We start from the raw sequence: 116,054 nt of genomic DNA, 5'->3' as shown, positions 1-116,054 counted from the left end.
AATGTTCGATGCTATGTTGGTTGTGAAAGCAAAAGACTAAAAATACATTGTTTGAAAGGCAATTTCCGACATACTCAATGGAGCACTGGATACCTGGGAAAGAATGAGCCCCAGGCCTCCCTGGTGGCGCAGCGGTTGAGCGCTGGGTTGCCAAGCTGCCTGCAGCCTCTGTGGCGCCGGTTCGATCCCCGGCTGCTCCCCGACCACCGGAGGAGGGTCCCGCATGGCGCGCAGACCTCTCCTGCTGCCTGCTGCTCCCCTCAGCAGTGTACTTCGGTCCTTCTGCCTGCTCTGCTCCCCGCTCTGGCTCTGGTGAATTCTCTCACCCTCCCGCGCTTCTGACTGTACCCAGTGCTTGTATAAATAAATAAATAAATCTTTAAAAAAAAAAAAAAGAATGAGCCCCATTCACGTTTCCAGCTAGAAAATCTCTAGTAATAAACAAAAGTGAGTCTAGTGGGTTCCCATTTGTTTTGGAAAAGAAGAGGGACAAGTAGTATACACACTTACATATTTCTATATGCTTTTGGGTATTTATAAAATATATAAGAATTCTTTTTAAAGATTTATTTATTTTATTTATACAAGCACTGGGTACAGTCAGAAGCACAGGAGGGTGAGATAATTCACCAGAGCCAGAGCGGGGAGCAGAACAGGCAGACGACGAAGTACACTGCTGAGGGGAGCAGCGGGCGGCAGGAGAGGTCTGCTCGCCATGTGGGACCCTCACCCGGCGGCCAGGGATTGAACCGGCACTGCAGAGGCTATGGGCCACTTCACTGCCCAGCGCTCAACCGCTGCGCCACCAGGGAGGCCCTACGTAAGAATATTTTAGAAAGTCCTGCTAGTAGCTGCCTTGGGGAACAACTGAAGTAGAAGATTTGACTCATTATCTATCGTGTAGTTTTTTTGTAACTGAGTGCATACTTTTTTAGTGAAAATAACATTTTAAGAAAAAAAAAAACAAACCCATAATTGATTCTTTATGTCTCTAAAGATACAAAACTGCCAAATGCATTAGAAGTCACACTTCCATGGATGCTTTTGACCCATGTTTCTTTTAAAGGTTGGTAAGGAACCATCAGTCCTTGTTACAGGTGAAGAGAGGAAAGGGCTTGAGTGTTGGTGTTTTAGGATCTTTCTCTATGGCTACCCTTGGGTGTACGTCAGTTCACCCCTTTCTCATGAAGCCCCAGTATTGGTGAAAGGATTGACATCGGCTTGTGGTAACCATTCATTGCTATTTAGAGTGTCCAAGAGCTAGTCTGAGTTAGGCCACAGAATAACATGAAACGAGTAATATTTGCATTGTGAGTTCCAAGTCTAACCCGACTTTGCCACATAACAGCTTATGTACATCCAAAGGGGCATGAAGTGTCTTGAATCTAATTTATTGTTTTAACTTAAAATATAACAGATACACACACACACACACACAAAGACAAAACCAACAAATAACAAATCACAAATATTCAGCAGGGGAGGAAGAGGACGAGGGAGCAAAACAGGGGAGGCAGAGCACAAGAGACTATGGTGACTGTTCACGGGTGTCTTGGTGGTGATAATTTTATGGGGGTTACACCTGAGAGGAGAAATCAAACAATGTACACAAAATGAGTAACAATGTAAAAAATATATAAATAAAAATTTAAAAAAATAAAATATAACAGACGCAGCAAAGTGCACATATAAGTAGACAGCTCGATGAACACACACAGTATCTTAGAACCAGTACCCAGATCAAGAAGCCATACGACTGACACCCCAGAAGATCCCCCCACCTTTGCATCCCCCGCCACTTGCTATCCCCTCGCGCAAAGGTAATTTTATCCTGAAGTGTTGCCTTTTTTCTTTTTCTTTTTTTTTTTAAAGATTTATTTTATTTATTTATTTATATAAGCACTGGGTACAGTCAAGCGCGGGAGGGTGAGAGAATTAACCAGAACCAGAGCAGGGAGCAGATTAACCAGAACCAGAGCAGGGAGCAGAACAGACAGACGGATGAAATACACTGCTGAGGGGAGCAGCGGGCGGCAGGAGAGGTCTGCATGCCATGTGGCCCTCCTCCAATGGCCGGGGAGCAGCCGGGGATCGAACCGGCACTGCAGAGGCTGCGGGCAGCTTCGCAACCCTCGCTCAACCGCTGCGCCACCGGGGAGGCCCAAGTGTTGCCTTTTTTCTAAGGGCAATCAGAGTTGGTGTTCTTTTGTGTCTGGTTTCTTCAGTGGTATTTGGAAGCATGTTGTAATTTACTTTCAAAATAATGGTCAAATAGCTGCACTTGTTATTTAGTTAAAATACTTTTAACTCTTCAGAACTGTCCAGGACACTCCCAGTGTGCTAGGATGGTGAAATCCACAAACACTGGTTGAAACAAAATACAGATTCAAACAGGTTGTGCAGGGCGTTGAGGAATTGGCCCCAACCTGCTTCTCTAGCCTCACCTGTAGTTCCCCCCTCCCACCCACTGTCTTAGCAGCACATCATATTCCCTTACACATTCATTTGTCAACCCCTATCTTAAATGTTGGATCTGTGAAGCCTTCTCCATCTGTTCGGAGCCATTAGGAATTTTACATACTTGTATTTGCTGCACTGAGCTTTTTATTGTCACATTTGTCACATTATATTTGAATCATCAGTCAACAGTCTCCATTTCCCAAACTCTTTTTACAGTGTCCGGAGCGAATAGCATCCTATGTGTCCCATTATAAACACACCATGAATGCTGAATAAGTGAGAGACCCTTCTCCAAGGCTCAATAATCTGGGGACAGGTGTGCAGAGACTAACAATCTTTAATGCTTACATCACACTTCCTAAATGTCAGCCCCTGTTCAAGGGCTCTAAAAATCCTCATAGTGATGTTGGAATGCAGGTACCCTGTTGTGCAGATAAGGTGATTAAGTAACTTGCTCAAGATTGCCCAACTGAAAGAGGCGAGATAATGGGTCTAGGCTATCTGGTTCCATCATCCTGTACTCCTCTCATACGCTTCTCCATGAGAAGTCAGGACCAGAAAGGTCTATTGGGATCAGATTATCCAAGACCCTCGGTAGAACTGAAACTATCTGACTTGTGTAGGCAATGGAAAGCCCAAAAGGTTTTTTAGTAAACAGTATGTTTTGTGTTTAAGAAAGTGACTTATGCAGCAATATAGTGAACTAGGCAGATAAGCAGAATGATTGCAAAGCATCCTACAGGTGTCCCGTTGGAATCAGAGCATGCAAAAGCGGGGGGGCAAGGTTTAGGGCTGAATATCTTCATCAGGCTCTCTTTCTTAGAGACCCACTAAGATAAAAGGGCCAAATCAGTGAGATACACAGGACTGCATTAGCAAACTCCCCAAATCCAAATCCTACCTGCAATCAGGTACTACACTGTGTACCAAGGGATGGTTGATGAAAGCTTATTCAAAAAACAATGAGCTCTAAATCACTGCCCCATTTCAAACAGCTAAATTTCTGTTTTTTTCCTAACTTAGGTACATTAGAGGTTAATATCCCAGAGAGAGTACAACAGAAGGTCTTTAGACCTGGCGACAAGCATGTCAGATCGAAAAGCATAATCAGGGATGGATTATGTTGAGAACCACCATCCCAGCCTTCTCCCCCTGGAGACTAGAATAAATAGACTTCTGGGCAATCTGACCAACCCAAGAGAAAAGATCTGAAGATACATGGGGTGGGAGGTTCCCTGAAGAAATTACTTGGCCAAGTCACCCTACAATGAAGCCCATATTTGCCAACCTCACACAAGAGCATAGAGCTTATCATTGTTATTTAAGTGCCCAGCTGTTAACACAGATGACTATTCATTGATCTTCAGGCATCTAGGGGAGATCTGTAATAGCAGAGAGGTCAAAACAATAGATGGATTGGGCAAGGAAGGGAGTTAGTCCATTAATGTCCTGAGAGATAATTGGGTAAAATGAAAAGCTCAACTGAAATGTAAAATTAAGTTGAAAAAACTTCCAAAAACAGAGCAATAGGACAAGGAAACTAGAAAATAGGAGAGAGGAAACAATAAGAAAAATAGAGGATCACTCGATAAGGTCTGTCCACTGAATAACAGAAATTCCAGAAAGAGAAAGAAGAGAAAGTACTAAAGAGATTAAAGGAAAATTCCAGAACTAACAGGCTGAGCCTTTAAACACTTTATAGGGGAAAACCCTCTAACTTTTAAAATGGGGTCAGAAAAACAACCTGAGACAGGGAGCCCTTTTTTATTTATTTATTTATTTATTTGTTTGTTTATTTATTTATTTATTTGGATCAGCCTTAGTCTTTCTTTTTTTATTTTTTATTTTTTTTTTATTTTATATATTTTTTTGCAGCAACATGGATGGAGCTGGAAGGGATCGTGCTCAGTGAAATAAGCCAGAAAGAAGCAGAAAAATACCGGATGGTCTCACTCATAGCAGGAATTTAGAAAACCTAAATAAGGGATCAAGAAAAAGACTAATTATAATAAAGTAAAAATCAAAATCAACAGGCAACTATAAACCAGGGAGCCCATTTTTCTTTTACTTGGATGGCTAAGATGCTGCCACTGCTGTTCACTGAAATAGGGGAGGGGTAAGTCCTTCTAGAGACTAGAGAAGGGCAGAAGAGGCCTAGATAGAAAAAGAGGGAACATGAAAGGAATTACAGAGGCAGGAGAACAAGAATTACTGCAAGAAAATTAAGAGAAGGAAAATATATGGGGAGTTTGGCATCTACGGGAAGACAACATTGGGTGTTTTGACCATTTTTGTCGGTGACTTCTGAGATGGCAATTCTCTCCACGTATGCATGGAGAGAAGGTGGTAAAAACCACAGGGCAGCATTTTTCTAGTAATTTGTGTTCTCTGTACCATCTGAACACTGTGCACCTTTGAAAAGGCAGAAAACCACACCATCCAAGTCAATAGCTGGAACACAGTCGCTGAAGGCAGTGTTCTGGCCACCAGCTCAGGCCGCCTACTGCTTCTCCTGCCTTGCCATGGAGCGCATGTGCCTGTTCCTACCCCCGCCTAACACACCTGGCATCTGCTGCATTCACAGACTGGACTGCCCATGTGTTTGGAAACTTGACCTAAATACTGAACTTCTTGTTATTTATGACAATCTATAAAGTTGTCCTGCTTTATTTACATGCCCATTTGAAAATTATGGTTGACAAAATGACTTTTTTGCCTTTATTATCATAGATCAGACTAGCAGACCAATTCTAAGTTTTTCTGGTTATTCTAAGGAAGGCAGGACTGAATAAAGCAAATCAAAGCCTTTAAAGTTAGCATCATGTTGCCCCTCCTAATCGCAAAACTCACCAGTATATTTTGAAACATATAGGAAAAACAATGAACTCTTTTCTAAATTTGCCATTGACATTGAGTTTTATCAAGTTGTTTGTAGTCCAGTTACTTAGTTCATTGGGTAAAATACATATTTTTAATACCCTGAGTTCTTGTATTTTTCTTTGTGGGGTCTTTTTGGTCTGTTTTCAAAATAAAGTTCTTATCACTTATTATAAGAGAAATGCAAATCAAAACTACAGAGAGCTATCTCCTCACTGTTGTGGGAATGGACTACATCAAAAAGACTGGTAACAACAAAAGAAGGTGAAGATGTGGGGGAAAAACAGAAACACTCATCCATTGTTGGTAGGACTGTCATCTGTCACAGCCTCTATGGAAAATGGAATGAAGATTCCTTTAAAAAAAATGAAATACAATATAAAACAGCAATACTGGTTCACCCAAAGAATATGAAAGCATCATTAATATGAAAAAATTTATAGACTCCTATATTCATTGTGGCACTAGCCACAATAACCAAGTCATTGAATCAACCTAAGTACCCATCAACAGGTATTTAGATAAAGAAATTATGGAATAGTATCAGCTATTTAAAAAGATGAAATAGCAGTTTTGGGGATGAAATGAATGGGTCATGTGGTGATTGTGGTAAGTGAAAAAAAACCAGAAAGCCATGGCAAGATATAATATACAGCATGTTGAATTCAACAGTTTATCACGAGGATTATTCACCATGATCAAGTGGAGTTTATCCCAGGGATACAAGGATGGTTTCCTTTATATAAAGCACTCAATGTTTTATATCGTATCAACAAAAGTAAACGTAAAAAATCAATAATAATATCAACAGACACAGAGAAATCATAGCTCTAAACAAGATGGAAATAGAAGCAACCTGCCTCTATAAAATATAATGAATTATATTATAAATATATATTTATACATCAATATAATAAATATGTATCAATATAATAAAGGCCATATCTCCCAAACCAACAGCTAATATACTTTAATGAAAGCTGTCCCTTTAAGACCTGGAGCAGGACAAGCATGCCTGCTCTCACCACTTCCTCTCTAGTTAGTGTTAAAAATTTTAGCCAGAGCTATTAGACAAAAACAGGAAATAAAGAGAATCCAAGTTGGAAAAGAAGCAAAACTATCACTATCCACACACAGTATTATACTATTCTAGAAAATCCTAAAGACTCCATCAAAAAGCTACTGTTGATAGAATGAACAGATGCATGCAACAAAGTGGCATAGTACAAAATCACCATAAAAGTCCCAAACCTTTTGTACATACAAATAACAAACAAGAAGCAAAAGAAATTTAGAAAATAACTGCACTTACAATTGCTTCAAAAAGAATTAAATACCTTGGAATCCACCTAACTAAAGAGGTAAAATACTTATCCAATGCGAAGTAGAAGTTATCAAAGGACTTGGATATCAACATAGGAAGGTAGAAGGTTATCACATGCTAGTGGATGGGGAGAATCAATATAATCAAAATAACTATCCTGTGTGAAATTACATATAAATTTAATGCAATCTCCTTGAAAATACCAGTAATATTTTTCAAAGAAATTAAACAAAATATATTGAAATTTATATAGAATCACAACCTAGAGAGAAACATTTCAAATTGATTTCAAACTTTATTATGAAGCAATAATACTGAAAACAATATAGTACTGTTAGGGGGAAAGGATGTCCTGAGAAAACTCCATTCAGGTTTTGTGGATGCCACCCCCACTCCATCAAGACACTGGGAACTGCAAATCCCATGATCCCCAAAGGGAAGTTGCGAGCACCTAAGGGTGGAGTTAAGCAACCATTTTCTCTGTTTGTAAATAAAGCCATCCATGTTAGGGGGGTCTGGGACACTTGGCTCTTCCTCTTGGCCAGCAGGTTTGGTCTTAGCGGGTCATTTGGGATTCCAGGTCCACGGAATGGGTAGGACGCATTTAAGACTTTATCTCCCTCTTTTCTCCCTGAGTTGTACATTTCCGCATTTCCCTTTCCCTTGTAAATAAACCTTTGTTAACCTTTAGTGTGTGCCTGAAGTTTAAGACCTTTTTAAGCGGGCAGGTGAGGACCCACAGTCAGGCAACCCGTTTTATATTGGGGTTGCCCTGTAACAGTATTGGCACAAAAATAGATAATGGGCCAATGGAACACAATTGAAAGTCCAGAAATAAATCCATATACATATGAGTATGTAAGCTATGATAAAGCTATCACACAGTGGGGAAAGGACATTCTCCTTAATAAATAGTGTTGAAAAAATTGGAAAGCCACACATATAAGAATGAAGTTGGGTCACTTGCTAACCCCATACACATAAACTCCAAAGGATTAAAAATTTAAATACAGGGCCTCCCTGGTGGCACAGTGGGTTGAGCGCAGTGTTCTGAAGCTGTCCGTAGCCTCTGCAACAAGAGTTCAATCCCCAGCCAGCCAGAGAGAAGCCTACATGGCTCAGCAGACCTCTCTTTTCGCGCTTGCTGCTCCTCTCAGCAGTGTATTTCAGTCCATCTGCCTGTTCTGTTCCCCACTCTGGCTCTGGTGAATCCTCTCACCCTCCCGTACCTCTGTCCTGTACCCCAACTATTGTATAAATAAAAAAAAAAATAAATCTTTAAAAAATTATTAAATACAAGGGGCTTCCCTGGTGGTGCAGTGGGTTGAGTGCAATGTTGTGAAGCTGTCCGCAGCCACTGCAGCATGAGTTCGATTCCTGGACAGCCAGGGAGCAATCCACATTGTGCAGCAGACCTCTCCTGTCGCGCCCGCTGCTTCCATCAGCAGTGTGCTTCAGTCAGTCTGCCTGTTCTGTTCCCCACTCTGTCTCTGGTGAATCCTCTCACCCTCCCACACCTCTGGCCTTTACCCCAGCTATTATATAAATAAAAAAGAAATCTTAAAAAAAAATTTAAAATACAAGACATGCAACAAGAAAAAAACAGTAGTACTATGTTTCATGACATTTTCTTTAATAAAGTTTTTGGTGACTCAACCACTGTGGCAATAAAAAAAATAAATGATTATGATTACCTCAAGTTAAAAAGTTTTTAGACAACAAAAGAAAATACAAGAAGATTAAAAAGACACCCGATGGAATGGAAGAACATATTCACACAATACATAAACTAATAAGATGTTAATATGCAAGATATATTTTTAAAAAACCCACACAATTCAACACTTAAAACAAACAAAACGAAACAAACAAGCAGATAGGAACAGACACTTCAATGAAAGCAGGTATCCAGAAGGCTAATAGATAACATGAAAAAACTTTCACCATCACATCCAATAACAGAAATGCAAGAGGGAAGAAGATATGGGGGAGGAAGGTGATGGGGCATTGGCACTGGAGCTTTGGTGGAGGTTTTGTTAGGGGGAAAAGGCTGTCCTAAAGCTAATTCCATACAGGCTTTGCAGACTCCACCCCCACCCCAGGCCAAAGCCAAAGACACTGGGAACTCCAAATCCCATCACCACCAAAGGGAAGATGGCTGGGACCTGAGGGTGGGGTTAAGTGGCCAGGTGGGTCTAAAGCCAGATACGTGGTCTTTGGAGGGGTCCCCCCCCCCATTTTGGCTCTCCACCAGCTTGCAGCGTCAGGCCAGCTCTGAGAGTGCCTTTGGGTTTCCAGGTCGGCAGATTGGGTAGGACGCATTAAAGACTTTATTTCCCTATTTTCTCCCTGAGTTGTACATTTTCCTTATTTCCTTTTCCCTTGCAAATAAACCTTTTATTAACCTTTTGTGTATGCCTGTAGTGGAGTATTAATAAGTCCCTTTTAAGCGCACTGGTGAGGACCCACAGCCAGGCAACCCGTTCAATATCGGGGCTGCCCTATAACAGCTTGAGTTAAGCATGATCCTGTATGAAGGTGTGAAGTTGTATCCCCAAATTACAGAGTTATGTAAACAATTGGCAAATAAATAAGAAAGGAAAAAAACAAAGTACAGTTCTCTAATATTTAGAACTGTAAGAAACGGAAAATAATCAGCAGATGATTTCCTTTCCAGTGAGAAAGGCTCTGGTGTTTTGAGTCTGTTTTGATTAGAGAAAAGAGCCTACCTAATTATGGAAAGTCATGGGGCTTAAATCAGTTTACATTTGAAATATTCTAGGACAGTTGCAATTGTCTATGGCAGCGCATTAACATGTGTTCTTTTAAATGTTTTATGCCAGTTGACCTCAAACAAATAAACAAACTTGAGTCACTTCAACAAAATGGTTTCATTCAGAAAAGAAATGAAATTTGGGAAGGGGGGGGGTTATCAAGGTGAAAAAAGCACGTGCTTCCCGAAAACAAGAGGAACTTCCTGTATAGACTTTTGAGAGGCTGTTATAAACAAAGATTCCATTGGAGGACAATGGGAGTCAGATGTATAGCGTCTTCTCATTGGCTGGGACATGGCGGCTCCCATTGGCTCAGCTGTTGCTGGGCAAAAAGGAGCCTCCGCCTTCTTCTATCTGAGGCAGCCAAACAGCGTCACTTCCTGTCAGAGATGCAAGACCCACTGTTTCCCATTGGATTCTGTAGTGTTCAGGAGGCATGCAAGTGTGTGGTGCTGTCTTCTAGTCCCCAACCTCATTTAAACGAGGTTTCTGTATATTAATTTGCACAGGCCTCTTGTTGGACATATTTCTCCCTTGAGACCCATAAAGTGAACACACTGGCATTACATTTATAATTACTTTCTAATTTTTTTTTTTTTGGTTACTAAAAAAATTATAAGGAAAGACAAGTTTCCCCACAACTAAAAGTGTTTGTTGCCAGGAAGAGACTTATTTTCTGTCTCTAAATTGCTGAGTATTTTTGTTTGTTCATTTCTGTAAGCCATAAAAGTGTAGTAGTAGTTACCAGCAGAAAATAGGCTGGAGTTTGCAAATTGTCAAATTGCCTACAAATAATATTTGGAGATTTTTTTTTTTCTGAGTCTGCTCTTCTTATCCATTGTAAAGAGAAAAGTTTCTCTTGCTAGTTGGTTGACAAGTAAATAATTTTTGTGTCCTGGAGCATTCTTTGCTGGATTATGTCCTCTATTAATCGTGTGCCTCAATATGCATAATGAATAATTTGATGATTATGTGGAGGAGAAAATGAATAGTGAAATGAAAAATAAAATTAACTGGTAGCAGCTTTTGCATAATATGGAAGAGTTTTATTACAAATTAATAGTGGAATCAGTAACATTTGGGAGTAATCATAAATAGCCTGATTCTTTGAAATGTCTCTATGGGCAAAAGAAGAACACATCAGCACACCTTCAGATGGGGATTTTGAAATGAATCTTGAGGGCATCCCTGGTGGTGCAAGAGGTTAAACACAGCATTATGAAGCAATCCCCAGCCTCTGCAGCACGAGTTGGATCCCCTGCCAACCAGAGAGAAACCAACATGGCACAGCAGACCTCTCCTGTCATGCCCCCTGCTCTCCTCAGCAGTGTATTTCAGTCAATCTGCCTGTTCTGTTCTCTACTCTGTCTCTGGTGAGCCCTCTCACCCCACCTTTCCCATCTCTGCACCTCTGGCTTGTACCTCAGCTCTTGTATGCATAAATAAATTTTTAAAAATCTTTAAAAAAAAAAAAAAAGAAATGGATCTTGAATAGCACTCTGCACTCCCTGGATTGACAATGAGGGAGAAGCTGTTCATAGTTTCCATCAGAAGCATTTCCTTTAACAGAAATGTAAAAAGTAAACAATGCTTCTACAATGTTCTTTAATAGTGTGTTGTGGAGGATGGCAGGCTCATCTCCAAGGAAGATGTTATAGGTCAATGGTGAGATACCCACTGTTATAGGTCAATGGTGACATACTTAACTGTGGGGCACCAAACACACAAACACAGCAGCATGCCTTTGGGAATAGGGTTATGTGGGACAGATAATGTTGGACCTGTATGCAGTCTGTATTGTCCACCCTAGTTGTGCTACTTGAGTTGTAAACCAGCTGGTGAAAAGAGCACAACATGCTGTCATATCTAAGGAAAAGTGCATTGGGTAGGACTATCCTGCAAGGCCAGAGTTTGAGGTCCCACAACTGATATGTTATGAGACACTTAATCTAAATCTTTGGGAATGATTTCTTTGGTCTGATCATGTATAAAGCAGATAGTAAATAAATGGATTTTATGTTATAAACACAGTTGAAGAGTTTTTGCCTCATTCCTTTTTACTAAAGTATAGCATATATACTTTTAACCTGTTAAATTGTTTTTGTGACAAATTATATAGTGACTTTATAATTTATTCTTTATTGGCATTTGTTTTCTTTTGAGTTGAATGTGGTTTGTTAGTAATTTGTATTTGTCTTGCAATTACTTGGAAAACAAACCTTCTTATTTAGCTATATGAATTACTATCTTTTATGTTTCTTAAAAATATGTTTGAAAAACTCTTTTTTCTAGTTATCAGAGCCAAGTTTGAAGCCACAAATGTAGACTCCATAATGTGCAGAATTTAGTTCATGTTCAACCTCCTTCTACCTCTGGTAACTACCAATCTGTTCTCTGTATCTATTTTGTTTGTTTATTACCGGGGCTGCAGAGGCTGCGGGCAGCTTCGCAGCCCAGTGCTCAACCGCTGTGCCACGAGGGGAGGCCCTCCTTTTTTTTTTTTTTAAGAAGTATTTTTTTTAAAGATTAATTTATTTATGCATACAAGAACTGGGATATAGGCCAGAGGTGCAGGGGGTTTGGGGGGAGTGGTGAGGGAGTGTCGTGAGAGGATTCACCAGAGACAGAGTAGGGAACAGAGCAGGCAGACTGACTGAAACACACTGCTGAGGGGAGCGCAGGGAGACAGGAGAGGTCTGCTGCGCCATGTGGGCTGCTCCCTGGCCAGCTGGGGATGGAAATCATGCTGCAGAGGCTGTGGGTAGCTTCACAGTGCTGTGCTTAACCCCTGCACCACCAGGGAGGCCCAATGTTCATTTGCTTTCTTTTTATATTCCATACATGAGTGAAATCATACAGTATTTGTGTTTCTTCATCTGACATTTCATTTAACACAATACCCTCAAGGTATATCATATTGTCACAAATGACAGAATTTCATCCTTTTTATAGCTGAGTAGTTTTCCATTGGATAGGTCAGTAGATTGATAGATTAGATGACAGATAACCTCACATTTCTTTATCCATTATCTATCATTGGGCACTTAGATTGCTTCCATATCTTAGTTATTGTAAATAATGCTACACTGAAAACAGGAATAGATGTATCTTTTCAAATTAGCATTTTCACATGCTTTGGATAAACTCCTGGAGGTGGGACATCTGGATGAGATGGTATTTCTATTCTTAACTGTTTGAAGACATATCATACTGTTTTCTCTAAGGACTGTACCAGTATATATTCCCACCAACCGAGTATAAAGGTTCTCTTTATTCCACATCTTCACCAACATTTGGTTATTTCTTCTTTTGCTAGTAGCCATTCTAATAGGCGTGAGGTGAAATCTAATTGTGGTTTTGATTTGTACAATTTCCTCATAATAAGTGATGATACACTTTTCTTCATGTGTCTGTTGGCCATCTGCGTGTCTTCTTTGGTGAAATGTCTATTCAGGTCCTTTGCACATTTTCTAATCTGTTCTTTTTTGTTGTCGAGTTACATGAGTTCTTCCATTCTTTTAGATATTAAACCCTTGCCAGATTTGCGATTTGCAGATATCCTCTCCTATTCAGCGGGGTGCTTTCATTTTGGTGATAGCTTCTTTCATTGTGCTGAAGCTTCTTAGTTTGACATAGTCCCATTTGTTTATTTTCACTTTTGTTTTTCTTAGTATTGGGGTCAAATGCCCAAAGTCATCTGTAAGGTCAGTGTTGAGGGGTTTATCATTGTGCTTTCATTATGCATTCTGTAGTTTTAGTTCTTACTTTGAGATATTTCATATGCATGGATTGGAAGAATTAACATTGTTAAAACAGCCACTTTACCTAAAACAATATACAGACTCAATGCAATCCCTATCAAAATCCCAACAGCATTCTTCACAAAAAGAGAACAAAAATCCTAAAACTTTCTAAATATTTTTGAGCACCCAAATAGCAAATTTAATTTTTACCAGATATTTGGTTTAAAACTTTCCAGATATTATATCATTTAATTCGCAGGACAACCTGCAAGGAAGAAATGCTATTCTCCTTTCACACTGGAGGAAACTAGCATTTTAAATGTTACAAAAAGCATTTAAAAGCCAGAGCTCACCCATTTCAGTGGAAGAGTCACGAGTTTAAATCCGGGGCTCTTTTCCTTACTATACTATCTTCTATCAATGATTTTCATAGCTTTATATTTTATTCAAATATTCTACAATATTCTATTGTAGAGGATTTTTTTCCATTGCCTCGTTTTATCTATCCACTCTTGAGCGCTATTAATGCAACCTTCTATTTAAAAAAAAAATGGCTACAGACCTAGGTTTTTGCAATTATTTTAGAACAGCTTTCCTCTTCGTCTCCCTAACCCTGGATGGTGTGAACAGACTGTATGCCGGCTGCAATGTCATTTACCTTTGGAGAGGTTGTCGTGTGGAGCAGCGGGAAGGAGGTTTGGATTCATAAAAAATTCAGATTCCAATCACGGTTGTGTTCTGTAGCTTGGGCAAGTTTTTTTTTTTTTCTTCTTTTGTTTTTGTTTTTGTTTTTTTTAGCTCGTTTCGTGCCAAGGTAGCCCAGGTAAATTACCTGCCACGCAGAGGAGGCTGTTGGCATTCCCGGGCGGTGTCGTGGTCTGTTGGGGCTCCCTCCGCCCCCCCAGGCGGCCCGCGCGCCTGGCCTCGAGGGACCCGATCCCAGGATGCACTGCCGCGCTGACCGCCTGGCCGAGTCGTGGTGGGCTGGAACCTGCGCTGCAGGACGGACGCCAAGAGGAGACAGGTGCGGGCGAGGGGTGCTGTTCTGAGTGAGACCTTGTGGCCGGAGCTGAGCGGTGAGCCGGTAGGTGGATCTCACAGGCCAGAAGAGGTGCCCGCACATCCCCCTGGCAGGGCCTCGTTCCCGCGCGGGCCGCATCCTCAGGCCCTGCCCTCAGGACCCCCCACATCCTCAGGCCCTGCCCTCAGGGCCCCCGTCCTCAGGCCTTGCCCTCAGGACCACCCCCCATCCTCAGGCCCTACCCTCAGGCCCCCCGTCCTCAGGCCTTGCCCTCAGGACCCCCCCCCATCCTCAGGCCCTACCCTCAGGCTCCCCCCCTCCTCAGGCCCTGCCCTCAGGCCCCCAGTCCTCAGGGCCCTGCCCTCAGGCCCCCAGTCCTCAGGCCCTGCCCTCAGGACTCCCCCACATCCTCAGGCCCCCCCTCAGGCCCCCCGTCCTCAGGCCCTGCCCTCAGGCCCGGCCCCAGCAGGCCTTGGCCTGGACCCCCGCCTGCAGCAGGCCATGTCCCAGGCCCCAGCCCCACGAGACCAAGGCCGTGTTTCAGCAGGAGTCGCTGCCAGTCTCTCCAGCCCACTGCATACATGGTTCTGCAAACTCCTTAAGGCGGGTCCCAGAGCTCCTCTCCCCAGGGGTTTTTATCTCTGCTTGTGCCTTTGTGGGTTACTGTGATGCACATTGAAAGGACAGTTGCTCGTTTGGCTCCATCTTCTTTGGACAAAAGCTCTACCCTGGTGAATAAAGATTTAGCCCAGATTTGGGAGGAGATTCACAAGGAGCTCTGGAGACTATCCAAAAGTGGACTGAAAGGTCTAAATATGAGTCCACTAGTCAGGATAGCCTTTGAACCCCTCGCCTCAAAGCCCTATTGAGTGGGCTTTTGTTCCCTCTGGTGAAAGTTATTGACCCAATGGCATGATTTTAAACAAGTACCAAAAAATACCCTATATTTACTCTACAATTCAACAAAATTTATCATGGGGCCAGGATATATTTGGAACCTATGGTTCTAGGTGCTGGGACCTCACAGTGAGAAAGTCACCCTCCCACTTGCTTGTAGTCCTAGATTAGAGGCCATCACCCTCTGATATTTGATGTTTACCCCATTTTTTTCTTTGATCTCATTAGAAAATGTCTTTAAATCAATTGGAATGAGGAAAAAAGTCTTAAGTACCATGTGGACTTGTAGAAAGGGTAAGGCTGTCCAGTTAGGCTGAATTGGACAGTTTGAACTATGCATCATCATCCTTTAATGGGTTAGTTGAGTAGGTACCGACCAGCATTGTTCAGAGACTAGGTTAGACTAGACTAGGCTATAGACTACAGTACAAAGAGTTTAACTCTAGCTTTGTGAAACTTTGGTTTTAGATATGTATAGTTGTTGGTATATGTATTAGGTCATGATGTAAAAGGTCATTATTCCAGATCACATTAAAATTTAAGTGACTGGTTTAGACCAGAACAAATATGTTATAAATACAGAAATTACCCTCACAGTAGTAATAACCTGTCTTGATATTAATTATTAATGTAATTGGAAGAGTCAGAGGGCATTTCGGCTCTAATTAGTTCCTGCTTTACATTTACTTTACTTGGTATTAGAATGGCATGTGTTTGGGTATCTGATCTATCACAGTATAGATCATTGTTGACTTGTAAGGAATGGAATGCAGAATTGCTCCAATGCATGAGATCAGTCACTTTGTTGGTTTCCAATTAAGGAAGCCATGAGCCAGTCAATGTTACTGTGAAAGTACGCATGTTTTATAGGTAATTTCAACTGTTGTCATGTGGATCCTTGAGGATCTTTGCCTCAGCATTGTCCCTACTGAACCCCAGTCATGAAGTTTAACAGTCCATGAGTTTTCTGGTCTGTTCCACTTGTTATGTTACTCCCTTCAAAAGCTTAGAACCTTGACATAGAGCATTCCTGAGACTATGGGATCTTGTTCTTAACAGTGAGATGAATTTCTTTTCAGTTTTGATAAAAGATTTTTAAAATATAAAACTAAAATGTGAAATCCTTGATGCTTATTGTAATAATTATTTTCACATTTTGTGTTTGTATTTGTTTGTTGATTGATGGTTTGATACTAAGGATTTACCTAACTAAAGGTTTGGAGTACGTTTGTTGGCAATTTATCATCTAATGTTTAGGTGGGGCACTTAATTATAAATGGCGAATGTTCTGTTTTGCAAATGGGCCTTGAAGACAGTTTAACATAATCAAGCAAACTATTTTTAATTTGACCATACTTACTGGTGTTGTAACTGTTAGGATAGGAGTTCCATAAATGTTTGAGTAAATGAATGTTATAATTATAAATTACTTATCTAAACATTCTGTGAGACATAGTATTAGCTCAATTTTTATACTGGCCTTCTTTTATGAGAAACTAGTATTTCACAGGTTTATTTCAGGAACTCTGTAAGACATCTTTTTGAAAAGGGATAAGTGAATAGCAATCATTCTGTCCTATGCTTTCAAACAGTGCCAAACAGTAAAACAAATTATATGACATCTGAATTTCTAATTCAAAATCAACCTAATGCAAGGGAGGTTAAAAAAAATTATTCTTTCTCATTTGAGGTGTCAGTAGAAGCCAGTGAGAGATGCTTTATAATCAACTTGGTATGTGGTAGTTTGCTCATATCCCTCGGTGTCTTCCAAAGTGCCAGAGCCCCACTCTTTCTGGCACTTAGTGTTCAGCTCTGTTGTCCTATTGATAGTCTCCCACAGAGTGAGAGCAAATGGCTGCCAGAAATGTGCTCGAATTTTCCAGTCAGAGCTCAACACTCTTAAGCAGCTAGAAGCAGGACCATAGTTGCCTTGTTCACTGTGATTTCCCTATTTCCAGGCTCAATAAATAATTGTTGAAGGAATGAAAAGACCATGGAAGGAGGAAGAGCAGCAGCAGAAGGTACATAAAGCTTAAAACTTAGGGGGAGAGAATATTATCAGACCCTAAATTAATATTTATTGAGGGTCTTTAGTATTTTTTGAGAGTCTCCATTATTTATTGAGAGCCTCTAGGAACTGGGTAGTGTTTCTGGCGTGAGATCTGGCTCACTCCAGGATGAATGCAGCCTAATGGAGACAAGCCACAGACAGACGTTCACACATACATACATGCACACACACACACGGATCAAGTTGTATCACACAAGTATTTTGTGCTGTGGTATTAAAGAATGGGGCAGCATATAAAATGGTCCTTCTGGCATGATTTACATAATAAGTGTCAAGATTTAAGTGGAAGAAAAGGTGGATTCAGGTGGATTTGAGAGGTCAAATGGGTAGGGTTTGGATAAGGAGGGATCACAGGTGGGGCGTAAGGACAGATCAGAGGGCACCTCGTCCCTGATTTATCCCAAAGGGTGGGGAGGAGTAGAAAATAGACCATTATTGAAGATTAGATTTAGTGTAACCAGCACTAAGAAGCCACAGAGAACAAGAAAATAATTTGATGAGAGCTTTGGTTTGAGATTACTTAGAAGTAGCAAGCAAGAGGGCAGCTCTACCTCAGGGACCGGAAAAGGACAGGAAACACATCCCCCCAAAACCCCTTTTGGTCACAACAGGAAGTACTGGTCCCCCTGGACGCTTTGGTGGCACAGGTGAGGGGAAAAGCATTTGGTTTAGAACTGGGCCTGCAGTGTTCTGATATGACTAAAGAGCCACCAAGCCTTCCAACAACTTCACTCACGTTCATTCTCAGCCTCAAGCCCAGCCTGGGTTTCTAGTATTCTAAAGAGCAGCCAGATATTGTTTTTTTTGTTTTTAAGATTTATTTATTTATGCATAGAAGAACTGGGATACAGGCCAGAAGTGCGGGAGGTGAGAGGATTCACCAGAGACAGAGTGGGGAACAGAACAGGCAGACTGACTGAAATACACTGCTGAGGGGAGCAGTGCGGAGACAGGAGAGGTCTGCTACGCTGTGTGGGTTGTTCCCTGGCCGGCCAGGGATTGAACTTGAGCTGCAGAGGCTGGGGATAGCTTCACAGTGCTGGGCTCAACCTCTTGTGCACCAGGGAGGCCCAGATATTGTTAATAAGAAGATAGAAGGACAAGTGTCTTGTCCTTGGGAATGAGTCTTAGTTGGCTGACATCAAGAACGTTGCTCATAGTACTTTTAAAAAACTCCTGCCTAAGAATTCACAAAGAGGTGCCCATTTGGGAGGGTCTCTCATCTCCTAAGCAGTTCTTGTCCCACTTCTTTGTTGGCAGGTGCCATTAGGTTATGGGCTGGGAGGGAGAATAGGTAAGATGGAAAAGATGGATAACCTCCCTGAAGTCAAGGCCATGGTCTCCATCTTTGCATTTCAAGCACCTGGCACAGAATGCAACGGTCCTTTTGTTTCCTCATTTTCTTGTTACCTATAACATGATTATCGACAGCCTAGATTTGTAGACACTCATCTACACTCATCTACTCAGACACTCATCTTCCTCTTACTTCTTTCCTATGTAGTGCTAGTATAATTCATCCATTCAGAGTACACTGAATGTGTGCCTAGAGGCCAGCACCCTCAAGTTCTCCCTTCTCAGAACAAGACAACCATGTTGGTTATTTTGGGGAATGAGAACTTGGCCCACTCTGTCTGTATCCTGATGCCCTATTTTGTAGCCTTAGCCCCACATTAAAAATCCATGGTTTATGCTTGTATGGATGTGGGACATGAAACAGTAAATGTTTGAGAGCCTCTCTCCCTTCTGGTCCCCATGAGTACCCAGGAGAGCATCTGAGCATGCACTACATGCCCCTCCGAAGCTGTGTAAGCAAGTCTGTGAGCGCCTATGTTCATCTGTTTGTGTGTCTGCCTCAGGTATGGCAGTGAGGCTTTATGAGACCCTGAGTCCTTGAAAGACATGGTGTGCCTGGAACATAGACCGAACCCAGTAAATACTTGTTGAATGGTTTAATGAGTAAACACGGAGTTCAGAGGACGGTGATGGGTATTGCGTGGGGACTTAACCCAAGATGTGCTCTTTGTGCTCAAGATTTACTTAGGGGAGTGAAGTCTACATGCGTGAAATAAAGTCTTTTACAAAGTAACTGGAATTAAGCCTATAGAACAAATATATTGATGATAAAAGTACAGCTGTTATTATAATTATGTTCATAGCTAACTTTCACGGCCTGCTTACTATGTACCACACACTGTCCTAAGTGCTTATATATATATATATATATATATATATAAGTATATATTGATATATATATATATAAAGATATATATATATATTGATTGATTCATTTATATATTGAATATATATATATATATATATTCAATATATATATATTGATTCATTTCACATGTTTTGCCTTATTGCTCTCATTTTCCTCATTTTGCACTTGAGGGCCTCCCCTCACCGCCCCCCATCCCCTGAAGGAATGAGAGGTTAAGTGGTGTGTCTGGATTCTCCAGTGAGGAAAAACGGTCAATTTCATTCTTATTTACATTTCCTTCTCTAGAAAATTAGGTTAAGGATTGGTTTAGAATTCAACAGGCGACAGGAATGCAATCACATTGTGAACACGGAGTACACTGAGGTTTTGCAAGAGGAGCTAGAAGAGGTGTGCCCTCACCTGTGTCCAGGGGCCTGCCTCCCTCTGTGGGGGCGGTGACCTGGGATGCTGCTGAGAGCCAGCTCACAGGACAGATGGGGTGGCCTGGAGAGCATGCGCTTCCACTGCTGTCCCAGAGCATGTGCCAGAGGGGTCTCAGAAGTCCTTTTCTTCAAATACTTTGGCCACCCTCCTGCGCGCAGTACCAACTTTAAGTTTTGAGAAAGCCCAGTGAGTTACCTTTGAAAGATAATGTGGTGGTGAAGATGAAGACACAGTCCTAAATTACTAAGTAACTAAATGTGCGAGAATTATTCAAACCCTGAGGACTCAGCAACCAGTAAGGCAGATAGAAATCCCAGTCCCCGTGGGACTGACATTCTGATGAGACAGACAATAGACAAGTAAAGAAGTAAGGGGGTGAGGTTGATGGTCACTGGTGACAGGTGACTTGGGGAATGTAAAGTAGGACAGGGGATTGAGCTTTGGGGGAGGGAGGGAGGGCACCCAAGTGGAAGTGCCTGAGAACCTTTAGTCCTGATGATTTAGTTTTCTCTGTTTCCCACAAAGTGGCCTCTCAAATTATCTGCCAGGGAAAATTGCAACACTGGGTCAGGGAAAGTGTGGGACCTAAGTGGGTGGGGGTAAGGAGACTCAATGCAGGCCCTGTAATCTGTAATCCAGAGTGGGGGTTCAGATGGAGGGGGGAGCTCTTTTATGTCAAAAGGATGTCATCTTCAGGCAGTTGGTGTCGGTATTTATGATGGCTTTGTTTGTGCCATTACATCCCACACGAGTTTTTCTATATGCTATTTAGAGAGAACAGTTGTGGTAGCATTTTGACTTAACATTTCAATCTGGGAGCAAATTTTTGATTTGGGAAATCTGAAAATGAGGCAATGAAACATTACAAAAAAAACAGAGTTTGTTGACAGTAATAGCTCAGAAAATTGGACTGGTTATGACTGAAACTGTATTCTTTCAGTTTCTTGGAAGGGATTGTCTCCGGTGAGGAAAAAATAGGTCAATTCCATTCATAGTCACATTTCCTTTTCTAGAAAACTAGGTTAAGAATTGGTTCAAAATTGAACAGGCAGCATGGAATCTGGGCAGGAACCTCCCTTGCCTTCCTCCCTGGCCATTCACCCTGTGGGCCCTTAGCCCCTGACTTTCAGAACTATGAGCAAAATATCTAATTCTCTTTTTCCTGATGGGGCCCAGAGTCCTCTTTCTGCTGTCCTTCTTATTCAGTTTTGCTCTTCTGAGTTCCTCAGTGGCCTTCCCAGAGCTCTGTTGGGGTTGCCTGGAGGCCACACCACCTTTACCCCCCCTCCCCCTTCTGAAACATGCTCACTAGGCACTTTATACACTTACTCACTTTAGTAACGCTTAGTAACAAGCTCTGGCTGTGTGTAAAAATTCACTCCAGTTTTGCAGTGGGCCCCCTCCCCAGGCAAGTCTAATATCAAGCTTAATTGCCTCCCTTTCATTGTCAGAGGTGTGAGGTTCACTTTTTTAAATGCAGTGAATCATTAAGATATTAATACATGACTTAATATCTAATAACGAGAATTGAAAGTATAAGCCTGATTTAATGTTTTAACTCAGTGCTAAAGCTTTCTCATAAAATAAAACAGTTAAGTATTGCCTAGACGAAATGACACCCACACACTCACCTGGCTCTATAAAGCTTCCCAGGGCTCTCTCTTTTCTGTTAGCAGTGAACTAATAAATTTATGATGAGGCAAAAGCGAGAAAAAGAAAAAGGGGGCAATTACTTTTGGACTTCTCGAAAGAACTGTATTTGTATTTATTTGCCTTCCTCAGAGCTGAGCACAGACACACAGGGCTTGCCTCTGGACACACAGCTCCCCAGTCACAGCCAGCAAATCTGCAGTTTCCTTCCGCCCATCTCTCTAACTCTTGTTCTCATTGTGTAGATTGTGCAACAGGTTGGTTTTTACCTCTGTCCCTGAAAAAGAAGGAATTATATACTTTGACAGCGACTTAAGATATGTCCCAGATGATAATGGGATTCTTTAGATGACAGAGGAGGTATTGTGCTATATATAAATAGTTCATATTTGCTTTGCACAATTTGTTTCATCATGAGAGGACATATATTTAATTTACAAATGACTAAAACAAAAACTGTGGTTCTACAATGCTCATTTTGGCTTGTTTAATGCTGAGAAAGAGAGTCCAGAATAGAGTTCAGGAGAAATCTTTCTTCCAAAAGACCCTGGAGTGTAAATGAGTGGATATTCACGTTTTTGAGTGTTAATTGTTTGACAGGTATTGAGCAGCTAGGCTTTCTGTTAAGTTCCAGGGCTGTAAAATGTCAAGGCATGTCCCAGAAGGGCTCCCCATTTTACTGGGGAAGCAAATTAAGTCATAATAATGGTGTAAGTGTTGTAATACGTAATGTAGGTATAGGCACCAAACTCGGAAGGCTTGTGTTTATGCCTGTAGGTATATGGAGGACTTGGCAGGGGAGCTAGACTTCTGCCAGCCAGAGAGGCAGAAAGCAGCCCATGAAAAGGCGTGGACGCTGCCTGTTTGTTTGCTTGGAAAGCTGTGGAAGTAGGAGATTCTGAAGGAGGAAGTTGCAACCAGACTGTCTCCCATGCTGAGGACTCTTAGACAGACGAGGGGTTGGTGGGTAGAGCTTTATCCACAGGGGTGAGAGACATGATAAAGAAAATACATTTTAATTCAGAAGGTAAGTCGTGTGGCAGTTGGAGGAGGATGGGCGAGCAGTGGGCTCTCTGGGGTCGGGAGGACACAGCCATTCTGCGCCATCTCTAGGCTCACTACAATGAGGGTCCAAACCGGAACCCGCCCCATTTAGTGATCACTCTGCTGGAAGGTTCAGCCCCTGTCAGATTAGTTTAAGATGTGTGAGCCCCTTAGTAAAAAAAGGAAAGTCTGTAAAGAGAAAAACAGATCAGGAGGACTTGAGTGAGCAAGTGCTGAGTGAAAGACCATTACCAGTCATTCTTCTTTGAACTCAATTCATTCATGAAATTGGAGAAACTGGAGTTTCAAAGAATTTGAAACTGCTGTTTCCCTTTCTCTGCCTCTAGTTAATTTTTAATTTGCTGTCATCTGTTGGCTGACAGAAAAAGAACGATGTCTTTCAGCAGAGAAGCCAGTCCGTGAGCCCAGCTTTGAGCCTGCTCGGAGTGGGCGGTGCTGCCGGGGCCTCCTGGGGGTGGGCTGGGCCTACCCAGGATGCAGGAATCAACTTGTTGAATCTTTCTTACTCCTCAAAGCACCTTTAAATAATCCATGCTGGGAGTTGTTTCATCTTCGGGCAAGAGAAAGTGAAATGGCCCTCAAAGGTGCCACATCTCAAGTACATACTATAAAACATAGGTGCTTGGCCTTTGAAATTCAAGTGCCGTAAGCAGAGACATTTATATCCTGCTACTAATAGGTTTACCTTTCATTATGATGATTTGTTCTTTGAGACCAGCACAAATAAAAACAAAGCCGGTTACATCTGACTATTCCAATACGTTAAGGTAGTCAGAGTGTTTTGTTTTGTTTTTTGTTTTTTTTTTTTTGTGGTTCCAAAAGGTGATTTCTTCCCATTGCCAGGTGCAGGAGAAGACACATTTCTGGGAGCTGGTGCTCCTTCCTTAGTGAGGTTTGTGGTGGTGGCAGTAGTGGTAGTGGTGATTTAGTAGCAAAAAGCCCTGCCTGTATTCACAGTCTTCTGACTGTCCTCAGCAGTCAGACCAGCTCAGAGGACAGTGAGGGTTGTGACTGGTTCGGGTTCTTTCTACTGTAGAAACCTCTTCCTTTTCATGTAAACAGTGGTTGACTAATATTTGTGTACACGAAAATGCAACAACATGAAGCAATGAATGTATCTGCAACTCAGTGTTGGACTGAATTCCAGTTTTCTGCTCTCCAAGTGGTGAAACAGGAAGCAACATCTCGTCAGGCAGAACCTGAAGGTGCCATCCAGTAGCTTCGCCTCACGTCACTGATTGCCCTCAGTCGGAAATCTTGACTTGCAACTTTGGAGGGTGGGTCTCTGAAAGAATTTCAGAGCTTACTCGGAGATGAGGTGTGTTGCTCTCTGAGGAGAACGAAGCCAGCTGGAACACTGGAGATCTGGCTCTGACTGCCCTCCACAAGCCAGGGGCATCTTTTGCGAACTGGAGTTTCAGAAAGGTGGGCACCATTTCGTTGATTAGTTATGATTGTTGTTTGTATTTAATACCTTTTAAAACCAGATTGTCCTTTACTCTGTGTGTGTGTGTGTGTGTGTGTGTGTGTGTGTGTGTGTGTGTGTGTGAAAGAGAGAGAGAGAGAGAGAGAGAGAGAGAAAGACAGAGAGACAGAGGGAGAGATATGATCAAAATGCTTACTTTTTGCCTGATATTCTGGGACAGGTACAGAAAAGAGAGCTTTGAATCCCTTTGCTTGAGGAGTTTTACTTGAGAAATCTTGTCACTGGGGAAGGAATGTTGGGTCCAAGCTTCTACTCCCAACCTGTCTGTATCCCTTGCTCTTTGGGGTTTTTAAACTGAATATTCATTGAGGAAATAGGAAGAATTGTTCAGAAAGTGAAATCCCCTGTGGCCACAGGCTCAGGGTCGTGGAATTTGGTTTATTTGGCAGTTCCGGTCAGGGTGGAGTGGAAGGGTCACCACAGATCTGCAGGTGGCAAATGCCATTTCAGACCTTTTCGTCTTGAATTTGGAACAAGGCGGGACTTGCTCATCCCGTGTGACAAGGCTTTCTGAGCCCGCTCTGTCTGGAGGGAGAGTCTCAGTGTCAAGCCCAGGCATTAACTGGTTCCTTCTGAAAGCGCCAGCCTTGTCCGGAGAAACAAAACGAAGCTTTATCTTTTATAACCCAAACAAATATTTAGTGAGGACATTCTTTTAAGCAATTTTATTTCCTGAAAAGCTTTACACAGGGCAAGGGAAAGAAACCTTTGGGACTTAGCTGATGATGAAAATTAATTTGTAATATATAATGGTAGCTTACCTGCTTACTTTGGGGAGACACAGATTTTCAACAGCACCTCTCCGTGTCACTTCCTACAAGTCTTTTTTTTTTTTTTTAAGGTGTTTATACTGAACATTTCATCAATAATATTGCTGGCAAAGGGACACATTATTTAAGGGGAAAATAATCATGTTTATACAGATCATTATGTAGTCTTCCCCTTAAAATTTAAATAAGGGACCAGGAAAAAGAATAACTATAAGAAAGTAAAAATCAAAATCAAGAAACAACTATGAGCCAGAGACACTCTATTGGGGTTGGGGGGTGGGGAGGGGAGGGATTGGGGTCAAAATAAGGGGGTCGCAATTGTATGGGGAATATAAAAATAAAAAAAAAATATATTAAAAAAAAGTGTTTCTGCCTATTTTAAAAGCAACTCAATTTACATTAGATAGTTCTAAGCTAGTAATCATCTACATTGGTTGAGTTACTGCTGGGCTTATCTGCATTTCCCCTTTCAATTCAATGAGATAAGACTCATATTATGTTGACTTCATGAGGAAATTTAGAAGGGGAGATTTATAGTGGCAGAGCAGGGGAGTGAGGAGACCAGAACTCTGTTGCCCTTCTGTTCTCAGAGATATGTCTCACTATAGAAGTTTACAGAAACTTCTATCTTCCTGTCCTCTTCCATTAGCCCTTCAGAGCCCTTTTTGAGAGGAGTTTCTGCACCCATAATAACAGGGGAATGTACTTGTTTACTATCTTATCTTATAGCAGAAGACCAGTTGGCTTCTACTGTTGGGGCAAGGCATGGTGTGGTAGACAGAACATGGACTAGAAAGGCAGGCATCTGGATTTGAATCCCCGCTTCCTGCTTAGTAATTCTGTGACCTAGGCAAGTCAGCGAAATTCTTCAAACCTCAATTTTCTTATATATATAAGCTAGTTATTATAATAGCCATCATACAGGACTGTTTTGTTGTAAGAAAAAGGCATGATATACAAGTGCCTTGTGTGCATGACTGGCAACCAGTAGGCTTTCTATCACTAGTATTCATTTCGCCGTTTTGCAATTAGTTGTTCATGCTTTTGGCTTTTGCTAGATCCTTTTGCGTTGTGCCTTCCCTCATATTGCTGACTTCTGCTTATAATGAGTCTTATCTCATTAAATTCATAATGAGACTGACTTTGAAAATCATCTTGATGATTGTGATCCTTCATAGGGGAGCTGATCCAGTATTGGCACAGCCTCTGAAGTAGGGTAAGGGGCATGCTATGCCAAAAGTCCTTAAAGCATAATAAAATCAGGCAAAAAGCAAGAACAGCAGATACTTCTTTTTTTAAGTCATTTTGTTGTGCTACTCATTGAAAAAATATGTCAGGAAAGATATGTTTTTGTTTATGCATGCACATGCATACATACATAGAGTTCATCTGAGTTTTCCTGGGCCTTCAAAGCCATAGCAGAATCATTGCCTGCATAGAAGGAGGCTCTGACTCCAAGGTCTCAGGGAACAGAGGGAGGGGGGTAGTGATCTCTCATTTATTTGGGGTCCCAGACCTTCTGCACAACAGTGATGGGCTTTCCAAGGTCTCCCTAATGTGAATTTAGGGATGTACTACAAAGATTTACCTAGAGATAATAGACCTTTATAAAGATGGATTTGGGATGAGTGGTTACCTTATTTGCTGGCTAAAAGCCTGGAGTCACACTCATCAAGCAGGCCAGTTGGCATCAAGAATGATGTTTCTGGCAACCAGTCCCTGACTTGGAATCCTGATAAACTACACATCAAAACAGTGAGATAGCAGCAGGACACAGGAAATCTCCTCTAGAATCGAATCAATAGTATTCTTTCTCCTGAAAACACCTGCACGCCCAGTACACTGGCATTACTGGTAGTATACAGCCTGAGTTTATTGTTTTATTTAGTTGGTGGGCCCAAAATGATAGAAGAAATCTTTATCAGCCCTAGACAGATTAGACAATTATCAGTCTGAAAGAAGGCGTTCTGAAATAGCAAGACTTAGCTTCCTGAGCATATTTTATAACCATACTATATATATTGCCTTAAGATTGGTCACCTTGGAACTTGGAGTCTAAATGATGAAAATATAAAGTAAGCTAAAAGCTTAATTTAAGATATTAGGGCTTAAGTATAAAAACCTCAAGTAGCAAATGAATAGAATGATTAAGAATCTTTGACTTTGTACAACATTGTGTAATAAAATTACAGGGTTTTGGTTCATTTTAATAACCTGATCACTGAAGAGTCTGAGGAGGGGTTGAGACCAGAGGTCTAATACATAGCTGATGTTTGGAATGTAGACATTCCAACCTAATGGAAAGTGTCCTTTTGTCGTTTCATGAGTGTACACACACATACACACACACCAGAAAATTAAGATATTTAACTAAAATTTCCAAATTCCTCAGCTTACGATTGGTGTACACACACAAACACATAGATGCATTCCCACATATTTATGTGTGTTACACAATATAAAAACAAAATCAAAAGATACATACTTTTCTCATTAGGAAAAATGCAAAGTCCATAGCTAAGGAGTATATTTAGGTTATTTGAAGAAATAAATATTGAGGAACTTGAAATGATTTTTAATTTTTATGTCCACGTTCTAAAATTAAGTACTTAATGAGGGGCATATGGCATAATCCGTTTATTCTCTCTCAAGCATTTGTACACAAGAACAAGTTCTGTTTTTATTTTGATCCCTTTGCCAGACATTTTAGCAGATAATCAATAATTATTTTAGCAGATAATCAATAATTATTTGCTGATTAGATTGCTCCTGTCACAGGCTGACTATTAAGCATTTCAAGATTCAAGCAAAAATACTGTGCAAATATTCTTCAATAATGAAAATTTCTTGACATGACTTAATGACTAAATTGGCTTCTGTTTCTCCCCCTCAAGTCTTTTCTTGTCTGATATATATTAAAACTTTAAAAACATAAAACATGCTGATGCTAAACAAATTTCAAATTGAGATGATTACCAATTTTCATGCGTAGTGTTCACATCACAGACTTATCATCATCTTCCACTTTGGGTCAAAGTTGCAGAGTCTCATAATGAGCTTCTGGAATTCTTGTAGCTGTAAATACAGCTACTTGTTTTCCTGACTTGTTTCCCATCGAGATTTGCTTTATGTGGAATTTGGGTCTATAACCAATTGTGTGAAACTAAAACTTCAGAGCATGTCTAGATAATGACCATAAAATAATACACAAGTAATTATTTCACAGATTACACCATTGTCATGGTTTTCAAACGTTTTAAAATTATTGCTAATGGTAGGAAACGCTTTTTAGATCTCAACTTAGAACACTTACACACATGTTACTGAAATAAAAGTTTCACAAAACAGTACTTGACACATACTGTTTGCTCTTGTGTTCCACCCTACTCTATAGAATTTCTAGTCATGACCTATTGATTAACTTTGGGATCCACTGGTAGTGGGTCTCAATTCTGGTTAAAAATAAGAATCAACTAGGGTACTTAAAAATATTACAACCAAAGGCGCAATAAACCAATGGAGTAGACAAGAGATTCTAAAAATATATTACCATATATGTGGACTTTTGACTTATGTCAATGTCAGTTCTATAAGGAAAGGTCTTTTGAATATCTTTGTGGAAAAAAATGAACGTAATCCAGCCTGGAAATTTATACAGATCTTAGTGCTAACTTAGATGTGACCAGTCAAGTAATATAACTTCTAGTGTGTACTGTTCAAAGTGTAGCTGCAGTTACACATGGTATTGAGTTCATGAAGTATGACTCGTCCAACTGAGATAGGCACTGAGTATAAAACACACATGAGTTCAAAAACTCATTGTAGAGAAAAAAATTTAAAACATCTCACTAATAATTTTTATGTTGATTATGTGTTGAAATGATAATCTGGACATAGAGGTTTAATAAAATAAATATATTATTAAAAATAATTTCACTGTTCCCTTTTAATTTTTAAAATATGGCTACTGGAACATTTAAACTTACATATTTGGACAGCATCATTCTAGATGACAAAATAGAATATTTAATGAGCTTGTGGTAGACAGTGATTTCTTCCTTTTTTATTGAAGGAATATTGATTTATAATTTTACATAAGTTTCAGTTATATAGCATTTTAATTCAGCATCTGTATAAACTGCATTGTGATCACCACCAAAAGACTAGTTTCCATCCATGACCATATAATTGGTCCCCCGTACTCATTTCACCAGCCCCCAAACCTGTGTCCTCTCAGGTATCCATCAATCTATCCTCTGTATTTAGGAGTTTGCTTTTGTTTTGTTTTGTTGGTGCATTTGACTTTTTTTTTAATTCCCCACATGAGTGAAATCATACAGCATTTATTTTGCTCCATCTGACTTATTTCACTTAGCATAATACCCTCAATGTCCATCCATATTGTCACAAATTGCAGATTTCATCTTTTTGTTATAACTGAATAGTATTCCATTGTGTATATACACCATATCTTCTTTATCCACTCATCTATCATTGGGCATTTAGGTTGTTTCTATAACTTGACTATTGTAAATAATGCTACAATGGATATAGTGTTGCATATAGCTTTTTGAACTAGTGTTTGCCCAGATAATAAAAACCTGTAAGTGGAAAGCTAGATCATATGATATTTCTATTCCTAATGTTTTGAGTAGTCTCCACACTGTATTGCAAAATGGCTGCACCAATGTTCATTCCCACTGGTGTATGAAGGTTCCCTTTTTTTCACATCCTTGCCAACACTTGCTGCTTTTCTTTTTGATACGAGTCATTCTGGACCTCCCCAGTGGCGCAGTGGTTGAGGACTGGGTTGTGAAGCTGCCCGCAGCCTCTGCAGCACTGGTTTGATCCCTGGCCACTGGGCGAGGGTCCCACATGGCGCGCAGACCTCTCCTGCCACCCGCTGCACCCCTCAGCAGTGTACTTCATCAGCCTGCCTGCTCTGCTCTCCACTCTGGCTCTAGTGAATTCTCTCAACCTCCCATGCTTCTGACTGTACCCCAGTGCTTGTATAAATAAATAAATAAATATTTTTTAAAAAGAGTCATTCTCACGGATGAGTTGAAACTTCATTGTTGGGTGAGACTTGACTTGTGTCTCCCTAATAAGTAGTGATATATATATATTTTCTGTGTCTGTTGACTCTTTGTGCAACTTTGGAGAAGTGTCTGTTCAGCTCATTAGATAGTAATTTCTTTAATAAAATACAAAAAGTACTAATGTAGTAAAAAAGTTTGGTAAATTGGTCTATATTAAAAAACTTCTTTCCATCAAAGTATACCATTTATAAATAAAACCATTAGCTACAGCAGAGGAGAAGACATTTTCAATACATACAATCAACAAGGAACCATATTCAGAACAGGTTTAAAGAAACCACTTAAACACATAGGCCAACACAATAGAAACATGGGTAGGAGACTTGAATAGGTACCTCACAACTGATCTTATCCAAATAGCCCATAAACATGAAGCATGGTGGGCCTTGTTGGCCATCTGGGAATACAAATGAAAACTGCAATGAAGTATCACTACACATTCACCAGAGAGGCAAAGATTTAAAAGACAACAATACAAGTGTTGGCAAAAATGTGAAGCAACTGGCTTAGCACTTCCACTCCTAGGTATATGCTTTACTGAAATGCACAATTTGTTTACCGGAAAACACGTTCAAGAATGTTCAAGAATGTCCATAGATTGCCTCATTAGTTGTTACAGCCCCAAACTCAAAACAACCCAAATTTCTATCAAGAGTAAAATGGAAAAAGAGATTATTGTTCAGTCATGCCACGGAATACTATACACAAGTGAAAACAAGTTAACTATTGCTACATGTATCAACTTAGATATGTCTCAGTCATAAATGTGGAAGGAAAGATTCCAGATGCAAAGGGATGCATTCAGTACAATTCCACTGATACAGAAGTTAAGAACAGGTTACATTAATCCATGGAGTTGTAATCTAGGATAGGTTGGTTAGGGGAGGTGGGGTAGTGATAGGGAGTGGGCCCCAAGGGAGGATGGGTTTGTGATCCTGGTCATGTCTATTTCTTGATCTGACTGCTGGACATATCACAGGTGTGTTTACTTTTATGATTTTTTACTTTGCTATCTGTGTGCTGTCCTTCCATAAATATGTTTGCTAAGCGATCTAACCAAATTGATGCCAAGACACCACCTTCAGAGATCCTGCCTTTTTCTGGTCTAGATTAGGGGAGAACATGCCCTAAAAGTCTCTCAGAGACTTGATATTACACAGTCTTTAAAGGCATAATTTACACTGATATGTCTTGGAGACATGAAGTTACTGAGTTAAATATCTGAGAAGTCCAGTCAGGTAGGTGAAACGAGCAGTGGACCAGGTTAGAGCCCCATGTAAGTCCTGTCGCTCCTGTGATTATTGCTAGATCATCTGTTTTTTTTCATGTGAAACTGTAAATCTTAGTTTTTAGGTAAAAAATTCTGTATTTTAAATAGCAGCTCAAATTGTTTCAAAGCACAAGGCAGGTGGAATGAAAATGATTGGTAGACCTAAATTCTGCTGGTATTAAGTTCTACCACTAGTTTGTAACTCTGACTTGAAAGTTTTAAAGCTAGAAGGAAACTCACAGCTGCAACTGTATAGTCTTTTACTTATGTTTTCCATTTCTGCTTCTGCAAGATGATGCAAAAGCAACTAAGACACTTTATTTTTTTAAAAAATATTTGAACGTATTTAATTTTTTAATTTTTTTAATTTTAATTTTTTTAAAACAATATTTGCTTCCCCCCACCTCTTCAGGTGTAGTCCCCACAGAGTTTCCTTCCCCAAGGCACCCGTGCACCATCACCTCAGTCCCCTGTGCTCCTCCCTCCCTCCCTCTGATCCCTCTCCCTGCTCCTCCCCTGCAGGATGTCTCTGATTCATAATTGTCTGTTTTTGCTTTGTTGTGTTTTGTACTGTTATTATTGTTTTTTACACTGATGTCTTATTTGGTTCCCCCATATGCCTTTTGTAAGTGAAACCATCCGATATTTTTCTTTTTCCTTCTGGCTTATTTCACTGAGCATAATTCCTTCCAGCTCTATCCATGTTGTTGCAAATGGCATGTGTTTATCTTTTTTGATCGCTGAATAATATTCCATGTGTATATATACCACATCTTCTTGATCCAGTCATCTACTTTTGGGCATTTGGGTTGTTTCCAGTTTTTACCTATTGTGAATAGTGCTGCAATAAACACAGGTGTACAGGTGTTCTTTGGAATCAATGTTTTTGTGTCCTTTGGGTAGATACCTAGGAGTAGAAATCCTGGGTCATATGGTAGCTCCATTTTTAGTAGACTAAGGAACCTACAGACAGCTTTCCATAGTGGTTGGACCAGTTTGCACTCCCACCAGCAATATAAGAGAGTTCCTTTTTCACCACATCCTCGCCAACATTTGTTATGGCTTGTTTTTTTGATATGTGCCATTCTTACTTGTATAAGGTGACTTCAGTGTGGGTTTGATTTGCATTTCCCAGATTATAAGGGATGTTGAACCTTTTTTCATATGTCTGTTGACCATTTGCATTTCCTCTTTGGAGAAATGTCTTTTAAGTTCTTCTGCCCATTCCTGACTGGATTGTTTGTTTTGTTTTTGTTGAGCCGTGTGAGTTCTTTGTGTATCTTTGTGATCACATCCTTTATCAGTTGAATGGAGTGCAAAGATTTTTTCCCAATCAGTGGGATGTCTTTCTGTTTTGGTTAATGTCTCTTTGGCTGTACAGAAGCTTTTCAGTTTGATGTCATCCCAGGTGTTTATCTTTGCCTTCACTATCACTGCTTTGGGTATTGAGTCTTGTAGCGATGTATGTCTTGTAGTGTTTTCCTTATATTTTCTTCTATATATTTTATGGTTTCAGGTCTTATGTCCAGTTCTTTTGTCCATTTTGAGTTGATTTTTGTGCACGGTGAGAGGTAGTGGTCTAGTTTCATTTTCTCGCATTTGGAGGTCCAGTTTTCCCAGCACCATTTATTGAACAAACTGTCCGTGTTCCATTGCATATTCTTTGCTCCTTTGTCAAAGATTAGTTGTTCATATAGCTGTGGCTTTATTTCTGGGCTCTCTATTTGGTTCCATTGGACTGTTTGTCTGTTTGTGTTCCAATACCAAACTGGTTTAATTAGTATGGCTTTGTAGTATAGCTTGAAGTTTGGAAGTGTGATCCCTCCTTTCTCCTTTGTTTTCAGTAGGGCTTTAGCTATTCGTGTTTTTTTGTGGTTCCATATGAATTTCATCAGTATTTGTTCTATTTCTTTGAAGAATGTCATTGATATTTTTATTGGAATAGCATTGAATCTGTATATTGCTTTTGGGAGGATGGCCATTTTAATAATGTTAGTTCTTCCAATCCATGAGCAGGGGATGTCTTTCCATTTCTTTGTGTCTTCTTCAATTTCTTTTAACAGTGTTTTATAATTTTCTTTGTATAAATCTTTCACCTCTTTTGTTAGGTTTATTTCCAAGTATTTGATTTTTTTGTTTCAATTATAAAAGGGATGGTTTTCTTGATTTCTTCTTCTTCAGATTGATTGTGTATAGGAAGGCTATTGATTTTTGTATGTTGATCTTTTATACTGCTACTTTACTGAACTGGTTGATTATTTTGAGTAGTTTTTCTGTGGAGTTTTTAGGTTCTCTATGTATGTTATCATATTGTCTGCAAATAGTGATAGTTTTACTTCTTCTTTCCCTATTTGAATTCCTTGTATGTCTTTCTCTTGTCTTATTGCCCTGGCTAGGAAAGACCTCCAGTATTATATTGACAAGCAGTGGTGAGAGAGGACATCCTTGTCTTGTTCCTGATCTTAAAGGAAAGGCCTTCAGCTTTTCACCATTGAGAATAATATTGGCAGTGGGTTTGTCATATATGGCTTTTATCCTGTTAAGGTATGTTCCTTTTAACCCGAGAATTTCAAGGGCCTTCATCATAAATGGATGTTGGACTCTGCCAAATGCTTTCTTAGCATCTACTGATATGATCATATGGCTTTTATTTTTCTTTTTGTTGATGTGTTGGATTACACTCACCGATTTTTGTATGTTGAACCATCCTTGTGCCCCTGGGATGACTCCCACTTGATGGTGGTGTACTATCCCTTTGATGCATTGTTGGATTCTGTTGGCAAGGATTTTGTTGAGGATTTTTGCATCAGTGTTGATTAGGGAGATAGGCCTGTAATTTTCTTTTTTTGTGCTGTCTTTGTTTGGTTTTGGTATTAGTGTAATGTTGGCTTCATAGAACGTATTTGGTAGTATTCCTTCTTTTTCATTTTTTTGAAAGAGTTTGTGTAGGATAGGCACTAATTCACTGCTGAGCATTTGGTAGAATTCATTTGTGAAACCAAAAACTTTTGTTTTGGGGGAGTGCTTTGATTACTGCCTCAATTTTGCTGCTTTTAATTGGTCTGGTTAGTTGTTCTATTTCTTCTTTGTCCAGCGTTGGATGATTATATCATTCTAGGAATTTGTCTGTCTCTTCTAGGTTATTGAATTTGTTTGCATAGAAGTGTTCATAGTAATCTCTGATTATTCTTTTGATTTCTACTGAGTCTGTTGTGACTTCTCTTCCTTCATTTATTATCCTATTTATATGTGTTTTCTCCAGTTTTTTCTTTGTGAGCCTGGCTAGAGGTTTGTCTATTTTGTTTATTTTTTCAAGAACCAACTTTGGTTTCATTGATTTTTTGGATTTTTTAAAAATTTCTGTTTCATTTATTTCTGCTTTGATTTTTATTATTTCCTTTCTTCTACTGGCTTAGGTTTTTTTTTTGTTGTTCTTTTTCTAGCTCTTTGAGATATGAGATTAGGTTGTTTCTTTGAGTTCTTTCTTGTTTCTTTATGTGAGCCTGTATTGCTATATATTTTCCTCTTATTACTGCTTTTGCTGCATCCCATACATTCTGAAAAGTGGTGTCCTCTTTGTCGTTCAACTCAAAGTATTTTTTAATTTCTTCTTTGATCTCCTCATTAGTCCAGTGGTCTTCCAGTAGTGTGGATTTCAAGCTCCATGAAATGGGAGGGTTCCTTGTTTTCTTTTCATGATTTATTTCTAGCTTGATGCCTTTATGATCAGAGAAGATAGTTGGAATGATTTTGATCTTTATGTATCTATTGATGTTTGTCTTGTGGCCCAATATGTGATTGATTCTGGAGAATAATCCATGCGCACTTGAGAAAAATGTGTACTCAGATTTTTTTGGGTGCAGTGTCCATAGATGTCTGTTAAGTCCATGAGTTCTATGTCTTTATTTAGGGCTCTAGTGTCTTTGTTTATTTATTGTCTCGTTGATCTGTCCATTGGTGAGTGTGGGGTGTTGAAGTCTCCACTATATATGTATTTTCTTTAATATCTGTTTTCAGAGCTGATAATAATTGTCTAATATATTTTGGTGCCCCTTCATTTGGTGAGTATATGTTGATGAGTGTTATTTCTTCCTGATGTATTGTCCCCTTGATCATAATGTAGTGTCCATCTATGTTTCTTTTTACCTTTTTTAATTTGAAGTCTATTTCATCTGATATAATAAGTATGGCTGTTCCTGCCTTCTTTTTTGGTCCATTTGCTTGTAGGATTGCTTTCCAACCTTTTACTTTCAGTCTGTGTTTATCTTTTGTGGTTAAATGTGTTTCCTGGAGACAGCAGAAGGTTGGATTTTGTTTTTTAATCCAGCCTGCTACTCTGTGTCTCTTTATAGATGAGTTTCATCATTTACATTTAGAGTTAATATTGATATGTTGGCATCTGTATTGGCCATTTTTTGGTCTTTTTTGTGATTTTATTATTTGCTTTACTCTGTTGTTCTTGTTCATTCCTCTGTTGGTTTTGGCTTTAGGACTTCTTGTAGAATTTATTGGAGTGGGGGTTTAGTTGTAATGAATTTCTGGAGCTACTGTTTGTCTGAGAATGTCCATATTTTTTCTTCATAGAGGAAGGAGAGCTTTGCAGGGTAAAGTATTCTTGGTTGGCACTTGCTGTGTTGAAGTTTGCTGAATATGTTATTCCATTCTTTTGTCCATAATGTTTCTTTGGAGAAGTTTGAAGTTAACTTGATTGGTTTTCTGTTATAAGTTATCTGTTTCTTCCCCCTTGCCAGTTTCATTATTTTTTCCTTGTCTTGAACTCTTGGAAGCTGTACTATTATGTGTCTTGCTGTAATTTTCTTTTCATTGTGGTAATTGGGAGTTCTTCTCGTTTCTTGTATGTCTATATTCGTCTCCTTTTTCGTGCTTGGCAAGTTTTCTTCAGTTACCTCCTTGAATAATTTCTCAGTTCCTTTGTCTCTCTCCTCACCTTCTGGAATGCCTACAACTCTTACATTTCCTCTCTTCATGGAGTCTGATAATTGTCTAAGAGTATTTCATAATTCTTCATTTGCACTTCTCTCTCCTTTTCTCTTTTGGCTCTTTTTATTTCTGTATCTTTGATAGTACTAAACCGTTCTTCCATTTCATCGATTCTGTTTTCATTGCTTTTCCCAGAGTTCTTTATCTCCTCTAGTAATCTTTTAATCTCCTGTGTTTCTTTTCTTTCTTTCCTTTCTTAAGGTCTCAGTTTCATTCTTTAGTTCAGTGATTATTTGTCTCAAATCATTTTTTTCCTTTTTGTTTTCTTTCTGCTTTTTAATCATGATGATCATTAATTCTCTATCTGATAGGCTGAGAAGTTCTTCCATGTCATTGTTGAGCTCTGGTGACTGTATTTCTTTTTGTGGTGTGTCCTTTTCTTGTGGGCTTGCTTGGTTATTTATATTTTTTCTTCTCCCTGTTGTTTGCTTTCTAATTAGTTCTATGCGTTGGAACGTTGTGCCACTGGTGTTGGCAGGCATCTCTTTGGAGTGCTCCTTTAGGGTGTCGGAAACTGTTTACCAGACTGAGACCAGCACTGGCAAACTAAAACTCCACCAGGGCATTGATGCTGTGCAGCTGAGACACTTTAATGCACACACACACACACACATTCACTCACTCCCACATAGTATTTGCATTCCTTGGTAAATAACTGTGAAATACATTCAAGGTAATTGTTTTCATTTATATTTTACCCTACTTCTGTTTTTTTTTTAACTGTGATCTTGGAAAATTACATCTATAACTTAGACGCTTATTATATGGTATTTTTTTCTTGTTCTGGGGAGCAGTGGTGTTTGGGCAAAGCATATACCACTTTATTCTCTCTGAAATACTCTAGATTCTCTTTTTTTCTCTTTTCTTTTTCAAAGGGGAGATGTTGAGTGAACATTTCAACTGACAGCCCCAGGTGTGAGAATCTCCCAGTCTCAGATGGTGTTTGCTGTCTGTGCTCCAGTGATACAACCAATGCCCCCCTCCATATTCAATCCCCTAATGTTCCAACCAGAGGAAGGGAGGGTTGGCTCTGTTGTGTGGTCTCTAGTCTCCAATCTTTCACCTGTAAGAAAAGACCTTTCAAAATCGTGTTTCCTCAAAAATCATCAAAAATGACAGTCAAGTATGACACGTGATTGGTGAAGAGTTATTCACAACTTGTGGTCACCAGTGTTGACCTGATAAAAGGTAAAATCCAGCCATGGAAAGAGAAGAAGCATTTCTACCTACAGGGCCTGTGTGAGCCTGACTCCGGGCCACCTCAAACAGTAGCTTTATTTCTCTAAACTTCATTTTTCCCTTGTTAATTGGGGGTGTTAATACTTCTTATCCTTGTGAGAATTCAAGGAGCAAATGCTGGTGAAAGAAATGTCAGCTTTGATTTGTGTTATAGTGATAATTACCATTCTAACCATCTTGCTCATCTCTGTAATGGTTTATGAAGAGGTGGTGGTGTTATTTTCCATCTCCAGCCACAAAACCAGATGCCACAGGTCACCTGAATCACATCTGTACACTTTCATCTGCACCATTGGTCCTTCCTCCCCTGGGTCTTCCCCCCACCTACCCTCCTCCCTGTGTAATCAGTCCCTGATGGGTCAGTAGAGACCTCGGAAGAGGTTTGTGATCCCATGAACCTATACTTTTCTATATCGTTTTTACAGAAGGCATTTTCCTTGTCCACTCTCAAGTCAGGTGGAGAGGTGGCTTGCTGGTGACAGGACTGGGAAACCTTGGTGATTCTGAACAAGTAACTCCTTTCTGCTCACTGAGAAGTTGCTTTCTCTGGAGAACAGTGGTCTAGCTGGCCAGTCAAGAGTGATGGGTGAATTTCCCTCCAGGCCGTGCTACCAGCCCCCTGTCATCACCAGGTCACTGTCTGAACAGATCCTTGGCTTCCAGAATTCCAGGGACCTCTAGAGCCACAAATCCACCCAGTCCTGTCATTAGAGGGGCCCAGGGCCAGAGCACTTGTGGAAATGTCCGTCCTGGTCCCATCCTCCTCCTATGCCCATCTTCTCTTGCTCGGCTATGAGACTGGAACACATGTGTGCAGACACCCCTGTATATGTCCAGGTCTTGGCCTTGCCTCCCAATCCCCGCCCCCCACATCAGTCTCCTTTTTGCCCTGTGCTGCCATTTTTAGGAGGACAGACCTGGGGAAGAGCCCATGCAGGCTGAGAAGTTGGTTTTGAGTTGCTTGGGCAGGAAATTCTAGGATCCCTAGGTGCCCTTATCAAGTCTAGAAAGAAGGAGTGGGGTGTGGGTGCGCATGTGCTCTTAGGCCTTTGGACTCCTTACTCCACGGGAGAGAGATGTGGCCAGAGGTGGACCAGAGTGGGATTTTTTTTTTTAAAGATTTATTTATTTATACAAGAACTGGGGTACAGGCCAGATGTGTGGGAGGGTAAGAGGATTCACCAGAGACAGAGTGGGGAACAGAACAGGCACACTGACAAAATACACTGCTGAGGGGAGCAGCGGGTGAGACAGGAGAGGTCTGTGTACCATATGGGTTTCTCCCCGGCCGGTTGGGATTGAACCTGCGCTGCAGAGGCTGCAGACAGCTTTACAGTGTGGCGCTCAACCGCCTGCACCACCAGGGAGGCCCAGAGTGTGATTTTTTAAAAATAAGGCCAGGGTAAGGGTGGGGCTGCTGCTGGGCATCAAGTTCAGTGTCCTTCCCAGCTGGCATTTAATGGTGTCACTGACTGATTCATGATAGAGTGACAAAGGCTGAGCGATTTCAGAATTGTTATGGAATGTATAAATGGGACTCCTACCCCACACCCTATAAATATCCACCTAGTACAAAGCAAAGGTTGAAATTGCTTAATTTTCATAAGATGGCCCATGGGTAATATAACCAACCTTTTGAATTAGCAAGAATTAAAATTCACAGAGAAGCAGCTTCATTTGTAAGAGTAGCAATCAGGGCTCTCCCTTCCCTAAACAAGGTTCACTGGGGCTCAGCAGAAAGCCCGCATAGTTGTAAGCTAGTGTCTCTTACATGTACGCCAGGCAATACTGTGCTTGGGGTATTTAGGTTGATTATCAGATAATTCTTTTGCTCACTTTCTTTCAGAGCATTCCTTCCTCTGGATCCACCTTAGGACATTTTGTACCTTTGTTTCTCTAACCTTAAGGACACCAAGGGACACTGAATCCCTTATCCAGCACATGGAGCTAACAACCTGGCCTGAGTGTCAGCTCAGTCCAGTTCCAGCATGAGAGTCACAAAATTCCAAGCTGGTCGTTCACAGTGCTGCCTCTGCCAGCTGTATTTTGGGGCAGAACATTTGAGGAAATAGCCAATTAGTTTTAAAAAGAAGAATTTTAAAAAGAAAACGTAGGAACCACAGATCCGTAGCCGGGATCAGTTGAGGGGTAACCAGAAGGTCACGTTAGCACATGCCCTGCCTACCCTCGGGGGAGAAGGACACGAGAGAGCGTGTGCGGACATGGCCTTGACCTAGGCACCTGCATGTCAGCACAGCGCTTCCCCTTATTCGTAGCAGCTGGTCTGAATTAATAGGCAGAAATCATAGAAACCGAAATGAAAATTATACGAATATGTATTTGGAAAGAATGAATATTGATGTTTAAAAGCCTAGAAATGTTTTTATATTTAAAATATATGTTACAACTTATATAATATCCTCAGGGTGTTTTTTTTTTTTCTTCCAAACACCTTTGCAGGCAGAGTATCTAAATTTTTTAAGGCCTTGGATTTAGTCATTAATCTAAAAATAAAAAAAGAATGATAAACAGATGAAATACTTTCTATGTTCCAGACTTGGCAGATGTCTCTCTGTCTGTCTAGCTCTTTGTTTGTTAGTCTCTGTGGCTATCCCCCATCTATTTAAAATCTGGGTGTTGTGTATTTTTTTTTCTTTGAGGGGCTTCTTGCACTAGATGGGGGCTAGACAGAAAGTACTAGCTGTTTTCCACTTTGAGATACTGAATTATTGGGGAATAAACTCAAAGGCTGGTGGCCATTGGCAGAGGGCGCCTCTGGCCCCGTCCAGGAAAAGACAGGACAAATAGGACATTGCTATTTGCTCAGGGAGAAAACAGTGACTGTCCCCACAGATGTCCAATCTCCTAGCAGCCCTCTCCTGCGGGAAATACTACCTTCCATTGTTGTAACTTTTCCAAATGACTTCAGAGTGAAAAAGTAAAGCCATTGAGTACATGTGATTCAGTTTATTTTTCTGCCCTCTTTCACCACTTCCCTGCCCTCTGCTGTACCCCACCCTCATCTGAAGATGGCTAGAATCTCTGTCATCTCGTTCTTTTCCAAGGGGTGCTTCATCCTGCGGGGGCAGCAGGCTGCCAGACAGGAAACCCTGCCTTTAAACATTACTTAAGCATAGATTTAAATACATTAAAATTCAGGAATTGCTTCACTAGTGTACCTTAGTAACCCCCAGTGCTTCCCTAAAAGCAACTCAGCCTCCTCTTCCTCTGTGAGAGAGTCATGTTCCAAATTCCTTCTTGCTCAAGATCGTAGCCCCATGCCCTCCTGTAGGTCTTACTCTTTCGTAAAGTGAATCCTTTGATGACACTGCCCAAGGCGGTTCCGTGATGTGCGAAATCCCCTGTCACTGGGGAGGTGAGTTACCCTGTCACTCAGTGACACTCAGCCCGTGGAAAAGTTGCTCCCCCACCAACACATGGTGTGGTCCCCTCAATCCAAGTCAGGGGGTTTGTAGGAGATTAGTGAGAGATGGCCATCTGGGCCATCTGGAAAGTTACCATGGATGAGCGGGAGTAAGCAGTGACCACAGTATCAACACTTGCAGCTTCCTGGGCACTTGCTGTGCACCAGGCATTACTCACAGTGACTTAGACTCACAACCTTATTTAGCCCTGACCTAGACTTTACAAATATGAAAATTGTTATTCTTGTTTTATAGTTGAGCATTTCCAGACTTGGAAGAAATCACCTGTTCTGCCTGGTAGTGTGGGTGGAAAAGAGTGAAGATGGGCATGTAGAGTCCTAAGCCCTTATTCTTGAGAAGCCCATAGGCATTGGCTTCACACTGGTCATCTCCTGGATGACCCCCCCCTTTGTTGGTGGGGAGAGGTCTGGGCTTCCCCCCATGTGAGTCTGATGACAGCACACAGTAGAACCTGGGATTTATCCCTAGGTTTTTTGCCTAGCACAGCTCTCGTGTGCATTATGTAGGCTTTCCTTACTAAAAGAAGGAGAATCCAGTAATCTTCTCCCAACAGTGAGAGTTGTGGAGATCATGGGGGACGGCGGCAATGAAGGAACAGAAGGGTGTTCCATTACTCTCATTTGGGGAGTCCTTTTTGGGTATTTTTTAAAAAATTTATTTATTTATGCATGCAAGAACTGAGGTACAGGCCAGAGGTGCAGGGAGGTGAGAGGATTCACCAGAGACAGAGTGGGGAACAGAACAGGTGGATTGATTGAAATACACTGCTGAGTGGAGCAGCGGGTGAGAGAGGAGGGGTCTGCTGTGCCATATAGCTAACTCCCTGGCCGGGGATCACACTCCTGCTGCAGTGGCTGCAGATAGCTTCATAGGTTGTGTCTTAACCCCTGTGCCACCAGGGAGGCTCTTTTTGGGGAGTCCTTTTAAATGTAGTACTTAATTTTACTATTTCAAACAGCCTGATGTGTGATTCTTGCCCATCCCAATACAGTTAGGACAATAAGATAATATTACTACAAAACGTTAATCCAGCACTTTATTGTGTTCGTTTTTTTTTTTAAGATTGATTGATTGATTGATTGATTTTATACAAGCACTGGGTACAGTCAAAAGCACGGGTGGGTGAGAGAATTCACCAGAGCCAGAGCGGGGAGCAGAGCAGGCAGAGGGACCAAAACACACTGCTGAGGGGAGCAGAGGGCAGCAGGAGAGGTCTGCGCGCCATGTGGGACCCTCCTCCGGTAGCCGGGGAGCAGCCGGGGATCGAACCAGCGCTGCAGAGGCTGCGGGCAGCTTTGAAACCCAGCACTCAACCGCTGCACCACCGGGGAGGCCCTGTTCAAGTATTTTTACACACCCAATTGTTTCCCTTATTCTGTAACAGGTCTTTGGGGCAGGTAGAATCAGCACCACTTAACAGGTGAGCAAACAAAGCTTCCAAGAAATCGAATTGCCCAAGATCACAATGACTGGGCTGGCCCTCAAACCCAGGCTTTCTGATTACAGAGACATAGTTGGTTCTTAAAATTTTCAGATGTTTGAAAGACAATGAGCTTCTTGAGCGCCACATTCTTTCTTTCTTTTCTTTTCTTTTTTTTTTTTTTTGCATTTCTCATTTAGCCATCAATAGCATGCTTGCCTTTTGTGTGGTGCTCTTGCTGACTCTTTACCTGGGTCTGCAGCACGATGCACAGGAGGTCCTTGCAGACACTAAACCAGCCCTCTAGTCTCGTGGGTGAGAAAACTGACACAGGATCTTGGTCTTGGGCCCCTTGGTGAGTCACTGGCAGTCAGGTTCCTGACTTCTTGCTTTTGCCTACATCACTCACTTGTGCCTGAGACTAATAACAGGGTAATTTGTGAAGCAATACATGTGACTCATCCAGCAAGGGAGGAGAGTTTGCAAGGAGGACTTGGTGGAGAGGAGCAAATATTTCATAGCAATTGGAAAGGAAATGCTGAGTGATGTTAATTGGGTTAAGATGTCTTTGCATTGCAACATTATTGCCTAGTTACCCAGCTACGAATTTGCATCTTACACTTCTTAAGTTAACTAAAATATATATGTGTGTATATATATGTATGTATAGTATATATATACATACACACACATATACACACATACATATATAAGTGGGGAGGGAATTCTACCTTGGAAGCCAATCTTGTGTGACTTCCTCCTGGATTTCCTCCTAGGCATCTCAGACCCCTTTTCTTTGAACTCTAGGAATTACATTCTTCCAAGAATGCTCTGTTGGGTAACTTTGCTTTATATTCTTCTGATTTCAGTCATACCTGTTTTTCTGCAAATTCCTATCCATGTCTTAGTAAAATTCCTCTGTCACTTCTCTAGATCCTGAACTGGGCTTTGGCAATCCCTGAATTAATGACTAGGGCAGAGAAGAACCAGAGACAGGATAAAAGTGAGGAGCCTTCTGGAAAAATTACGTTTTGGTGGATATTGCATTGCCTTCATCAACTGCATTTTCTGTCTGATCTCTGTTGCCTTGAGAATCTAAAGTCAGTTTATCCAGTGATCTCAGAAGCTTGTCTTCCTGTTATCTGGAAGCACATTTTATTTTCTCTGAAATTGCCAGAGTATGAAAAATTCTAATGTCAGCTGTTTGTGGATCTAAAAAGGCTGTGCTACATCCACAACAAACTTGCCTTTCTTTAAATCAGCTATTAGTGTTTGTACATGAACCATTTACTTTAAAAAGGTAGGCTCTTAAAAAAATAATTTTTTAAAGATTTATTTATTTATGCATCCAAGAACTGGGGTAGAGGCCAGAGGTGTGGGGGGTGAGAGGATTCACCAGAGGTAGAGTGGGGAACAGAACAGGCTGATTGACTGAAATACACTGCTGAGGGGAGCAGTGGGCAAGTCAGGAGAGGTCTGCTGCGCCATGTGGGTAGCTCCCTGGGGATTCAAACTCGTGTTGCAGAGATTGCAGCTAGCTTCATAGGTTGTGTCTTAACCCCTTGTGCCACCAGGGAGGCCTTTAAAAAAACATAATAGGGCCTCCCCAGTGGTGCAGCCAGTTGAGCATAGCGCTGTGAAGCTACCCGTAGCCTCTGCAGCATGCGTTCGATTCCCGGCCGGCCAGGGAGATTCCCACATGGCACGGCAGACCTCACCTCTCTCACCTGCTGCTCCCCTCAGCAGTGCTTTCGATCTCTCTGCCTGTTCTGCTCCCCACTCTGCCTCTGGTGAATCCTCTCACCCTCCACCCCTCTGGCCTATACCCCAGCTATTGTATAAATTAAAAAAAATCTTTTTTTTTAAAGATTTATTTATTTATTTATACAAGCACTGGGTATAGTCAGAAGTGCGGAAGGGTGAAAGAATCCACCAGAGCTAGAGCGGGGAGCAGAACAGGCAGAAAGACGAAATACACTGCTGAGGGGAGAAGCGGGCATGGCAGGAGAGGTCTGTTGCACCATGTGGGACCCTCGCCGGTGGCCAGGGATCGAACCGGCGCTCTAGAGGCTGCGCCACCAGGGAGGCCCCCCAAATATAAATCTTTAAGAAAAAACATATTAATGTGAAAATAAATCACCTTAATAACACCTTTTAGTCAAGAAAAACTAGTCAAGAAAAACTGGTGTGTATTGGGAAAGTCTGACTTTCCTGGGTTGACACAGACAAAGCCATTATTATTTTCCTGCATCTAATTTCTTCATATATACAGGCAGGACTGGATGATTGTATGATTTTCAGAACAAAAATTGCTTTTGCTGGTGTGAGCATCAATAAGCTCAATTATAAATTTTCAGAATGTTGAATCCATAGTATCAAATTATCAACAGTAACAAAAATTTAAAATTTTAAGATACCCAGAATTTTACCATTTTAACATATTAATTACATTTTCATGTCTTCACACACACACATACACACTAGAATAATATAGTGAGATCATAGTATGGGATTTTTTTAATGTAATTTTGAATATTGGCTTTATTTTCTAACTTATCATAAATGCTTTCCATGTTGAAAAATTTTGCAAGTTTTGGTATTAGCTATATATTATTATATATCTCAAAATGTGCTAAAACAGTCCAGATTTTTAGGAAAAACATTATTATTAACATTGACATATTATTTATTAACTATAGGGCTTTGTCCAGTTTTACATGTATTCCTAGGTACTCCTGAATATTTTAATTACTCCTAAAGTTTATTATTGAATTTCAAAAAGGGCAGTTGCACTGATGTTCCATCAGTGATGTATGAATCTAAGAGTTTTACTGTGTCATAGTCAACCTGGAATATTATTTTTAAATAGCTTCTTCTGACTTGATAGGTATCAATTACGGAATTTTTGAACCTGAAAGTTAATTTAGTTCCTCTCTTTAGAAGGGCAACATGATATTTAATAGCTTGATTCCAAATTATCATTTAACAGGCATGTAATAAATTGATTTACAAATATTTACTCAATCATTTTAACAACCCTTAGGGAGGTGCAATTATCATCTCTCTTTTGTAGATGGTGAAACTGACATTAATTGTCCAAGGGCACGTAGTTAGAACCAAGTGTCAGAACCAAGTTTTAGACCCAGCAGCATAATTCCCAAATCCATATTACACTGTCTCCTCCACTGTCTTTTGAGCACTTGTCTGAACACTTGCATATGCCCACTCAGGGGTACTATTGTGATTAAAACAGGTGTAGCCCCTGCCATCGTGGATCTTGAAGTCTGGGGAGGAAATCAGGTAATAACCAAACAAGTGTGCAAATATATAATTACAAATTTGAGATATGTTATGAGAAAAAGGGAGCGGTGACAGAAGCTAGCAGAAATACTTCATTTAGCTTTGGAGAAATGCAGTAAAATTTCACCATACTCCTTGATCTAGGTTGCTGTCCAGACAGCCCCTTCCTCACTTAACTATTGAGTTAGTCTGGATGAAGATCTTCGAGAAACTTGAATGAGACTCGGAGGATGAGGAGGGACGTGGGGGTGATGCTCTAGGCAGAAGTCTGCTCACATGCTCCAAGACTAGAAAGAACTTTGTCCTTTGCTCCCAAGAATGAGGAAGCAGAGCTGGCTGGTGGGATCACTCACTGTGTGAGGGGCAGGGTGGTGCAGTGAGCCTGGAGAAGCAGAGGGTCCCATTCTCCAGGCCCAAGCCCCTCGCTTACAGGAGAATGCTAGGGAGAGGGCAGTGGGGAGTTGCTGGGGACCACATGCCTCTGGCAGACCATCCCCAAGGGGAGTTCATCTGCACAGCAGCAAACTACTCTGCCTTCTGCTGTTCTGGGAATTACACTTCACTAATTCAGTAGTTAAGTGAGGAAGGGGCTGTCTGGACAGCAACCTAGATCAAGGAGTATGGTGAAATTTTACTGCAGAGCCAAGAGAAAAGAACAGCAGGAGGGGGATAGCCCTATCAGGATGCCAAGAGTCTCATTGGCATTTGGGAGATTTATTAGTTTTGCTGGGAAAATATCCCAAATAATGTTACTAACAATGAAAAGGTTTTGCCCTGGTAGAATGTGAGAGCTGGCTCCTGGAGATGGTAATCTGAGCTTTAGAGTTGGAGGAGCGAAGGCACCAAAGCACATCTTACTGAAATCTTCAGTCATCACTTGATTTATAAGCAAACTACATAGTGTTAGAAGGGAAAAAGGAGAAGGCTGTCCCTTCTCATTTGAATTTCAGAGGCCTGTTTGACTTGCTCAGAATGACTTTAGCTTTTAGTTATTAGTATTAAAGTGAGCACATGAAGATGACTGGATATTTCCCTCAAGGCGGTCTGGGTCCAATCGGGACTGTAGTCGTGAAGCCTTGGCTAGGAGAAATAACTCTAACGTGCAGGAATTATAGCTCCAGGAAGTAATCGTGATGCACATGGGGCTGAGAAAGGGCCCAAGAGAGGGACCCCACCCCCGGCGCTGTTGTGCTGACCTGTTGGAGAGGGCACAGAGGAATCTCTGTGGTGCCATCTCTATGGTACCATCTATGGTACCATCTGACTGCAAACCACCTCTCTGGAAATTCCCCAGAGGTAATATTATTACTACAGGGGGGAGATCTGTTGATGGGGAAGGGTCTGACTGGAAGTGATCTGCCACAAAACCCAAGGGAGCCAGTGGAATTGGGGACATTTGAAGCCCTTTGCTGGAGCACAGCAGAGCCAGGAAGCCAGCTCTTTCCCCTGCAGTGTATCTGCACCAGCCTCTACCGACAAAGCTTCAGGACTAGCCAGAAAGGGAAAATAGGTGAAGGGACCAGATCCATTCCACAGAGCAACAACAACAAAAAAGTGAATATATGTAGCTGAAAGGCAATAAATGGACAGCTGGCACCAGCTCCATTCAGGAAGTCCAGGAGGCAGAACAGATACTTATGATGCCCTCCACAAGGCACAATGTTAAAAGAAACCTAGGCTACCAATGGACTTATCCTGGAATAAGTCCCTTGATGTAAAAAAAATATATACTATCATTGAGTCACAGGAGTTCTTCTAGACACACGTTCTGTATTCTAAGTATGAGTCCTTTGTACTGCAAATATTTTCTCCCAATTTGTGCTTTGCCTTTTTTTTCTCTCGATGGTAGTTTTGGATACACAGGTATCGACAGATCTACCTGGAAGCAATAAAATATACAGTTCTTATTTAATTCTCCTTTGTTGTATTCTTCCCTAGATATTAACAAGAGTCACAGTCTAAGCTCTTAGAGCAAAAGCGACCCAAACCCAGGGGCTTATATAATGTGCATGCTTGTTTCTCTAGCACTTCTCTAGATCTGGGTGGACCAGAGCAAATGAGCTAATTGGCAACAAAGATTGGTTCCATCCTGACATCCGTTTCTAACTACCAGGAAGGAAGATAGAAAGAAACCAGGATACATAGCCTGGTCTTTAGGGAGATTACCCAAATCGTATTCACTCTTGTGTCACTGACCCAGGCCTAGTCATAAGCAAATACATCTAGCGAAGGGGTAGGTTGGGAGATGTCTCACCCAGCAGGCCAGCCTTGTGCCCAAGAAAAATGTGGGGATAGGGTAGGACCAGTCACCAAAAGGCAGAATGAAGGATACTTAAGACATTCTGATCCCTCAACTACATCTTTGAAAGGATACCATATTTTTGTTGCAGATAATCTGAAGTTATTTTTTGCTTCTAAGTCTATTCTGTATTTCAAATTCAAGCTTTAAAATGAGATCCTTATACAACTTAATATAAGAGAAGTACTTAAGTTTTTTTAAGGTTCTACTTATATATTTTATTGAGATAATGTTGGTTTACAACACTGTATGTTTTAGGGGTAGAGGCTCACACCTCTTCAAATCGTGCCCACCCAACAGAGCACCAATAACACTCCACCATCGTCCACTGGACACCCTCCCCCCTTATCTGCCCATACTCCCTTCTGCTTTGGTAACGTCAGTCAGTTCTGCAGTCAAATTTCTAGGATTTTGGTTTAGTCCTGTCCCTTACTTTATTCTTTGTATTCTACATTTGAGTGAGATCGTCTGATATTTGACTTTCTCCTTATGGTTTATTTTGCTTACTATAATCCCTTACAGTTCCATCCATGTTATTCCGAATGATAAGATTTCATTTTTCTTTAATATCTGAGTGGTATTCCATTGTGTGTGCAAACCACATCTTTATCGACTCACCTGTCATTGGGCACTTAGGTTGTTTCTATAGTTTGGCAATTGTGAATAGTGCTGCAATGAACATAGGAGTGTAAATAGTCCTTGGAATTTTTTGCATTCGTCAGGTGAATACAGAGGAGTAGAATTGCTGCACCATATAGTAGATTTTTTAAAATATTTTGAGAAACCTCCATGCTGCTTTCCATGGAGGTTGACTAGTCTTCCTTCCTGCCAACAGAGAGTAGGAGTTCCTTTTTCTCCCTACTCCTGCCAACACTTGTTTCTGTCTCTCTGATATAGGCCACTCTTACAGGTGTGAGGTGATAGCTTATTGTGGTTTTGATTTGTGTTCTCTGATAATTAGCTATGATGAACATTTTTTTTCATCTGTCTGTCGGACAGACATGTCTTCTTTGGAAAAGTTCTTGTTTAGACCTTCAATTGGGTTATTTGGTTTCTTGTTGTTGAGTTGTATGATTTCTTTGTAGATCTTGGATATTAGCTCCTTGTCTGATGTATGTTGTGCAATTATTTTCTCTCATTCAATGTTGTTTTGTTTTAATGATAGTTTCTTTCTCTGTGCAGAAGATTTTTTTAGCTTGATAATAATTGCATTTGTATATTTTTGCTTTTGTATCTCATGCTGTTGGAATCAAGTTCCGGAGACATCTCTGAAGCCTGGATTGTGGAATGTTTTGCCCATTTTTTTTCTATGTACTTTAAAAATGTTATAAATCTCCTTGTAAGTTAATAACTCTCTACACAAAGTGTAGGGTTTTTTTCCCCATTTTCATTTTCTTTTCAGTTTTCTTACAATTATAAGCCCAGGCGTTCACAAGCTTTTTAGGCACTGACTTAATCATCCATTGTAAGTATCCTTCCAAATTAAGTTGTTCCATCATTTACATGGTCATATCCATTTGAAATGGCATAATTTTGAATGCTTTTAGGTTGGAAGTTACAGTTGGCTCATTCCTTACACTGTTCATGGGAGGCAAGTAGCTACTAATGATTTCCTCTGTGTTTCGTCTTAAAGGCCTAACCAGTTTTCTTTGGCTGAGTTAGGGGAGTTAATTCCAAAGAAAATACGAACCGACTAATGTAGATGAACATGTTTACCTGACCCTTTGCACCAAATATCAGAAATTGTTTTGCAACCCATAAAATGAATTTGTTTGTAGATTATTAAATTAGATATCATTTTTGGCTAGGGGATCATTTCTTGATTGTTCAAAGTCTGTTCCAGACTCAGTAAGCCTTTGGTCTGTTCAGCCACCTCCTATGTAGCAAGTTATGGGTAAATGATAATGAACTGGCAGGGCAAGGGCTTGCTCTTCTTGAGCTCACTTTCTTGGAATACTCTGGACCCCCTTATCAGGAAACTGGTCATCAGTCGTCAAAGTTCTCACTAAGTCTTACATCCCCCAACCATATTAGTCAAAGAACATCTGTGTGAACAATGATTCAAGAGTGTCTTTGACCTTATTGCTTGCAAAAGAACTTTATTAAACTTGACTTCTACCTAACTTCTCATTTCTCACTGTCCTCTAACAGATGTTTTCTGTTCTGTAGAGATATTTTCTTGTCACGCTCCTCTGAGGTAAGCACTGTAGAGTTATCTTCTAAGCTAATGTGGTATTTTACATTGAATGGTAATTATCCATCCAAACCCTACTGTCCAAAACTTCAGTTAAACTTGGTGTTCTTACCTGAGGAAAAGTTTCAGTGTCATATTTTTTTAGTACATTACAAAAATGTTACTTCAAATAGTGATAAGTGTGTGGCCCAGATACTTTTTATTCCTCCAGGCCTAAGGTCAAATCAGGGTCCCTTCACCCTGTTGGCTTTTGTATCTATGAGAACAGAAAATGAGTCAGAAAAACCTACATTAGATAGTCTTTCCTGCAAACTGCTGGCAGCTGGAGCTGAAAATAGGATGTACGAATTCCACAGCATTAGTGGGTGGGAAACAGCTGGGCTGTGATGCCACCTCCATTACTGGCGCGTCCCCAAAGGAAAAAGAAATAACTGCAAGTATTTTTCTTACAAATATTTATTATTTTAAAAAATGACTTCAGATGTTTTCTGTATCAATAAAAATAGCAGTTCATTCAATAATTTTATACCAAATAGGAATTACATGATTAGAGAATGTCCTGAGTAGCTGAACACAAAAAAAGGGGCTCAAAACTACCAGGAAGTGAACAAAGGCATTTGCTTCCAAGAGAATACCAAGCAGAGACTGGGGGTTATCGACAGTGGAAAGGTTTTTTTTTTTTTTAATTTATTTATTTGTATCTATTTTACATCAGTGTTCATTTTTGCACAATGTTTGCTTTCTCCTCTCAGGTGCAGTCCCATAAAATTCCCACCACCAGTTCCCCAGTGAGCCATCGCCATAGTCCCTTGTGCTCTTCTCTCCCCTGTTTTGATCCCTCTCCCTCCCCCTCCTCTGCTGAATGTCTCTGTTCTATAGTTGCCTGTTAATTTTTTTTGTTAATTTATTATGCTCAGTAAAATTTGAGCCAAATGACTAACAATGAGAGGTGGGGTACAATTTATGTGGGGCTTGTGGGGTTTTCAGACTTGAGTCCTAGGCAGGGCCCCTGAATGAGAGATTCATTTGCTGCAAATGAGATTTTTTAAGGAAGGTGTTTTGTTGTTGTTTTCTAATAACTTGTGGGGGTTTGAAAATTGCAGGTTATCTCTCTACCTCCCTGTTTTTTAATTTTCCTTATCTGGGTGTTGTTGAAGTGTTGCAACCTTCAGACAGGGAGCACAGCGTGAAGCATCACCTCACTCGTGCAGGTCACGTGGCTTCCAGGCATGGTTTGACAGCTGTGACAGGGAGGCCAGCAGCCTCTTTCACACTGAGCAGGAAAACACCAAAAATCCTCAAGCAGTGACTCTGAGTGACAATGTCCGCTTTGAAACTTAGAGAAGGAACAGAAAATGGGAGAGAAAGAAAAGAAAGGAGACGGATGAGTGAGTGCAAGGCTGAGAGATCAGAGCCAAGCAGAGGGTGAGGGACTGCCCCAGTGGCTGCTGCTCTTCCTCAGTTACCACGCAGGAGTCCTCACATCTCCAGTCAGGCAGGCACGCTTGCTTGGAGGCCACAGCGTGCACCTCTTTTTTATTATCCTAAACAAGGGACATTATTGGAAGTGTGTCACAGCACCGAAGGAAGACTGATGAGCCAGACTTGAAAGACCAAGGAGCTGGGAGATGTTGTCTTTTCAGCAGCAGCCTCACCTGCATCTGCTGCCTCTGGGTATCACTGTCTGCACCATATTCTTAGTCCAGAGAAAAGCACCCAGTTGGCTAAGTCACACCCACTGCCAGCATGGGGGAGATGGTCCACCGTGGCTTTCACAGTGTACCCTATGAAGTGCAATTTCCTGGCCACCTTGGGCTGGATGGTGGCCACCTCCAAAATAGCACATCCAGCCCCTAGGCTCAGGGTCAGACAACTGTGAAGGGTGCCAGAGGCACTGGCTATGGGTTGGCACTGCGTGACGGCCTTAGGAACAGCTGCTAGAAGGCTGAGAGAATGCACCCTGTTTCTAGCCAACAGAGATTAAAGGAGATTCCAGTTCTCATTCTCTCAACCTCATTCCTCTCTCTGTGAGCCTTTGATATCATCTTGAGGAAGTAAAGAGATGTCAGAGAGGCGTAGACAGAGCTGCTGGGCCTGCTACCTGGAGAATAATGCGGCTCATGGCTGTGAGTGAAGCACAGCCTCTTCCTCTTGGGGAGAGCTGCTATTCCTTCAGGGGGATAAGTTGAGTATTGTTTTTTATGGCATGCAGCCCCCAACACCCTCCCAACCCCCCTGTGAAAGTCATGAACTTTAAAATCATGCTGAAGTTTGAATCTGGATGTAATTTTTCCTTCATTTATTTATTTTCCTGGGATCATAGATACAAGCATGACTCAGGTGAATTTGGAAGATTAAAACTTAAGTCTCATAAATAAAGTGATCAGAAGCTTCCACATGATGTTCACTATGAGCCATGGATTTAAAGGTGGAGAGGTTAAAGGGGGGTGAAGCTCAGAAGGAAGCTTCTCAACTCTTGTTTTTGTTGTTTTTTGAGATATTTACATCCCACAAAATCCACTCATTTAAAATGTGCAATTTACAGTTTTTTAGTTTATCCACAGAATTGTGCAACCAACACTACCTTAAATTGTTGAGTATTTTCATCACCCAAAAGGAAACTCTATACCCATTAGTTGTCACCCCACTTCTCCCATGTGCCCTGTCCCACCCTAAGGCACTGCTAACTTTCTGTCTCTGTAGATTTGTGCACTGTGGGAACTTTGCCCCGTGGACTCATACACCTTGGAGTTGGCACCAGGCCTCTTTCATGTAGCCCACACCGCAGTACGGCACCTTCCATTCTGTTCTCTTGCGTACCCCTGGGCTGGAACTGCGTACCCCTGGGCTGGGTCACGTGGGAGCTCTGTGTCTCAGTTCCCAGGCCTTTGGATGTTCCGCAGAGGCAGTGCCATTTTACTTTCTTCCCTCAGTGTATGAGGGTTTCAGTTTCTCCACATCCTGCCAAGCCTTATCTTTTAAATTATAGTCATCCTTCCTAACAGCCTTTTCATCAGCTCTCACTACCTCCTCCCAAGTCCAGATCCACGTCAGTCCTGACTCATTCGTGAGCTTCTGAAGTCTGGAGTCGTCCCTCTAGCCCCAAATCCTGATAGACAGGAAGTATTTGGTAACTCTTTTTTGATTATCTTTACTCTACCATGTGGAATTTACCCCCACCCCGGGGGAGAATAAATTACAGTGAAACAATTAATACATGCAGCGAAGGCATCCTGTCTCCAAAGTCTGAATTAGTGCTACTTTTGATGAGTATGTCTGTGAACAGCATATGAGGGACAGAATGGAGTAAAGAATGATCTCACCAGAGTTCAGTTCTCCTGGTGAAGATTTATACATGACTTGGAGTTTTCATAAGATTACCTTTGGCTTATTGAAGTTGTAGAGATTATTGTTCAATTATTTTTTTTTACCATAGACTCATGTAAGAGAAAGAGATGTGCCCATGATGTTAACATATGTTCTGCTGAAAGTGTGAAGAACGATGTCTTTGACTTGTTTACATGTTACAGCCAAAGTCATCCTGAGAGTACATGCTTGCAGGATAATCCTGTTTAATGCAGTGAAGAGTCATGAAACTATAGTATCGAATTGTCATTAAATCTTTGGGTTCTGTTCTTGCTTTCTTTCGGAAATTCTCTTTTTTTGGGTAAGCTGAGTAAATGTGCTCAGTGTTATCTTGATTTTAACTATGTGTTTTACAAGTCTAATGTGTTCTTTTTCCATCTCTCTAGAATGTTTCAGACATTTAAAGAATGGTTTTGGTTGGAAAGATTCTGGCTTCCTCCAGCAGTAAAGTGGTCAGATCTTGAAGATCACGATGGACTCGTCTTTGTAAAACCTTCTCATTTATATATGACAATTCCATATGCTTTGGGCTTGCTGATTATCAGACATTTCTTTGAAAAGTAAGTAGTGTTTATGTGTCTTTCCTTCCCGGTCCCCTGATTTGCCCCCACTCTGGAACAATAGAATCTTGGTAAGATCCTTAAAGAATCTGTTGTTTAGAGGTTGCCACTAATGGGCTACAGATTCTTGGGGAGTTCATGTAACAAATGCATACTAAATGTTATCTGGAAGCTAAATGGTAAAAATTGCAAAGACAGATGTACTGAGCACCTTAGTCTCACGCTGAAGAAAGGGGAGTTCCAGGTCATCCAAGGATCACAGAACTTAGGAATGTCGGTGACAACCCGGGAACTCAGCTGATCTTCCAGAACGCAGCTGGCTGACAAAGAGCATGAGCACTTGGAAAGGCAGTGTCTTCTAGAAGAGTCCGTGACTAGGGGCTGCATTGTCATTCTTAAAAGTCTATAAACAATAAAAACAGATCATTAAAGACCCAACAATATTGCTTTATAGGGTAGTTTATTTTAAAGGTTTTTTTGCAAGTTTTAATAGCAGCTCTTCATTCCAAAGTATAAGGAAATCAAAGAATATTAATTTTCTTTCTCAGAAAAAAGTAAACTTTTCTTTTTCTTAATTTAATTTAACTAGATATTACTTCCAACCTTTTTTATTAAAACTGTACTCGTGTTATGATAATGGGAGATAAATGTCCATCTGTAATCTCTGTAGTTGTCGCTATTAATTGTCTCTATTTCAAAAAAATGTTATTAGCACATTAATTTTTTTGGAGCAATGTCAAATTTGAATGTCAAGAGTTGGAAAAAGTTGAGACAAAATCAGATAAAAAATCATTTTGTCTAAGGCTAACTGTAATACAGATCATATGTTTATAACCATTTGCAGCATCTTTATCTCAAGACTTAGTTGACCTACTCTGTTTCACGATCTCTTTATGAGGTTTCTATATAAATAGCAACTTCACTTGGGCCAACAATGTGCCATTGCTGTTGGGAGGATGAAAAAGCACCAGGACACCACTAAGCTCTAGCTGAGAACATTTGGGAGTGTTCTTCCTTTTTGATAGTTAATTCAGCTTTCTCCTCACATGTTTGGATTTGTCAAAGAATACATAAATAACGTTGACATTTGCCACTGTACTTCTGAATTGACAAATTTCTCTTTACCATCCTGAAATAATTTCTGTTCTTGCATAATATCTAGTGGTTTTTGAATTTAGCATTTGTGACCTCTACTTTATTTGCAGTGTTGATTTCCTTGTGCTTGTCCATTCCCCCAAAATGGACACTCCATTTTTACATTTTGATAGGGACTGTGAATTAGAAAATACTTTTGGTTGCCAAAGCAGCACATCTGTGGAGGCCCGACTTGTGACATCTTAGGCTTGACCTCTCCAACAGCTGTCAGGAAGAAATCTGTTCTTCTTAGCTCCTGACACCTTCTTGCTTTTTCTCAAGGGCTTAAGTATAGTCTATGTCATCCTTCTTATCTCCTTATAACTTACCTCTAATTCACCTTAAATTTTTCCATGCTGTGATACTATAGAAAACTATGTGTTGTTCCACTAGTCTCATGTCTTTAAAAATATTAACAGAAGAAAGAAGGGAAATTTAACGTGGCAAAGAGATCATGTTTTTTGAAGTATAAATATTTTTTTCCAGGGCCTCTGTATCATTTGTATTAATTAAACCATTTGTTATATAAATTATATACATTTATTATATAAATAATAAATAAAATTTACTAATAACTTGTGTCTGTATAGAAACTTACAGTTTAAGTGGTATATAAAATATCTCAAATGGTAAAAGCTCAGTCAATAAAAGGAAAGGTAAGTGTCTTGTCTGGAATCCCACAGTTAGTACATAAGGAGGAAATCTGGGACTTGAACCCATGTGTAATGATACCAGATTTAGGGGCATTGATTTTTTACTTCCCTCTACACCTGTTCTTTCTGAACTCTCACAGTGAAATACTCCTGATGGAAAAAGAGAGCAAATTATTACTCTTGGGAAAACAGAAGACCTAGCTTAAAGGGATGATAGCAAATGTAAAATTTTCTGCGCTATCTTAAACATCTGTGTAACTGACACTATAATATATTTATCACAAGATAGTCTCCTTCTCTTGTCTCAGACAGTGCTTATGTTACACGTTCTTATTCTATGAAACGAGCAAGAGTTGGGACTTGGCTAAGTTACTCAAAGTTAAACACTTGTGAATAAACACGTTATTTCAACATACAGTTCCAGGAGAGGCCAAGGCAGGGACAAAGGTGGTAAAAATCACAAGGTAATTTTTTCTTTTACTTAATTATACAACAAACGCATTCCCAGGTTCTCACATAGCCACTCTCTATATAAGGGCCTGATATAGGCTAGTGTGTCCATTGTTTTCTACAGATAGGTGGGGTGCACATCTGTAGCAATTCACAGGAGTTGAAAAGGGATGGTTAACTAACTTCCCTAAAGTGGAATAATCTCAAGCTCTGCACACTACACTTAGGTGTTATCTGAGCCTTGAAATGCTCCAGACACTTTGTTCTCACATATCAATAAGTACCTCTGATTAAACTCTGGTCAAAGAATCTTTAAATCTTTAGGAACTGGGAATCAATCTTATGCCAGTAGACTATTGTCTCTGTTTACAAGTAGTTAAACTACACAAGCTTAGACATCTGCCTAGGGTTACCTTCCCTCTCTTCTGTAAAAGAACATGGGGGAGAGAGGAAGGAAGTGGAATCTAGAATCACAGGTAAAAGCAGTGCTAAATGAAGGGGAGGCTCTCAGAATTCTGTGTGGGGCCATTTGGAAGCTCAGTTCTGCCCTATTGCCTGTTAATTAACTTAACTTTGAACCATTTACATGTCAGCAGGAGTTCACCATTCTTTTTTTCTTTCCATATCAATAAACTGAAAGTTCAGACAAGTTAATTGATAAAGTCCTTCCAGAGCTAAGACCTGTCATTTACCTTCTCTTTTCATTTCAGTTTATGAAGTATTTATTGTGCTTTTTCCCTTGTTCCTTTTTCAAAATAGATTTTTTAATTAAGTACCTATTTATCTTATTTATAGTTACATTAAAGTGGTATATTTTCTAGATTTATTTGAGAAGGTAATACTGAAGTAAAAACTATTTATATACTTCATCTTTTCTACAAAAATGTTATATCTGTCCTTGAAGCCTGGACATGCTAACAAACAGGACCGTATTTCTCTTCTTTATTTAGTGATTTTAATATAGATGTGTTCTTTATATCACCAAGTATGCTATGCATGTGTGTATTTATGCCAATGTGTATACTCATTCATACACGTGTCTCTCAAGACCTTTGGAAAGGGAATGTCATACTTCATTTGGCTCAGAGATTGATTGTATTCCCTTACTGCATAAATCTTCTTTGGCTCAATCCTTCTTTGCCTTTATTTTTCCTAATTTCTTATTTCTAACATATGAGGAGATCACATTGCATGAATATAATTAAGAACACTACCACATTAAATCATTTTGTGTCTGTGTTATTCTACCAGCGAAAACAATGAGTATTTTTCCCAAAAAAATTCAAATGGTAGGTTGGATAAATGAACCTACTCCCTTATTTGTCCAAAACCATGTCAAATATGTTTTTTTGAGTTGTTGTTAGTTTTATAGATGTCTTGGTTTTTTGTTTTATTTGGACCTTTAGTGCAAAGGAATGAATCATATTCCTCAAATCATAGCATGTTGCCTTTGCTCTGGATAAGCCTCTTTTGATTGATTGATTTGAATTAATTTTTCATTAATTATCCTTTCTCCCCATTTTCTACTCCCATTCCATTCCCTGCTGTGTTCTAATATATTTCATGGGTTCTTGTTTGTATGACCTAGTAGAACGTGTGTATAAACTTGAAGTGCATGTATTGTTAGTTGACATCAATGGTAAGGTGATAAGACCTTATTTTGTTTCTTCTTTTATTAAGTATAGATCATGTTCTATGATCCATACACATTGCTCTCTACATCTGGTGCATAATTAGTTTGTTTTTATATGTCTCTGAAATGTATGAGCCATTTCCAGGAGAACTTAGTTCATCTGGAAGTTGACTTGGCATATACATTTTATGAAATTATCCTAGGAAACTTTTTATTCTACTCCCAGGGTTACAAAAAATGAATTGAAGGACTAAATGATCTTTCAGACTAAAATTTCCAGCATTTAATTAAACACAGAAGCTTTTCTAAGTAGGTAGGTACAAGAATAGACTGATCTGGCAGAAGGTAGAATCTTTGTTATAATTGGAAGAAGAATAGAGGTGCATTATTTTTTAAAAATTAGTTTTGTTGAGATGTGATTTACAAACAATAAAGTTCAGTTAAAATTTGATACATTCTGACAAATGTGTACAGTCATATGACCATCATCACAATTATGATAGAGAAGGTTCCCATCAGCTGACGTATTTCCTTATACCCCTTTCAGTTAATCCCCTCTCCCTCCCTACCAGACCTTGACAATCACAGACATACTTTTTGCCAGTATAATTTTGCCTCTTTAAGGGTTTTCTGTGAATGGAATCATATAGACTATATGTAGTTTTCTGTTTCTGACCTTTGATTTAGTATAGTGCTTTTGAGAGTTGTTTTTCATGTTGTTATGTGTATCAGTGATTCCTTATCATGGCTGAGTGGTCTTTTAAGGTATTGATATGGCACGATTTATTATTTATTTATTTATTTATTTTTAAGATTTATTTATTTATACAAGCACTGGGTACAGTCAGAAGCACGGGAGGGTGAGAGAATTCACCAGAGCCAGAACGGGGAACAGAACAGGCAGATTGACGAAATACACTGTTGAGGGGAGCAGCAAGCACGGCAGGAGAGGTCTGTTGCGCCATGTGGGACTCTCGCCGGTGGCCGGGGATTGAACTGGCACTGCAGAGGCTGAGGGCAGCTTTGCAGCCCAGCACTCAACTGCTGCGCCACCAGGGAGGCCCAATTTATCTTTTAAATAGCTGATGCAAATTTAGGTTGTATATAGTTTCGGGTTACTATGAATGTAGCTGCTATGTACATTTAAGTACAAGAATTTATTTGGGCATCTGCTTTTATTTCTCTTAGTAAATGACTAAAATGTTTGCTTTTCAAAAAGGTATTATATATGTATATACACATATATACACACATATATCCATACAATGGAGTATTATTCAGCAATATAAGGGAATGAATTACAAGTACATGCTATGACATGAATGGACCTCCAAAGCTTTAGCCTCAGTGAAAAAAGTGAGACACAGCAACCACATATTATATGATTCCATTATATTAAATAGCCAGAAAGGGCAAAGCTATAACTGCAGAAGATAGATTAGTGATTACCTGGAGTGGGGATAACAAAGGATAGAGTAACAGTAAATATGCATGAGAGATCATATTGGGGTGATTAAAATGTTCTAAAGCTAACTCATGGTGATTGGTAATTTTTCTAAAAAATAATCATTGAATTATATGATATGCCAAAAATACCCTAATAGTTATTTTAAAAAGACATTGTCAATTAAATAAAAAGACAAGCCAGAGACTGGGAGAAAATATATATAAACCTATATTTGAAGAGGATCCTAAACTCAGGATATATAAAGACTCATAACTCAATAATAACAGCAGAATGCACATTCTCTCACATGCTCAAGGAACTTTCTCCAGGATAGACCATATGTTAGGTCATAAAACAAGTTTCAGTGAATATAAAAGGATTGAAATTTTACAAAGTATTTTTCTAGTCACAATGATATTAAATTAGAAGTCAATAAATAAGGAAATTCAGAAATTAGCAAATATGTGGAAATTAAACAACAAACTTCTAAATAAGAGTGGTCAGAGTATGAGTATGAGTATGTAATCAGAACATACTTTGAGATTAATGAAAATACCCAAATTGATGAAATGCTGTGAAAGCAGCGCTTAGAAGGAAATTGATAGCAATAAACAGATTTAGCAAAAAAAGAACTATCTCATATCAATAATCTAACCAACAAACACTTTGAGAAACTAGAAAAGAAGAACAAACTAAACTTAAAACAAGCAGAAGTTAGGAAGTAATAACAATTAGGGTAGAAAAATCAATGAAAGCTTTATACTTAGTAAAATTGCTGGAATTAAAAAGGCTGGAAACACCAAATTTGTCAGGGAGGTGATAGGAATCTGTCACATTGATGGTGGGAATGCAGAATGGTACAGACAGTTTGGAGAATAGTTTTCTAGTTTTTTATAGAGTTAAATGTCTGCTTGCCATGTGACTTATCTACACATTTCTATGTATTTCCCCAAGAGTGATGCCATCTTTTCATATGTTAGCACTTCAAATAGGAACAGAGCAGTTTCTTTAATATCACCAAATAAAAATGTTTAATAACAAAACTTATTTACGTTAATGCCTGAGAGTCTTGAAAATACAACTATAAATGGAATGACATTCTAATTTCTAGATATTGTGTATATTTGGGTTTTCATAAAGTAGATTTTAGAATTGTGCAAGTGTTTTTTTTAGTTATTAATTTTATATAAGGTCTCAAAATTTGCTCTCCTTGATTGACTGTAGGTAGCCTCTGTGCAATATGAAGCAATGACTGACTGATCTCTCATTTAGAATATGAAGTTGTATTTGGGCATTTGGGTTATTTCCAGATTGTGCCTATTATAAATAGTGCTGCAGTAAAGATAAAGGTACAACAAAAAATAAACTCATGCAATTTGCAGCAACATGGATGGAGCTAGAAGGAATTGTGCTCAGTGAAATAAGTCAGAAGGAAAAAGAAAAATATCGGATCGTTTCACTTATAGGAGGAATATAGGGGAACCAAATAAGACATTAGTGTAAAAAAATAATAACAGTACAAAACACAACAAAGCAAAAACAGACAATTATAAACCAGAGACATTGTACAGGGGAGGAGGGAGAGGAATCAGAGGGAGGGAGGGAGGAGCACAGGGGACTGAGGTGATGGTGCACGGGTGCCTTGGGGAAGGAAACTATGGGAACTACACCTGAGGGGATATGGGGGGGTGGTGGAAAAAGCAAACATTGTTTAAAAATGAACAATGTTGTAAAAAATATATAAATAAAAAATAGAATATGAAGTTATAGCTCGAATTTTTTGTTGTCAACATAGACTCAGTCTCAGGTTTTGAACTTACTTTCTTTTCATAATTTTGTAGGCTTATTGCTGCACCTCTAGCAAAAGCATTTGGCATTAAAGAAGGAGGTCGAAAGAAGGTTCCACCAAATACCATCTTAGAAAATTTTATCAAACATTCTACAAGGAAACCATCTCGAGTAAGTACAAATTCTTTGGTTTTGGATTTTAAGATCTCCTTTCTCAGTTTTCTAGTTATCTGTGGCTTACCTCATCTGTGCAGGAAATCTATCTCAGTTGACTGGCAAATATTTTGATTCATTTTTATTTTTTTCTTTGTTCTAATGACAGATTATAGATAACATTCCAAGCATAATATAAAATCACAAATAAATACTAAAATACAAAACAACAAATGTTAACCATTGAACTATGGTACTCAACTCCAGTGTTGAGCACTAACAGCCAATACTGCAATTTGGGTATAAAGATCAATATTTAATTTCTAGTGGTGGGCTATGTGCAAATTGTGCTGATCAAAAAGTATCATTGTTAGAGTAAACCATGCCTGACACTTTCGATCATTAGGACACCATCACCGTACATGACACACACTATATAAATGTCCATTGTGATCACTTTCATGAATATGAAACTTTATTTTATCCAAGGTCTCAACACACTCAGAAACATGCCATACATCCCCACCCTCTGAGAGAGAATTTTCAGGAAAGTCAAACTTCTCTTTACAAAACAAGGTGTGTCATGAGATATTATGGTGTACCGCATGGTTGTATACCAAAGGAAAACTGTCTGGATCCTGATAGTGTCCAGGAAAGTCTAATTTCATTATATTTCCTTAGTTAAACATGACAGAGAAAACAAAAACCTCCCCAAAGTGGCATGCTGTCCCGATGAACCCTGACTCCTGTCCCAATAATCCTTAAGGTATATGCTAATATAGTTTTAGGATTAATCAGTTTTCAAGGTACCAGAGCTTTCTTTGCTGAATTCAGCTGCTGCTTCTGTGACTGTTTCTGTCACTGATCTGTGAGGCCCCTGTTGAGGTGTGACCACGTGGCATGGGGTGTTATGCTTGGAATGGGTCACAGTGAGCCAGTGCTGCCCCCAGCTTGCTCTGCTCTCTGCTTCAGTGTCTGGCTTCTCTTTGATTAGAAGCAGGGCAATCTGAGAAGACCACATCTCCATGTGTTCTTTCCTAAATGAATATAGTTGTCCATCTAAGCACTTGTCTTACTGCTGGTGATAAAAATGCCTAAATAGCATCTTATGTTTTTCTAATGGAAAATCCTTTAGCTGTGTTTGTGAAAAATGAAGACTCTTTTAGAGAGTCCTGATTATCTTTCTTTGATTTTGTTTGAGAATAAATAACTTTGATGATACCTTGTATAAAATGTTAAGAACAGAGCTGGGTTATCAGTTACCTGCTGTCTTTGGGATAAAGAACCTCTAGTCAGCTTTTCAGGATATTTAAAGTGATGTAGTAAATTTGGCCTTTATCAGTGTTTCCTGTGATGGACAGAAAACAGTCATGTGATAATTAAAGAAAAACTAAGAAAAGTCAGAAGAGATTTAGAGATTATATAATCTTTTCTTTTCATGATTGAAATGAAGAAATTAAGGCCCACCAGGAGAAGAGCTCTCCAAGGTCAAACAGCCAATTAGTGACCAAATCCAAAGCTGGAGCCCAATCCTGACTCCCTGTTCAGTGCCATTTCTGTTATGCCCAAGTGGCTTCGTTATCTGTGAATGAAAGTTAAATATGTGTTTAAAAGGTTGGTGCTTTGTTTGCAGTAACTGTTCTAACTCAATTGACATTACAGTATGACTTACTGTAGACACAACTTGTACATTTGCATCAGGTGGAACAAGAAATGTTATACATCAACCCTAAAGTATTAGAGAGCTTCATATACTAACCAAGAGATTGAAGGAAGCAATTAAGATTTTCAGTTTATGTTGTTAGTAGATTGCAAAATTAAGACAGTATTTGTTTAGTATATCAAGCGAAGAGCAAGCTGACCAGTAAAATAGGTTAAAAGTGCTAGAAATGTGGGCCTCCCCTGGTGGCGCAGCGGTTGAGCGCTTGGCTATGAAGTTGCCCGCAGCCTCTGCAGCACCGGTTCAATCCCACATGGCGTGCAGACCTTTCCTGCTGTGCCCGCTGCTCCCCTTAGCAGTGTATTTCAGTACTCTGCCTGTTCTGCTCCCTGCTCTGTCTCTGGTGAATTCTCTCACCCACCCGCACTTCTGACTGTACCCAGTGCTTGTATGAATAAATAAATCTTTAAAAAAACAAGTGCTAGTAATGCAATAGAGTAGATGAAGGAAAAGTACATGACTTAGTGACTTCAGCTGTGGAAAGAAAATAAAGTAACAATACCTTCACATGTTAACTTGACCAACGTCATTTAGATAGGACTTTGCTTAATTTGTGGGTGAGGTAAGACAAGTTTCTGGGGGCACCAAAAAAGATTTTTGTGTTCATCAAAATATGACTAACTCTAGCAGATTATTCTACACCTATAATGGAAGAATATTGCATTGTTAAAACAGGTAGATAACACCTGGCTTAATAAAACAATCAGATACCCGAGCCTGAGAATGCTTCTTTAGCTGCTGTAGATTGCACCCATTAATACAAAGGCATTTCAGTATATGCACCATCAACTTGGACTGCTTAGCACAGAGGCTCTGAAACATAGTATTGGTGAGACCCAAATATTATATACATGAACCTCCAGTGAGAGTTTTGATATATGATTTTGCACAATTGTTTTATGACTGTGTATGTGCAGCTGTATGTCCATTATTAATGTGTGTGCGTGCGTGTGTGTGCATGTGTGTTTGTCATTTCAATAACAACTTCAAGATGTATTGGGAGAGAGCCATGGTAACAAACCAACAGTTCTCTCCAATAGACTAATTACTCTGCTATGGTAAAAAGTAGTAACAGAAGAGCTTATTATCTATCCTTTTCTCTTAGCAAGAGCATGATGATTAATGCCAAATAAATATGTAGTTCTGAAAGAGATCTAAAGAAAACATGGCTGTAAGACTGACCTAAAGGCAGTGATCATGGTCAATAAGGGCATTTCAGGTCGCTAGCTTGTCTCATTCATAGATTCAAACATCTTCAGAGCAAAAATCTGTGGAGATTTGTAGTTCGTTTTACAGATGAGCCCTGCGAGTCTCTCAGTCCCACTCAGTATACCCCCTCTCTGTTGCTGCTACTCTCCTTAGACTCTGCCCATGAGGCTTTCCCTTCACTCTCTATAGCACAGAGACTAAAAATGGAGATTGTGAGGATGGACCCTGTGGACCAAGACTCTGGTTCTGCCAGAGACTGTATGTGGAGGTGGGCAGACTGCCTCAGTTTCCTCCTTTGTGAATTTCACATGATTATGGCATTTATGACACCACCTCTTGTGAGGACTGAATTCAGCACATAGTAGGTGCTCAGGAAGGACTATTTGTGGTCTGTTTCTATCATGTACTGATTTCTTCAGGAACATTTTTAAACATCTCTTCCCAGTTCAGATTTTCCTGAGGGAACATCATTTGATTCTTCATCATGCTTATTTCCTTTCCCATACTGTCTTCCACAATTTTGTGAATTTATATGTTCTTTAAATGCTTATTTCATACATTAATGAAAGAAAACACTTCTAGAGACTTTTGTTTGCAAGAGGATGTCTATCCAATAATATCCTAGTGTATGAAGGCAGTACTGCCAAGACTGACTTTCCATCAGCTTCATCTACTCCAAAACAAAACAAAAAAATGCTTCATATCATGCTCAGTCACTGTCTTCTAGATGCACTTATTAAGCAGATATGTGTAGAAAGATGGTATAATAACATTGTATTGTCCTCAGATCTGGGAAAATTCCAGTAGGCAGAAACTGTTTTGGTCCCTGCTAAATCTCCAAAGCCCAGAATGGTGCCTGGCCCTAGTGAGTGGTCTTTTTAGCTGTTTTCAAATGATTGAATGAATGACACATTTATGCTAGACCCCAGCTCTTTCCCTCTAAAGCCATACAGGATAAAGAGCAGTAGCATTTCAGAATATGTCCCGCTGTAGCATTCAGAACATGTCCCGCTGTGGACCAAGCAATGGGATTTGAGTATGTCCTGTTTGGGAGAATCTGTTCCTACTTGGAACTATTTGAGAAGTAAAAGAATACTTTTTTCTCTATTCATTACCAGTCCATGGCCTCCTTCCTGGGTTCCCCTCATCTGCAGCATGCTTTAGCAGGAGGTATCACAGTCACACTCAGGCCTCCAGACCTTTTCACCACTCCTGGGAGGCAGGAAGCGAACACCCTCATTGTCATCACCCCATTTTCAGAGGGGATCTGGTGAATGTTTAAGGCTGCATAGCTAGGAAGTAGCAGAGCTGGATCTCTTGCTTCCACTTGATTCAGTGGCCCCAATGCCTGCCCACCTCTCTCTTCCTGGAGGGAGTGTGATGAGCCTGGTGCTGCCTGGGCTCTTATCCAAACCTCCAAATGTGTCTGGCCTGCAGTGCCAGACTCTTGCAGTGAGTGCAGAGACCTAGACAAAGTGAACCTGGTCTCACTCTCCTGCCTTCTTCTACCCTGCAAGGGGTGCTATAAAGATGCAAATATCCTGTAACTCTCATGGTAAGTTCCAGACAAGACCATCTTTGAAGTGGCCTTAGCCACCTCTCCTGTCCTCTCCTTTCTGCGCAGTTCTGCACTGCAAGGCTCCTTTCTGTTTGCACCCCTTCTCACCTTCCGGCACCCCTCTTGTGCCAGCCTCATCTGCACAGCCTCATGTGCCAGCTCTCTGCCAAGTCCTTCCTTCTTCATCTTCTCCTTTGTGGGGCATTTTTTAGGCTGCAGCTTAAGTGTAACTTCCAGGACCCTCCAAGGTAGTTAGATGCACAGTACCCAAATACCTCCAATCTTAGCACTCCTGGTGTTTTGTAATTCCCGCCTTATTTTCTGCCCTCCTTCCCAGGCAGTCTGGACCATGTGAAGGGGAGACACTCATCAGTCTTGTTCACTTAGGTGCTTAGGCTAGGTGATGCCTGCCAGAGGGGGCACCACAAGTAGGTGCCAACTCAGTCTCCTAAAAAAGACAAAAAATAACAATACAAAACACCACAAAGCAAAAATGGACAATTATAAATCAGAGACATCCTACAGGGAAGGAAGAGGGAGAGGGATCAGAGGGAGGGAGGGAGGAGCGCAGGGGACTGAAGTGATGGTGCACGGGTCCCTAGGGGAAGGAACTCTATGGGGAATACACCTGAGGGGGTGGGGGGAAGAAAATATTGTTTAAAAATGAACAATGGGGCCTCCCTGGTGGTGCAGCGGTTGAGCGCTGGGCTGTGAAGCTACCCGCAGCCTCTGCAGCACCGGTTCTATCCCCGGCCACCAGCGAGAGTCCCACATGGCACGCGCAGACCTCTCCTGCCACGCCCCCGCTGCTCCCCTCAGCAGTGTACTTCTTCAGTCTGCCTGTTCTGCTCCCTGCTCTGGCTCTGGTGAATTCTCTCACCTTCCTGCACTTCTGACTATACCCAGTGCTTGTATAAATAAATAAATAAATCTTAAAAAAAAGTTTAAAAAATGAAAAATAAAAATGAACAATGATGTAAAAAATTAAAAAAAATAAAAATAAAATATCAATTGGTTTAAAAAAAAAGATAAAACAAAACGCAACAGGTGAACCCTTAAACTATAAAAAGTAGCTCCTGGAAGGGCAGTCTGCAAGGAAATGGTATAATAGGGGCTATATATTTTTTTTTGCCTTGTTTTGCATTCTCTTCAGATTAAGGGATAGGCCTACAGTTTAGAGTCCATAGGAGCTGGCAGGTGTCCTGGCATGAGAGGTACCTTATGAATTTTGTCCCCTGCACAATTGCATGAACTTTGTGTTACAGCATAGCAGATGCCACAGAGCCACAAAGCATTGGGTGACCCACTGGGCACCCCCACAGTCTTCGTCTGGTCCTCACAGTGTTGCTCCATGATGGACTTAAATGGACTTTGATGTGTTGGCCAACAGTGGAAGCCTGATGCCCTCACATCACACTTCTGGGGGCTGCTCCCTGGGTGCAGGCAGAGGATTCCCCCTTGCTGCCCTACGGGGCTCCTACTCATTTCAACACTGACTCTGAAGACCAGCTTCAGGCAATGTGTTTTTCTTACGGTAAATTAAGAGAAAACTGAAATATTTCTTGTACTCATGTTGAAATGTGAAAGATCAAGAGAGCTGATGTGTCAAAAAACAATGACAGGCAGGGCCTCCCTGGTGGCGCAAGGGGTTAAGCACAACCTGTGAAGCTATCCGTAGCCACTGCAGCAGGAGTTCGATCCCTGGCCAGGGAGCTGTCCGCATGGCACAGCAGACTCTCCTGTCTCACCCCCTCCTCCCCTCAGCAGTGGATTTCAGTGGGTCTGCCTGTTCTGTTCTCCGCTCTGTCTCTGGTGAATCCTCTCACCACCACCCCCACACCTCTGGCCTGTACCCCAGTTCTTGTATGCATAGATAAATAAATCTTTAAAAAAAAAAAACAGTGACAGAAGCTGTTTCTCTGTGGAAGTGGAGAGCATGGGGATTTGATGCACACACACATCTGTGGTGAGCGAATAAACTCATACTCTCCCTATGAACCCACCCGTCTACTCAGCCACGTGTGCTTCTTGCCTGGATGCTGGGAGACCTTCAAATTAGGGACCTTCACGTTAATCCAATTTTATATCATCACCTGCAACTTCTGCTCCTCAGAGGAGATGCAATCATCATCAGTACAGTCTGCAATCTGTATTTTTTTAATGGTTAGAATGATTTCTACATCTGATTACAAATGTGAAAGTGATAGCAAACACCTGTTTGAGTTTCTCCTGTATTGTCTTTCGGAGTTGTGAGAGCTACTGGAAAGATTGTGTGGAACAACAGGCCCACCAGCCTGAGTCTTGTCTGACTTGGCTACTGGTTTTAGGCCTTGGACAGGTTACTGAGACGCTCAGGTTTCCAGTTTCCTCAGAGGGAAAATGAGGAGAATGGACTTGAAGGACATCTTAAAACTCCCGGCACCTGGAAGGCACTAAATATTATAAAATCTCTCTGAACGCAGGAGCTCAGTGGTGCAATTTGAATGTGTGGGTTGCTGCCAGCTTATAGGAAAATGATCTTAGTAACTCAAAGTGCTGGGATAGCCTTCTCTGGTGTTTCACTGGATGTGCACGTGCGTGTGTGTGATTCCTAAGCAAAGGAGAGAAATTCCCTGCTTGAAGCCTAAGGCAGATCTCTCTCCTGTGTGTGCAAGTTCCCATGGCCCGGTTGCACTGTGACTGTCTGTGCTGCACTTTATCGCTCACTCATTCATTCATCCCGTCGCCTTTCAGACTGATATTTACGGACTGGCAAAGAAGAGTAACTTGACAGAGCGCCAGGTTGAAAGATGGTTGAGGAGTTGGCGGAACCAAGACAGGCCTTGCAGGATGAAGAAATTCCAGGAAGCTAGGTAAGAAGGCCAGTCAAAGGCTTTGAAATACCACACCTCTGTTGGAGCAGGATGGTCAGCTCAGAAAGAATACTGAGGCTGAGCAGAAGGAGGGCTGGAACCTTCCAGTTGGTTCTGATGAGGACCAAGTGGGTGTCTCTGTCCAGTCCCTCATCTGCCTTCTGGGTACTGTGAGCAATACTTTTTATGAATTATCCTTGGTCAGGGTCACCTAGCTGTTGGTGGGGCTGTGGCACTGAGGTCTTCTCACTCCTTTTCTGATCTTCTTTCTGCTCCATCTTACAGTCCCCCTGCCACCCACTACTTATCTCTTAGTAAGCAGGGAGGCCCTCCATCTGGTAACTGAGGCAACAAGGCCTAATGTTTGGGGCTCTGACTCTTAGTGAGTCTGCTCAGAGTTGGATCCAGAGTTCAGGCCATAGCAGGAAACTTCACATTACCCTGATCAGTCAGTCACATCATTCAGATAGTTACGGTGACTGTCTTCTCCATGCCTGGCACCACGCTGGGTTGTGTGGAGTTCTAGATTTTAACAGGGAAGTACAGTAATGGTCTGGTCACTGGCCTGGAGCAGCCAACCTGGGAGAGGGGCTACAACTTATAATCACAGTCTCTGTTGTTACCCCGCCAAAGGCAGTGAGCGGGCCTTCACACCTGCTGGTTGTGTGGACTGTGCTGTGGGCGGCCAGGGACATGATACTGCTAGGGCTGGATCTCTGAGATTAAGACTTTTTAGAGGCCCTTGGACAAAAGCTGGGCCTTGAAGAAGTGGTCTTTCTCCAAGAAAAGAAGGCAGGACTTGAGGGAGTGTGTTTCAAGGAAGACAAAGGCTTGAAGATGGAAATTATAAGTGTATTCAGGAAACAGGAGGGGCCCACAAATTAAATGCAAGCTTTCTCTTATTCCTTAGCAATGTCACATTTCCTTGAAGTCAGATAACTGTTAGACGTTATTATGGACACAAGACACAGATTAAATCAAAATGCCGAGTTATTTAATTATGTAGGGGCTGTACTTACTCCATCAGCTATGGGATGCACTATAGGAATCAAAGCAAGAGATGGCAAGCTCTGGGCATTTTGGAAATCTCAGGAAACTCTTTCCCCAGTGCCAAGATGCTGCCGTCGCCCTGTGGCAGTCAGAAACTCCCTCCATAATAGGGTGGATAGCTGCCAAATGCCCTAAATCCAGTGTATTGTTTCCTTGGTTACTTTCTCAAAGATGACCCCTAAGCCCTGTTCCATAGCATTCAGGATTTCAATCTATAATTACATATTAGTAAAATAAGCATTTCTACCTAATGGTAAAAATTTACTGTAAAAACACCCAGTACTTTCCAAGGACCTGATGTATACAGACAGGAGCTCGCCGAGTGCTGGAGGACGGGGTTCTCCTTCCAGCTTGGGAGGAGGGACCACGCCTGGCCCCCACAGCTGGCCCCTGCCTGCTCCATTTCCCCCCATCCCCTCTCTATTCCGCCTCTCCCAGCAGAGCCCAGACCTGGCCTGTCAATGTCTCTCACCACCTGTCAGTTTACTCTGCCCGACTCCCCCAACTCCATCCTGCAGTCTCACCTTCTTTCACTATTACCATCTGCACCTGGCCAACCAAGTTCTGGATTTTCCCCCTTGTAATTATGTTTGTCTTCCTTTCCTGGAAGAAAAGGAAGTTGTACTCCTGCCATTCCACTTCAAGCAAAGGCCAGTGCGTCACCATCTCTCTTGTTAGGGAAGCACAGCAGGTTTCAGGGCTCCTTGGTTCCCTAAAAGACTATGAATGACTCCCCAAATCATTTTCTTCTGCATTTCATACTATTTACATTCAAAATATTGCATTAAGAAATAGAAACTGAGACATTTATAGAACATGACTACACAGCATTTAGCGCGGTGAAGTTGCCCCATGTCCTGTCACGTCTGGATTCTCCCCCTGTGAGCAAATGAAAAGACAAAAGTGAATAACACTTTATTGTTATTATGAGACTACTGTGTGTTCAGGGGTCCCCGCCACTCACTCTGAGAACCCCTGGTATGGTGTCATGAAGCCCATTGGGCTGGTCTGCGAAGCCAGAGCTGGTCTGCTGCTCCTCAGCCTTGGTGCAGTCACGTGACCTCCCTCAGCCTGTCCTGCTGTGGCCATCCTATCTGCTTTCATTTAAGGTTGTGAGAACCAAACAACAACCCACAAAGAGGGGCTAATTATAGTGTCTCCGTCACCAACTTGTGAAGATAAAACTCGACACTGTGTCTGTGGGGCGCAGTGCCTGGCACAGAGTCAAGAGGCCGACGCATGTCTGAGAAGCAGGGCTTCTGAGCTGTACCCCGAGTCGATGGCTTCCTTTGGGGACGACGGGGCTTGCCATCTCCTACTCTTCATGCAGTGTGTTTGATCCAAAAGACCCAGGGAGCCGAGGAAGTGCTCTCTGTATCTAAGCATGGGCCTTCGTGGGCCGCCGTACGTGAGGCCAGTGCAGACAGGCCCGGCTTTCTCAGTTTGCAACATACCCTTTGGGTATTTTTGTGGTCCAACTTTGAGTAATTGAACTCTTTATTTCTCTATCAAAACAAGCCACAAGGAAAGACTGTCATCTGACTTAGAAGCAGTGACTGTGTTTAGGAGACTCTGCAAGAGGATTTCAGAGTCCAAAGGTCTGCACTTCGGCCTCAGCTCCACGACACCTTCGGCCTGCGAGCTGGGCTGACGGCCATGGCTTTGGGATCTGAATTTGCATCTATAAAATAGGACCCCTGGAGTTCCTTCCCTCCCTTCCTCCCTCCCTCCCTGCCTCCCTCCTTAGCTCTCTTCTTCCTTAGAAACGCATGTGAAGCATAATGCACGCATGGAGAGAGATAGTATGTTTAATATGACTGGGTTTCAGAAATCATTAGATAAAACAGCAATACATTTTTTAAAGATTTATTTATTTAAAAAAAAAGAGATTTATTTTTTTATACAAGAGCCGGGGTACAGGCCAGATGTGTGGGAGGGTGAGAGGATTCACCAGAGACAGAGTGGGGAGCAGAACAGGCAGACTGACTGAAATACACTGCTGAGGGGAACAGAGGGTGGGTCAGGAGAGGTCTGCTGTGCCACGTGGGTAGCTCCCTGGCCTGGGATGGAACTCATGCTGCAGTGCCTGTGGCTAGTTTTATAGGTTGTGTCTTAACCTCTTGCACCACCAGGGAGGCCCCTCAATTCCTTTTAGCTGTATTTTTTTTTTTTTGAGGTAATGCTGTTTTACAGCACCATAGTAGATTCAGAAGTAGAGGTTCACACTTCTTCAGATGTATGTTACCACCACATGCCCACCACCAGAGTACCCATAATCCTCTTCAGCAGTGCATGGGGCCACTCCACACTTTGTTCCCCATCTTCACTCCTTTTTATATTTTAAGGTAAGTTTCGTTAATCCCATTTTACAGGTGAAGCTAGAGTTCCCCAAGGTTGTGACTTAGCTAAAAAGGTGTAGGCATCTCACAAATGCGAGAGCCAGGATGTGAATTTGGACTCATCTGACTCCAGAATGTGCATTCTTCCCAATGCTATCATACCAAATGTTTTTGTCCTTAGATGTCAAGCACCTTTTCAAGAGTCTTCTTTCTTTTGGCAGCTGGCGGTTCGCATTTTACTTAATGATGACTATTGCTGGAATTGCATTTCTTTATGATGTAAGTCGTCTTTTTGTTATCTTTGGAATTTGTCTTTAGATTTTAAGGTTCTTGCATGTGGATTCTTTAGGATACAATTCTTTCAATAAAGGAAACCGACTTTTAAACCATCAGACCCTCGAAAGCCTAAAGAAATAGCAACTCCTCAGTCTGTCCTTCAGTGCTTTCATTCAAAGCTTTGCATTTGCAAAGTCAGTTCTTAAATCTAATTTCTCCCTGTTTCTACTCATGCAACCCACGTGCCACCTAAACTGGTCTATAGACCATCTGCTGAACATACCTGGTACATGTCCACTTTTGGATTTTTGTACATTTTATCTCCTCTGCCAGAAATGTCTTGCCCTTCTTACCTCTATCTTTGTCAAATTCCATCCTGTCCCACATCAAATGTCACTGGTTCCATGAGACATTCATTATTTGCCTGTTAGAAATCAAATCGTCTCCTATGATAGTCCCTTTGCATTGTCTGTGTAAATAATTATGAAATGATGACCTCATTAGGTGACAGATTCAAGAATAAATTGTTCACAGAAAAACAAAAGATAACCAAGTTTTAGAGATTTCTCATGGGACATTTTATTGTTACAGATATCTCAAGATATTTTATTACTCTAAAAGCGGTAATCTAATTCTTAGAAATGATTTCACTAGAAGATTCACTTGCTTGAAGTCATTTGCTGTAACAGCATTATTTCTGACCCCAGATTCCGTAGAAGTCATGGCTGTCACAGATGTGTTGCATAAGGGCAGTATCAAGGCTCTGAGAGGGAGAGATGTGTGGCAAGAGAAATAGGAGTATGATAAAAAGGGTTCATCTTTGCATCTTTGCCCCCATCAATGACATCAGGGAGAGCTTATATCTTCTGATGACACAAAACTTATTTTGTTCTCTTTTGGTTCCATGTTTTTGGTTTTTTTTTCCAGAAACCTTGGGTGTATGACCTATGGGAGGTTTGGAATGGCTACCCCAGGCAGGTAAGTCCCCTCTGATGTATTTCTTCACTTATAGCATCACTCAGGCCCCTCAAATTGTCCCTTGAGTTATGTTTGTGCTCCCCTCCTATTCTCTGTCCTCTTCTATGTAATACCTGGCTTAGTTCTTATACCATATCTGGCCACTTGTTTCATTCCTTGCATTTGTTTACAGTTACCATAATTACACATTTGAGTTTAAATCTACAGTAGTAAATATTTGAATTAAGAGAATCTAATAGGAAGTGCTCTTCCTTCTTTCCAATCACTAAAAGCTCATCAGAACACTCCATATATCCTCCTCCTAGGTCCTCCTTCAAATATTTAAAACCACACAATTAATTACTATTGTTGTTTTGTAAATTAGTCAAATCAGTCTCTCCATGCTGTTTCTTGCCTCCTGCATTTCCATGCTTCCATCTAAAATTATCATCCTTCTGCCTAACAGTTCTTCAGTTTGCTTTTTCTGAAAGTTTATCATTTTTTTTTTTTTTAAAGATTTATTTATTTATTTATACAAGCATTGGGTACAGTCAGAAGCGCGGGAGGGTGAGAGAATTCACCAGAGCCAGAGCGGGGAGCAGAGCAGGCAGAAGGACCGAAGTACACTGCTGAGGGGAGCAGCGGGTGGCAGGAGAGGTCTGCGCGCCATGTGGGACCCTCCTCTGGTGGCCGGGGAGCAGCTGGGAATCGAACCGGCGCTGCAGAGGCTGCGGGCAGCTTCGCAACCCAGCGCTCAACCGCTGCGCCACCGGGGAGGCCCGAAAGTTTATCATTTTGCATTCAACCCTTTAAAGGATATTTAAGTTGGATGTGTTTATCTTTTTTGATTGCTGAGTAATATTCCATGGTGTATATGGACCACATCTTCTTGATCCAGTCATCTATTTTTGGGCATTTGGGTTGTTTCCATAGCTTAGCTATCACAAATAGTGCTGCTATAAACATAGGGATGCAGGTGCCCATTGGAATTAATGTTTCTGTGTCCTTGGGGTAAATACCTAGGAGTGAAATTGCTGGATCATATGGAAACTCTATCTTTAGTAGGTTGAGGAATCTCCACACAGCTTTCCATAGTGGTTGGATATGGATGGAGCTGGAAGGGATCATGCTCAGCGAAATAAGCCAGAAAGAAAAAGAAAAATATTGAATGATCTCACTCATAGCAGGAATCTAGAAAACCTAAATAAGGGACCAGAAGAAAGAATAACTATAAGAAAGAAAAAATCAAAATCAGCAAACAACTATGAACCAGAGACACACTATGGGGAGTGTGGGGAAAGGGGGGAATGGGGTCAAAATAAGGGGCTTGCAATTGTATGGGGAATATAAAAATAAAATTTAAAAAAAAACTCCCCCCCAAAAAAGGATATTTATGTTGGGTATAGTATTCTAGCTTAACTCTTATTTTCCTTCAGTGCTTTAAAGATATTCCATTGACTTTTGAATTCCACCAGTTTCTTTTTGAATTCAGTTGTCAAGGGTTTTGTTTTTGTTTTTGTTTTTTTTGCCTCTTTGAACAGAGTATCTTTTATCCCAGACCTATTTTAATAGTTTGTCTTTGTCCTTCAGTAGTTTATTATGATATACATAAATGTGGTTTTCTGTGAATTTATCCTACTCAGTGGCCATAGTGCTTCTTGACTCTGTAGGCTGATGTCTTCAGTCAGTTTTGGAAAATTCCTAGCCATTGCTTTTGTTCCTTACTCTCTTTCTGGAATTCCAATTGTAAGTGTGCTGATGTACGTTTATACTAGGTCCCACGTGTCTCTCAAGCTGTTCCCATTGTTTCTCTCCCTTTATCTCTCTGTGTTTCAGTATGTGGGTGTACAATTCTTCACCAGCCCCTTGCATTTCTATATGTTGTGTGAAGTGAAACATTGAGCACCATTTGACCTATTCTATCTTTATAACAATCTTTGTTTAGCAAACAAAGTTGGAAGATCCTTCTGGGCCAATTGGTAGACACCTTACTGTCCATTATAAAAGATGCCAGTACCCTAGCTTGGAGTTCCTCTCTTACAAAAGAACCCATTGCACAGATGTCACCTGACCCTCTTTGCTTGGCCCTGTGATAATTGGGATGCGCCCAAATATTGATACTTTGGCAATTGCTATTACTCTGAGTAATAAACTACCTTTTATTTCTGACCAAGGAGTCTCATATCTTTTTTTTCCCAAAGATTTATTTATTCATTTACACAAGAACCAGGGTACAGGCCAAATGCGCAGGAGGGTGAGAGGATTCACCAGAGATAGAGCAGGGAACAGAACAGGCAGACTGACGAAATACACTGCTGAGGGGAGCAGCGGGCGTGACAGGAGAGGTCTGCCACACCATGTGGGACCCTCACCAGCTGGCCAGGATTGAACCGGCACTACAGAGGCTGTAGACAGCTTCACAGTGTGGCTTTCAACCGCCTGCGCCACCAGGGGAGGCCCAGTCTCATATCTGTTATCCACATCCATGAAACTGAGGCAGACAATTTGCAAATAGGACGAAATCTCAGATCCTTCACAGTCCTGAGTAATTTCTACTTTCATGTCCTCCATTTCACTAATGCTGTTTTAGCAGAGTCTGATTTGCTGTTAAGCACATCTTTTGAGTTCTCAATTTTAGTTATTGTATTTTTCTGCTGTCAAATTTGCCTTTAGCTCTTTTTTGGATCCACTTCTCCATTGAAATATTCCACCTTTTAACACGTTTTCAAAATTATTTTAACACCCAACTTTGATAAATTAATATGGTGATCATTCTTCTCTTTTTCCTGTCTCCTTATGCTTGATAACTTTGACTAAATAACAGTCAATGTACATGGAAAGTTATAAAACTCAACATGATATTGTCTTCTTCCTGAGTTTTTCCTTTTACTTCTATTAGTTACTGATAGTGGCAACATATCTACTGTAAATTTTGCATGATTGAGCTGATTCAGTGTGGACCCCAGTTTTTTTGAGGGAAGACATATTCACAACTTCCTCATATTCCTGGGGTGTTTTCTACATTTGGTTCTAAATAAAAAATCACAGTATTCACCAAAACTCCTTTTCCTTTGTTGTCCCTAACCAGTTTGCTTCCTACCACTCACTCTGATACTGTCAACGGCCTTCTTAACTTATCTTGCTGTTTTTTAGTCTCTGGAGTCTATACTGCTTGTAAGTCAAAAAATGTAAATTTTATGCTATACATAGGTGTGGCTTTCTTTGAATTTATCCTTCTTAGGATCTGTTGTACTTCTTGAACTAAGGATTCACTTAAAGTTAAAGGTTCACTTAAATGCATTAAATATACAGGTTCTTGGTGTCTTGGTTGAATGCTGATGCCTTCAAACAGATATTCTTCCTGTGTTTTATTCAGAATTTTTTTTTTTGTTCTCACTAGGAGGTTTAGTCTCATATAGGTTTGTTTGTCATAAAAGAAGGCATAAACTCTGTCTCATTCTTTATAGCTTTATTGAGGAGGATGAGTTGACAAAACAGTTGTTTCTTTTAATGTGTTAATCTCAGTATTAAAGAATCAAAGAAAGTTAGACCATAAGGTACTTAGGCATTGTCTAGTCCATTGTCATCTTCCACCTCTAACTCACTCTTAACTTCTCGGGTATAACAGTTATCTATTGATACATAGCAAACTCTCCTCCCAAGACTTAGTGCTTTAAAGCAATCATTTATTTACTCATGAATTAAGTTAGCATTTTTGAATGGATTTCCCCAGCTGCATAATTCTTCTGCTTCATGTGGTGTTAGCTGAGTTCATGCATTTTCAGCCATTTCACCTTGCTTCTCTTCTTTGTGACCTCCAGCAGGATAACTCAGGTTTCTTACATGGTTTATAAAGTCTCTGTTTGCATCATACTGGCTATGTCCCCTTGACAAAAGCCCTAGGTCAAATCCATGTTCGATGTGGGAGGAAACTGCAACAGGGCATAACTATCAGAAGGCCAGATTCAGAGAGGCATTAATGTAACAATCCATCACACCCAGTAATATAATCCTTCAACTTAGCTAAAATAAGCAACCACCCGCCTATAAAAATATTAAGAAAAGTTCTAGCTATAAATATTTCATCTTTTTTTCCCCATGGTAGTATTAGATTCCTTAAATAATTAATTGTTTTATTACATATTATTACTATTCTATTTGAGAATGGGTAATCCTGATCACCACTCTGTCACCAGAAAAGAGGTTAAGACATCAGATTTTGATTAGTATTCAGAAAATATTAATCAGGATAAATTATGGAACTGGCAGAATGGACTTGCCACTGATCTTGAGTAAATGTTTTTAATTTGTTTTTCTAATTTAACTCTCAGCCAACTAAAATAAGTCAGTTACACCTGTTATAGTTTTAACTTTTAAACAAAACATTTCATTTGATTTTGGAATTCTCATTTACCTTTATAGAAATAAAATGCCTCAAGATGTATCTCGGATTCCTTATTGGAAGTCAAAGTATAAATCATCACTATTTGGGGGGGAATTTTGTTAAATGGAATCGGCATAAATAATAATTCTAATGCCTTAAAGTGAGTGGATTGTAAGGTGATATTAAAAAAGTGGTGCTCTTGTTTTCACCAGCCCCTGCTGCCCTCCCAGTACTGGTACTACATTTTGGAGATGAGTTTTTATTGGTCTCTCTTATTTAGCCTTGGCTCAGATGTCAAGAGGAAGGTAAGTGTCTTATTCACAAAGCTTCCTTATCCATTTCTTCAAAAACTTTGATCACCCTGCCCCAAATTCTAATCTTTAAATTTTGTTTTTTGTGCATGTTTAATTCCAGTTCATAGCTTTTTTGGCTTTTTTTTTTTTTTTTTTTTTTAGCACATAGAATAGTGCAAATTAAGCTCATGCTTCACTGCCTTGGTAAATATTTGGAGTAAAACACCATAGAACCTTTAACTTTGAAGCGTTACTCTGTTTCGGTAAGAAAAGAAATCTCCTGTATGCTGTCTGTTTCTTTTGGCTTGGTAATTTAATGCTCAGTGCAAAGAAGAAAAGCGCTAATAGTGTTCATTCTACAGCCACATCTTTTAGTTGATTACAAATCACTTTCTCTAATTTTTCTTGTGTATTCAAAAACTTTAAAAACATTTTTTTCCTTAATTTGCCCAAAATTTTTTTGAGGATATTTTGCTTCAGGCTTATTAGCTTTGCTTTATTCATGGGGAAAACTGGTTCATAGGCATGCCCAATACATCATCTGAGGCTACAAAGTGAGGCATTTTAGGGACTTTTTAATTTTTTTATGCTACTCTATTGTCATTCTCCACAGTTTGTTTTTTTTAATTAATTTATTAATACAAGTACAGGCGAGAGGCACAGGAGTCGTTATCAGTTCCTGCTTGCTGGTATAAAAAACTGTGTGAGACTCAGTGCAATCAGGGTATGCCATCATGTACATTAGCAATACAAGTCAAATGATAAATACTCTTGACATGTAAGTCATAGGCTCTATTTGTAAAAGGTTGGTTTGTAGCATTGTGTAATGAAATTAAGTTGCATTCAGTATTAAGGAGATAAAATCAAGATGATCAGACTAGATGATGTTTGTATGAGTGACGGTGCCCATTATCCCTCACTCGGGAGACCAGGCAACCACAGGCAACTAGAGGCTTGAGGAGAAAACGGTGACTCTGAGCATAAGAACATACCGTGACAGAATCTGATGGACATGTTCTCCTTTGCCATAGAGCGCAATAATAGCTTTCAGTGAACTGTTACTAACTTTAGTTTAGACTAAGAGCATATCAAAATACAATTGAGTCATTTTTTAAAAGATTTATTTTTTATTTATTTATGCATACAAGAGCTGGGGTGTAGGCCAGAGGTGTGGGAGGTGAGAGGTTTAACCAGAGTCAGAGTGGGAAGCAGAACAGGCAGATCTACTGAAATAAACTTAATGAGGGAGACAGCTGGCAGACAGGAGAGGTCTGCCGTGCCATGTGGGTCAGCTCCCTAGTGGAGATTGAACTAGTCCTACAGTGGCTGCCGATAGCTTTATAGTGCTGAGACAACCCCTTGTGCCACCAGGGAGGGCCCAATTGAGTCATTTTTATCAAGGGATAGAATTGAAAATAATCATTTTTAGGAAGTCTTCAGAGATAGGTAGTTGATCCTACAGTGACCCCACATTTCTCCCACTTCTGATTTTTCTGTAGTTGATTTCTCTTCATTATTTACAGGTGATTTGAGCACCTTTTCAAAAATTGAATATAGACATACCTTATTTGTTTGTAAGCACATATGTCCAGAAACAAAGAAAAGAAAAAGAGAAACATTGGGAGGCTCTGGAGCTATTTTTCTGGGTTAGAATTCCGACTTCAAGGCCTCCCCAGTGGCGCAGCAGTTGAGTGCTGGGCTGCAAAGCTGCCTGCAGCCTCTGCAGTGCTGGTTTGATCCCTGGCCACCTGGCGAGGGTTCCACATGGCGCGCAGACCTCTCCTGCCGCGCCCACTGCTCCCCTCAGCAGTGTACTTCGTCAGCCTGCCTGTTCTACTCCCTTCTCTGGCACTGGTGAGTTCTCTCACTCTCCTGTGCTTCTGACTGTACCCAGTGCTAGTATAAATAAATAAATGAATCTTTAAAAAAAAAAAAAGAATTCCTACTTCACTGCCCACTGACACCTCAAGTCAGTTGGTTCAACTCCCTAAATTTATTTCCACCTCTATAAAATGGAACTAAAAGTGGAGCTGTCTCTTATGGATGTTGTGAGGATTAAGCAAGTTAATCCATATGAAGCGCCTCTTGGTACATAGGAACTGATTCAATAAATTAGGAAACTGAAATTTTGAAGTTTTTTTGAACAATTTTTTTAACAATAAAGTTTTTGTTAATTTTATTGAGAAGTTAACTTTAATCACATGACATGCAGTTATCCAAATCTAGCTATGTGCCTAATTCAGCAGTTATTTTTCCTCCTTTTAATATTGGATCACCTTGGAAAAGAAATCATTTATTCAGGGTGTGGGTGCCTAAAATAAAATGTAACATTTATAGAGAACTTAGTAACTTTTGACAGTAAGAATATAGTAGCTGCTTTAGATAATAACAGAAAAGACTATATTGGAAGAAAGTTTAGATGCTCTAAGCTTATAGGTAAATATCTCTTAAAGAGTAATCATGTGTGATTTTACAATTTTAAAATATTTAGCCTAAAACTAGAAGCTTTAAGCTGACATTACATAGTTCCATAGTTCTGAGTATTTTCAGAGTTCTGCAGTCGGCATCACAGACCACTTTGTAATATTGTCATCACGTCAAAAGAAATCCAGTACCTTTAGGCAGTCACTCCCCAACTCTCAGAACCTCCCCCATCTTAGGCAACCCCAAAGCTCTTCTCTGTCTCTATGGATTTGCCTCTTGGGGGCCTCCTGTATAAATGGAGCTACACACTATGTTGTTTTTGTGTCTGGCTTCTTCCACATAGTATAAGTTTTCAAGGTTCAGTCGTGTTGTAGCCTGTGTCAGTACTCAGTAATGCAGCGTGCATCATCCGTTTTATTATGAGTGCTTGTTCACTGTTTGGATACGCTGCATTCTGTTTATCCACTTACCAGTTGATGGGTAGTTAGGTTGTTTCTACCTTTTTGATTTTGATGAACAGAGCTACTGTCAACATTCATACGTAGATTTTTCCATGGACATATTTTTATTTCTTTCAGATATATACCTTGTGTAAAAATGGAATTATTGGTTTCTATGGTAGTACTATATTTAAAGTTTTCAGAAACATCCATATGTTTAACAAAGCAGTCATGACATTCTGCATTCCTACCAGCAATGTAACAGACATCTGATTTCTCCACATCCTTGTCAACACTTGTTACTAGCCACCTTTTTTATTATTGCTTTCCTAATGGACATGGAGTAGTATCTCCTTGTGGTTTTGATTTGTGTTTTCCTGATGGTTAATCAGGTTGAATCTTATTTTTGTGTGCTTACTGGCCATTTATGTATCTTCTGTGAAGAAAACCTTTAAAATTTTATGCTTAATTGTGGTAGCTCTCTATCACTTAGATTTACTAACATAGTTACTCCACTTCCATTTGCAGCTTATTTTGTATGCAGTCACTCTTATTTTAATGGTTGTGTAATTGTCTTTTTTTTTCCATTTTGGAATTGAACAGGGAATAAGTAATAAATGTAATTATGCATAAGAATATGCACTTGTGTGTATGTGTGTGTGTGCGCGCGCATATACATATATCCAGTGTAGAACAGTGGAAGAATACCTGGTGTTAAGGGTTAGATGAAAACTATTTGATGCTGTTTCAAAGTTAAATGATTTCATCAATGGGGGCAAACTTGTCCAATCTCCCTCACAAGGATTGTATTTAAAAACTAAGGTGAAAGCATTTTATAAATTTCAAATAATGCAGATGTAAGTTATTGGTTTTTCAAATATTATTATTAGCTCTTCCAGTGATTGGGACATAGTTGTATTTGTTTAATGGTTTCCATTTCCCCCTCATTATGTAGGATTTTCTAGCTAATGTCATCCACCACCTGGCTGCTATTAGTCTGATGAGCTTTTCTTGGTGCGCTAATTATATTCGCAGTGGGACCCTGGTGATGCTCGTGCATGATGTCGCTGACATTTGGCTGGAGGTAACTCATTTGTCTTTAAGAAACTCATAATAATGCTACATCGTGGATTTCTGTAATCATCACAGGAAGAATTGTCTGGGTAATTTAGCCAGGCTGCCTGTCCTGCAGACACCCACAGTCCCAGGGTGTCTCTGCATTCCCTGATCCTTCTAACTTAAAGAAGTGAAACTTTCAGTGTTTAATTTCCCTTTCCCCACATTCTGCAGGATACTTAAGAGAGGTTAATTAGTGGGATTCCACTTGCAGGAGTTGCATGCAGACACTAGCTTGGGGAGTAAGGTGAGATGCTTGATAAGGAATGAGCTCTACTGTGAAAAGGAAAACTGCGATTTCTTTCTTTATGAATTCTTCCCATTGGATGATACCACATAGTCACTTAAGCCTAAGCAGAACAACCACTTGCTCTGCCTACACCGATCCCCCTCCAGCTTTGAGGAAGGAGGGTTGATGTTTAAATAAGTTATTTTCTAAGAAAGAAATGTTTCTGGAGCAGAGAACAAGAAAACAAGAGTCTTCCTTATCCCATATTACACACAAAAAAGAAATAGGAACAAAACAAAATTAGGCTTGTTTTTTCTACACATGTTTGTTCTGTGTTGGCTCCCGCCCACCCTGAGGCGGTGCTCCCTGCTCCTCTTGCTGCCTGTGTGCCTCCTGTGCTCACAAGCATGTTTCCCAGAGCCACTTAGCTCATCAAAATATACTCGCTTATAACAAAGTCAGGGAACGTGGTGCTAACCCATTTCACGCGCAGGGTTGCCCCTTGAAGGGCTAATGGAATATATAAGCTGATATGAAAGAAATGTAATTTAATTTAATGGGTTCAGCAAACTCTTGGATACAGAGCCACCCTTGATCTCTGTTACATGTTCTTTGTTTTTTGTTTTCCTTTTCTTATACTCCTTTAAAAATGTGAAAACCAGTCTAAGCTCAAGAGCTAATCAACCTTAGCCCATAGACCGGACTGTAATTTGCCAAACTCTATTCTAGATGTAACCAGAAGTCATTTGACACCATCTCAAAGCAACTGGCAACTGTTAAAATATTATTAGCTGTGTATAAAATTCTGTTTCTTGCATGTAATCATAATTAGCACACAAATCCCATGCTAAGGGGCCAGATTATAACATGTGCCCAGGCAGCGAATGTTTCAGCAGGAGGCTGTGCCTGTCTCCCACACTTCGCTCTCCCCGGATGCAGCCATCGCTGTTGTATTGTTACCTCCTTCCCTGGCCAGGTAATCCTGCCTGAAAACAAAGACCACACTGGCTGTGATCTTGGAATTTTATGCTGCTCAGTTGCTTCTGAACTTTCTAGTTCAGCTGTCTTTGTGTGCCTCCATGGAGCACACAGACAGCTTCATTGTGTTATTGACAGAGTCAGATTTGGGACTGGGAATAAGCGCTTTGTTGCCTGGTCCCACCCACCCCATCATTAAGACAACAGAATCCCCCCAGGTGACTTGGGCCATCACTTCATGCTTTGTTTTCTATCCTCAAATGCAACGTGAGAAGGCACATCTACCCCTTAGGGTATATTGTGAAGTTTAGCTCTTTAGGTTCTGAAATGTTCTGAGGCCCTTAGGTGAAAAACAGAAGAAAAATGAAATGTCAGATTCAGAGGGCCCTTCACGGGTAAACGGTGAGAACAGACTCATGTGGTTAATGACCATGAATCATTCTTGATTCACACGTCATGATCTAAGGCGAGGTTCCCTGAGCAGGGCTGGAGTTTCTATCAGCTGGTGGCAGAGACCACAGTAAGTAGTGGCCTGGGGCCTGTTTTTGATATTCTCCAAGGGATGCCTATGCCACAGCATCCTCCAGTGTTCGGTTCAGTGTTTGTCTTCTCAGTCAAGTTCTAATTGAACGCAGACGTGGCACAGCTTTTGCCTGTTTAGACCTCTCTGAAAATGGAGTCTATTAATCTTTCCTATTCCTCAAGGCAGTTAGCAGGTCATTTCTTAGCTCTTTCTTTACAAGGAAAAACAGCCTCAACATCTATAATTCTTACTCATAAGCAACATGTTGCCTTCATGCATCTTCCAGATCCTCGCTAATTTTCTCCACATTCAAGTTTAGATCCAGGATCCAACACTTGAATAGTCTGACCAATTTCTAGCAAAGGAGAAGGTTTTCTGTCTGATCTTTGCATGATCCAGATTGCACGGTGTGTTTATTTGCCCAAATAAACAGAGTACTGCCCTGCGCCCCCACAAGTGTGTGCTCCCTGTGGAGCACTCTAGCGCCCACTCTAGTGTGGGCAACTCTAGCGCCCACCCTCAGACAGTGCCCCACACCAGCCCAGGTTTGCTGAGCTGCTGGCCTTTCTCCCACACCCACTTCCTAACCTCCTGCCGTGCTAGCCTTCCCTCCAGCAAATGATCTGATTCCCTTTTGGGCCCTCGGCCAGCCCCACAGTCCAAACATATCTTCACCCTTCAGCAAATATAGAAACTATGGAACATGCTATGTACACCCTTCCTGTAGTGTAAATATGTTGCCTCGCGTTGCAGAAGAACCCCCAGCTTCCAGAGTTTCAGTTCTGAAATTGCCCAGGTCTCAGCCACACCCCCCTGGAGGGGAGAGTGCGCTCAGCAGATCCTTCCCATCTCCCAGCCCCACTCCAGACACTTGCTCCTTTGGCCTTGGGCTCCGCTGAGAAAGCAAGAGAGAATTCTCATCAATTACCCTTCTCATAGCACATTCAGACTTCCTGTAATTATTTTTGTTCAACACAGATAATATGAGACGTCTAGACTGGCATAAAATAAGTAGGAAAAACAACTTGAAACTATTTCCACGAGGACAAGGGCCCCAGAGTTGCTGCTTCTGCCACCTGCTTCAAAGTGGCCACCCTGACGGCCACGTGCCCAGCCCAGACTTTCTCAGTCCAGATCTCTTCCCAGTTAGAAGGAGACATTAAATAAATCCCAGATAAAATGCTTGTAAAAAAAAAAAAACTATGCTAAGCTATAGTGCTTATAAAAGGCAATTGTAAGATTATAATCATTTAAACATAGCTTTTAGAAAAATATTATTGAAAATTTTTAATATAAAAGACAAAGAGAATAGTATAATGGACCCATCATCCTGTTTAATAGTTATCAATATGACCAGTCTTATTTCATCTACTTCCCCAGCCGTCCCTATACAACACATCATTTCATTTATAAATATTCAGTTTTTAAAATTTATACTAATGTTACTTTATGAGTTACTGTTTCTTTCTTTGTTTTCAGTCTGCTAAGATGTTTTCTTATGCGGGATGGCAGCAAACCTGTAACACCCTGTTTTTCATCTTCTCTGTCATATTTTTCATCAGCCGCTTCATCATCTTTCCCTTCTGGTAAGTAGAGGGTGCTCTTCTTGCCTGGAGTCACCACACTGAGATGAGGTAGCCTTGTTAAAATTATAACACTACCTTCTCTCTCATTGATTTCTAGTTATTTATGCTAAGTTCAGCAGGAGAAAAGAATGTCAAGGTTCTACTTTATAAATAGTTCCAGCAGGGAAAAGCCTTATTACAATGGGAGGTGGAAATGGGTAGCCCAGTGGGTAAGAAACAACTCTTACTCCAAGTCGTCTCGTGAACATGGATCTTCATGATTGGTAACATTTACGCTTAGTCAAAAGAAATGGCATTGGCCAATTATTAGCTCTTTAAAAGAGAGACATAGTCTGTGTTATGACTGTAATAATCTTATCCATCATTAATTGAAGTCCAGACACTGGATGTAGCCCTTTCTGTACCTTGCCTGTGGTCTGCACCACAAATCATAAAGATAGGTGTTGTCACCCCTGCGCACAGATGAGGAAACTGATACCGGCTTCATGATCACTGGTCAGCATGATGGTTTTGGTATTGATGGGCTCTTGATCAGGTCGTTGATTTTGGTTAGCCCAGAGCTGACAATGTGTCTCCTTTAACAATCATTCCTTTGGCAAACATAGTTTTCCATGTGCTGATTGACAGAAACCAGAGTAAACAGATGAGGATGCCTTGATCCTTCCTTGATGGAAGGAACAGCTTATAACCAGTGATAGTTTGAGACTAGTTTAAGAGCTTCAGACCCTCTAAAAAAAAAAAAAGTCATGCAATCGAAGATCAGAGGTTCCTGGAGGAAAGGATGGAGGCTCAGCTTCCAGGTCTGATTCCCTGTAGATGGACAGCACTCTTGGCTGTCCCCTGCCCCGGGGAAGTCTGGTCAGTGAGGTCAAAGATCCTGTCCTCCCAATGGAAGACTGCTGTGTTCTTGGAAACAGGACTAGGTGTCTTTTTTTTTTTTAAGATTTATTTATTTATACAAGAACCAGGGTACAGGCCAGATGCGCAGGAGGTTGAGAGGATTCACCAGAGACAGAGTGGGGCTCAGAACAGGCAGACTGACGAAATACACTGCTGAGGGGAGCAGTGGGAGAGACAAGAGAGGTCTGCCGTGCCATGTTGGAATTCTCGCCGGCCAGCTGGGATTAAACCAGCGCTGCAGAGGCCGCGGACAGCTTCACAGCGCTGCGCTCAACCGCCTGAGCCACCAGGGGAGGCCCCAGGACTGGGTGTTTTGACTAGACATTTTCTGGAGAGGAGCAGCGGGTAGCACAGTGGTTATTCATGGGTGCAAATCAGGCCTGGGTTTAAATCTTGGCTCCACACTTATAACCTGTGTGACCTTGAATTGGTTAGATCATTTCCCTGTGCCTCTATTTTCTCATATGTAAAATGAAAAAGGGTTGCTGTGAAGTTTCACTGAAGTAATTCATATAGAATAGCTTTGAATGGTGTTCAGAACATACAAAGGACTCAGGGAATGCCAGCTGCTGTTAGTGAAATTATTAACGAGTATCCAGGGATTTGGAGTTTAATCTAGAATCAAATCTGAGACACGTTTTGAGGACACTATCCTTGGTTGATGAATCACATACCGTTGCTTTAGCTTTGACTGCGCAAGCATATTTGTGAAATCATAATTTTATACAAAAAATAGCAGTTACTGACGGGATAAGTCTGATCTGCAGGTAACAGTTGAGTTGTGGCTTTTCAGACTTCCATGATGCTGTATATCTAACATTTGTTGATTGATTCCTCTTACTATGTTCAAAAACTGGTTCCAGTTTTCTGATGCCACCTAATAGCCATGTGAAAACTCAATGACTAAGGACTGTGGTGAGCAAGATTTTTCTGTACAGGACCATGGAATAACTATTTTAGACTTCAAGGGCTACATGTGGTCTCTGTTGCAAATCAGTCTTTGCTGCTTTCAAAGCCCTTTAAAGATGTATCAAACCCAGCTTAGCTCACAGACTGTAGAATAGCAGTTTGCAGGTCAGATGTTATGTCCAGGCCTTAGTCTGCAATCCTCTCCATTTACTTAATTTTTTTTAAATTTATTTTTATACAAGAACTGGGATAGAGGCCAGAGACATGGGAGGGTGAGAGGATTCACCAGAGACAGAGCGGGGAGCAGAACAGGCAGACTGGCGAAATACACTGCTGAAGGGAGCAGCGGGCAAGGCAGGAGAGGTCTGCTGCATCATGTGGGAATCTCCCTGGCCGGCCAGGAATTGAACCCACACTGCAAGGCTGCAGACTGCTTCACAGCGCGGCGCTCAACCCGCTGTGCCACCGGGGAGGCCCCATTTACTTAATTTTTTATTGAAATAGCATTAGTTTATGAAACTGTGTAGGCTCCAGTATTACATTTTTCTCACCACATCTGCTGCCAAATGTCCCACAGGTTTCTTCTACTCATATCACCCACCTCCCTCCTATCTCGTAGCTACCCTTCTATTGTCAGTCTAAAGGTTTGATTTCATTTTTGTTTTCTTTATATTTTACAAATGAGTGAAATTGTATGGTAGCTGCCTTATCTTTTCTGACTTATTGCACTTAGTATAGTCTCTTCAAGGTCTATCTACATTGCAAATGGCAGGATTTCATCGTTTTTATGGTTTGATAGTATTCCATTGGTATGTGTTCCACATCATCTTTATCCATTCCTCTGTCATTGGGCATTTGGATTATTTCCATACACTGGCTATTGTGAATAATGCTGCAGTGAACATACAGGTGTGTATATCTTCTTATTCTTTCATATTCTTTAGGTAAACATCCAGGAGTGAGATGACTGAATCATATGGTGGTTCTGTTTATAATTGTTTGAGGAACTTCCATGCTGTTTTCCATAATGGCTACACCATTTCCATTCTCACCAACAGTGCATGAGAGTTCCTTTTTCTCCACATCCTTGCCAGCATTTATTATTTCTTGACCTTTGGTAATAGCCTTTCTAACTAGTGTGAGGTGAGATCTCATTGTGATTTTGATTTTTACTTTCCTAAATGATGAGAAAAGTAGAGAATCATTTCATGTGTCTGTTGGCCATCTGTATGTCTTCTTTGGTGAAAAGTCTGTGCCCTCTGCCAAATTTTTAATTGTGTTGTATGTTTTATTGTTGTTAAGTTGTGTGGGTTATCTATCTATTTTGGATATTAACATTTTCAGACTGCTCCCTTTAAACAACGTTTATTGACCATTATTATTTCTTATGGTTCTGGGAGTTGACAGTCCTCATCTAGATGGTTTTTCTTAGGATTTCTTACATGGTTAGTCAGATGGTGGCCAGGCAGTCTGATGGTGCCCAAAGTTGGAATTTTCTTGAAGGTCTCCTTACTCACAAGTTTAAGATAATATATTTAAAGTCAGCCAGTTGATGCTGATTGTCTGTTGGGACCTTAGTGGGCCTGTCAAGTGCAACACCTACATGTGGCTTCTTGGTTGGGCTGACCCCTCTCAGAATGGTGGCTGGACTTCAGTTGTGAGCAGCTCAAGAGAGCTGGACAGATGCTGTATGAACTCCTGTAGCTTCAGAAGCCACATCATGTCACTGCCAACCTCATTTTCCTCATTGGAAGCAGATAACTAAGTCCAGATCCTAGTCAAGGGAGGGAAATTAGACCCCATTTCTTAGGGGGGTGATTTCAAAGAATTTGAGAACATATTTTAGAACATTATGGAAACTTCCAGGCTGGGGAACTCTCAGAGAAGCTTCTAAATATGTCTACTGTGATTGGGTTTTGATTTTAGCAAGGAAGGATATTCATCTCAGACTTTTCCATGATGTCTCAAAATCAACAAGCAAGCTTATTCTTGCCCAATAAACAACTGAACATCATGTTAGGGTTGAGTGAGTGTGGAGGTGGTGTGTAACTTTCCCACGCATCCTCGACTTTAAAAATCCTAGACTTAAGAACTCATTCTCTTGCCAGCATTTCTTGATTTCAGGGAAATTAGTTACATGCCTTTGGGGTTTTCTTGATCTTGCTACTCCACTGAATTTGCTGGCCACTGCAGAGGGCAGTCAATACCATTGTTTGCTGTCTTCAGCGAGTTGGACTGCGAATAGCCCGGTATTAACAGACTTCACTGTAAGCAATTTTTTTCTGTTACAAACTTTCTATGCCGATGTTGACTGCTCCAAGCAGTCAAAAGTTTGGAGGATGGGTTTTCAATGGTTTTGAAGAATCAGTTGCAGTGAATTGTTCCAGCATAGGTGGCCCTGCTATAGCTTGTGTGTGTTGTACAAGCCACATGGTGGTGCCAACGAGAAGTCAGTTCCTTGTTGGTAGCCTGACTCCGTCTGTCTGAAATGTGCGACTCTGCAGATTCATTTTTCAATGACATTTAATGAGTCCATGTTAGTTGGGAATTTACTGTGGACCAAGCAATATGCAGATAATAGACCTGTTTCAAGATTCAGACGTTTTAGCAGTGCTGGTGGGGGGACTGTTCGCAATTTAGTTGTTCTGTTCTTCCCAAAGGCTTATGTTGCACATTTTGTGCTAAGATAAAGGGTTGAAAGAGTGTGGAGAAAGCTGAGAGGGGAGGTGAAGTGTCCACCTGAAATTTATCTGGAACCCTTGAGAGAAAGAACTGAGCTTGTGCATTACACTTGCCTTTCCTGTCCTTCATCCACACACACCCCCAGCCTCAAAAGTGTCAGCTTTTCCCTGACCATTTCCTTTATGTTGGTGCTACTGTGTCCCTCCGCCCCTTCTTCCCTGTTCTTTTTAGGGATCTTATTTAGGATTCTCAGTGTGAGCAAGACTTAACTGCACTGAAGTCCTGGACTTTGTTACTGCAACAAGAGGCAGAATTCCATTTTGCACTGGTCAGATGTTTTCACCTGCTGGCCCGGTTACCTGCATGTGTTTGCATTTTTATTCAGAAGCATTTACATCTCAGGCTTATGTTTTTCGCATTGTATTCCCAACTCTCGTTTTAAAACGATGACTTCTATATCTGTGAATTATTGGATGCATCTATCTACTTGAATATTCTACAAATAACACTGGAGATTCATCAGTCTAGAAAGACCTTTCCAAGGTCAGGGAAGCAACTCTCCTGACTCACTCCTTTCCTCCATTAGTAACAAGAATGGATAATGGTTTAGTCTCGGCAGGTGGATCCGAAGTGAAGTTTTGGATCCCACTCAAGTGTTCCAGGGACAGCGCTGGCTCATTGCTTCCTTTCTGTAACTCGCCACAGCTCGTGGGTTGAGAGGAGGACTCAGGAGAATGAGGCAGAGCTCCGATCTTTCAGAAGTTCGTATTAGTAGTAGAAGAGACTTTCGTAACCATCACCTTATTTGTGTATTTGAAGATTTGGTACTGTTTACTCCGTGTTCCAAAAAGAAAAAAACAAAAGCATTCCCAACACCTGAACAATGCTCAGATAACTTCCTTATCTCCCAGGGTTCATTTGCTTGTGGTGACGTCCCTCCCACTCATGCTTCGCACTCATTCAGGTTTCAGCTATTGATGAACCAGCTCTCACTGGCGTTGAGTACCAGGCCCTGGGAAGCCTTGTGCGGACAGGAATCCTGGGGGTAAGGAGATGTTTGCACTAGAAATGGCTAGCAGAGTGGACAGCTTTAGGAAAAGACAGGACAGCATAGCAGTGTTCTCCACAATTGTTCTCTGTTGGCCAGAAGGACAAGTGCAAAGTCACACGGCTTTTTTCAGTCCTCTGAAGGCCTGGGGTCTGGCTCTGAGCAAGCCAAGGCCAGCCTGGTGTGCTGGTGTCTGGTCAGCTTCCTTGGCCTTCCTGGGATGCGAGGGCCCTGTGCAGCCACCCAGGCAAGGAAGAGCTCCTGCACCTTGGGGTGAGGAGGTACTGCTGAAGCTGGCCACACCCTAGAGTCACCACCGCAGATGCGTATCTGGGAACTAGACTTTCCAGTTACACACCTTGTGAAGGAGTTGGTGGATTTCCCCACAAACCCTTGGTGCCTCCTCGGGTGCTGGGCCCTGAGGTGTGCTTCCCCCCACCCCCATGAGCTTGGCACCCCACACTCACATCCATAGAGGGGACATAGCACGTGCCCTCAGACACAGCCCAACCTCTTTATTCGTTTGTTTGGAAATCACTTCAAGTATTGTATCCCAGGGAAGACTTTATATCTGTCCTCTGACCGGGTTTTCCAGCCAGCGTTTTGTTTTCACCCCATTGTTTCTTCCTCCTCCTCTTTTCTCGCTCACGCGCACTTATACATGCCTTTCCTGAACCATGCGAACATTGCAAACATGTCCTTTTAGTCTGACATACCTACGTATTTCCTTGGCATGTGTACCTCTTTGACCTGGTGACAGGAGTTACCATTTCAGAAACGCAGCCGCCTGCTGCCTCTGCCACCCCTGCCAAGGGGTCCAGCAGCGTCTGTGCAGGTACAGTTCCCCCGCCCCCACCCCCCCACCGTAATGCTGACTCTGGCCCAGCAGCAGCACATGCTCTTTTGTGCTCATTCTCCCGGGCCTTTTGCCCCGCTCTGTGCTGGGTGTCACCCACATTGCTGAAGCATTTGCACCCATTGTTTATTTTTCAGGTGAGGAGTTAAGATCTTTGCAGCCCCTGCCAGGACATTTGAAGCACAGAAAAGCGAGGTTTCGAGCTAAATTGAATGATTGAAAACAAGCCTCAGCAGCCCTCACTGGGTGTTTCTTGTGTCTTCTCCAACTCCATGTCACTTTGAGACCTAAGATACCTCTGAATAGGCTGTTGCTCACCTGTAGGCCAGTATCTGTTATCATGAAAGACTTAGTGCTTATACCTGCAATTAGCCCCCCGAAAAAAGACCATTAATTTTTAGTTTTCATCAGAAAAATGCAACTTTTTGGTGTCGATGTCATCTAGCCCAGAAAAACCCATTGTTGTATATGTACCAACTGTGATTTATTTCAAAATCACCTTAACTCCAGTGATTGAAAAAGCGAAGATGTGAAGCGAAGCTATAGCAGAGGAGAGGCCAGGCTTTGCAGCCCAAGTGTGTCCAGGGGGGCAGTCAAAGCCAAGGGCAGGAGCAGAGCTGTTCTTGGAATCCAGCAGAGTGGCCTCTCCATTTTCCTGTGAGAAGGGAGATTGCACTCAGCCCTGCCTGCAGGTCAGGGTGCAGGTCTGGTGTTCACGCACGTCCTGCATACATGACATGTGTGTTAGGGACAGGGCTGGTAAGGACAGAGGCATTTATTTAATCCTTCTTCCCACTACTCCATCAACAAAAAAAGGGAAAGGGCTTTAGGTTGAGAGGGTGAACCGTCCTTTGGGGAGGCTGCAGCTCCGAGTCCCAACAGCTGAGTTTATTCTCCCCCTGCAAAGCGTTTCTTCCTTCTCCTTCCAAAGCAGAAATCCCAGAAATCCCAGCCCTCAGCTGCTCTGCTTCCAGCATTGCTCTGAGCATAGTTTAAGGAAAGCTCTCTTCCCGTGGGAGGAGGGTATGGTAAGAGCAGTCCTGGTCTCCAGGTGATAGTAGGAGTTACAGTGACCAGTTTCTGAGTGCTTGCTGTATGTGCTAAGCTCCAGTTTGTCCATCATTTTAATCCTACGAGGCAGGTGGTGGAATTTTCATTTTACAGAAGACACTGAAGCCCAGAGAAGCCAGGTGACTTCCTGAATGTCACAGGGGAGTCATGACTCCAGAGCCTGCCCTTGACCCCTTCTGTCTGCAGGGATCTCTGCAGGCATTTGTATTTTAATGGCCGCCTCTTCCATTTCTAGGACTCTATAGTTTGCAAACCTAGTTGTGTGAAGTGTGTGACCTTACCAACCTAATACATACATATATATATATATATACATATATATATATATATATTCACAAGAAGTAAAATACAAATGGAAATAGTATTATGTTTTAGATAAAAACTAACAAAATACGATGTTAGTCAAGATCTGAGGGATCTGTCTTTACAAACAGCTCTCAAAATGTCATGAAAATTTGAGAATAACTTATGATCAATCTATCAAATAAGGGACTGGGTAAATAAATCATGATATCCATCAGTGGATTTCTGTGCAGCTCTTATTTAGGGTGGTACACAGTAGGCTTTGGCCAACCATGACACACAGGTCAAATCCAGTCCACTGACTGTTCTTCTTAACAAAGGTTTATTGGCACACAGATGCTCCTATTAATCAGTGTATTGATTATGGCTGCTTTCCTACTACAATGGCAGAATTAAGTTGTTCCAACACAGACCAATTGGCCCAAAGGTCTGAAATATTTACTCTCTGTCCCTTTACAGAAAACTTTGCTGGTATATTTTGCTGGCAGAGTTTTAATTGACATGGAAAGCTTTCTGTAATACATACTATTGAAGGAAAAATAAAACAACAGGGTACAGAATCACATGCATAGTGTGGTCCATGTAACATAAAATTGTGTGATGATGGGGAAATATGTTTAAAGAGTATGTTTTTAGGAAAGATATGTTTATATGTTCACCAGAATATACAGGGTTATCTGTGAGTTGTGAGATTTTAGGTAATTTTTGTTTAACTTCTTTATATTTTTCTGTATTTTCTAAGTTTCTTGGAAATATTTGCATAAGTAAAACAGATAAATGGACATTATCTTTATTACATAAAGTTCACAACTCATCTGAACAAAGATCTTGAACTGATAATTCACAAAGAGGAAACAGCTACTGAGCAGATATAGGAAGCCATCAAAAAATTGCAAATGATGCAAATCAAAATTGTTCCATTTTATAAATTAGATTTTAAACTCACTTGATGCTTGTTGGGATTTAATGAAACTCTTCTTTCATAAATTGCTGGTGGCCTTATAAATGATTGAAAATATTTTGGCAAAGTTTTAGTAACTTTCTATAAACACTTTGAATTCATGCACTGTTATTGTATACCTTGAAATAGTACCCTCCCCTTCAATTTGGGAAAGACTATACACAAAAGGGTTGGAACAGCATGAAATTTTTTGATTTAAAGCTAGGAGGCATTGAACATAAAACCCCACAAAAGCTACTGTTACTACAGTAGCAAAAATCCCTCTAGGACAATACCAGGTGCTGATGAGAATGAGGAACAACTGGCATTCTCATGGCGGGAATGTAACACAGCACTCTGGAAAACAGGTTCTAGTTTCTTATTAATTAGGTGTATACTTGCCACGCGATACCCCATAATCTCATCCTAGTGCGTTTACTCTTAAGAAATGAAAACTATGTTCACACAAAGATGTGCACATGAATATTTATAACATTCCTATTCATATATGCCAAAGCCTGGAAACAACTCAAATGCTTTCCAGTGGGCGAGGCGGTAACCGCGCGGTGTAGACAGGAGCGTGCTGTTGATAGGACGCCCACGTGGGTGACTCTGAACCATCTCATCACAAGCACTATGCTGAGTGAAGAAGATGGTCTCAAAAGCCGACACCCCGTGTGATTCCATTTATAGGTCCTTCTTGAAAAGACAAAATTACAGCGTCGGAGAGCAGACAAGGGGTGGCCACGTATCCAGTGTGGGAGTGGGTGTGACTGAGGGTTAACGCAGGGGCCGTGGGTGACGGAACTGTCCCGAATCCTAGTGGGGTGGTGACTTCACAAACCTATCCATACATTATAATGCACAGACTTGCACTCCAGAACCAGTCAATTGTGTGGTATATTAATTTAAAATTAACAAAATTAAATGTATTACATTTTTAAAAAGCTGGAAGTTAACAAAAATTGCAATATTATTTGTTTCAGGTGATGATTCTGTGTACAGTTTCCCTTCCCTTCCCAGGTTAATATGAATAGATTATATTTCTAATTGAAATAACATACTTATAAACAAACCTACTAAGTTGCTGCACTAGTATCATGGTGGTATGTGAAGTTGGGGAGAGACAGGTAGCCCTGTGTACTGATGATGGCTGATGGCACACTGCTTGTCTGGCATGTTGACAGCAGTTCAAATTATGTTCATGATTTGTTTATGAAATTAATAAAATATGGAGTTTATGTTTATAAAATTAATACATTTATGAAACTAAGATTGTAGTTCACTTTAGAAGGTAGAAGTAATATTCGTATTACTCCTAATATGTTTATTCTTCTTTAAGCCTCTTATCTGGAAAATTTACCTTTGTAGAATTTCCTTTTTCCCTTTGATGCTAAATACATAAATTTGTGTCACACGGCAATGATTAACCCATGTAATCATGCCTTATCCCACTTGTTCTACAAATTTTCTCTCCCACTCCTGGAAAGGTGAGTAGGACTCCTGTGTGGTCTTCTGTACGCAGAGGGAAACTGAGGTACAGAAACGCTGGAGTGGAGGCAGTGGGGCAACAAAAATCACATTTGCTTTAACTTTTCTCCCGGAGAAAAACTATATTTTTTGTGTGTGCATGGAATGGCAATAATGCTAGAAAAGTTAATATTATGATATTGTTTTCTCTTGAGAATTTCCTGGACATCATTAGAAATGAAATAAATGGTGTGTGTCTTGGGGGGGGAAATATTTTATTTCTCACTGAAGATTCACAGGCACCTTGGCAGTAATGCTTCCCCTGTCTGCTTGGTTTTTCAGGATTCTGTACTGCACGCTGATTATGCCTCTGTTCTACCTGAAGCCTTTCTTTTCCTACATCTTCCTCAACCTACAGCTCATGGTCCTGCAAGTCCTTCACCTTTACTGGGGATATTTAATAGTGAAGATGCTCAAAAGATGTATATTCGCAAAGGTATGAACTGTTCAAGTCTTATTGCTCTTAACAAGCCGACTTTATTGGCAGAGTGAAGCAAGGCCCAGATGGTGGAATATTCTTGTGAGTTTATAATTAACTACAATTCTTTTATTCCTTGATTTAATTATTGCTAAAAATTTCTCTAAAATGTAGCTAGATTGCCCATTAAGTAGGTTTCTAATGTGCTTTTAAGTAATTGCTTTTATCTGAGGACAAGTTATTATCTTTAAATGTTTATCCAAAAATTGATTGCTGCTTATTAAAAAATGTCCTGGGACAAGCTTTCTGATGACAGTTGAGTGACATTTCAGTCTTTGTTTGCCTTTGCTGAGTGTTCAGTTTCACGTAATGCTTTCCTCCTGAGCCTCTCCCTATTCCCTGCTCAGTTTTTCAGAATATTGTCCATCATCTGACTATACTTTTCTCTGAAAATATCTTCTTCACTTAATAATAACTAACAATGCAGTTTGTACAGTAGAAGTTTGTTTTGCTTTGTTTTGAATTCAGCTCTGGTCTTTAATTCTAGAACAGGGTCAGGGGAGAACTTCAGAAGTGAATGAGACAGGATAGCTACTCCTGGGGAAACAGCCCACTGTCGGGGCCTGGACCCACTCACCTACTAGCATCTTCCTGCAGTGCACAGGCTATACTGTGCCAGAAAGAGTCCCAGGAACTTGCTGTGGAAGAAGAGGTAAAAGAGAAAGTAGTTGGCTCATGGGGACCAGGGACAGTTTCACTGATTACATGGACTTTGACTTCAACCTTTAGGGCAAGTGAAAAAAAAAAAAAATCAGACCACAACTCATTCTTTGGAAATCATACATTTAAGGGAGTTGTAATTAAAGATCATTGTAATCCTGGTAATTCAAGGTCACAGGTGACCCATTTTGGGGTGTTACCATCACTATATAACCCAGCACTTTATCAGCAGCAGCATGAGCTGTATGTAACAGGAATGGTGGTCATTTACCTGATAAATTCATATTTTGATCAACTTTCCAGTTGATTTTCCTACTTATGTAAAAGTGTCACAAAGAACATTGAAGAGTTGACAGATGAAATGGACATTGTAAACCCGGCCCTCTGGGCCATCCCTTACTTCTAGATGCAGACAGATGTGTAGGACACTGAGTGACATCTGGATGAATCTCAAACCAAACCCTGAAAGGTTTTCTTTTGTTTTTTAACTAAATTACTGACTTGAGCTTGTTTTCTTGAGCGTGAACTCTTTCCCTTGTTGGAATGCTAAGGAAAAAACTTTCATCAAATGGTTCTAGTTCATTAATTTCCTAAATCATTTTTCAATGATCTCTGCAAAAGCTATTTTTTCTCTAAGTGACTGATGACATTGAAGCAGGTGATAGAGAGCTAAGGATTCAAGCAGTTAAATCATCTGCACAGCCAGGGGTTGACATGAAGGTAGGGCAATGGCTGTCATCCCTTCGGGCCAAGCTGTCCTGGAGCTTCTGTCCCTAGGCAGAAACTGGTCCCTCGTCAACTGGTGAGTGACAATAATTATTGGCCTGGATGGGATCCAGGCAGAACAAAACTTGGAAGCCAGAAGGTACTCTTGTTTGGTTTCATCATGATTTTTATATTTCTGATCTCTAATGGGTTGTGCCAGGCCTGATTAAAAACCCAGCGGGTTTGGGAGCTGTGGACAGGAATTCCTGATTTCTCATGCTGTACTTTGGAAAAGCTGTTTCCAATTGCAATTTGACAGCAGTAGTGGGGGCCCTGCAGCCCTAGTCCTTGCCGTGTGTATGACTTCAGCTGGCTTGCGTGTGCTCGCTGTTCTCCATAGCAGTGGCAAAACTGGCTGTGAAATCAGCTTACTCCTCCAAAGCCATAAAGCCTCCTTTTAAAGAATGCTATTTGAAGGCATACTTGGTTGCATTGCAAAGGGGGAGGAGTGGGCTAGAAGCTGGAGTTGAAATTCTTAGCGGAACAACAAGTCCATTTTCAACTCCATTTCAAAAAATCTTCAGCATTTATACACACCTCAATTGTTACTAAGTAACTAATTCTTGAATCTTTAAAAAATGGATTTTTCTAAAGAAGTTCATCTGATAAAGCTAAACTTTCAGATCTTTCAAATCTTTTTTTTTTTTTTAAAGATTTATTTATTTATTTATACAAGCACTGGGTACAGTCAGAAGCGTGGGAGGGTGAGAGAACTCACCAGAACCAGAGCTGGGAACAGAACAGGCAGACTGACGAAGAAATACTCAGCTTAGGGGAGCAGCGGGCGCAGCAGGAGAGGTCTGTGCACCATGTGGGACCCTCGCCGGTGGCCGGGGATCGAACCAGCGCTACAGAAGCTGCTGGCAGCTTCGCAGCCCAGTGCTCAACCGCTGTGCCACCAGGGGAGGCCCTCTTTCAAATCTTTTAACAAAGGTTGAGGGTTTATCCCTTTAAGCTTTAAGCGCTTTATAATAGATAGTCTTCAATTTTGAATATGCAAATTAAGAAATAATTTGGGGAAGCAAAGCACCTGTTTTGGGTGGAAAGTTACAAAATAGTTTATTAATCTTTTAATGGTCTTCATTAAATCACAAGATAGACTGGAAAAAAGTGATTATACTTCTTAAAAATAGCAATTATGGTAATATTTACATCTTATTTGCCCTAAACAATAGGGTTGCTGCATGCATAACAATAGGGCTGTTACATGCATAATGAACCATTTGTTTCTGCAATTGAATATCTTAAAATATCAGTGTAACTTCAGGACACTCACATGTGGACCATGGTTAGCAGGCCTCTTGCAGCTTGAGAACAAGACTTGGCTCCTATAAAATGGGGGTTTGGGGATGAACCACCAGCCCACACATCACATAGGGAGGCATGATGGGCTGACATGTTCTTCTTGTCATTCTCCTTGCAAACACAAAAAGAGCTTTCAGAGGAAATTAGAAGGAGCACAGCCTGCTTTTGTTTAATATTACTTAAGAGAACTTGATCATCCTTAAGCTTTTACTTTCTTCTTTCTAAATATCCTACTGGGTGCTGGCCAACTCAAGCATGTCTCTGAAACATCCTAGTCTGGTCCAGAGCCAGGACTTGGGGAGGAGGTGCAGCGAGCAGCCATTGAAGCCTGGATGGAGAAACTAGCCCCTTGGCAACCTGCCCCAGCCATCTGCACGCGGCAGGCAGGCAGAGCCTCTTAAGTTCACAGACTGACACTGTCAATGCCCTGACCTATTTCAGTTAGAGAGGGACCTTCTAATAAATGTGAGGAAACTGAGGCTTCCACCAAATTCACACAGTCATTTCATGGCAAAGCAGAAACCGGAACCCGAGTCTCTTAACTTATAATACTTCATCTTATCTAATTATTTTTTATTCACATGGAAGGCAGAAAATTAATAACTAGAGAATTAATTTTAAAGACTTCTTTGGAGTAAAAAACAGTGACTACATAAACAGAGTAATTCATAGATTAAAACCCAGCACAAAGCCTTCAACTTATTTTTTAATTTTTTTAAAAGCACATGAATATGTGTTGTGATTTTTTTTTTTTTAAATCCCAAATCACTTCTAGGTAAAGCAATTAGAGTCGTAGCTCCGTATACAGGTTCTATGTAGATTCAAACCCAGCTCTCACATTTACTAGCTGTGTAATGTCAGGGTCGTGACTCCTGTGCATCGCCTCTGCTTCCTCACCGTGATCTGGGGGTGATGCTATACCTGCCTTGTAAAATCAACCCTTGGAAGAATGTCTGGCACGTAGTAAGCTTGTGGTGGGGGTCAGCTGCCATCACCATAGCCATGTTCCCTCTTTACTCAGTTCTTTGCACCAATTCGCAGAGCGCAGGTGAACCCCCAGGAGCCTGGCGGTCAGCTGTCCGTGGAGCCCCCCCCTTCTCCTGCTTGGACAGCCCTGCAGCCCCGGGCAGGCATCACAGTCCTTCACTTGCCGCCAAGGGCTCCACTGAGTGTTTTCTAAGCTGTGTCCTGCCAGTTGACTTTTGTGACTCACATTCTGGATGATCCTTTTTGACTTTCTCAGATATCAGCGCCTTAGGGAAGAAATACAAAATCTGTAAAAGCTTCCAAATCTCTTTTGGTAGTAGATAATAGTGGATGTAAAAGCTTTCCTTTGCTGAACAAAATCTCTTAAAAAATACCACAAGACTGATGATTGAAACAGGGTGTTACAGATGCTCTCAGTTTATGTCTCCATGTCTTGACTGTCTGTCTATGCAGATTAGCCACCCCAGCAAACGATCCAAAAAACAACAGTGGAATTTGTAAACTTATAATAATGCACAAAGTTGCGTGGCTCAAAGAATTTCAAATTTAAATATTCTCCCATACTGTACTTTCAGCTCAGCAACAAAAATAGAGAATCCCATAGACTGTGGGAGCTGAGACTATGAAGTGTCTGCCAGGACACTGGGACCCCTCTTCAGGCCTCACTGCTCACCAAGTCATGGTCACTATGGATAAAGGAAGAGGGCGACAAAGATTAAAGAAGTTATGTGACTTGCCCAAGGTCACACAGGAGGGGGACTCACCCCATAGCCCTGGGACAGCAGAGCCCTGAGTCTGTGTCCGTCTCCCCAGTAGTCCTGTGTGTGTGAACATGTCCTCAGAGCATCGTGAATGAGTGTGTGTGAGTGTGTGTGTGTGTGTGTGTGTGTGAGTTGTGGGAATGGGGTGCTATGTGTATTCCTGTATGAAATTAGCATGACCTCTTAAGTTCTCACCAATTTCAGTCCTTTGACTTTGCTCAGTGACCTGTGCTACCATGACCTTACAAGTACTCAGTGAATTCCAGCTCTTCATAGAGGTGCTATTTTTTTTTAAAGATTGATTGATTGATTGATACAAGCACTGGGTACAGTCAGAAGCACGGGAGGGTGAGAGAATTCACCAGAGCCAGAGCGGGGAGCAGAACGGGCAGACTGCGGAAATACACTGCTGAGGGGAGCAGGGGGTGTGGCAGGAGAGGTCTATGCACCATGTGGGACCCTCTCCGGCGGCCGGGGATCGAACTGGCATGGCAGAGGCTGCGGGCAGCTTTGCAGCCAAGTGCTCAACCGCTGCGCCACCAGGGGAGGCCCTTCATAGAGGTGCTATTTAGATAGTCTCATTGAGGAATCCCCATTAGGGGATTTTGTGACATGAAGCAAGCATAAACTTGAGTTTGGGTATACTTCACAGGGTGCGTTGTGTTAAGGAGTCTAAGTAGCACAGGCAATCATCATGTAGCTCTAAGATCGGAAAGAAAGATAATGTACCAGGGTGCAAGGCAGGGCTGTGAGTAAACTGGCCCCTTCTTGCTCCTCCTGCCATCTGAGGACTCCCCTCGCTCTGCCCTTGCCTGAGAGACCCTCTAACAGACCCAGGGGCACAGCAAGGACTGAGATAAACGCTCGGGAGAACACCCAGCCTCACCTTCATGCTTTGAGATGGAAGTAGCACAAAACTGGAGGAAGGGGTTCACCTGCCAAATGGGGAAACGAGGCTCAGAGGGACAAAGGAAAGGGGCTGCCCTCGGCCGTGTGGACCAGGACCGGAACCAGCAGGTGCGTTTCCTGTCAAGTATTTTCTCCCTACGCTGGGACAACCGTACCAGGCATTTTCTTCTACTGGGATGTTCGTTACCTTTTTACAGTCTCCCTGGGCATCTCCTGTTGCTTTTGTCTGACCTGCTGTCCCTTCCTGTACATATATCCCTGTGACTACCCACCCTGGCCCACAGCACTTTTTCTGTGGCTGACAACAGCACATCCTTCCATCTCTTAATCCCGAACAAACTGACCTCAGATGCAGGAAGATTATATTCGGAATTTTAAATAAGTAAAACAAGATTTTATTTCCGTTTTCTTCCACCCACCCTGTGCTCCTTGGAAAGCTGTGCAGAGAGCAGCTGGACGCCAGCAGCTGAGTGAGGCCTATTGCTCTAGGAGATTCGGTGGTGAGGGGGGTCTGTTTACGACGGCCGCCCCGCATCTCTGCAACTGCCTATCAGTGATTTACTCACGTGAGTGATTTTCCACACCTGCTGTGTCATCTGTCAGCTCCCTTGGGGTCCCCTGACATTCCTTCTCTTACCTGACTTCTGGCAGGGGCCTTCAAGACTCTGGTTCCTGGAGTGCCGGTCTCTCAGGCCATTCAAGGGCAGGAAGGTGAGGACAGCCTTTATGAAGTGAGACCCCCCCCCAAGGCACCGGCACTTTTCAAGGTGTGAGCAGTGGGTCCTCAGGTCTTGTCTCTCTTTCCTCCATTCTGAGCTAATGGTCAGATCTTGCTAGGCTAGAAACAAGGGAGATGTGAGGCTGGGTGGGGGAAGTCCAGCAAGAAAGAGTTCAAATAAGCTCTGGTGTCTCCTGCCCGTGCTTTAAAGAATCATTTCATTCACAGAAACGGAGTGGATTCTCATATATCCCAGAAAAGACCCAGGTATCTCCATTTCATTAGCAGAGAACAGACACACACGCTTCCACTTACGCTCGCAGACATACAGATGTCTCACATGAAATTTTATTTCTGTTTCTGTATCTGCCTGGACAAGTGGACACATGCAATTCACAGCTTGTTAATGAATCTGCACATTCGTCCCAGAGTGTGAAAGTTTTAGTAATGGGCTCTTGGACCAGAGAGACTGGTAAAGGCAGGTGTGAGGGGAGAGGTGCCCCAGTCAGCACCTCCCCTGCTCATTGCCACGGTTTTCCATGGCCGCACCCTCCCCACCCCGCTGCAGAAGTCTCGGAAGAGACCACCAGGTAACAGAAGAGAGACAACCTGATTCCTGAAAACTCATTCAGTTTGTAGGTATGTGTAATGTATACCAGTCCTTCAAGGGTTTTCATTTTGATTTTTCATGTGGGCTTTAGTGCCCAAATGATTACGATGCAGATCGCTTTACCCGTGCTTTGTTTGGGGAATAGGAGGTGTGCCATCTGCGGAGCTCTGGACTCTCGGGGCTCTTTTCTGCAAATGGTGCCTCTTTGTCACATGTCACAGAACCAGGAGATGCTGGGGAGAGTGTCCCCGGCACTGTTACATTCCCAGGGCTCCACAGCCCACGCTGCACAGCGCCCCGCAGGTGGTTGGCTGGGCTCGGGCCTCGATGACTTTGGGCAGTCTGGGCCTGTGTGTGCGCGCCTGTGACATTTTCAGTGTGGAATCTGGGGTCATATCTTTTCAGGGAATGGACTGGCTCTCCTCACCCACTTAGGTGGATTGTGACCTCTGACCCCGGCCCCTCAGCCCTCCCCTGAAGCCTCCTCTCTGGGGCGAGAACTGAGTCAGAGCTGGTCCTCCTTAGTAGCTACAAGGTGACTACTGTTGTGGTTTTATAGATGCCTCAAAGTCTAACTGCACCCCCAAAATCTCCCTTACCCACCTATCTGGGTGTGAGATGTTATGAGAATATGAAGAAATTCCAGCCTCTGGAGACCCCAGGGTCTTAGCCAGGAAAGAGTCATGGCAGGAGGCGAAGCTCAATGAAAGTGTGGAGGGACCGGAAGTGAGCTCTGCTTACTTTGAGGCATTCCTACCTTTGTTTCTTCCCTTTGTCAATTACGTGTGTGTGTGTGTGTGTGTGTGTAAGCGTGCGAGAGCAGAAGGATATGGGGCCACTCTAGGTTCTGTACCTGTGAGGTGGTGAAGGGGGTGGGGTTTGCAGTTTTAAAGGAACTCAGGAATATTCTACAGAAACCAGTTCATGGGAAGCCATGATTATTTTGCCTCATATATATTTTCATCAGGGAGGATTATAATCATATTAAAGCTAATATAGAGTAAGGGATACCCTTATACCCAGAACATCTCCCAGGATTCCCACCTTTTATTTCAGATCAACTTGTTACATTCTAGCTATGTTAACCACAATGGGCTAGAATTTATAAGAAAAATATTAACAGCCAGGTCTTACTCAGGCCAATGGCAGGACCAGGCACAGATGTTTTTGACAGTCTTGTTCCTCAACCTAAGTAATTGAAATCTGCCTGTCAGGTTAGGAGTCACAAGATGAAGTGGAGAAAACCGACTGTGTGTCCTCTGTGCCACTGGACCAGCGTCCACAGACACCCCTCCCATGGGCACCCTCCCCATTACTTGCCTGACTTTGAAAAGCAGAGATAGCTGCAGTTTACCCCACATTTGTGGAGTTTGTTGAAGTGACCTCCACAAATATTTCATCTTGCAGATATTAACAAGATCAATAAACTTTCATGCTACATAGGGGTTTTACGTTAGGGGAAAAGATCTTATAAATGAAAATACAGACTGTCGAAGCACACGTTGTGAGCCTTCCCTTTGTAGAGAAACGGAACTCTTTAAATAGAACATTTCCGTGGAAAATTAAAGCATGAATCATTTTGGAAGATATTTACTGATTATTTTGAAACGATGACCAATGTAAAGTGAGACAAACTTGTAATTTTATATTGCTTCCCGCACTATAGAGACTCATGACAATTAGAGATGAAATCCAAATTATTTGAAGTGGAATTTCAAAATTGGCAAGACCTATAGGTGATTCTTTGCTTCAACATCATTTTATAGAAAGCAGCAATCTAGAAAGTTCTGGTCTAACACAAAGTCTGTTCGCCACAGGGTGGGCCCTGCCTGTCAGCCTCAGTGTCCCCGGAGCCTGGTAGAAATGCATTCTGGTCACTGGAGACCCGAAGGAGATTCTGAGAGCGCATCTGTATTTTATCAGGGACTCTAGGTGATTCATAGGCACATTACAACTGGAGAAGCACTGGTGTAGAAAATTCATATTCCAGATTACTGAAAGGAAATGTCCTTGTTTAGCCAGGTTTCATAGACTCCAATTTAAATTCAGGGCAACTCCTTATGGCAAGAGGGAGAGAAAAACTCATTGTTTTTATTTCCTATGGCCTTGTTAACTTGGATAATAACAACTAATAGAACAAAAAAAGAATGTATTTTGATAATAGTTCAGAAAATTGAGCTCTTTGGATGTACTTTTTTTCATACAGTTACAACTAAAAGTTTACTTTCAAAGCAGCCTAAAATGCTTATTATATTGTTCTTTGTTTCATTGCCAACTGTGGATTTAGACTCCGAGCATTCAGAAAGCAGTGGGACGTTATGAGTCATTCACGACCTCCTGGGCTTTCGACATTACTGTAAAGCCACAGATTCCCAGGCATAGAGTTTAGTTAAGGCATTTCAAAAACACAACTGTACTTTTTATTGAAGCCATAGTTGCAGATGTCATTCCCAGAGGTGTAGGAAAATGCTGTGGCAGAAGTTATGCTCTTACTTAAAATGAGTTTTCTCCTATTGGCATTAGTACATTTGTTGTCCTCATTGTTAAAGTTTATTTTGTTTGGTAATTCTTGCAATGATTTTCATGGAACACAGATCAGGGCCAGATACTTCACTAATAGGCAAATCACATATAATTGATAAAGATGATTAATTTTGCAATTTGAAACACAAAGACAAAAAAAAATACCTGAAAAATAAAACCCAGATATCAGGGTATGACTTTCAATTTATTGAAATTTTTTGTTTTCATGAAATTTTTTGTTGTTGTTAGAGATGAAGTTGGCAAATTGTGTGTTAATTGTCCAGCATGACAAATTGGGAATATTTGCATAGGGCACACAGGATGGGAGGGGTTTCGGTGCTGTGTCATATCAGGATCGGCTGTTAAGGAAGCGACAATATTTACTTTGCATATTCCTGTTTGGTTAACTATCTTTAAATGTTTGGAAAATTTACCAGTGTTTGAAGGAAGTACAAAGACTCCTTTTGGACACGGAGGCCGATTCAGCACTGTTGTATGCTGGGAACTGGGTAATGAACTCCTGCAGGGGTATAGGCAGGAATATGTGCATCATTTCTCAGTTATAAAGATCATAGAGTACCAAAGAGACAGTGGATTTGATGAGCTTAAGTCCCTTCCAAATCTGGAGGCCTTTGGGTGCCTCTTCTATATCACAAACGCTGCCACTCCAAGGCCAGCAGCCTCTGGCATTTCTCACCAGTTCCCAAGTGCTGCCTCCCTGGTGTGCCACCTGTGACCACACGGGCTTCAGCCAAGTGTTTCCATGCAGAACAGAAGACACTGGTATATACAAGCCAGCCCCCATAAGAGCAGACATTTTCTGCGGACAGATGCCTGGTCTGTTTTGCTCACCTGTGTGTTCCCAGCACCTCGAACACTGCCACACAGTGGCCTCTGGTTAAACGTAAAGTAAATTTGAACTTCTGACCATGAACTTGTGAGATGAGATCTGTAATCTGGTCCGTGCTTACTCTCTGGCTTCATCCTAGTCTTGCTCCATCTCACCATGTTGTAGCTGCGCTGGCCTTTCGCATTGCTGAGCCTGCCGAGACGTCCTCATCTTAGAGCCATTGCACACGCTGTTTCTTCTTGAGATGTCCTTTTCCCCAGTCTTCTCAGCCACTCCTGCTTAGCCTTCATATTACACTTTTGAGTTCCACTTCCTTTCAGGGCCTTTCTGGCCTCACCCCCCCATCTAAGTGAGATCCCCAAATTATACATCATGGTGTCCTCTATTTCATAATATTTATATGTTTATTGTTAGTGTTTCATCCCTTGGGGTTTGTCTCTTTCAATAGACTTAAGTTATTTTAGGACAGAGACCATAATGTCATTGATGTCTTACACAATGCATAGGACTTAAGAAATATTTTTCAACCAGTAATTGTCAGCTGGGACAGCTTTGCCTACCAGGGAGGTTTAGCAATCTCTGGAGACTCTTTTGGTTGTCACAACAGTAAGCTAGGGGGCTGAGGTGGGTGACACTGCTGTGCCTCCTCCCAGGACAGAGTGGCCTGGCCCTCGGTGTCTGCATGTCCAGGCTGAGACCACTGGTCTTTCTCTTTTGGTTGATTACTCTTTGTTGCTGGTGTTGTTCCTAAATAATTTCTTGCTTCCCTGCCTACCTCTGTCATCCTGCCCAGGGAAGTCAGGTTCATGTGACGAGCTCTGGCAGGAGCGAGGCTGTGAGCCCAGCAGAGGGATGAGCCGCGAGATCCTGGCTGCTGAAGGCCAGATCCAACTGCCGCTCGCCTAAGGTGCTGGAGCCTCTTGAGGCCGGCACCTTCGTCCTCTGGATTCAGAGCCAACAGCTTCCATGAGACAAGTCCTAATACCCCAGGACACCCTAAAGAGTGGGGAAGTAAGGGGTGCTGGTGTGTAAAGAACACCAAACAGAATGGAAGAGGAAGATAAGAAATTAATCTGGCTCATACCAAAAGAAGGCTCACTGTCGCCCGTGCAGGCAGCCTCAGCCTTTCATCCCAGCAGGCCGGCAGGGTTCCAGAAAACACTGTGACTTGAATGTTAATAAATATGTAGATCCCTTATTCCCCTAGAACAAGCTCAATTTGCTTTTTTATTTTCTGTTCTGTCTGAGAATAAATGTATTAAAACCATGCAGGAATCTACCCCCCGCCACACACACACACACACCTCCAAGTCTCCATATGCTCTGCGGCCTCTTAGCGGTGAGGATGCTGAAGGAGGATTCTTGGGGTGAAGGGGAGCTTTCTCCAGGACCAGTTCACTTCTCAGTCAAAGCAGCCTTTCAAGCCCTGAAGAAAAGGGCAGGCAGATGCTAGTCTGCTTTTCTGGAGCAATAATTAGTCTTTCTTTAATTCAAATTTCCCTTTCTTCCCTACAAAAATCTTTTGAGGAAGGTAAAGGAGGCCCAAGAAGCATTGTCCTTGAAAGCAAACATCAGCCAAGCAAGACCCTTTCCTGAACGACCCTGCCTGCAGGGGGCGCGCGTCCCACCCAGCTCCCTGCCCAGTGGGGACAGTGCCTTTTTTTGTGGCCTCTTAAACCACCAAGTTTGTTCCTCAGTGTTTACAAAGGGCCTTGCTCATTTTGAGACCCTTTCTGTGTTGTTGTAGAAAAGAGGCGAACATACAGAGACGAGCTCATGAAGCTCTTCTGTGACTGATCTGGCAAAACAGTATACCTTGGTTTTTTAAAAGCCATGTTTGCATGAAGATTGTGCACAGAGGAGGTGTTTGGCTACATTTTACAAGAAAGTCTCCCCAGATGGTCAATTTTAGTCTTTGGGTCACAAAAAGGAAACTGTAACTGGTGTGGTTACGGATGTCATCTTGAAAAATGGTGTGTGGGGAACTTCCACAGATCTTTTTCCTTTTCCAGGTTGGGTTTAATAGAGATGTTTGTGAACTGGCTTAGAGCATGAGGGGTCATGTCCAGCACTGGCCTTGGCAGAGCTTGAGTTCCAGTCCTGTTTTAATAATTCATATCATCTCTTACCTTTGGAATTGAAGGCTGGTCTGCAGCAGTTCCATCTTTCTCCCTCAGGGACAGTGTTATTTTGGAGGCGTTTTCCTCACAAAAGTACTCAGAAAACAGCAGGAAGAGGAGAAACACATAACTCTTAATTAAGAACTGTCCTGGAAGGAGTGTCTGTATGAAAAAAAAACCCAGAAAACATGCTAATTACCAACAGTGACAATATCCTCACAACCAAAACACCCACAAGAGTAATATTTCACTTAGCAGATGTGTTTTGGGAAAGCCATGTTGCTTGTTTTCCAAAATGAAATAGTTTTATGTTGTATTTTATTTTTTTTAATATTTATTTATTTATTTATACAAGCACTGGGTATAGTCAGAAGCGCGGGAGGGTGAGAGAATTCACCAGAGCCAGAGCGGGGAATAGAACAGGCAGACTGACGAAATTCACTGCTGAGGGGAGCAGCGGGCGGCAGGAGAGGTCTGCGCACCATGTGGGACCCTCACCAGTGGCCGGAGATCGAACCGGCGCTGTAGAGGCTGCGGGCAGCTTTGCAGCCCAATGCTCAAGCGCTGCACCATCAGGGGAGGCCCTATGTTGTATTTTAAAACTTATCATTGGTAACACTGACTCTCCCTGTTGGTGTACACCTCTGAGAATTTGCACACAGGTAACCAACGCCACAGCCCAGTACAGCACAGTTCTGTAACCCCAGATAACTCCCTACCACCCCAGTCCTGGCAACCACTTAGCTGTTCTCAGACCCTGCAAATTTATTAATTCCATGTAAGTGATATTAATATATCATCGAGGAGGAAACCTTTGGAAACTAACTTTCTCCACTCAGCAGAATTCTCATTGGTGGAATCATTGTGGAATCTGTAGGTCAATTTGAGGTTAATTGACTTTTTCACTATGTTGACTTTTTTAACCCAAGAACGTAGTAGAAGATGTCTCCAGTTATTTCAGTTTTTGTTTTCTTTTCTCAGAATAGTGTCAGTTTTTTTTTTTTTTTAAAGATTTATTTATTTATGCAAGCACTGGGTACAGTCAGAAGTGCGGGAGGGTGAGAGAATTCACCAGAACCAGAGCGGGGAACAGAACAGGCAGACCGACGAAATACACTGCTGAGGGGAGCAGTGGGCGGCAGGAGAGATCTACGCGCCATGTGGGACCCTCACCGGCAGCTGGGGATCGAACTGGCGCTGCAGAGGCTGCGGGCAGCTTCTCAGCCCAGCGCTCAACCGCTGCACCACCAGGGGAGGCCCAGAATCATGTCAGTTTTACACACAAATCCTAAAGATGTTTCTTAGGATTTTATTATGTAAGACTATGATAGATGTTACTGATTCTAAAATTTTAATTTTCGTTGGTTATTGCTGATAGTAGTAGTTTTCAGTGGTGGCTGAAAAAAACTGCTACCCAGTTGGTAGCTTAAAACAACAGGAGTTGATTCTCTCACAGGTCTGGAGTCAATGGTGTGGCAGGACTGTGTTCCTCCAGAAGTTCTGGAGGAGATTTTGTTTTCCCCTCTTCCAACTTCGGCTGACTGCCATCATTCCTTAGCTCATGCCTCACTCCCCCCGCGTCTTGTCTCCATATTGCCACTCACCTGAGTGTCAGATCGCCCTTTGCCTCCCTGTCATAAAGACACCTGTGGTGGCATTGATGCCCACCTGCGTGATCCAGGACAGCCTTCTCATCCCAAAGTCATTAACTTAATCTCATCTATAAAAATTTGACCACATTAGGTAATATTTACAAGTTCTAGGGATTAGGACCTGCTATCTTTGAGGGTGACTTTTCAGCCCACTGCAGTAGTGCCTAGAAATCAAGACTGTGTGTGTGTGTGTGGGTGGGGGGGGGGTTGACCTTATATCCTACAACTTGAGTGCTAGACTTGTTTATTAATTCTAGGAGGTTATTTTTGTAGATTCTCGGGATTTTTTACATAGATAATCATGTCATCTGTAAATAGGGACACTTTTATTTTTTTATTGCCAATCTAAGATTTTCTTTTTCTTTCTTTCTTTCTTTCTTTCTTTCTTTCTTTCTTTATTTCTTTTCTTTCTTTTCTTTCTTTCTTTCCTTTCTTTTCTTTCCTTTCTTTTTTCCCTGATTACTTCTAACACAGTGTGGAACAGGAGTGGTAACAAAGGAAATCCTTGCCTAGTTCCTAATCTTAGTGGGGAGTCTTCCGTCATTCACTGTTAAGTATAATATTAGCTTTTATTTCTGCTTTGCTGAGAAGGATTTGTTTCTTTTGATTAGCATGAATGGATATTAAATTTTTCACATCAATTTTCTGCATTGATTAATGTAATCATTGATTTTTCCTTCTTTAGATTACTAATATGATGCATTACATTCACAGATTTCCAAATATCAAACAAGCCTTGTACTAATGGGACAAATCCCACTTCATCGTTTGGGATTCTATTTTTATACATTGTTGGTTTTGATTTGGAACATTTTGTTGGGGATTTTTATGCCTGTGTTCACTAGAGATTTTGGTCTGTCATTGCCTTTTCTTATGCGGCCTTCTGTCTGTTTTGGGTATCATGGTAATTCTGGCCTCATAAAATAATTTAGGAAATACTCCCTTTGACTTTCTGGAAGAGATTATGGGGATTTGATGTTGTTTCTTCTGTATATGTTTCATAGAATTTGCTAGTGAAATGTGGGCCTCTTGATGTTCCTTTTCAGAAGATTTGTTATAAATTAATTTTGGTCCTAGTTATCTGATAATTCCGGTTACCTATTTCATCTTGGGTGAGTCTTCATAGTGTGCATTTTTTTTGAGGAATTGATCCCTTTCAATTAAGCTGTCAAGTGCATCATGGGCTTTTTCTGGGTGTTCTGTTACTGTAGGGTGGCTGGTCACATCACCTTTTCCTTTTCTTGTAATTCGTGTGTCCCTCTTGTTTTCCTTGTCAGTCTTGCTAGCGATTCATCAAATTCATGGCTCTTTTAAAGAATCAGCTTTTGTTTTTATTTTCTTTTGTTTTCAATTTCATTGATTTCTCAGCTTTTTATTTTCTTTCACTTCTTGCTTTGGATTTATTCTGCTATTCTTTTCTGGTTTCTTAAGGTAGAAGCTCAAATCATTTGAAACCTTTCTTCTTTTCTAATGTAAACATTTAATGCTATAATTGTCCTTATAAAGGTTATTTTAGCTACATTGGACACATTTTGGTATGTTGTGTTTTCATTATAAGTTATTGTTTATTATGTTTAATGAGGGAGGGTTGATTTGCAACACTGTAAATGTTTTAAGATATATGTTGGTTTACACCGATACAAATGTATATTATCACATCCTGTGTTTTCATTTCAGTTCAAATCTTTTCTGATATCCCCTGAGACTTCCTCTTTGATCCATTGATTATTTATGTGTTGTTTAATTTCCAAATATTTTGAGATTGATTTCTAGTTTAATTTCATTGTGATCTAAAATGTACTTTTCTATAATTTCAATTCCTTATGTTTGTTAAGGTTTGTTTTATGTTCTGTATTGGTGAATGGGTTTTCTTTAAAGGGAGCCATATTGTTGAACTGGAATTTTTTTAAAAGATTTATTTATTTATACAAGAACTGGGGTACAGGTCAGAGGCGTGGGAGGGTGAGAGAATTAACCAGAGGCAGAGCAGGGAGCAGAACAGGCAAATGGACCGAAGACTTTGCTGAGGGGAGCAGCAGGTAAGACAGGAGAGGTCTGCCGCACAATGTGGATATCTCCCTGGCCGGCCAGGAATCAAACCCGCGCTTCAGAGGCTTCTTTGCATTCCAGCCTCTGAAGTTTGTCACTCACAACCCCGTCTCCCCTTTGTCTAGAGCATACAGGATGTGCGGAGTGATGATGAGGACGAGGATGAGGATGAAGAAGAGGAAGAGGAGGGAGCAGAGGAGGAAGAGGCTGCCAAAGGCAATGAGAAAGACTGTGTGAAGAATGGCCTGGGGGCCAACAGGCACCTCATTCCCAACGGGCAGCATGGCCGCTAGCAGGGAGTCCCGCTGTTCCCGGAGCCAGGGCACTGATGGGCTGCTGGACGCCAGAAACGTCCCCCACCCTCCTCCTGTGGCCACAGGACCCACAGAGAACCTCGATTCTGTTTGCCCTTCTTTCTAACCACGTTCCCCACCCCCCCAATATGTATTTAACAAAATGTTGTTAATTTGTGTTAAAATGTTAAATATAAGCATCCCGGTGGACTTTACTGCAGTAGTACTCAGGCTGGTCAAAGATTTCAAAGGTTTCTCCAGAGGACTGTTTCAGTCCTGGTTGTGTTCACGCGTGCAGTAGAGACAGTCGACTCCTTCAGGAGCTCGCTGTGAGGCAGACCCTTCAGCTTCCCTCCATGCCACCCTCAGAACGGGTTGAGAGCTTGAGTCAACCCCTTTTTCCAGGGGTGCCACGGAGAGCAACTTGTCTCCTGAAAATGAGTTAGAGGTGGCAGCGAAACGGTGGCAGAAGGACCAAGCCAAGGGACCAGGCTTCCGAGGCTCATGGGCCACTTTCTGCCATGGGGATTTATTTAAACCTTCCAGGCTGTGGTGCTTCATCTCTCTAATGGGAATGTTTGGTACCTGCCCTGCCTACCTCACAGGGTTAGAGTAAGGGTCAAATGGGATGATAATAGAAGTGAAAGTGTGTAGTCACCGGTGGTGTTCTTGTTAACTGACCCCCTTTTCACTATAATTCCACCTCTGGGAGGGAGAAATGTGCTTAAACTTTAGCACTGGATGTCTGAACCAAAGATGCAATCTTTAAAAATTCCTTATAAATGTGTTTGGAGATACCTGGAAATAGAAATGCCCAGAAAAGACTCCCCCAGGGTTATTCTCGAATGCCCTGGAATTCTCCTCTCTTGGGCACCATAGCCAAGGGGGGAGTCTGGGCTCCTTCCCTCTTGTCTCTGTTGATGACTTACTTTATGCCTCTGTAAGAGGAAAGCTTCCCTGCTGCTCCCTGAACCCTCCCTCAGGCCAGCAAAGGCCTGGTGTCTACCCTGGGTTTTGGGGTGGTAGGACCTAGGTCAGGCTGCTCAACCTTCCATTGCAGCCAGGATGCTGAGCCTTTGGAGCATGACATGCACATGAGCTCCTGACCAAAAGGAAATCTTGGAAACAGAAAGAGCATGCTGCACTCTTTCGCCTCTCCTGTCTAATCCGATCACACTGCATAACCAAAAGCCTGAACAACCATCGCCAAAAGGCCAGAAATACCCCTGAGAACTGTGGAGGGTCAGGTGCTAGCAGCAGCAGCAGCTCCTGGGGCAGCCACCTAACTCTTGGGCTGGGTGAGTCAGGAGCCACCCTTGTCCCCACATGTCCCGAGTCCAGTGTGCACAGCAGGCCCGGAGAGAGACTTGTCAGGTTTCCACAAATGAGGCAGACTCAGCCCTGCAGAGGAAGAGCCCAGCAGGACACGCACACCCCCTGCCCCAGCCGCTCTCAGGTGTTGGCCCTGTTCTGCACCTTCCTCCTGTTTTGCTCAGGATCTGTATTATAAAGTCAAGAGGGAGGCTGGACTCCAGGGACTAGAAAATACCCACAGGGCGCCAGCGATGCAGGCCTGGACCTGGCAGGGCGCCGCTTCACAGTAAGGTGCTGCGCCAGGCTGAACAAAAATCAAAAACTTCAGAATTCCTTCCCCAATCAAATCTCCTTTTGAGGAATAGTTAGAAGAACAGAAAAATAGTTGTCAAGTTCTCTGCACCCTACTTGCTTTTTGCGTACAAGGACAAGCGCATAGAATGCATAATGTGATAGGACAAATCTCTAATGCCTGCCTTCACGGTAGGGCACAGCTAGTGAACAATTATTCATATTACATTATTGCTGTTGTTGTTATTGTTATTATTTCTGGTGGAAGAAGATGACACTAAGATATTATTTTTTGTGTTTCCAGTTAACATTACTTTCTCCTTCATTTATTTTGGTCTTGTCTCTGTAACAAATATCTTCTTGCTTAAGGTAAAGAAAAAGTTTATTTGCTTTTCTATTCTCCAGGGTTTTATTCCCCCCTTCTTATTTAAATAACTAAGGTACAACTGATATGCCAATTTCAACCATCTCTCATACAGCTGGAAGCATTAAAATACCTCAGGAGAGGCAGAGAGGTATTTTTGCAATATCCTTTAGGACTTTTGTGATTAATTTTAAAAGCAGCCTTTCTTTCTGCAGGAAACAAAGCTCAGGACTACACCAGATGACTTTATAAAGTGCAGTCCACCATGCCACCAATATTATTGTCATGCAAATGACTTAAAGTAAAAGGAAGACAGAATCTAGCAGGCCTGGTGATTGAGTAGATTCAGAAGACACTTTGCTTGGCTGCTTAGAGGTCATTATTGATCCCTCCGTGTACTGGAAATAAAGATTTGCCAGTCCTCTAGAACAGCCGTGCCAGGCATCAGAGAGGACAAACAAGAGTATAGAGCCAGGTTCTGACACCAGGGCTGCTGGCCTTGGGCACCAAACAGGACCCCATAAAGGCATCTGACTTCAGGACCAGGCCTCTCTTAAGAGGGGTACACCTCTGGCTGTGTACACACAGTGTAGACAGGCAGACATCTGGGGCTGGAGTCTAACTTGGGTCATATAGCTGGCCCCTGGGCGCAAGGCTCTGTTGACACACTAAGAAAGTGGACTGATCCTGAAGGACTTTTCTCAGACAGCTTTTCTGTCCCTACCCTGCAGAAGTGGAGAAGGAAGTAGGATCCAGATCGATGGCTCCAAGGGTTGTCCATCAGAATTACTTACGGAATATACAAATATAACTCATTGCCTATCCCACATTTTGATTCAATTCTTCTGGGGTAAGAAATAAAGACTGCATTTCAGCTATGCCTAGGACACTGCAGAACCCCCACCTCACGTTACTCCTCTAGCAGCTTATCACATTGATAACTGAGAAAATGCAGTGATTCGGAATGTATTTTAATCCAAAATACATTCAAATAAAATAGGAACGAAGACAAGGAAACATTAGAGTAAGCAAGACACATATTTAGAGTTTTGCATTGGGTAGTACAGTGGGGGATTTAAACCCCAATTTATCAGCAATTACATGTAAATATAAAAACAAAGAGGCCAGATTAGATATTAAAAAAAATCAACTCCATGCCACCTATAAGGGATGCACCATAAATATAAGGAAAAGTCTATGTTGAAGAGAGAGGGGGCAGTTGGGAACAATGGATGTATTTTTAAAATAGTATAAACTGGACAGTTTTTTTTTATATATTTCAGTCAATGTGAAATCCCTTAGGAATACTTTTGTGCAACAAGGGTAGGCTCGATGTTGGAAACCCCCTCGTGTTCTGGAATTACAGCCGGGCTACCAACTACTGAGGGAGGCCTGGGGCTTCCCACCAACCCTCTGGGGGGAGGGTGCTGGCTCCACCCACTGTCTCCACCAGCAGCCCCGTTTTGTTGAACTTTACTTTCTGGAGCTGGCATTGGGGAAACAACAGGCCTTCAAAGGGGGTTCTTTGGGGGAGTTGGCTTTTAGGTCTACAAAACAAGCCTGTCTAGAAGGGAATGCCCTGTCCTAGCTCTCACTCTGGGGTCCCCCTGGGCACCCACCTGGACCCTTTGGCAAAGGACTCTCCCCCACCACCACACCCCCTTGCTCTAAGAACCAAAACACAGTAACGGTGGAGCCAAGTGGTTGACGTTAATCCTCTCAGAATTTGCACAGGAACCCCCACCTTCCCCTCACGGCTTGGCTTGCTCCCCTCACTGCGAGCAGGCGGGCAGACAGCTTACTGCCCAGCTTTCGTGGGTCTCTGCCATCCCCCTCACCTCCTCATCAGCTGCCTTCCCTGGTCTCCATGAAGAGCCCAGGCTCAGCCCTAGAACCCGTGAGCCAGTCAGAGACTCGGGAGGGCCCTCCCGAGCGAAGGCTCCACTTCAGGGAATGTGACGCAGTTGAGAGCATGTGTGTCCTGTGTCCCAGGGG

The 116,054-nt window shown here is 41.5% G+C and overlaps 1 protein-coding gene across 4 annotated transcripts; it reads left to right on the top strand.

Moving 5' to 3' along the window:
• Positions 1 to 14,144: 14,144 nt before the first annotated feature.
• CERS3 (ceramide synthase 3) lies at positions 14,145 to 114,207 on the top strand. Of its 4 annotated transcripts, XM_037511446.2 has the most exons (13): positions 14,145 to 14,262; positions 17,055 to 17,117; positions 23,693 to 23,954; positions 53,806 to 53,979; positions 61,138 to 61,255; positions 68,458 to 68,576; positions 72,187 to 72,244; positions 73,169 to 73,219; positions 77,795 to 77,887; positions 81,695 to 81,823; positions 85,065 to 85,171; positions 95,693 to 95,846; positions 111,923 to 114,207. In XM_037511446.2, exons 4-13 carry the CDS (start codon positions 53,807 to 53,809, stop codon positions 112,088 to 112,090), a joined length of 1,170 nt encoding a protein of 389 aa, XP_037367343.1. In that variant the 5' UTR covers positions 14,145 to 14,262; positions 17,055 to 17,117; positions 23,693 to 23,954; position 53,806; the 3' UTR covers positions 112,091 to 114,207. The 4 variants fall into 4 exon arrangements, with proteins under 4 accessions (XP_037367343.1, XP_054550743.1, XP_054550742.1 ...); XM_054694768.1 differs by lacking the exon at positions 17,055 to 17,117; XM_054694767.1 differs by lacking the exon at positions 23,693 to 23,954.
• The last annotated feature ends 1,847 nt before the right edge of the window (positions 114,208 to 116,054 follow it).

The sequence above is a fragment of the Talpa occidentalis genome, unplaced genomic scaffold (assembly GCF_014898055.3).
Source record: "Talpa occidentalis isolate TD23 unplaced genomic scaffold, MPIMG_talOcc4v2.1 talOcc4.14, whole genome shotgun sequence".
NCBI lineage: Eukaryota > Metazoa > Chordata > Mammalia > Eulipotyphla > Talpidae > Talpa > Talpa occidentalis.
This window is presented reverse-complemented; position numbering and strand designations above follow the sequence as displayed.

Bases quoted from the DNA above. Each gene is read 5' to 3' on its own strand.
- CERS3 (XM_037511447.2), top strand. From the start codon at position 53,807: ATGTTTCAGACATTTAAAGAATGGTTTTGGTTGGAAAGATTCTGGCTT. The intron at 85,172-95,692 runs GTAAGTAGAGGG...TTGGTTTTTCAG, and splicing joins TTCATCATCTTTCCCTTCTG to GATTCTGTACTGCACGCTGA. The intron at 95,847-111,922 runs GTATGAACTGTT...CCCTTTGTCTAG, and splicing joins AAAGATGTATATTCGCAAAG to AGCATACAGGATGTGCGGAG.